Source organism: Plectropomus leopardus, chromosome 15, assembly GCF_026936395.1.
Source record: "Plectropomus leopardus strain MGB_pleo_1.0 chromosome 15, ASM2693639v1, whole genome shotgun sequence".
In the NCBI taxonomy this organism is placed as follows: Eukaryota; Metazoa; Chordata; class Actinopteri; order Perciformes; family Serranidae; genus Plectropomus; species Plectropomus leopardus.
Window position 1 is genome coordinate 34,477,971 of NC_142190.1, and position 144,179 is coordinate 34,622,149.

Consider the following 144,179-nt stretch of genomic DNA (forward strand, 5'->3'; position numbering starts at 1 on the left):
GCCTACTGAAGTATATTTCATGCTTTATACTTCTACTTCACTACATTTCAGAGGGAAATATTGTACATTTTACTTCACTGCACTTATTTGTCTGCTTTAGTAATAAAGACTTATTAATAATTCATACAAATATGTTTTTATTGTGTCTTTTTGTCTTCGATGTGTTTTGATATGAAGCAATTGGTGCATGTAATTTCTTTCTTGTAAGGCATGTTGGGCTGCATTTCTTGTATGAAGGGTGCTAAAGTTTATTATTATTATCATTAATAATAATAATAATAATACAAAATAGAATCAACTGATAATGATGATGATGTATTATTAAAGATTAAACTACCCAGTGTGGTGGGGTTGATGGTCCCACTTGCCATTGCTTGCCAATGGTTGTCATTACCAAAGGTTATATCATTTTTTTCAATACTGTGCAATACTGTTTTTATTTAGCGTTGGTTTTCCACTGGGACTGGTGCTAGGTTTTAGGTGGGACTGTTGGGGTGTGGCCCCTCGAGTCAGCCCCTGTGGACTTGGGCACCCGGCTTTGTTGTTGCCAGTTTGCTGTACACCGTACCTGTGATAAGAGACATATCTGGTAAGCTCTCTGTAAATTCTTATGCAACACTTTGTTTTGTTGAGTTGTAAAATGTCATTCTTTTATGTCACCATATTAAAAATCACTGCTTTTATTAAATATCGGGTGTTTTGGTGCTGGCATTGTTTTGCTGTGAAGTCACTTGTCATCTCACCACATTTCCACTTTGCTAGCTTTAATGTAAACTCAAAAGAAATCTCCGGTGTAACCTGCTTACCATCAGTTAGCTGAATGATTTCTTTGAACTGTGTTTTAGCCATTTATGGAGCTTATGACGACGAGGGCTACTGTGAGATCTAATGTTCTGTTTGTCTTTCAGTTCTGTTCAATTCTGTTGTCATCAGTCAGCAAAATATGTAAACAAACTACACAGCATCCCCATAGTGAGAGAGCCAATCAGAGTGTGTGGCACATTACAGGACACCACCACGTCACCAATGACATCAGTGAATTCACAGTCTGGTTGACTTAATCTGTAAAACAACAGTAAGCAACTATACCCAAAACTACAGTTAAATCATCCCACAACCAGAGACCATAGATCACCAGAGGCATCCAGGATGCCATCAACACACACACTACAGCCAAGAACGAAGTAAAGTACATGAGTTGGAGGAGTTAGGGGGACTGCATTTCACTGGTGTTTTACCTTGTATGATTCCATGTTTGATTTTTTAAAAATGTGTTTTCGTGTCTATACATTCCTCACAAACCATCATTTGAATAAACAAACAATTCATCAAATACACACTGAGAGTATAAATGAAAAACTTTGGCTTTATGTGTGGGTTTTGCTTTTCCTGTTTGCAGGGCTCAGCATTTTGCAGTATAATAAAGTTGTCATACATGTAGTAAACACAAATACACACAAGTATTGAAATGAGTAGTTTCAATATATATTCTGACGATCCCCACAATTAAGGGAGTTTTTTTTCCCCTCAAACAACAAAAGTGCAGTAGAAAAAAAAAGAAAAAAAAAAAACATTTGTAAGAAAAAAATGTGGTGATCCTCACCTTCTGTGGGCCTGGCCAGAAGACTTTCACTACATTAGATGTGTCTTTAGCTGGGCAGCACAATGTGGAAAGGCTATCGGCAAAATAAGTGTAACAATGTAGAGACCAATGTTTACAGTTTTGCAGCGTTATTTAATCACAAAGTGTGTGTAAAGCAGTGAGCTGTATTTACCATTTTGTACAAAGTGTGTTTTAAAATTACACACTGAGTGTAGAATGTGTGTCAGTTTGGCACACTTGGTAAATGCTTTGGCTACAAGTGTATATAAAGCTGCAAGCAGCGATGAACGGGCCCTCGCACCTCCACGAACAAAAGGGGTACTGGTATGAATCCGACTGATGCGGTTTTTTATTTCTGTGAAAGTCGGGTAGTGCACGCAGCGATTTTGGACTCTTGCGTGAGTACTCTGGTATACATCATTTATAGGCCAAACGAATTCCATTTAAATCATATGATAATTGTGTTACAAGGCTTACTTCACGTTGCAAGTAGGTGGAGCAGTGAGTATGACAGGTAATTGACATGTTGATCCCTTAAGGCCTGCTGCCTGATCACAGTTTAGGGCCAATCGTTCATTGCAAAAACAATGTACGGGCTGTTATCCAACATGCCAAGTTCGGGGTAGATTGGACAATTTACCTCTGAGTTATAAACCACTTCCTGTTTACTTACTGGTTCATGGCAGGACATGGAAGTTTTAGGCCTTGCCATGCACACAAGGTGTGACAAAAATTTAAGCTTTTGATAACTTTACATGTCCCAGGCCTTGCGATGAGACTCAGAAAAAAAAAACCTGCTGTTGGTGCTCGAGCCCTAAATAGCTTCAGTGATAGGGAAGAAGAATCACTCTTGGTGTGCAAACATTGCAAAAAAACATTATTTTTTTATGGACTAAAGGTGTTGTAACCCCTAAAATACCTATTGTTTCTAAGGGACGCTGCGTCGCTGCTGCGTCACTGTCCACTATCAGTACTGTATTTTCTGATTTATAAGCACAATTTCCACTCATTTATGAAGTTGTGCAAGCTCCTGCACAGCTGACAACCTGGTCCTGTAAATGTTTCAAAATGAAATGCATTGTATCAACAACTGATGGGATTCTGTCCACAGAGACACTGTCAGAGGACTTTTGTTTTGAAAGGGAAGCAGGGAAGTTGGAGTAAAACAGACGTCTTTGTATTTCCTCATCTCTGTGACAGAGAGAGACTTTAAACTGCAGTAAAAAGTGGTACAGAGTCAATCTAATCATCAAAACACCATATTCATTGTCTATTCCTCCTGACAAGCACGTGTGTCACGTGTAAAAAAACGGCGAGCCACCGTTTTTCTGGATGTGCTGTAGCTGACACGCAGCTGAGATGCGCCTGACAAGCGCTGCTCAAGTGAGCAGTGTGCACGCTCTAACTTGATAACATGGGTGTTGAAATGAAAAACGACACGCTCACTGCTGCTCACGCAATCCTGACACGAGCTCCTGGCAAGTGTGGTGTAAAACTGGCCTAAGTGTCACAACAACGAAGTGTCACGTCACATAAGTTTCACATTTGTTCTCTAAATACAAGGTAGGTGACGATCGACACGTTGCTCTGCTCACTTAGCAAAGAGTTGGTACTATCCCCCCCCACACCCCCCCGCGTGTGACACACGCGTTTGTTAGCAGAAATATACAGTGAAATGGTGTTTAGATGATTACATTGACTCTATACCACTTTTTACTGCAGTTTAAAAGTCTCTCCCTGTTACAGAGATGAGGAAATACAAAGACGGCTGTTTTATTACAACTTCCGCTTCCCTTTCAAAATAAAAGCCCTCTGACAGAGTCTCTTTTGACAGAATCCCATCAGTTGCTGATAATGACAATGCATTTTTTTTTAACATTCACAGGACCGTGTTGTCGACAATGCAGGAGCTTGTGTGACTTCATAAATGAGTGAAACTGCCTACTAACCACAGACTGAAAAAACGTATTCTTCTCTTATTGTGTACATTACAGTAGGCACCATAGCAAGCCATAGCAACTTAAAGCCATAATCAAGCAATTTCAGTTCAGAAACTTTCTTGACTGTGATGAAACTTTTTTTCAAAGAAATTAAGCATTATGAATTACAAGAAAAGTACCTGAAATTTAGAAGAAAATAAAAGTTTAAAAAACAAAAGCAAAATAATAAATAAGTATAATAAAGTAGAGATAATAATAATAATAATGATAATAATAATAATGAATATAGTTTCTGGACAGTTTTCCCCATCTTTTAAATTATTACATTGTAAATAATTTCTCTCTCTCTCTCTCTCTCTCTCTCTCTCTCTTAAAACTAATTTTTGGGTCATTTTCTTTTTCTAATTTTCTTCGCAATTTGTAGGACATTTCTTGCCAAGTTTCTCATTGCTTTTCTAGCTATGTTTACAAAGGAAATCAAACCAATTTGGTTTCAAAGGTTTAAATGCATGTGAAAGGCATATGAACGCAGCACAGGAAACTGATGTGTCAGGTTTCAAAGGGTTAAACAGTATTTCAGCATCCACTGGTCTTTTGAGTCTCTCTTCAAATACTGCAGCTCAAGTAAACTGTCATGATGACCAGGTCTCAGATGGTGATGCCATAATATTAACAGCATCATTTCTCACTGACTTTTATCACATAAAGGACTCAACCATGTGCCACTGAACAATGCAATAAGACCATTTCAAGTTATTGAAAGCACTCACTTGAAGCCTAGAAATTAGTTATATTATTTCAAATTCCTGTCAATAAAGACATTTCTAACAAATACATCAGAAATAAATGCTAAGAAAAAATATTGGTGAGCCATTTGCCTACTGTATAGGATTTTACCAACATTAGATCTGTAAACCCATGAGTTATGGTGTTATTAACTTGTTTAATCTTTGATTTATTATGGGTCAGAATGTTAGATCTTTCAATAGCTTTTGTTTTTTAAGATAAAGGCCAACATGTCTAAACTTTGTCTCTTTACCCCTTTTAAGTTTTATAATTAATTATAAGTATTTAGATTGCACATTTTAAAGCAGTATTTCAATAAATGTCTAATGATAGCGTATTTTATGCCATATTTCCACTGGGCTTCATGAGAACTAAACCTTGTTGTGTCATATTCCTGTTGTCCTACAGGGGGTGTGATGCACTCAGAAAAGCTCCCAGAATGCACACTCAAAATAATTATCCACAACCCTCTCGTGTTTACCGAAGCTGTATCATTGTGTTCTAGGATCTGTTGGCTCTGTTGACTGCTTTTCTAGCTTTCATTGTGAACCTGATGCAAACATTCAGGTTAGCATGATGATGTGGCTTTGCAAGTGCTGTGCTCATTGGAGGGGCTGCAGAAGCATCTGGATGTACCTAAATATTTTGTTTTGTCTAAATATTTATAGTCATATACTAGTTTCTGTCATTTGCTTAAACACATTTAATCATTTAAGTTGCATTTTTAAAACAGTTCAGACTGGTCTAAACTAGTTTCCATCATCCAACACAACTAGTGGTGAATATATTTGTTCAATCAATCATCCCACAATGGAAAACAAAATATGTAATTCAGCCATCAACATGAACGGGTTCAGCATTAGTTTGTGATGTATGCCGGTGCCATTTGTAAATACTGTGTGCCAAAAAAGGCAAGCAGGCATGAGTCAAAGCATGAATTGTGCTCTTCTCTGATGATCTTCTCTGAAAGTGATTTTTCTTGGAGATAATAGTTGTTGTTTTTTTTATAATCATCTTCTCAGCACAGCAGAGATCTTCTCTTGCAAATGTGCTGACAGTTTTTCATTGGTTTCACACATTTTCTACACCTTTTTGAAAAACTTTGTAAAACACTGATGTCTTAAAAAGACCCCAAACTCTTTAGGATTACCTGTTAAACAAAATCAAAACATCTGATTGAAAGTACTTGTATATTTATGAAGCTTTAAAGCACCTGTGCGAAACTCTTCTGCACAATTCATCAATCATCAATCAGTCGTCATCCATCCATAAAAGATGCAGCTCTGCATTGCTGTTTCCACAAATGGACCAAAGAGGAAAAAGGCAAGTAAACAGAGGAGGAGGAGACAATTATTCAGCTTCTGAGTTTGAAAACTATGAAAAAAAGATGAGGTCAAACCATATATTGCTGCTGCTGTGATCCAGCCAAAGAGAGTGACATGGAAAAATGAAATAGAGTACAGCACTGTAAAGAAATTGTTTGTATTTCTGAGTTTGGGAGACATTCTTTATTGGTTCTTTAGTAAATAAAAAATGCAGAAAAAAAGTTTTCCCATAATAAATGTTTCAATTTGTCCAGCCCAGGTGTTTACCTTGTCCTACGCACATGTCAGCAACAGACAAAGGGCACAGAAAGACCTGAAACACATTTCATTTATTTATTCACACCAATAAAAACAGTAACAGGTCAAAAAGAATACAGAAACAAACAAACAAACAAACAAAAAAATAGAATAGAAAATAGAAATACCTCACCAAAGGTAATACAATAAATTACAAGTAATACAATAAATTTTAATACTTTACTGCAAGCAACATACATTAATAAACTGAACAAAGAAAACTTTCTTCGAATTTCCCTCCTTCTTCTTTTCTTTAGTTATTTAGTTATAACAATATTTTGACAGGATATCTCAAAAAGTGTAAAAAGTTCAGGTCTTGAGTGCAGCAGGGTTTATTTTTTTCTAGTAAAATCGTCTTTGGAAAAAAGAATACAGCTCCTAATGTGATATGCTTGTTTCTGTTTTTTTTTTTAGCACATAGGCAGCTATAACTATGTACAGTATCAATAAATGGCACAGACATGAAGCCTAAATTATTGCAAGGTTGAAGGAGTTCATATGGATAACTTTATTTTTTATTTTGTTGTCCACTGTGTGATGACTGATTGAAGGAATTTACTCTTTTGACCACTAGTTGTGTTGGTTGATGGTAATATTTGCTTTTGTTGCATGCATTAAATGTTTTGTGAGTATGGGAACATTTTGCAAACAAAATGTGTCATGTTATCCGGAGAATTTCAGACTAGAACTGTGTGTGAACTGTTTTGAAAATGTAAATTCTGAATGCAAGCAATTACGAAAAACTGTAAAATGAGCAGAATTTTACTGATTATTAGTTCACTGGTTTTGTTTACTGCTCTCTTTTGGCCAGTGTTTAAGCCTCACAGCAGGCCTGCTCTGTGCATGTTAAAAGATTCATTTTGCATTCTGTCCGTGACTACACCTGTAACTTTTCAAGCTTTCATTCAAAACACAGGGAAAGGGAGACAAGTATCCAACAGCACAGAGGACACAGGTGCCCTCTGCTGGCTCAACACCATCTCAGATGAGTAGAGGGCTTCTTTCTGTAGCCACTAGAGGTCGACAAAGAGTTAATCATAAAAACAGGATACATGATGGCATTCTCCTGTGGCGAGTTAAAGGAACACCACCTCCACTTTTATCATCATCAGAACTGATTTACATAAAGCAGTGAAATGATTCTGAAGACTTGAATTTCAAGTACAAATACTAGCATATAAAGCAGATTTGGAGAGACCTTATAAGGTTGCATTAAAATCCCTCTCCAGACATGTTTCCACATTTTCCACTACTGACATTTGTCTTTTCTCGCACCAGAGCAGCATGCATTTCATCTGGAAGCTGGCTTCCACTTGAGGGACCTTCACGGCCACTGCTTAACTGTTTGGGATTAAGGAGATCTGACGTAATTACCGAAGGTCAAGGGTTAATCTCTGACTGCTGGGCCAGGAATAGATCTCTAACAAGACGTTACTCATCTTCTCTGCCTCTTAGCCAGGTGTTGGTAATGCGAGGCCTGGTACAACTGTGTGTTAATTATTACAACAATCAGTTCAAATGTACAAATAGGGGGGTAAAGCATGGTCATGTTCAAATACCAGAAGGCTTGAAAAAATTGGGATGTCATGCTTTTCTTTTTATTGACAGCTTTTCTGACCACTTAGATACATGAAAACCCTTCAGAGCTCATGTTTCGTTGTGGAAACTATTGGACACAATGTTTGTCACGGTGTCTGTCACAGAGTGGGACTCCAGAAATCCATCCTACCTCCTCCATGTAGTTCTGTTCACAAAATTCCAGAAAACATGAATATTTCTTAGAGATGGGGCTGTTGCTAACCCTCTTATCCCAGTTTGATCTCCACCACCAGACATCTCCACCCACACCTCAACCAGCAAGCAGCAACATACTCGATTATTTGATTTAATCCTCAAAATGGAACAAACAAGGCTGGAGAAAGGTGAAAATCTCAGATGGCTCCAGATTACATCTCATATGTGATGTCATTGTCTGTCCTGTCTTGTTTAAAGAAGCAAATTAAGCTGCGTTGAAAACTAATTTGCAATGTTTTAACTTGAATTCTTCTTTTTTCAGAAAAATATTGATTGAAAAGCAAATGAGACATTTGAATTGTTTTTGTAGTGCAGTAATTTAAAATGAATCTAACTTAAATCATCTAACTTAAAATAAAATGACAAAAGATATATATAAAAAACATGGTACCATCTATAAAAGAGTTTTGAATTGTAACTTTGGAACCTGAGTACACTGGCCTGGTTTCTTTCAAAAACATTGGAAGAAGACTATGCACAGTGAAAGCAGAAATGACCCAAACATTTTCAGACAAAGAAAGTTACAAGAAATAAATGACCTGAAAAAGGTGCTTGAAAATATATAAGAATTCTAAGACATAATCTAAAAATATATAATAATCATAACTATGAAGTCATTTTTTCACTACCTTTGTTCTTTTTTCCCTATACATTTTTCTTTAGCTTTTCAAAAATATTTTCCTAAATCTACCATTTTATTTGCAATTCATGAAACATTTCTTTATGATGTTGCACATTTTCTGTTTGTCATGCATGTTTTTGAAAGAAGTTGCACCATTGTGCTTAAAGGTCAAAAGTTAATAAATGCTCAGTCAGTAATAAACAGATGCAGCTCTCCTTCAGAGGTAAGCATCTGTAACTCAGATCTAAAACCCTTTCTTGGAAAATTACAGCCTGCTAAAATGTTTTGGGGGAATGCTCATTTGTTGCTGAAAGACTGCAAACATGTTTATCATCATTTCATGTCCACCAGTATTCAAACAGCAGTGTTGCTGCTCAGGTCTATTTACCTGACACAGACACTTCTTATACACTGCACACTATAAAAAAGTTTCCATTCTAACACGAGTGTTTGGTTCATAACCCCTCAGATGGAATATTTTTTGCAGTGTGCTTCAAAGCTCCACCCACACCGTGCTGGACGGATTACAGACAGGTTAGAACTCTTCTACGAACACCCAAGGAGGTCTAGTTCAAGGAGAAACTCTGATTTACTAAATCAGTCATTGTTTGAAACGCTACATGGTGTGTTGCATCCAGAGGCCGATGTGTGTCACTGCTCTGTCTCACGCGGCTGCTGGTTGGAACCTCAAAGATTTCTATGAATCCGTCAAGTCCAACAATGAAGAGAAGACATTCAACAGCCACTGGGATCACTGATTAACCGAAAACTCGTGACGTTCCAGCACTGTCCTGGATAAAAAGGAAGTGAAAGGTACGTGTTTGTGCGCACTTTATCCGATTGTCTTCATATCTGAGGACCTGTCACCTGTCGCTGTGTGTGTTTGTGATCAGTTGATGGAACTGAATTATGATCTGTCCTCACTGGGAGTTTTTATTTTTTATTTGTCTCAGTGCATAGTTGTTATTAGTATTATTATTATCATTATTATTATTGTTCAGTATCAATTTCTGACCATGGAATTAGGAGTATTACCAGGACTGGTATTATTTCCATGCATATTAAACATTTCAGTACTCTGGGAACATTTTAGAAATGGTGAAAAAATCATACTGATAAAATGTCTCACCAAATATATAATTGACTAACAATAAAATATACGGCATTAACAACAGTGAGTATTCATTTTTTTTTATTTCAAAAGAAATGCAAAATTATTATTATTATTATTATCACAACCTTAACCATAGAAGGTCAACTCAGCTGTTTGGTAAAACATGGTTTCAAACAGGAAAATAATAATTCTTTTTAATTTTTAAAAAAATTATTTTAATTTTAATTAATTAATTGATTAATTAATATCTTTATTTATTTAGTTATTAACCATAAATAAAATGGCTAGATTTAAATGTATCATGTAACTACAATGAATCATCAGAAGTTGATTTATATTTTCACTATTACCAAATATAAACTACTTACCAAAGAAGGCCAAATCAATCTTGAGATAGAGCATGTTTAAAAAAACAAACTCTTATTGGATATTTATTTTTTGTATAAATTTACAAAACCTCTGAAACTGTAACATGTTGAATAAAAATGCCTACCTTTGAAAATCCCGCCACACGGAGCCCTTGTGTCTGCAGTATAACATTCAGGAGGCAAACTGACAAGGCAGACTGTGAAGAGACACAGTAGTATCTAGTGGATATTTTTAGCATTACAAACCTAAACCGAAGGAGGTGGCTCAATCATTGAGTTAAGTCAACACACGTTTTTAAAAAATAGTGACTCAAAATGTGCTCTACCAAACATTTGAACAAGATGTTGAAAGGATATCACACATTATGATAGATCTGAAAGACTTAAGGACAAAAAAGATTATGTGTGATCTGACTCCAGTCCTCTTCATGAATGCAGCTTCTGGGTATTCTGTCCATTTTTCTGCTCTGAATTCTTTTTCTGAGTGGCTGAGGTAGATATAGGCTCTTTGGTTAATGAAGCTATTACTGAAAATATGAACCAATTACTTTATCCTGCATATAATTCAGCTGTTCCTACATACAAGACTGAATGTTTATATGTAATGAATGTATTTTAAGACCAACTTGTAGTGGGTTTCATGAATCAAAAAGTCTTAGACAGCCCAGTGGGGGTGTCACCATCTTGACTCAAGCTTTAGTCCCACTGGTCTGGTCTTTTGTCCTCTCAAATCTGATATATCTGACTTCCAGTTTCCATCTCTATCTGCGCCATTTACGGCATCTGTCAGACTAATATCCTCTTTAATAAATCTGAGGTGGCTTCAGACCAGGCAGGTGTTACTGCTGCTACTACTCAAGACATTAGTGAAGCAGACCAGCGTCTCACTGGAACAAGCATGAGCTCCGTCTCCTGCCCACTGGATGGAAGCAGGTCAAGACAGGTGGTCGAAAAACATCAGCATTTACTGAAATAAACCCACTGTCTTTAGCAGCAGCTTGAGTGTGAGGCACTAATGGAAACTCTATTTTTGGCTAAATACAAAAGATTAAGGACACTATTCAGGCATGCATATAAATTTTATGAAAGAGTGAAAAATGGAAGCTGGAAAGAGGCAACATTGACCAAGATAGAGGCTAATAATAGAAAGATTCAGCAGAGGGTGTGTGCACTTGGCTGGCTCAGATTTACTGGATTATAGTATTATCATTCAATGAGCATATAAATCTAACACTACTGACAACGCTGACACAGTAAGCTGCTTGCAGCCCTCTAAGTGTACTGACAGTAACCAGGTTACTTTTTGATACTGGCAAGAAGGTGAGGAGAGTAGTAAAGTCTTCTCAGTGAAACGGCAAGTTCATGAGAGGGAACTGGTCTGAAGCCAGCTGAATGAAAGGCCTGCTGAAGAGAGAGCTTGATCAAAGGCTGAGGACAAGTGAGCTGGGGAGAATAATATTTAAAGAGCTCTCTACTTCACAGAGTGTTGGCTGTAAAGCAGCAATAACCGGTTTAAAGTTCTTATACTGCTAACTCGTCATGGCCCACACACTGTCGAAAATGTCATAAACAATATGGAACTACTGACCAAGAAAGTTCATCATCAAGTCAGTATTAATTTTTGCAGCTGTTGCAGAATTAGTTTTAGTTTTGAGCTGAAAATGCTTATTAGCTTTAGTCACATTTTAGACATTTTTATCCTTCATAGTTTAAGTTGATGGGAACTAACGTTTTACTCAAGGAAAATTCATGACATTTTATTCAGCTTTTAGTCATTAATTATAGTCAAGGTGCTTTTTTTCTGTTTAAACTTATCTAGTCAGTCTAATACAGGTCCCAGAAATTATTTTCAAGGTGACACATTGTATTAAAATGTCCTATAAACATAGAAACATTTCTCCAGCAGAGTTTTTCGCAGGTTTAAAGGATGATTTACAAGCACCACTTACTGATCATCATTTAAAAAGCTCAGGAACTCCGTTATGGCCTCAAACAGTTAAACACCACCAATCCTTGACTTATTGATCTCACAGTAAATAACTTTATTTCAGTCAGACTTTCCTCTAATTGTGCAACATGTTAAGTCTGGGGGTATAAACTCGGATCCTCTTACAAAGTCGCTGATGAAAATTAAACTTGTAGCTGTCAGAGAAAAGTTTAGACTGTCTCTATACAGCAGAGATCCTCTCACAGATAAATGAACCTCCGTTCTGCCTGTCAGATGCTGTGCAAGGAAGAGATGTGAAGAGAGGGTGGCGGCTGGTGGCGGCTCACTCTGCTGGGGTTAGAGCTACCCTATATGGACAAAAGTACTGGGCCATACCTCTTACTCATTACATTTAGGTGTTTCATTCACAGGTGTATAAAATCTGGATGAATGGGCAAAAATTTCCACAGACACACTCCAAAATCTTGTAGAAAGCCTTCCCAGAAGAATGGAGGCTGTTACAGCTGCAAAGGGGGGGACCAACTCCATATTAATGCCTAAAAGTTCATAAAAGTGTAATGTGTAGGTGGCCCAATTCTTTTGTCCATATAGTGTAAATGCTAACAGTGTTGCTAACACTGCAACAAACAAACTCCACAGATACAGATAACAGCTTCATCATCCACAGCCAAACACACGCTGCTGCTTCTTTACTGCTGAGCGACTGCATCTCATACTGTTGCTCAAAGTTCATACAGCATTAAAACAATTTTACATACGGTTATTGGCCGTTCTGTTCTCCTTTCCTCTCATTTTGATTGTCCGATACGCCACTGACACTTTCAACTTCTTTCATCTCGCCAAAAAATGAAACTTACAGTTCATCATAGTTTCTATTGTTAAGATCTATTTTTAGCTTGTCATCGTCTTCTTTTCGGCATGGAAAAAAGATTGTCGACAAATAATTTTTCTCAGTTTTTTTGTTTTCAGGTTCATGAAAACTCTTTCATGGATGTGAAAACAAAGCTCTCACATCTTAGCAGCATAGTTTATGCTGCAAGTATTTTTTTAGCACATTTATCTTTTCTGCCAAGTAGGGGTGTGCAATATGACGATATTAGATTGTGAAGAATTTAAGGTGTCCATGTTTCGCCATCAAGGAGAGATCGTTATATCGTGCTACAGTGCAAATTCTATCTGTTGTAGTTCTATGCTCATACACACAATGCATCCAAACTTTTTGGCTGGACCACAGCATGTAGTTTGGCTGTGGCGCAATCTCCGCCCGTCAAATAGGGATGTTCTTCCCCGGGTCCGAGCGCAGCTGCAGAGGTAGGATGTGTTAATGATCAGTGGGTACATCTCCAGAGAAAACAGCTCCCATTCACTATGTGACTGCGTCTAACGATATAAGTGTATTGTTCTGCATTTAAACATATTTCAGGGTTGCCAACTCTCACGCTGCTAGAAAGTGACAAACGGTTTCGCTGTCAGTCTTGCGCTCTCATGACACCAAAGCAAATCTCACGCCAAAGCACCGCAACAGTAGAAATATTGAACAATCATGTAATGCAGTGAAGGACTGACTGTAGAATACGGCTGATTATTTGACAACAGAGCAGCGTTTCATTATCACGGATTAAACAGCTGATCGCCCGACAGCGCAGCGTGGTTAGAGACAAACAGAGAGTAGCTTCTCCTCAAAGCACCAAAGTGTCTGAATGAACCAACAGACAAAAATTCAGAGGTGGAAAGTGACTTCTTTAGACTTCTAAAGACTATTTTTTGTTAGTGTCAGGTTCAGTCGGACTTTGGATGAAGTATTTCGCTGCGTGTCTCATCCAGCAGCTCGCACTGAGCGCTCATTATTATTACCAGGGTCAGGCATGTGATTTAGGGGCCTGGGGCCACAGGCACATTGCCTTATTTTCAACCTTTCCCTTTATTTAATATGAAATATCCCCAAAGTATGTCGTCAGTGTACTCAGTGATACTAAATAAGTCCCTGAAAGAAAAAGTTTGGGAACCATTGTACACAGTCCAGCCATATATTAGGGTTTAACCTAGTCTTGTTTTTTCTCAGCCGAAGCACTATGCTAGTCCATTTCACACCTTCCCTGTAGATACACAGATAAATCAATCATAGCAAACCATTGAGTTTTGTCTTTATTTTCCCTATTTCACAAGTGGGAAGTCATGGATGAAAATAAAAACACCTAAGAGTTTTTTTCCCCTAAAAACTCAACAGTGATAATATTTTACATGACAAAAGATATGGTTCCCATCAAAACAGTGGAAAACAAAGATGTACACACAAATTAAAATCAATCAAATCACAAATTAAAAAAAAGGTACTTTGGCCTTAGTGTTATGTCATTCTTTTTAATTTTAGGGCTTTATTTTTTAAATTGGGAAATTAGCTTGGTTGTACTGTTCATGCAACATGCAAAATGTTTTTAAAAAATTGTGATGTGATTTTTTTTGCCATATTGCCCACCCCTACTGCCAAGGATTGATGGAGGTCCTAGATCCAATAACAGTGTCATTTTCCATAACAGATTTTCTAGGATCTCTTTTATCATATTTTTCAGTGCAGTGCCTTTCACTCCATCAAAAACATGGGATTATTGTGGCATTTACCCTGAGAGAATCTGTACTGGACCTGTATCCACATTTGGAACCAGATCACCTGGAGTCCAGTTTACACCCACTGAAAAATATGGGAAGACAAGCTTTTCATTCTTGCATTCTTTCACTTAACACGCATTATTACCAGACGTCATTTACGTGGGGTTATTATCAGTTCACTCTGTAAAAAAGCTTGAAATCTTGTCTCAGCTCTGACTAGGTGTGATGGTGACCAAAGTGCTGTGACCGTAGCACCATGCTGGAAATCCATCATGAGACCTAAGCCAATCTGGGTGGAATAAGGCGCTTGTGATTTCAGCTCCAGTTGGCCTTTGTTCAAGGACAGAGTCAGGATATGAATGCTAGCAATTTGCCAATGAATCTGGGAGAGAGCTCTCTCAGTCCAGGTGCACATTGTATTCTTGCATATGGCAAATTTGTACATTTTATTCTCCCAATCTACCTCACTGCACTTTGAAAACTATACTGTCACTACTGTGAGTAGTACGTTATCCTATTGATATATTTGATTATGGTGTTTGAGTATATATTTAGAGTCTATTCATCCATCCATCCATCCATTCACCCATTCCTCCCTCCCTCTGTCCGTCCGGACTCAACAACATTATTTTATATTTTATGGCATCTATGGAGTAGTCTATACAGTGCTCCAGGGATGACGTTTCTCTGTAGGCCATCCCAGAGGCTAACGTCACCTTGGTTCCCTCATCAAAAAGCCTTGAGGATTTACCATTGGATTTTGGATCCTTGCATAAAATAAGCTCTGTGGTAAACAAACATTTATGATACGTGTACATCTTACACAGCAAGTTAATCTTTGGAAATGAACACCACTTTGATTATTTCTGAAGCCTAAATGTAATCACCAATAGTGAAAAGCTAACATTTGGCTGTAAATGAATGACACCATGGTCACATGACTCAACATCCAATAAAAAAAATAAAAAGACATGCAAGAAGTGCAGGTGGGGGTTATAGTGAAGTATCAGCAAAGCATTCGGAAAAGACATTTTCTCTAAAGACGATGGGTAATGATGCATCACATAATGTGTGTTTATGAATCCGGTGCAGTTTAAGTTGAAACAGCATAGATGTGATGGGTTATAGAGTGATTTGCTGTGCACACCCACTGACTCAGATAGAAGTAACACCAAAGTCTGGCTCCTTGAACGCTATCACTGACTCATTACCTTTTACAGTTTCCTTGGTGTATGACAACTGCACAGGGGGTGAATTTTGTTGTGTTTTTTTTTTCCTCAATTAATGATGAGTAATAGTTTGCTCTGGCATGGTGGAAGGCCTTTCTATACATTTTGAGATTGTCCTGCCAGACTAAACGGGACTCTTCCAGGTTGGTTGAACGCCAATTTCTTTAAAATTTTCGCGATGTTTGTTTCAATTTGCAGATCAGGGGGTTAACCTATGGAGCTAATTTTCTTTGTTTCATTATTTTCCTCTTGAGAGGTGCAATGGAGTGGAGAGCTGATTGCAGTGAGCCAGTAGCACTATCAATGAGACAATCAATTTGAGAATGACTTAAATTAGTAATAGCGTTCTCAGTCACTGTGAGACATGGTAATGAGGTCAATATAGAGGGAATCAATTCCTTAAATTTAGCTAGTGCACCATCAGATGGACATCCAGAATAGTAACTCTTGCTGAGAGGCGTGCAATGGAGTAATGAAAAATCGAAAGTTATTAAATAATGGTCTGACAGAGCAGGATTCTCAGGGAAGACTATTAAATCTTCAATTTCGATACTGTATGCAAGGACAAGATCTCGGGTGTGGTTGAAGCGGTGGGTGGGTCTATGAACACACTGACTAAAGTCAATTAAATCCAAAAGTGTGGAGAATGCAGCACTAAGGCTATCACTATTAATATCCAAGTGAATGTTAAAATCCCCTATGATATTAACTTTGTCTGATTTAAGTGCTAAACTTGATATAAATACAGAAAATTCTGATAAAAATTCAGAGAATAGGGCGGGGACGCGGTAAACTATAACAAATAGAATGGCCTGTAGAGTTTTTCAGGATGGGTTAGAAAGACTAAGAAAAAGGCTTTCAAATGAACGATAACTTAGCTTACCTTTAGGATGAATTGCTAAGCTTGAATCAAAAATAGCAGTGACTCCCCCTCCTCGGCCAGTGGCTTGAGCAGCTACAGTATTTATATGACCAGAAGGAGTGGATTCATTTAAGCTAACGTACTCATCAGGACACAGCCAGGCCTCTGTGAGGCAAAATAAATCAATATGGTTATTCAATGTTAAATCAGTGACTAAAAGAGGTTTGGATGGTAGTGATCTAATGTTCAACAGTCTGCATTTAATTCTCCTGTTATGATGCTGTTTGACAGCAGATGTATTAAGTGCATTAAGTGTATTAAGAGATTTTCTTGTACTTATCGCCATTTATTTCAGATTTAAACAAATGAAGTGGTCGGGGGACAGACACTGTTTTTATAACATTTACATTATGGGTGTGTGACTGTGCCAGAGGAACCTCAGAGAAGTGTGTAAGACTGCGACTCTGCACCCTGGTCCCAACTCTGGATCGTCATGGCTTTGGGCTTCTAATAAACTCGGCCAGATTCCTTGAGAGGAGAGCAGCGCCATCCAAAGTGGGATGGATGCCATCCCTCCGGATAAGACCAGGTTTTCCCCAAAATGAGTGCCAATTATTTACGAAGCCCACATTGTTTGCTGGCCACCACCTCGACAACCAGTGGTTGAATGATGACATGCGGCTAAACATGGTCACTGGTCACATTGGGAAGGGGTCCAGGGAAGATTATGGTGTCTGACATTGTCTTTGCGTACTCACACATCGACTCTACCTTAATTCTAGTGACCTCCAATTGGCGTAACCGGGTGTCATTGCCACCGGCATGAATAACAATATATAATAAATAACAAATTTACACTTAGCCTTAGCCAGACTCCCTTTCACAAAAATGCATTTTTCTCAGCTTTCTAGAAAAAAGTGGTCTTTTTGATGAAACTAGCCTCTATTCAACTTCAGATAAATCAAGAATGGAACAAGTTGCAGACAAATGTTTTTTCCATGACGAAAAAGAGAGTTTCTTCTTTCATTTGAGCTATTTGTGTTTTCAGAGTCTTTGTACAAAATATTCTGTGGGTCTTGAAAGATGACTCAAAATGGCCAGAAAAGCTGGCACAAGCCACTTTCCATTATAAAACAGGACTGGTACTCAATGAGTTAATAGCTCTGCAATGCAATACAAGAACAACTGTCTGCATCCACAAAGTTCCCAAAGGGACTTTTATTTTTATTTATAAAGCAAATACACTAAGAAGTCTTTAGAAATTGCTCTCATTTCCACTTAGTGCAGTATGTGTTTTTTCAACAAAATAACAAAGTAAAAAATCTTATGTGCCTTTAGAAATTGCTCTCAAATCCACCCTGTGCAGCACTGTAATTTTAAGTACAGAACACTATGAATGAATGATGTAATCAAAGTCTTGTCATAGATGAACTTTAAGATTCCCAGTCACAATAAATAAAAATCGCTCACAATTCAGCTTATTACAGCATTGTAGGAAAATAGTTCACTAAAAATGAACAACAGAAATTTCAGTTCTACTTAAAGCAGTGCAACAGCTTCAGTTGAACATGAAAAAAACCCCAAAACAATTCTACCTATGGGAGTAGCAGCATTACAACAAAACCTGAATATGGTCTGTGTACCATACCTTTGTGACAGCGGACGTAAACAAACTCTCATTCAGGGTGCATGCTCAAAATAACAGATCCTGATCAATAAAATTATGCATTAATCGGGCCCAATACCAATCCCTCAGATCCAATCAGGACATGCCTATCACGAAGATTTTATTTCAGTTACGTTTCCAGCTTTACTATGTTTTCTGTTCAGGGGTTTAGAATGCTTCTTTGTCTCCAAAACGTTATTGTCATTCTTCTGTTCAGCCAGGCAATGAACCACCATCATGATGGAGGTTACACTGCACCACATGGGTCTGTTTACATTGGTAGTATGAGGATCAGAGGTGGGCATGTGAAATATCCGCACCAGGCCCTCTGCAGTCATCTTTGTCATTCCAAAGCAGCTGTCTCATCGATGATTGATGAACAAGAAGGCCTCATTTTATGACACACTGCTATTGGCAGTCCAACCGCAACCTCAGTGTTTGCTTCAGTCATGTTCTCTTGTTATATAGGCAGAACTGGAACTGTCCTGAGGCACCAACACATTAACTTTATATTACTGGTTCCTTTTCACACAGATAGATGCTTTGACCCTAAAGGTTGCCTCAGTGACTGATAAGTATCTAATTATGTCTGTCCCAGACATGACTCACTATTAAAGAGTGTGTTGACCAGTGTTGGGGAAGTTACTCAAAAAAAGTAATTAGTTACTTATTACTAGTTACTTCTGTAAATTGTAATGAAATTACTTTACTAGTTACTGCATTTGAAAAGTAACTTCACTACTTATTACTTTACTTTCCCATTTCTTAATTTACCGAGTAGATACAGGACAGCAGTTGAAAGGAGCCTGTCGCCTGGGCATTTCACTCGAATATTTTTGTCCTTTCGAGCTATAAACTGAAAGTAGTGGGAATATCGCCACTGGCCGAACCCCCCAGTCTCCGTCTCCATTTCCCTCTCTCCTGTTCGTACCGGCAGCAACGTCACTCGCCCCTCTCTATGCAGCACGCGTCGCGCACGCACACAGACAGCAGCCGCAGCACGCACATAATTCCTGCGCCACTTAGACAGACACAGCACAGGCAAACATGGCCTAGGTAACGCAGGAAAGCGCGTTCCTGTAGTCTAGTAAAGTAGTGTAGTTACCGATATTTTTAGAGTAATGCGTTACTTTACTTCGTTACCCCAAAAAGTAATATCGTTACAGTAATTCGTTACTTTGTAACTCGTTACCCCCAACACTGGTGTTGACTTCTTCTCTCAGGTGTTGTCACTCCAAACAAGGCTCAGATCTAACAACATATTCACCATGTTATGTAAAAACATCTGCAAAATGTAAAAATGGACCTCCGCTACATGACGTAACATGGTGTGTCAGTGAACATGTCATTGTATGTACACGGACTGAGTTAATGATTTGATAGCTTGTTCTGTTTAGTAACACTTCGTTCTCCTTCAGGTTCCCAGTCCTGTGTGGGATGTTCATGGACTGGTTGTGTGTTGAGGCTGAAGGAGCATGGTGAAACACCAACCCTTACAGGTCTATGAGAAACAGGTCTTTGTGTCCTTTGTCACTGGGATCTATGGTTGCCGCTGGAAACGCTACCAGCGCTCCCAAGACGACAGCTCCAGGGTAAGACTGATCATTTATTCATGATAATAATGACATGCTTGTTCTAAATTGTTGCAGACTGATGATCAAATCTTCCATCTTTGATTAAAGCTGGTTATAGTTTTACTGTTTTAGTAACAGTACAATACTTTTTACAATATCTTACTTTGAGAATGGAAAACATCCTTCACTACATAACCCATTTTATTTTAGAAAGAAAGCCAAATTGCATATCTCCCATTTTTGTATATTCAACCACCCAAATCAAGCCCCTGCACCTAGGTAGAAAGAGCCAGAGCACTGTGCCCGAGCCCTTGCTGCAGCCCTAAAGAGAGTCAGTCATTACACAGAAACACAAACAGACAATAGACAAAGACAGAGTGTCACTTTCAACTGCTTATTACACTTCAGCTGTCGGAGCTGCAGTAGGCACGATTGCAGACCAGTGGTTATTAAGTTAATTATAGGCACTAAAGCCACATCATTTACAGTGCAATTGCTTAACCCTTATGCATCCTCTGAGGACATTTTTTATTTTTATTTTTCTATTTATATTTTTTTTCAATAATTTTGGTGATGTCAATGCATATGGCATAAAGTTTGACAAGGGTGTGAGTTTTCTGAAGTTAAACCTCAGCTCTTAATAAATCTATCAATAACTGTGTGGCAAGAAAACACACTCTCAGACTCTGAAGGACAAAAATATCTCCATTAAAACCACAAATTTGATCCCAGGGCCATTACGGCATAAGTTGTGACATCTATTATATCAGGTTTTTAGTCTAGAGCCCTGGTTTCAAAACAATAGTTTTTTCTATTTTTGACCACATTTAGTCATTTAAATCTAATGCTATTTTTCTGATTTCCACAAGGGGCATTGATGATGGGGGACAACATGACTGCAAATTTTGGTTTTCTTTTTCTTTCTTTTTTAATTTTTTTTTTTTATTTTTAGAACACATGTGTCCTTTGTATCAGTCAGTTTCCCTTCTCTGGCCAACATTCCTGTCTTTAAGAGACTGTAACAGCTGCGTTTTAAAGCTGAATGATGATGCTGGTATCATAAGAAACTAGAAGAAGTGAGGAATCCTGAGGTCATGCTAGTGTCTCAGGAAGGGGGCTGAATAATGCTGCAAAGTTTACTTACACTAAAAATGAAAGGGTCCATTTCTCTCTGTTTCATATACCACTGTATGAATAACAAAGTATAAAACTTAATCTGTATGCTAAGAGAGAGTGTGTACACATCTTTGATTTGAGTGAATAATTTTTTCCTTAGGCAGCATGCCTCTTATTGTACAGATAAACATCAGAAATAACACAATTTAAAATCTTTTGGTCTCAACTAGCAGCAAAAATAAAAGGCTGTTTATTAAAAAAAAAAAAAAAAAGGTTTTTCACCATGACAAGAGTTCATCAAGATGCTGGAAGTGTCAAAGAGCTTTTTTATGTTTTCAGTTATGCATCGCTTTGTACGTAGGTCCGTCCATCAATCCCTCCCATTCTTGTGAACATGATATCTCAAGAACACCTTGAGAGAATTTCTTTCATCCATCCATCCATCCATCCATCCATTGTCTACCGCTTATCCGGGGTCAGGTCACGGGGGGAGCAACCTAAGCAGGGAAGCCCAGACTTCCCTCTGCCTGGCCACTTCGTCTAGCTCTTCCCGGGGGATCCCGAGGCGTTCCCAGGCCAGCTGGGAGACATAGTCTCTCCAGTGTGTCCTGGGTCTTCCCTGGGGCCTCCTACCATTGGGACGTGCCCTGCACACCTCACCAGGGAGGTGTCCGGGAGGCATCCTAATTAGATGCCTGAGCCACCTCATCTGGCTGTTCTCAACATGGAGGAGCAGCGGCTTTACTCCGAGCTCCTCCCGGATGACCGAGCTTCTCACCCTATCTCTAAGGGAGAGCCCAGCCACCCATCGGTGGAGCTCATTTCGGCCGCTTGTACCCGCGATCTTGTTCTTTTGGTCACTACCCAAAGCTCGTGACCATATTTGAGGGTTGGAACGAAGATCGACCGGTAAATCGAGAGCTTTGCCTTTCGGCTCAGCTCCCTCTTCACCACAACAGATCGGTGCAGAGTCCGCATTACTGCAGACACTGCACCAATCCGCCTGTCGATCTCCCGCTCCATCCGTCCCTCACTCGTGAACAAGACCCCGAGGTACTTAAACTCCTCCACTTGGGGCAGGATCTCCTCCCCGATCTGGAGAGGGTACTCCACCCTTTTCCGGCTGGCCTCACACTCGGCTGCGAACCGATCCATCGAGAGCTGAAGGTCACGGCCTGATGAAGCTAACAGGACCACATCATCTGCAAAAAGCAGCGACCCAGTCCTGAGGTCACCAAACCGGACACTCTCAACGCCCTTTGCTGCGCCTAGAAATTCTGTCCATAAAAGTTATGAACAGAATTGGTGACAAAAGGCAGCCCTGATGGAGTCCAACCCTCACTGGAAACAAGTCCGACTTACTGCTGGCAATGTGGACCAAGCTCCGGCACCGGTTGTACAGAGAATGGACGCCATAACCCATACTCCCGGAGAACCCCCCTCACAGGGACACGGTTGAATGCCTTCTCCAAGTCCACAAAGCACATCGACTGGTTGGGCAAACTCCCATGCAACCTCAAGGATCCTGCCAAGGGTCCAGAGCTGGTCCACAGTTCCACGACCTGGACGAAAACCGCATTGCTCTTCCCAGAGCCCACTCCTGAGTCCCCAGGCCCTGCTACCTCACTGGAAGGCATGTCAGTGGGATTGAGGAGGTCTTCAAAATATTCCCTCCACCGATCCACAACATCCCTAATTGAGGTCAGCAGCGCACCATCCCCACCATACACAGTGTTGACAGAGCACTGCTTCCCCCTCCTGAGATGCCGGATGGTGGTCCAGAATCTCTTCGAAACTGTCCGAAATTTGTTCTCCATGGCCTCACTGAATTCCTCCCATGCCTGGGTTTTCACCTCAGTGACTGCCATAGCTGCACTCTGCTTGGCCTACCAGTACCTGTCTGCCACTTCAGGAATCCCACAGGTCAAGAAGGCCTGGTAGGACTCCTTCTTCAGCTTGACGGCAACAACCACCGGTGTCCACCAACGGGTTCGGGTGTTGCCGCCACGACAGGCACCGACCACCTTACGGCCACAGCCCCAATCGGCTGACTCAATAACGGAGGCACGGAACATGGCCCACTCGGACTCAGTGTCCCACGCCTCCCCCGGGACATGGTTGAAGTTCTCCCGGAGGTGGGAGCACCTTCTGACGGGAGACTCTGCCAGACGTTCCCATCAGACCTTCTCAATGCGTTTGGGTCTGCCAGGTCTGACCGGCGACCTCCCCCACCATCAGAGCCAACTCACCACCAGGTAGTGATCGGTTGAGAGCTCCACCCCTCTCTTCACCCGAGTGTCCAAAGACATGCTGCCGCAAGTCCAACGACACAACTACAAAGTCGATCATCGAACTGCGGCCTAGGGTGTCCTGATGCCAAGTGCACACACCCTTATGCTTGAACATGGTGTTTATTATGGACAATCTCTGGCGAGCACAGAAGTCCAATAACAAAACACCACTTGGGTTCAGATCGGGGGGAGGGGAGCCAACCCGGCGCCTCTCACCAGTGGCAACTCCAGAGTGGAAGATAGTCCAACCTAGAGAAGACTGCTTCCAGAGCCCAAGCTATTGAGCTCCTAGGATCATTGGGACACGCATACTCCACCACGATAAGGTGGTAGCTCAGAGAAGGGAATTTCTTTCAATTTAGCTCAAACAGTCACTTGGACTAAAGGATAAACTGATTAGATTTGGGTGGTCAAAGGACAAGGTAACTGAGATCTCGTTTGTCTCAATCTTGTGAATGTTACATCCCAAAAAAAATCTTCAAATTTGGCACAAACCTTCACTTGGACTGAAGGATGAACCTATTAGATCTTGGTGGTTATAGGTCAAAGGTCAAGGTCACCATGACCTTGCATCTTGAGGGAATTTCTTCAAATTTGGCACAAACGTTCACTTGGACTAAGGGATGTGCTGATAAGATTTTGGTGTCTCAAGGATGAACAGATTTCATTTTGGTGGTCAAAGGTCACGGTGAAAGCACAATATTTCAAGAACATGAACTTTATGCTTCCTGGCCAGTTTTCGGACATGTGAAGGCCATTCAAGCTAGTGCTGCAAAATCAATGAGCAGGGCTGCTTTTATTGAGTTTAGAGGATTTTTGCATCAGTTTGATGAAAATGTTCTGTGTTGTCTTCACTTATTTAGGGGTCTCTGGAGAAGGCATATAGATAGAGGAGAATAAGCAATCTCAAGTAATCAATACATTTAGAACTAGGTTCATGTCTCTGGGAAAACAAGGGTTTATCAGGGAATTTAATAATGTTATGACTTTTCCAGAAAAATGTTGAACAATCATTTTTTACAGTGGTGTCCAGCTGTCTCCAGTTTCCATCCTTTGCTAGCAATTTAGGTAAATGGAAAATCCTGTGTTTCTGTAAAAAATTTTGGAGTCCATAAACATGACGCAAGTGAGTCTGGCTCAGTGCCTACAGTCACCTCACCTGCAGGTAGCTATTCCAATGAAAAACAGACACATGTACTGGTACTGTCATGTTGTTGCTGGCTACATCAGGTATTCATGGATGCATAATAATGCCTTCTCCATTCCTAGCTAAAATTGAGGCCTTTCACAAGTGTGTCTGCATAGCCTCAACTTGTTCATCTGTGCAGCCGTTTGCTCTGTACCTGCTCACAAATCGAATTATCTCCCAGCCCCTTACATAAGCCGCTGGAAATGGTGAGTCCAGGCACAGTGGTGAAAAGCTGATCAATGCTCAACAGGATCTGATGACTGGCCTATCATACTTTACACCTCCCCTCACATGGCATTAGCTTTTAATCCTGTTAACTACTGAAGGGAAGAGTCCTTGAGTGGTGCACCAGTTTTCCTCTGTACCTTTGTTCCACATGTCAAGCCAGAAGACTGTACAGAGGCTAACAAGAACACATATTGAAGTGATAACACTTAAACATATGCTTTTAGAAACATTTGCCATGACCATGTCTTTGTCAAGACTGACAGGAATTACAAGAAATCATCAATAATCTTGAGGAGTGATAGTCACCATGACTGTGCAGACAGAAAAGAGCTAAATGAGAGAAAATCCACAGGAATATGTGACTGAAAAGTGATCTCTTAGTGCAGTGAAAAGTCTCCATTGTAGACCATAGACTCCATAGTAGACCATGGACTCTATAGACCCCATCTAGTAAATCCTAGTCAGATACTCACTCTCCTTCAAGCTCTGGTTTTGGTGTTCACCAACTCTGAGTGCTGAGATAATCATCCGACTCTCTAAAAGCTAAGCTAAACTGTTGCTTGTGTTTTCCTTTACAGTGGGAATGTACGTGGTTCGTCATCTTGTGCAGTTCTTTTCTCCTGCTTGTCTTTTGGGCCTACTTTTGGCTGGTGGCTCAAAATGATTTTAATGAGTTCAACTGGTAAGTCAATTATCCAACTATAAGGGAAAAGCTTTTTGTAAACACTATATTTAATAAGGATATCAATATGCAGCTAGCTCCAGATAAGTTTGTGAACAGCAGGGTGCTGATCTGCCAACATGTGTGTTTTGAAAACTAATGTCATTGTATAGTGGGTTCTTACCAAGCTAAATAGTGGAGACAAAGGTCTCTTTTTTGACAAGAGTGAGTTTTAAACCTTACCTGTTCACATTCCAGGTCAGTATACAACCGCTCTGGAGAGTGGAGGGATGAGACCATCCCCATCCTCACATCCACCACTGTGGGATTCAGCTACATCACATTTTTAATGGTAACAGTCTTTTAACAAATACCTAGACATTGGCTAACTTGCTTATTGCTCATTTATGACATAACTGACTGAATCCTGCTTCTTCCTCAGATTTTAGCACTGTTCCATATATCCTTGGGCCAGCAGCTCAACCTCTACTGGGTTCACAAGGTGCTGTGATCTACATCCTTTATTTCTCTCCTGGGTTAGCTTCACACTAACTTTTGAAATAAAATCCAACTTCCTCTTCATCCGTCTTATCTCTGTAGATTGGAGTGCTGGCTACGCTACTCACAACCATCTCTGGTGTGGTCTCTGTTGATGACATATGGGGAGATGAGTGGGACATCCTGCTGGTGTCACTGCAGGTTGGTCAAGAGTCAGAATGAAATGACTGTTCCATCAGCTTACTGCATGTTTTATTTTTGCTGTTGTTTTTGCATGTTTTATTTTTGCAGTTTCACTGTGTCCACTCCCAGTATTGCTATGAAAAAAAAAACCCTACAGCCCAGGAGCCCAGAAGCATTTTCCTCATACCATTATTATTCAAGAGATGTCTGTAAAGCTGTGTACAGGACCCCTTGAACTGCAAAGTCAATTATGACTCTTTCTATCATGAACTTTGAAACCATGTAGTTTTTATATTTGTAGACTTTGCTGTAAGACTTGTGCTGAGAAAAGTGATATAAAAATCTGTGGCATCATCACAGTGTAAAGTCTATTGGGCGACCAAGTCATCAGGAACAGCATCGGACTTTGAAGCCTTTATCATAGTGGCGACAAAACTGAAATTACAACTTCCAGGTTCGATACGAGATGCCATTGGGCCCAAAAATACTTTTACTGTAGACTTACATTATGAAAGAGATATTTGTGAATCTGCTGCTCTGGCGGCAAAAGTCCAGTGTGCCTTCTCTATGAACTCAACAATGCAGAGGCATTGGAAATACAAGTCCTTTTAAACATGAAAGTTTAACTTCTTGATGTCATGTGTGACTGAGCAATTTCCATAGGGATGAACAGGGCCCCAGCTCAAATGCTGCATACAGTTCTCTTCATACATCCATGACACCAAGCAGAAACTCACAGGCAGGGCCAGTGGAAGTTACACTTCCTTGCAACTCCTATTGGGCTAATTAGGTACCATGTTAGGGGCTCGTATCCAAATCTGATAGTACATTAATTGTGTACACACACACACACACACACACACACACTCGGGATTGGAGCGTTATTTGAGTTAGCAACAACTAAACTTTTCATCATAGACACGATGCATTGCTGCACATGTGTACAAGCAATCATATTGTCAAAAAATGGGGTTTAAATTTCCAATTTTTGATTTTTCTGTATTGAGACAGCCGTTTATGAGAGAATTGTGAAGCCTCTAAGAACTGATTGATCCTCCTTTATTGAAATTAGGGGTGGGGGCAACAGTTAATCCTTTGAAAAAGGGATTTAAAGTGGGATGGGGGTTACGTTTCAACAACAACAGTACAAAAACGGTTCTTAGAGCTGGAAATGTCATCACTTAAGGGTGTAATCAACAGGATGATATCACAATTTTAATTGTCATTGTTACTTACTTTTTTGCTCTGTTGCTGGCAGCTAGAGGAGATTGCTAAAGCTCTCACAACTGTTTAACAGAACTGTGGGGATGCAAATTGCAATCAACTGAAAATTCTCTGATGTGCAAAGCCTGTAGGGAGTAGCCAGTGTTTAGTTTGTCCAATCTGGGACACTGTAGTTTACCATGGCAGATTCTGTAAATGAGTACCCACCAAGCCCCCAGGAAGTGCGCCACCCTCTGAAGCAAAATTTACATAGTGGCCGAAAGTGGAACTACAGCGTCACGTGATGCACACTGGCCCAGAGAGACTTTCCCACCGTTTGTTAACATTGGGAAAAAGACCTCCTTAAATCACTGGATAATTTTTTTGAGACATGTTGACTTTTCAGAATGCATTTTTTTATAGCCATTATTAAAAACATTAAGTCCTAAAGACGTAAAATGCGCTATTTTCTGAATCAAGATTTGGAATTCGGTGTTTCTCCAGACATAAAATGAATGCGCATCGGACCCGCGGGACTCTACCACGTGAACGCGCATGTAACTCTAAGAGTTTCTGACACAATACAGGCTTCGTACCGGCCGTAGTAATGGATATTTTTGCTGTAATTAATCAATTTTAATCACAATTCACAATTTTTACCATTTTACATCACATCCATACGCTGTTGGCTGTAAAGCTGTAATATGGACGTCTTACCGTGTCTGTGTCAGAGACTGTACATACAGTCTACGGTCTGTATTCAAACTACCGGTTATCAGTGAGCAGCACAGAGCACTAGTGACAGTTACTAAAAGGTACTGAACGTAGTATGTTTTAAAATTGAGCTGTGTAATAAAACACAGGGCAATATTACAAGCACCACCTTTTATTACCTTTTTATGGGCACAACACGTTCCGATTCTGTTAATCTGATTTCTCTTCGCTTCGAGCTCTTGGGTCATCTGTGTGAGCGAGCCAGTGAGTGGGAGTCAGTGCTCGGGTACACTCGGCCGCGTTTGGCTGTGGTTAATCACTTCCACGCATGCTCTATGGACGAGTAGATCCGGGTATTTTACACTTTTCTAAAAAGTGTAAAATAGCGCTTCATGCGCCACTGAGCAGCTCTCATAGTAATGAATGAGGCCCCGCCCCCACGGCTGTATCCAGACTCCCTTATAATACATTATAATACATGTTTAAACTAATGAAAACATAGTAAGGAATATTATATTCCATTTCTGCCAATATATCCCCTTACATCCTTCACACTGGAAGTTTAATAATGTGAGGTAAGAGCTAGTTAGCATAGCTTAGCAAAAAGACATGAAGTCACTGCTCCCAGCCAAGAAAAATTCCCGCACATACTTTTTTACCAACAACATAGTACTGAGCAACCACCATATCAACCCCTGATACAGCACTCAGATCTGTTTTTGAAGGGACTTATTTACTCTATTCCTCTTGTGACACACTAAGAAAGCTGTGATCATCACATCGCAGCCTCCTCACATGCCTGCCTGCGGACAGTGAAGGACTCTGAGGCCTCTGAAAATACAAACTATGACCATGGATGAATCATGCATCCATACTATGGAGAACAAAAAATGACATAAGTATAAATAAATAAATAAATAAATAAATGTATAAATAAATAATTAAATACACGAATAAATGAAAAACCAAGGGCATTTTGGTAATAAAAAAGGCTATTTCTGTATTTTTACATTTATTTATTTCTACATATATTTATTTATTCTTTTATTTCTACATGTATTTATTTATTTCCACATTTATTTATTTATTTCCACATTTATTTATTTATTTATTTCTACATTTATTTATTTATTTATTTCCACATTTATTTATTTCCACATTTATTTATTTCTTTATTTCCATATTTATTTATTTATTTATACATTTATTTATTTCTGTGTCAGTGTCACACAGAAATGTAAATATGCTAATTAGGTGGGCAGACCTACGTCAGTCAATGTGATTGGATCGGATCTACTAGTGCTGCCTTGATTTGGCTGGCTCTCACGTTAGCCTTTAGCTTGCTATCAGCAATGGATAGTTTTGTGAGGGCCATTGCTGCTGATTTAAGAGCATTAGCGGACAGTTTCGATAATAGCGAACCTACTGACTATCTTCAGTTTCGTTTTGAGAGATTACTCGAAGATTTAGCTCAATTCTCAGCTGATGGGGACATAGAAGTTGACGTGGTGCTAGATGGTCTCCAAGAAGCTGCCCACTAACTTCAAATCCGCTTGGTGACAGAGGAAGAGGGAGCGACGTTTGGACGTGGACGTCCAAACGTCGCTCCCTCCTCCTCTGCTCTTAAATTTATTTATACTTTGTTTATTTATTTATACTTATGCCATTTTTTGTTCTCCATACCATACTACTATTTTTCATGATGACATTCACATAGTTTCATGTTGAATTAGTTGTCTGTGACAGTCCTCATAGTTGACAGTCTCTCATCTGTTGTCGGCCTACTCTTTCTAATAAGTTAGCACCAATAAACACCAGTTGTGTCTGTTTTGTCACCAGTCTACAGCACCGTTCCTGCACATCGGAGCCTTGGCAATTGTCACAGCTTTGAGCTGGTTGGTAGCTGGATATGTGGTCCGCCAAGAGAGATCAAGTAAGTGCTGAATTGTATTTCAAGTAAAGATTCCCATCATCACCCACGGTACAGATTTTAGCTTTAGATTTCTTTGTTTAATGAGTGATGAGGACCAGAGGATCATTTTAACCCATTTAGTCTCCTCATCCATTCCAATGGACATAATTTTTCTACAATGTCTGAATCTATGACAGCTGTCATCTAACTCCACCCAAATACGCAGACTTATTTGTTTCGCATCGTCATCAGAACCACGCCACCGTTTCTGACAAGCATGGCCAACAGTGAGGATAATAGGAAGCACAAATACACTTTTTAAAGTAAAGATTAGAAGTTATACATGTATCTAAATATGTATAAATATGTATACATGTCAGAATATCCTATTAAAGATTTATAACTTTCACTCAAGATATTTTTTAAAAATATATGTCTGTTGGACTGCACGGTGGATCTGAGTGTTATCGGAAAATTAAGCAGGGGGAATATTGATCTTATTTGATTTTCCAATGATACAATCACCTTATAATGCATCTCATTGATTACTTTCACAGAATACCCACTTGTGAAATTGAGGATATGTTTTGTCTTTGGAACACAACATGGTGCTAAAGGGGTTAATGATTGTACCATGAATAAAGCTAAAGCTTTCACCAGTATTACAAGGTGTTATAAAGTAAAATCATTTGATTTATTTGAGGAAGGCCCCTTGTTGGACCTAAGATGAATAAAGTTACCCTATCCTTTCAGATTCCCAGATGGTTGTTTTGCTGTTGTACATCGTCATCCTTCTGGCTCTCTATTTGGCACCGCTCACATTCACCTGCCCCTGCATCATGGATCGCCACAGCCTCAGACCTCGACCAGACATCATTGGTCGACGGGGAGCTCCTATGGTGAGTTGATGCTTAGCCAGACCTCCCTGTTCTGTGGGCGGAACACATCACTGCGGAGACTTTCACGTCTCATCTTTTTAGAAAGTTTGTAGTTCTGCTGATGAATCAGTTGATTTTTGTTTATGTTTCTGGGTACATAGGCTGAATGTGTGGATGACCCTTAACTATATTTCACACTTCATCTAAGCTCTGTGTCGACTTTCAATGAATCACATACATACATATATTGTTTTTATGACTAAAAACAACACAATAACATCTGAATTATTTAGATATTACTATGGTCTATAGAGTCAATACACACATCTCTCAGCTATGACTTATCTATAGTGATGGACAGAGACTTTATAGACTTGGACACAATCACCCCTGCAGTGTTACTCAATGAAGCTGAAATGGCATTGAAACTAGTCAAATACCATTATCAGAAATATGGAGAACACAGTTTCCACAGTCACAAAACACAGTTTGCCTAAGAGGGCTTTACAGCATATGACATCCCTCTGTCCTTAGACCTTACATTGTCTGTGAAAAAAACTCCCCCAAAAAACCTCTGTAACAGGGGGAAAAAATGGTAGAAACCTCAGGAAGAGCGACTGGACAGACATGCAACAGATGTCCTAAATAACAGTTGAATTACAGTAATGACAAAGAGGAAAGAGGAATAGAGAGAAAGAAGGAGGGGAAGAGAGAGGGAGAGAGAGAAGCCCATCATAACGGTAACAATAGCATATCAAATAACAATAGTGATAGACATAAAATTACCAGATGCACTCTATTATAGCATGTGATATTACACGCAAATTACCTGTGTCTGAGGTCAGGTTGGTTGAGGGCAAGGGGTGAGCAATGGTCGCGTAACATTGATGCAAAGTGTAAATGTTTGATTGTTCATCTTGTTTTTGAGCTTCGTTTTTGGAGAAACTGAAACAGTCTACAGAAAGAGCATGTCATATGTAACAAAAGTTGTACTGAGGAAACAGGAAGTGCCTGCTGGGCCACTTCCCTGACTTCTTATTAGCTGCTCTGTTTCAACAATGTTGACTGAAAAAAAAATCCACCCTGTTCTGTCAGGAGATACGGGGACTTAAACCAGCGGTGAGCAAGACAAAGCATAAATAATAGTAAGTTGGTTAAGTTATGAGCGTGGAAAAGTCAGCTAGCTTCTAAGCTAATTTATGCGATGTAAAATGCCATAGGCTTATGCTAATAAAGTTAGCATGTTGTGTATTTGGGGAAAACGTAACCTATAAAGGACAGTTGTTTTGTTGTGATCCCTGATAGTTAGGGCCTGAGCACCAAGGGTGCGTGGACCCTATTGTAATCGCTCTGTTTATTATTAGGGCCCCGAGCACCAAGGGTGTGAGGTGGTGCAGTCAGTCAGAGTGTTTTTACAGTAAGCAACATTGAAGTACATACTGTTATGTTTAAAAACAATGGCCTCATCTTTCTGCAAACGAACAAGATGACCTGACGAACAAGAAAAAAATTTCCAGAAAGCTTTTTGATACAGAATGAACCACTTTCAATTATTTCCAATTATCTACATGCTGTTTTTATCTTTTCTGGCCAAAAGTAAAGGGTGGCAACTTCTTCTGTAATCAACTGTGTTAAATGACCAGATAATATTGGCCCATATCGATCGCAGGCCCCTAAATCAAATTGAATCGAAATGGTATCGTGGTAGACATTGTAATATTAGCAAATATATTAAAGGTAAAGCAAGTTTACTTATGTAGCACATTGCGGAAACAGTGCAATTTAAAGTACTTGAAACATCAAAAATATTGATACAAGAATAACATTATAAAAGTACTACTAAAACAGATTTCAAATACAAGAAAAAAGTTATAGTGCAGTGTAAGAATTCATATTTGATTTAGTAAAGGTGAGTGGCAAACAGACACAAAGCAGACCTGTTCCAAAAGACCTGAGAGGTCTGAATGGTTCCGAGTGTAGCAGAACGTCAGAAATGTATTGGGCCCTAAACCATTCAATGCTTTATTAACCAACAGTAGTTTTTTAAAATCAATTCTCTGAGAGACAGGATGCCAGAGTGAATGTGTAAATGTAATGTGGCTATTGAAATTCAGGTGTGAGTCCATGAGTACACTGAGATTTCTGGCTTGATCTTTTACAACTGCCAAGTGAAGCTGAGCGCTAACTTTACATCATGCCTCCTTGGCTCCAACAGCAGTTCTCAGTTTTGTCTAAGTTTAATTGAAGAAAAATTGCTGCACATTTAATTGTCTCAGTCAAAGCTTGTATTGGACCATAGTCCCCTGGTGTCATGGATATGTAAATCTGTGTGTTGTCAGCATAATTACATACATAGGTTACATAGTTTGTGATTCCATCATTTGAGCCAACTGAAGCATGTAGATGTTTAATAGAAAAGGACCCAGATGGAAGCCCTGAGGAACTCAGCATCTCATTTTTGTCTGCTCAAATGTTCAATTATGTAAAGATAAAAAGTTGTCCCTATCCTATAAGTAGAAATTAAACCAGTTAAGTCCTGTGCCAAAAAGTCACACCCAGGATTCCAGTCAGTCTAGTGATATCCATCCATCTATTCATTTTCGTCCCCATATCCAAGGCCGGGTCGTGGGGGCAACAGGCTAAGCAGAGCACTCCAGGCGTCCCTCTCCCCAGCAACGCTTTCTAGTACCTCCTGGGGGGACCCCAAGGTGTTCCCAGGCCAGACCAGATATGTAGTCCCTCCAGCGTGTTCTGGGTCTGCCCCGGGGCCTCCTACCAGTAGGACATGCCCGGAACACCTCCAGCTGGAGACACCCAGGAGCAATCCTGATCAGTTGCCCGAACCACCTTAACTGACCCCTTTCGACATGAAGGAGCAGCGGCTCTACTACAAGCTCCTCCTGTATGTCCGAGCTCCTCACCCTCTTCTCTAAGGCTGAGCCCAGCCACCCTACGGAGGAAGCTCATCTCGGCCGCTTGTATCCGTGATGTCATTCTTTCAGTCACTAGCCAGAGCTCATGACCATAGGTGAGGACTGGAACATAGATGGACTGGTAAATCGAGAGCTTTGCCTTCCAGCTTAGGTCCTTCTTCACCACAACAGTCCGATGCAACTCCCGCATCACTGCGGATGCCGCACCAAACTGTCTGTCCATCTCACACTCCATTCTACCCTCACTCATGAATGCCGAGTATGCGGACACAGCTCCCACTTTGGTGATACAGGGACTGAATGGCTCGCAGAAGCGACCCTGGTACCCCATACTTCTGCAGTACCCCCCGCAGGACTCTCCGAGGGACGTGGTCGTAGGCCTTCTCCAAGTCCACAAAGCACAAATCAAACTCCCACGACCCCTCCAGCAGCCTCGCTAGGGTGAAGATCTGATCCACTGTTCCACGGCCCGGACGGAACCTGCATTGTTTCTCCTGAATCTGAGATTCGACAATCAGATGGAGCCTCCTTTCCAGCACCCTGGAGTAGACTTTCCCTGGGAGGCTGAGTAGTCTGATACCCCAATAATTGGAGCACACCATTTAATCCCCCTTCTTGAAAATAGGAACCACCATCCTGGTCTGCCACTCCAGAGGCACCGTACCCGACCTCCACGCAACACTGAGCAGGCATGTCAGCCAAGACAGCCCTACAATGTCCAGAGCCTTCAACATCTCAGGGTGAATTTCATCCACACCAGGCGCCTTGCCACCGAGGAGCTTTTTTGACCACATCACCGACCTCTGCCAGGGATATGGATGAAGGTTCGCCCAAGTCTTCAGACTCTGCCTCCACCACGGAAGACGTGAAGGCAGGGTTCAGGAGTTCCTCAAAGTGTTCCTTCCATCGTTTGACAGTGTCCCCAGTCTGGGTCAGCAGTTCTCCTCTCCTGCTGAGGACAGCCTGAGACAAGCCCTGCTTCCCCTTTCGGAGATGTCTCGTGGTTTGCCAGAACTTCCTTAAAGGGTGACTGAAACTGGAGTTGGGGGAGACCATGGAGGACCATGGTCTCCCCCAACTCCTCCCACACCCAAGTTTCTGCTTTGGCGACCTCCTCCGCTGCAGCCCTTCTGTTTACGGAGACGCCAGTGCCAACAAAGCCCAGTAGGGGTCCTTCTTCATCTTGACAGCCTCCTTCACTGCTGGTGTCCACCGGCGGGTCCTTCGGTTGCCGCCACGACAAGCACCAACGACCTTCTGACCACAGCTTCTAGCAGCCGCCTCCACAGCGGAGGTTTTGAACAAGTACTTCTCGTTTCCAGTTCACCCTAAATACACTCTTGGGTTTACCAGGTCTGTCCAGCAGCCTTCACCGACACCTGATCCAACTCACCACCAAGTCAAGTCAAGTCAAGTCAAGTCAAGTCAAGTCAAGTCAAGTCAATTTTATTTATAGAGCCCATTATCACCAGGTGGTGATCATGGCTAGATTATTTTGAGCAGTGTATTGAATTAGAAACATGCCATCCTTCAGTTTGTCACAAACATTCAAAATCAACCCGTTTGGAGATACATGGTTTTCACCGAACAGGAAGGGGATGAAAAACTCCAATCTGAAAAGTAACTTTTTCCTGCACTAAAAATGACGTAAAATGAAAAATGTTAACCTCTAAGATGTAGTGGAGTACAAGTATAGAATTGCATGAAATAGGAATACTCAAGTAAAGAAACAATACCAGGAATTTGCCCTTACGTACAGTACTTGAATAAATGTACCTAGATTCCACTACTACATACAGGTGCACATGCATGAATGTGCAGTATACTTAAGTATCCTAGTTTAAAGGCTTGAAAATATGGGCATCCTACTGAAAGGACATTGTAACACACTGACAGTTTAGCATGAGTTATTTAAATGTGTAGTTTTCAGTAAATTAAAGTTTAAATCACCTCAAATAACTTTATACCAAACTTTTTAATATTTCAACTGAGATTAAAAAAGAATCTTTAAGAGGGTTTGCTGAAATGTAGAGTTATTTCACCATGCAGTTTATAAAAGAAATAAAGGTCATATCAACACAAATGACATATAACATTCATAATCATTTGTCTGATTATAATCAGTTGTCCTCACATACATCACTGTATATTTTATATATCAGTAACACACTGCTGTCACACCACACTCACTGGTTTCTCTCTGCTTTGTCTTTAGCGTCTTACTAATGAATAATCAGGGGCCATCAGTTTTTATGTTGTGTTTTAGTTTAACCCTGCGTGGTTTTTCAGTGTTTTATCTGGTTTTAGGTTATTTTGAACAACCTTACACTCTAATTCCCTTTTGTTCTGTTGTTTTGTTGGCTGACAACAGGCTCTCCCCACCTGAGTCTACAGCTGGTCTAAAGTAAATCTTTCAGGCAGGGCAAGGACATACATGGTCCTGGTGAAGTGCTGGCAGCTAGCTAGCCACTAGCTACTGAGGGACTGTTCAAAGTTTTACATTCAAAGTGCCTCTATTTTCTGTAGTGAATACCACAGACAAGCTTAGGACCATTACATCGGAGCTGAAATTGATTTGGATGCTATGCTATTGACGAGCTTCTACGTGAGCAGAATGACCTTCGTTCTTGGCTTGCCGGTTGGATCTGGCCTTTGTGCTGGCAATGCAATCTGCAGACCCCAAGGAGAGGATGCCATTGCTCCAGAGAACGCTCTGGACAATATCTGCTGGGATGACGTCCATGATGGGAGCTGCAGTCGATCTCACTCTCATCTATTTGTCTCCGCACTGGTTGAGGAAGACAGAGTGCTGTCAAACACCTAGCCCCTGCTGGTGGAGTGGGATGAAAGCTCTGACTGCACCCCTATTTTCTAAGGATATAATTTCCATATAAAGCAAACTTCAAGGACTGCTTTCTTCACTTCTGTAATGTTGCAAAAATTAGACATATCCTGCCTCAAGCAGACACCGAAAAATGAGTGCACGCACTTGTTACTTCTAGGCTGGATTACTTTAACTCCCTATTATCCAGTTGCCCCAGCAAATCTCTGAAGTCTCTCCAACTGGTGCAGAACGCTGCTGCACATGTACTAATGGGAACCGAGAAAGGGGATTGTATTTCTCATGGTTTAGCTTCTTTGCACTGGCTCCCTGTAAAATCCAGAATTTAATTTAAAATCCTCCTCCTTATCTACAAAGCTCTGAATGGTCAGGCTTCGCCCTATCTGTCACAGCTCACAGTTCCTTATCGACCCTCAAGATCACTGCGCTCTGAAAATGCAGGGTTACTCATGGTTCCCAAAGTCTCCAAATGTAGGATGGGAGCCAGAGCCCTCAGTTACCACGCTCCTGCCTGTGTCGTGGGCCTTGATTGTGTAGATGCTGGGATCCTGCTTAACGACATCTATCAATATTGTAATATGACATGCTACTGTTACCATTATTGCTGTTGCACCCCCCGCCTCTCTTTCTCTCTCTTTCTCTCTCTCTCTTTCTCCTTCCTTCTTCCTTTTTGTCATAATTGTAATTTAATTGTTATTTACGACATCTGTCTGTTATCTGTTGCATGCCTGTCCATCCTGGAAGAGGGATCCCTCCTCAATTGCTCCTCCTGAGGTTTTTAGCATTTTTTCCCGCGTTATAGTTTTTTTTGGGGGAGTTTTTCCTTAAACAATATTAGGGTCTAGGGGCAGAGGGATGTTGTATGCTGTAAATCCCTGTGAGGCAAACTGTGTTTTGTGATAATGAGCTTTATAAATAAAACTGACTTGACTTGACCCCTGTTCAAAACCACACCTCAGCTTTGGTTAACCAGCGGCATCAGATCCTTAAAGCAGTTATTAAGAAGGACTTGATGAAAACGAAGGGGTTCCAGACAAGACTCACAGATTCTGAGCGACCTAAAGAAGACCTTTAATCAAGCAGTAAAAATGGCTGGAGAAAAGTATTATAATGACCTTAGTAATAAACATAATCCAACCCCAGACTCCTCTTCAACGCTGTAAGTCATCACTCATCAAAACCACCCCCTGCTATTATTGAGTCATCAGTCAGCAAATGTGAACAGCTTGTATCATTTTTTTCATTAGAAATGACATTAGAAATAAAATTGTTTTGCCCAGACTGTCAGTGAACCCTCTCCTCTAAGCACTCACTGTGTTGTAACTGTAAGAAGTAGAAAGGAGATTGCACTTTAGTGGTCTCACTTTTAATCATTTCAAAGAAATGTGTTGTCAATTAATTATTCTTCTCTAATTAAATATTTTTCTATAGAGATATCACTTCCCCTTGATGCATGTTTTCTACTCGCATTATGACAGAAGTCTCCTCTCTGCTCTAGCTGGCCCCAGAAAACACCATCGTGTCCTTTCACAGAGCCCTGCAGCATGGGGCGAGCTCCCTGGAGGCAGATGTCACTATCAGGTTATTAACCACACATTAGTAACATTTCTATGTGGGGATATGAGGATGGGAATCAAGAACCAGTTTCAGCTAAGAACTGGATCCGAACTTTCCAGTCCATCTGAATTGTATGACTCTAAACTGTTATAAGTGTTATTGATGCCTGTATGTTTTTCTGACAGCTGCACATTGCAAAATAATGGTGTCAAACTATGAATCTACTCTGCTGGACATTTGCAACAGGACGTAGTCAAGGCAGAAAGGAAGAAATGGTCCAAAGCATGGTTTCATCACAAAGGAAGATGACAGCAGTGTTGCTTGTAATGTCTAAAATGATATTTTGAAGTAGGGGTGGAAATGCCAGTTATATGCTGAAATATCTGTTTATGCAATGTGGGCTTGAATTCCAGTAAATTACATGTATTTGACAGTCTATGAGAAGTGTCACTGCTTTCCATCCAAGCTGCACTGCTGTCTCCTGAGTGAAAGTCCATTTTGTTTGGCCCATCCACCCATACAACATTTGCAATGATGCAGAAAATCTGTGTAGGCTTACTTTTTTGACACAGAATGGAATCAAGGAATCAATCAGGGAATCAATAAATAACCTGATCAATAAGCAGAATTAGTAATGGCATTGGTATTAGTGAATTCTTTCAAATCAATGGTACATATACATTCCAAAGCTGAGATGTAGGATGCACAAAACTTTTGGAGTGCATGTAAGAGAAATGCAGCTAAATGTTATAATGGGAGATAATTAACAGCACAATTCACCTTTGCTGTTTTGATGTTGTATTAGTATTTTATTTCCCTTTATGAAATAAGCAAAATCATAAAAGTTTGGAAGTCCAACATTTTCTGACCCTTTTGTTTCTTCCAGTGTGGACGCTGTTCCCTTTCTTATGAGAGACCAAACGTTGAGACGGACCACCGACGTTAGTAAGGTCTTCCCAGCCAGACAGTATGATGATGCCTCCTTCTTCAACTGGACAGAGATTCGCTCTCTGAATGCAGGACAGTGGTTTTTGGAGGTACTGAAATCTCGTTACGTCATCTTGCCCTGATATGTTAATAAAAAATACTGCACAGCTGTAACAATCCACATCCCCTTAGAATGCACATCATTAACCACATTCTTTTATCACAAAAAGTCATTCAGAAATATAAAAATGTTCAATTTTGAGGGAATCTTTGAGGACTTGTGCACTTTTTACAGGACAGCAACTGTTTTTCATCATGGTGAAGTTGTACTGTAAAATGCTGTACTGATTAAATACCTGGCTGCCATGCTTGAGTAAAAGTACAGATATCTCACCAGAAAATGTCTTTGATAAAATTGTCTTTGATAATCACCTATTAGAATATTGCTTTAGTAAAAGTCTTAAAGAATATAACAATCTAAAGAGCGGGATATTAATGCCAGTGGGCTCAATAATGTATGAAGTACATGTGTGATCAGTGTGGTGTGGGAGTGTTATAAAGGAGCACAAAACAAAAAGGGAACCAAGAATGAACTCAAAGTCGATACATCACCAGTAGGGAGGGTGCCTGCCAGGAGGAGAGAGACAGAGAACGAGAATGTTACACAGCATCCACTTATAATCCAGCAGCACTGGGCCCAAAAAGCACTGATGACTGGCCTATCCTATACAAGACAGACGCCACTGTATAACAGCAGGGGCCGCAACACTGTTCCACTGAAAACTTCTTGAGATTATGGGAAAGCAGGGATACTCAACTTGCTTTGCCCAGGGCCCAGCTAATAAACCAAAATAATATGTATCTGAAACGGGTGGGGTTTGGACCCAAATGCAGTACACCGGCGCTCAGAAACAGTTGGTAATAACTTTTATTTTTACCACCACAAACAAGGTACGAAGCAGAATGAATGAGTAATGAGTAAAGTTTGTTCTTCGGGCGGAAAGCCCACACACAGTCTCTGGGGCTCAGACGAAGAGAAGAGACGAAGCTTACTACAACCGTTGTCGGCGAGGAGGAAGCTCCATAGTCCGACAAGCCGGCAGTTCGTGTGGAGATAGGGAGCTGAGGGATGGTCGGAGGCAGGCGGGGGGTTCGTTGCCAGCTGAGCAGTCCGCGAGGTAGCAGTACCGATGGGGAACAGACAGGAGGATTGTCGAGGCCAGGCAGAGAAGTCGTTACCAGCAGAGCAGTCCGATTCCAGAAACGCCGAAGCAGAGCACGTGGTCGGGGACAGAAGGCAGGTAAGTTTACCGGGAGGCAGACGAGGAGAGCAGGTCGGGGACAGGCAGAGTCGGCTTCGGGAGATCAGGCAGAAGAACGCTGGAAAGTCTCGCATGATGCTGTAGAACAATCTGGCAGTGAGTGAGAGTGCTGGAGAGGCTTATATGCAGAGCTGATTGTAATGAGCTGCAGCTGTGAGGCAGGTGAGCAGAGCTGGCTGAAGAGGTGGGCGTGGCTTGCAGGTAGAGTGGAGCAGAGGGATGGTGAGTGGAAAAGTACTCAGCAGAGTGACAGGAGGGGAATGAGAGACAGGGGCTGTGACAATATCAGTTCAAATTCAAAAACTATGCAAATCCAGTCTCAGTTGCCTTGCACAGGTCAGCTGTGTGCAGGGAAATTTCTCGGATTTGAGGACATTCAGGGCCTTTGTTGGGAGGTCTTGGGGATCCTCCCCTTTCACTTTTTTGATAAACATGCTCTATGTTGAAGCTTCTTTCATACACTCAGATTCATTATTTAGCCTACATACTCATTCCACAATTGACATGCATCCAATTGTGGGTCATACACTGAGTATCACAATTGTGCATAATTGCAGGGAAACAGTGCTGATTTTAAGACAAGGGCCTCAGTGACCAATTCCAACAACAAACTGCATGTCTATAATGGTTGTGCAGATGCATTAAATCCTTTCAGTAGAACAGCGATACAAAGACAGAGAGAGAGAGTCTAAATAAAATCTTGAATATAAAACAATGTACAAATTAGCTTTATATGATTAATTTAGAAAATACAAACTTTTATAGTATTTATTATATATTTTTTAGAATTGCTAGCATCGTTTTATCCTGTCTGAAAACTTTTAACACTAACAGCACAACATTCGTACAAACTGTTCTTCCTGAGAGCCTCCAGCAGTTGCGCCATCACAGTTCCTTCATTTGCGCGTTACAAGGCATTTCAACATGTTGCTATGTGCTGTTATATGCACACTGTTATATATATATATATATATATATATATATATATATATATATATATATATATATATATATATATATATATATATATATATACACATATATATATACATATATATATATATATATATATATATACAGTTGCACATTGCAAAATAATGGTGTCAAACTATGAATCTACTCTGCTGGACATTTGCAACAGGAAGTAGTCAAGGCAGAAAGGAAGAAATGGTCCAAAGCATGGTTTCATCACAAAGGAAGATGACAGCAGTGTTGCTTGTAATGTCTAAAATGATATTTTGAAGTAGGGGTGGAATCGCCAGCTAAATGCTGAAATATCTGTTTATGCAATGTCGGCTTGAATGTGTGTGTCACTGCTTTCCATCCAAGCTGCACTCCTGTCTCTTGGGTGAAAGTCCATTTTGTTTGACTCATCCACCCATACAACATTTGCAATGATGCAGAGAATCTGTGTAGGTGTACTTTTTCAACATAGAAAATTGATCAGGAGTCAGTCAGGCAATCAATAAATAACCTGATCAATAAGCAGAATCAGTAATGGCATTGGTATTAGTGAATTTTTTCATATAAATTCTACATATACATTCCACAGCTGAGATGTAGGATGCACGAAACTTTTGGAGTGTATGTAAGAGAGATGCAGCTAAATGTTACAATGGGAGATAATTAACAGCACAATTCACCTTTGCTGTTAGATTTTTTTTTTTCCCTTTATGAAACAAGCAAAATCATAAAAGTTCTGAAGTCCAACATTTTCTGACCCTTTTGTTTTTGGATTTTTCCACCATGCTTGACAGCTGTGACAGAAAATCATCTGTGCGCTCTCATTCAATGGAGCTGGACTCCGGCTCTCATGAATGACATCACTATCGCAGGATGGCAACGCCCAAATCTCGGATATTTTAACCTCACTTAAGCATAACGGGTGTAAGTGGGGCTGTATCATCCATCTTTATATACAGTCTATGTTCCGAATTTAGCTTACAGGCAAATTGCGATCTCTCTCTAAACCCTGTGCACAATCACATAACAACATTAATAGCTTTTACTTCACATTATGCACACAAACAACACCTCAAAAGGATCCCTAGAAGCTCATGCAGTGTGACTCTCATCACTGTGCAGCATGGACTCACAGCACACATCGTCAGAGCAACAAACAAACTCCCCTTCGTACATTTACAACCACACATTGAGTTTTATTTGTGCTGTTTTTGTGGTCAGAAGTTGTGTCTGTTTGCATAAAACTGTAGAATTCAGTAAACCACAGTCCCAGTGCTTCTAACAGACCACTTTAGTCTATAAACAGCAATCTATAGAGAACTTCAGTTATGTGTCCTAAAACCCGAAAATCAGTTATTGTTTCAGCACCTTCAGTTCTCTCGTCTCAAAGTCAATGGGTTTTTGCTTAGAAACCTGAACTAAGGTCTATGGTAAACACAAGCTGAAGAGACTCGTTTTGTTCTTCACCATAAAACACGTCAGTAAATACCCCACTGTGAACGTTGAAGCTTTTATGTGTCTTAAAAAAGGAGGTTGCTAACAAGTGGCTAAATGAGACAACAGAACATCGTCACAATCGTCACAGCTTTACAGCCTTGTAGCAGTGGTAGAGTTGTTCTGTTATAGCCCAAAGTTAGCGTTTTACTTCTGGCGACTGCATTAGGCTTTAAAAATCCCAAAAGTGGTGTTCATTTATAGAGAATATCTTCCTGAAAAAATGTGTAAGCTTAGAGAAAGAGAAAAACATCATCCCCCAGCCCAGCTTACATGAGCTGGCCATAAACTGTTGTTTAAGTAACATCAAATGTGTTTCTTACTTATCTGTGAGTCAAAGACAGTGCACACATGTACATAAAAAGGCCAGTTTGAAGATCTCACCCAAATATTTTCTTTACTAAATCCTCTCTTAATGTCTTCTGCCTCCTTTTTTTAGAAACTCTGCTCGGGTAATGTTCAGATGTTGTTGTATGGTTTTTTAGAGGTTTTCGGCTGAAGCTACAAATCTTCAAAGACATATTCACCCTAAAAGTTTAAAGTTTTGTCAGGATCAGTACATTGCTCTGTAGAAAGTCTCCAATGTGTTACCTTCAATTTGAGTAAATTTCTGAGTAAAAGGAATGTGAATGATAAAGAACAGACTTCACTGTATGCAGGCAGAAGTGAAACGTGAAAAATAATGCTGTTTTTGTATTGCCATCAGCTGTTGTTATGCAAGGATAAACTATACCTTCCTCTTTGACAGAAAACATGCTGCTGTTGTGAAAGAATTATTTCATATCAAGTTGGTTTGCCTTGTGATGATGGAGCTGCTGTATTGTGTTGTTGGTTTGTAATAAACAAAATGTGGTTATGAGCACAAAATCAACTATTTGGCTCATTGTGTGATGTATCTGTGTTGCTGAGAAAAAGTATCTAAGTATAGGTTAACACTTGTTAGCAATTGTTAAAAAATAAATAAATAAAAAAGCAAAATACGAAAAACCTGTAACTGTCTTGCAGCAGAACATTGTGTTACATCACTATGTCTGTTTCTGTACTTTCATCTGCTTTCAGAGTGACCCCTACTGGACAGTAGAAACCCTGACAGTAAGAGACCGGAGCAGAATAAGCAACCAGACAGTTTGCAGTCTGGTGGAGATGCTGCGCCTGGCAGCTAGGACCAACGGCTCTGCATTGCTCAATGTCCGCAGGCCTCCACCACAGCACCCACGCCACCGGAGCTGGTTCATGGACACACTGTGGGCTGTGCAGAAAGCAGGGATTCCCACGAAGAGGGTGAGGACTGTAGGTTCCTCCTTAATAATCCTTTGACTACTTCAAGGTGCTGCTTGTAGTTCTATAACCCCTACAAGTCCTCGGTACACAACAGAGATTGACAGCTGTTACTGATTTTTATGATTTTTATTACCATGGGACATTTGCAGGATGGCTCTTTGGCACAAAACAGAGGGGACTGTTAATTCAGCAGAAAACTGTTGCAAACTGCTCCAAGGACTGAAAGGCCAAAGGAATTTTTTATTGTTCACCCATAAAGGAATGGTTACATGTAGTCTCAAGTTTGACTAATAGTGCCCAAGTGCCAGATATCTTCGCCATGTCCTCCATTTACTGTAATTATCAAAGATCACAGTTTGTTTGCGATCATCATATTTATCTTTTAAATTCTACTGTACAAGTAAGCCCTAGCACTGTTTTTTTTATCATGAAAGTGACACATCAGTGGATATGAAGCACGCACTGCATTGTGCCTGACCAGGGTCTTTCCTTGTCATATGTGTTTGTGCCAGGTGACGTGGACCCCTGACACGGATAGGGGGAGGGTGCGAGGGCTTCCTCAGACCACAAATGAGAAGCTGTCAGTGGAAGAGATAAGGCAGCGGGGAATAACAAGCCTGACCCTCCACTACGGCAAGGCCAGCCACAAAGACATACAGTAAGAGCAAGCATCTACTGCCAGGCAATAAGCACAGTTCTGAGAATTAGGAAGGCGATAAGGCTGATTTACAGTCGTGTGTCAGCTTTACATTTTTGAGCATTTCTACATGGATGGTGATGTGTCTGGGCCACACTGCAATTACACCTCTAAACAGTAAATGGCAGTGAAGTTTCTATGCCACTGTGTTAAGTGTCTGTGCAGGACTCTTAAAGCAGGGGCGGGCAATTATTTTTCTTGAGGGGCCACATGAGAAGCCTCACCAGTGCACCATCTCCTGACCTAAACACACATGCATGTTACTTATTTTACAGTTTATCAGGACATTAATTTGTTTGTCACTTTGTATTGTCAATGTAAAAGAAAATAGAAAGAAAAAGAAAAATGGGGGAGAACTTAACAAAGCATGACAAAATAACGTGAGAGCATCCTTTGAGCTAGTCTTCTTGTTCTCGTTCTCGTGTGGGAAGCATTCCTCTTTAAAAGAAGCACTGTGCAAGCTGTGCATGAAACTGCAAGCCTGTGAGTTCAAGTGTCTTATCACACGGGACAGTGTCCACGTCGTATGTATAAGGACAGGAGACTGTGAGCATTTCTGGTTTTGCTGCTTTTATCATTGCTATTGCCGACATATTTCTATATTTTCCCGCATTTTCTTATAGTCTTTTAATACAGCGAACATGTTCGCTGCAAATTAAGCAAGCTACCACCAACATCCCTGAAAAAATACATAGCAGTCCATGACTTATTAAACACTACGTTCGTGGTCAACCTTATGCTTTTTTTTAACGCTCATTTCAAGAAGCAGGTGTCTTGAAATTGTGTCTGTGAGGCACAAACAAAACAAAACTCTGGTACGTTCACAAAAATTGACGCGCTTCAGCCAGATGTCAAAGCAGCTGACGCTACTTGTGACACAGGAAGAAGCAAACTTTCATGCACACAATTGTGGGGTTTCCTCTAGGGCCAGGCAGAACCATCAGGTAGGCCGGATCTGGCCCGCGGGCCATGTAATTCCCAGGTCTGCTCTTAAGTTCAGAACACACGTAAAACACATTAAACATGGCTAATAAGCAAAATATTAAACACAAGTACAAAGGTTCATAGACAAAATACAATTGTCTTTTGAAAGACACATATTCCCCACAAATATAGCATGCTAACATTATAAGCACAAGCTGAAAGCATTTTACATTGCATAGTTTAGCCTAGCGATTAGCAGAGTTTTTCTCAGTTCATATGAAACTAAGGTAATGTGACAAAATTAACAGGGTTCACAGACAAAACATCTGTCTGTCTCTGTCTGTGTGTCTGTCTCTGTCTGTGTGTCTAAAGGTATTGTGTTACTACCCAGCTCATGAAAGGAAATGGAAGCGCCATCAAACAAGATGTTTTTGGTAAAATAAAATGATTTATTACCAAAGAAAAGTAGGATTATCCTAACAGACAAAATGTGATGCAAAACTAAAAAGGAAAGGAGTGCTGTTCAACTTAATGAAAAAAAATATAACTCTGAAACAAGAGCTATTAAACTTTGAAACTTTTGACTTGAAATCAAAAGGGGAAATAAAAAACTTGTCCGTCCTAAATGGCTTGGTTAAAACAACATACAGCTCAAAACAGCACCCATGCACCTAGTGTGTCTAACAAGAAAGATATGCAGGGGCCTGCTCATTCTAATTAGCATAAAGGAGAGCTACAAGACAGGGTTATCAGGAGGAGAGGGAGCCTAGCTGTGGCTGTAACACTGTATAGCCTCATTCACACTGTACAAAAAAACCTGCTAACATCTGGCTTTTTAATGTAATGGGAATGCGGGCCAAATCACTCCAGTAGTCACTGGTATTTAACACAACACCTGGTTGAACACATTCATTTCAGCTCCTTAACCAGCGAGATGCAATGATGTGCTGTCACCAATCACCATTTATCTCTTCCTAAGCAGCACTCAAACACAGATCCAAATTAGTCTGCAACATGTTTGAAAGAGAGACTGAATAAGTCAGTGATACATAAAGACAAGTAACCACAGTAAAGTTTTCACAGCCCATGCTGCTTTCTACTGTTAACCTTTTCTTTGGTCTTTCTGTGATGTTGAATGGACACATCAACACAAATAACCCCTCACACAAACACAGAAAAGCAGTGTACACTGCTCTGCTCTACTGGCAATGAGAAAGCAGTCTATAGTCTTTTCTAAGCAGGTTTACCTGTATTTGAAAAATCCATGTGCACGGGACAAATTTGTTAGGAAAAGGGTATTAGCCACTTCTAACCTAACACAATCTCCAGTTGAAAGATCTTCGGGGTTTTGACACTGAAGAAGAATGAGTGGTATAAAAAACAGACTATATAACTGCTTCTGCTGCATCCATTGTGATCCTCCTTTTTAACTGTACATCATTTCGAAACGTTAGAGGAATGCAGTGCAGTGTTCAAAGGGGTTAAGGAGTGAAAGGGAGAAGATTTTTTTTCAAACACTGACAAGTATGTTGCCTTTCTCCAGGGAGTATCTGGCGAATAATGTGAGTGTGACTGTCTACCCAGTGAATGAGCCCTGGCTCTACTCCATTCTGTGGTGTAGCGGGGTGCCTTCTGTATCCTCTGATGCCCCTCAAGTCCTCCGAAAGGTGCCTTACCCCATCTGGCTCATGGTAAACAGCTCTACTCTCACTGTCTTTTATCTGACACTACGCACGCACGCACACACACACGCACACTCAGACAAGGTCATGCAGCAAGACGAGAGACAGAGACTGACGAGGGCCCAGCAAGACCCGAGGGCAAGGACGGCGAGAAATATGAGGGAGCTCAGCGGCAGACTTACACTCAGCAGAGGACTTTAGCTCAGCGTGGCGTTAGAGAACAACAGGACCATGGGAAAATGCCTTAGACAGATTGAGACAAGGGCACAGATCTGAACTACAAAGCAGCTTTTGCCTTAGCCAGGGCCTTGAATTAGCTTTAGGAGACATGCATGTTAACAATGACCTCCAGTGGTGTTGACTGGAAATTACTTTTCTTCTCTTGCAGAGCCAGAAAGCGTACAACTTCATCTGGATCACTTCGGATCTTGTCTCCCTCACCATAGTCATTGGGATTTTCTGTTTTCAGAAGTAAGCACAGCTTTGACTGTGATCATGTTGATCGACACAGACATATATTGCTGCCACAAAACATATTTTTGCCACCTAAAAAATCAACATCAGTTTAAGAGTGCACTGTATTTGAATGTTTGCTCCTCTTTACCTTCCACAATAGCTGATCGAGGCAGCGATTGAGGCGAGTTCGAAAACGTTCCCTGTCACGGATATAGTGCACTATATAGTGTGATCACCATTTTGTAGTGGTGTTCAAATTCTCAGCGGTTAATTTCATCCACTATATAGTTCACTGTAAAATACCCACAATGCAAAGCAAATTTGAGTGTACATACGATGTACTCTACATTTAACTCTCGTATACCACAATGCAATTTGGCTGTGTATTTCCGGGGGGAAAAATTCCAACATAGTGTCTGAAATCTTGTTTGTTTTTCCCTAAATAGTTTCTATTTTATGCACACTACATAGTGAAGATTAGAAGAAAAGATAACAGCTACAGTAGTTTGGAAAACATGGCACTTAATGTGATGAATTCATTGTTTATCAGATTGCAAATAAGACAACAAAAAGCATAACACATGACAGTTTCTTTCACTCGCTCTCTTCTTTACCGTCTCCTCCTGCTGCAACTACTACTACTTCTACTGTTGTAGTGACAAGTAGAATTCTCAATCTCAACCGAAACTGGGTTTGGGCTTAAACGTGAGTCGATTCAGTTTGAGTTGTAATATTTTTGGCTTGTTGAGAACTCTAGTGACAAAGTGCGTCTGGCTGCTCGTGTGCGGTGAGCAGTATCACCACACACCAACCACAATGAACTGCACGAAGAATAGAAATTTTGCCAAAATTAAAACAAATAAGATCATCATCATTGAAATGCATTTATGGGACGTTTTGGAGGTGTTCTGTCTACCTGGATCTGCCACTCTGACCTCTGAGAGTGGCCCTGACAGCACTGCAGCACTTCTTATTCTTTGTTATTTTAACAGGACTCTAATTTTTGATTTAAAGTTGTGCACTTTCCAATGCCCAGAACTTTTAGATGCCAGTGCTGGTGGAAAATGAAAACTTTCAACTTAAATAGAGGTGGACCTCAATAACATTTCTATCCTTCCTGCAGTGCGCTGTGGCTGAGAGATGGTAAGAAGAGAGTGAGTAAGAGAGACAGTCAATATGTTGTGCGGTTTCTGCAAGTGAGATCTGGTGTAATACACTGCGTTGATTGCAGCTGTTCACTGCACACGAGCTCCAGTGCCATTATGAAAATAAACAACACACTTAATTCAGTTGGAGGAAATAAAAAAAACAAAATGATGCCGCTAAGTTAGCTAATGCAGCAAGTTAGGCTGGCTAACTAACTTAGTTAGCGTACTAACAAGAAAGACAAACTGACGGATAAACAGGTACAACTACACAGAGAGATATAACTAAGACTCAAGTACTACTCATTATGGTCAAATAGGCTACAATATAAATTGACCAGCTAGCTTACAAAGATGTTTATGATCTTTATGACAGGGCACCTGTACAAGCTTGATTTGTATGACTCGCAGATTCTCCTATAGTTCTTCCTTTTGTAGGAATAACCCTCTTAACTTAACCTGACTTAACTTAACTTAACTTAACTTAACTTAACTTAACTTAACTTAACTTAACTTAACTTAACTTAACTTAACTTAACTTAACTTAACTTAACTTAACTTAACCTTCAGCACAATATTAAGTTACATGTCAAAAAAAGATTTGGCAAACAGTGTGGCTAATCTACACTGTCAGAACATGACTATATATATATACAATAATAGTAAATATTATAAAAGTGTAAAAAAATACATTGGCGAGGGGGTGCTACTTAAACTACGACTGTTGCCACCATTTGGCTGATGAATGTCATATACAGACAAGAGGATCAAATTTAAAAAGCATGTAAACATTATAAATCAGTGTCTTGAGTCTATTATCCACTACTACTACCACAGCTACACTACTGTTGTACAGTGTATAGGTCTACAGTAGCTACATGTAGTAGACACATACCTTGTGGCCTCTGTATCTCAATAATGCAGCTACTGCTGTAAATGCTTACTTTGTACTGAGAGGTAGCAGGCACACAGTCCAAATTTCTTGTGAAATTTTCTAGTAGGTTTTATAGTTTTAGGTTAACTGAACCTTTAAAAAAACCAAGTCTTAATTTTTCACCACACAGTGACAAGTGTGTTGTTATGGCTGAGAACTGTTGTTAGTACAATTTAACATTTTATCTGCTTCAGCGAAAGCATGAAGGCTTACTGTCCCGTGAAAAGACACTTGAATGTTATTTATTTATTTATTTATTTATTTATATAGCACCTTCAAAAACAGAGTTTACAAAGTGCTTTGCAAACAAGGCAAAGCAGAAGCAACAAGGGTTTCCTGTGAAGGCAACATAATAATAATAGCCAAACAATGATGCTGAACTGAGGCCAGACAAAATCAAAAGGAAAATGAAACAAGAGAGAAACAATTACAAAACAAAAAAATCAATAACAACCCATAGCAAAAACTAAAACAGATTAATTAAAATAGACCACCTCACATAAAAGCAATTCTATAAAAATGGGTTTTGAGAAGTTGTTTAAAAGAAGTCAGTGATTCTGCAGCCTTATCTCCTTGGGTTGGTCGTTCCAAAGCCAAGGGTCCTTGATGGCGAAGGCACAGTCACCTTTAGGTTTAAGCCTCGACTTTGGAACAGCCAGAGGGGCCCCACCCGATGATCTAAGGCTGCAAACTGGCTGATATGGGGTCAGCATTTTTGTCATGCAGCTTGAAGCCAGATCCAAAGAAGCTTTAATTTTTTTTTGAAGTTCATCAGTTTTAAATTTTCACTATGTTTTCAATCACATATTATCTTAATGTAAACAGGAGTTGCACATATCTGAATTGTTGGTGTAGCAAGGTGTTTCTGTGACTGTGTAGTGTAGTTACCAGCCTCCGATTGTCATATGACCTGAGCTGAGCTTTGGCCTCTTTTACACTGGCTGTTGGCTCTACCCTTTCTTCCTCATCTCTTTTTTGTCTTTTCTCCTTTTCTACTGTCTTATGTCTTCTGAGATTTCCATGTTTTTTCCTCCATGCTTTAACTTATCTCGTCCTCTGTCCTATTTTTCTGTTTTTCCCTTTGACATTCATATTTTGTCCTATGCTCTGCCTAATCTGCATGCAACCTTGCTCTGCTGCCCCCTGGCATCTGTCAGCTATCATATGATCAGGTAACTACTGCCACTGCCACGGCCTTTTTTTCTGCCTCCTTGTCTGACCTTCTTTTGCATTTTCTGCCTGACAATGCAAGGTCCACTCCTTTCTTGTTTACTGTACTTGTTTATCAATGTACATTAAATTGATGTATCATTTTATATGTATCAATATCTTAAGGATCCAGTATAGCACCATCATTTTTGAATTGCATAGTTTAATGACATGGTTGGAATCATTGCCTCCAAATGCTTAGAATGGTTTGCATGTGTATGTGCTGTAACAGGTGGAAGATGAGTGGGATGCAGAACTATAACCCGGAACAGATAATGTTGTGTGCTGTGACACATCGGTCCAGTTGCGACGTCAACATCATGAAGGAGAAGCTCATATTCTCAGGTGCAGCTTTGATTACATTCTAACCTGGAAATAAATGTTTTACATTGTAACAGGACAAAGTAAATATGCAGTCCAGGTGGAAATACAGCAATGAGACTTTGAAGGTACTTAACTCTAAAATCAACTCCTTCAGTCAGCACACAGACATTTAAACAGTACTTTCCATCAAAAGACGGGGTCTTTCAAATAGATATGGTAAATGATTATTTAGTCAATCTGCCTTTACACTGGGGATGGGAATCACAGGATAACTTGCTATAAGATACTATCATTATACTTGACCAACAATAATGATGCTATCAGGATATTGCAATTCTGCGATAATTGATATATTGCAAGACAACAAACAAAGAAAAAATACCCCTCAAAAGGTAAAAAGCAGTAAATCTTTATTTATTTACTGCATTGTCAGTTTCAGAGACAACTGACATGAAACAACACACAGCAAACTGCAAAGCATAGTGACTCTTACCCCGGATTTCCACCGTTAATGATGGCTTCTCTTCCTCGTTTTGCCGGTAATGACCTCCAAAAACTGACTCCAGGCCTGGATCCGCTCATTTTGAAGTTTTATTGATGTAGTTAAGTGAAATACAATCAGACATAAACACGTAATGTTTTATTCTGAAAATTAACCAGATGTTTTAATGTTGTATAACTTCATGATTTCCTATCTGCTCTGTGTTAAATTCGGCTTAATTTATACGGAGTGATCCGGCATCCGGCAGAAATAGTAGGCTTGCTTATCTGATCTGCAAGCTTCTGGACTGCCAGAGCTGAGACAAGAATAAATTGTTTTTGTTATAATTATTAATTCTTCTGTCATCTTTTTCAGAACTCAACAATGGGCTCAGCAGCACAGAGGAGCTTTCTCTGTATTCTGAGAATGGTTATGCCAGATAATCTCATGGAGGCCGCTCAGGTCGCTGAACAAAATACACTGCTAAAGCTGGCAAGTCTGGGATGTTAGCTTGATTTCAGAGTGTTACTGACTGAAAGTTATTTTCTTGTCACAATCAAAAGGAGCACAGCAGGAGAGCTGATCTATTCATCATCTTACTCCAGAAGTATGACAGCAGTGTGATACCAAATGTATATATGGACAATAAAAGTTTCTTTAATTTAGCGTATTGATTAATCAGGTTTTAAAATAACATCTTATTCACTTGCTTATGTGCAAGTTATATGTCATATATGTATGTATGTAAAATAATTTTGTATGTATTTTTCGGTAATATTGAATAAGACTGCCAATCTAAGCCACCTCAGATAGATCACCATTTACCTTTAAAGTCACTGTAAGAGGTCATTTTCTACTCTGGTATAAACTTAACTAGGAACACATGGCTGGCATGGGTCCATGTTGTCTTCTCTTGAGGGGCCAGCTGACCAATGAGCAAATGTCTCAAAAACACAAACTGAATCCAATGACCACGTGAAACTGGAATTTGTATTTTTATGTTTTCAAATTATTTTTTTGAATCAGAATTTTAAGACATTGTCATATCACATTTTAATGTAGAAACATGACTTCCACTCACTCAACATTAAATTTTATGTTGAGGTCAGGATGTGTGGGCAGTTATATCATTCCCCATCCAGAGACCATGGATTACCAGAACCATCCGCAAACATGGACCATTATAGAGTAGCAGCCAAAGATGTAAGAAGATGCAAAAAGAACTATATTACAGAGAACAAGTTAAAGGAGCTGATGAGATCACATTTCTCTGGAGTTGTACCTTGTGTAATTCCATGTGACAAAATAATGATTGATTTCTTGGTTGATAGACTGACTGACTGACTAATTGACTGATTGATTGATTCATCATTACCAGCTAAATTTGTTGATATGTTTGGTCATTCAGTCTGTTTGCTTGAGTTATATTCTCAAAAGTTGTATTTGAGCTAATGTTGTATTTTTCATGTCATGAAGGCTACTTCACTGTTGTTTTATAACAGAGGAAATGGGCTATGTAGTGTTCTGTATTGTAAACTGTTGTTTTTTTTAAATTATTTTTTCAGTGATTTGGTCATATCATTTATATATTTTCTATTTCCATGTATTACCATTATAAGTGATTGAGCATTGGGAGTCAGGTTTGAGCCAACGTGACAACTTGTCTTCTTGCAGGGCAGGGTGGGGAATGGGGGCTGTTGTTTTCAGAGTAACTCGTGTTGATATCTTTTTTCTGCCTGTTTTCTGTCCTGCCATGATTGATTTACTGTATAGTCTTAATAGTTATTACAACTTTCACATGGCTGCCTTTTTTGTTAAATGAATAGACTAGTGGAATACATAGTAAAGTATTAGGGAATACATATAGAATCCAAACCCTACCCCTGAGAATAAATTGTACGGATTATATTTTTTATCTTTTAGTTTGATATTAGCTGCACACATGTTGACTGTTCAATAAAAGCAATCTTTTCTCTTTGATAATGTGCAATTTATCTTTTGTGGAAGATTTAAAACAAATAGATCTAACAGTATTTTTATTACGTACAGTACTTTATATTATGTTGTTACTGACGTTGTTTCTAACAGGTCAGAAAATGGATCTACTTTGGTAGTTTCTTTGCCGTGTCTACCAGCGTGCTTCTAGTGAAGACATTAAAAATTCATGTGAATTTCTAGCGTGACTTTGTGAGTGGCAGTGCCAAGTCAGTCCACCACTTTTGTCCACACTGAAATATTAAACAGCAAGGATAAAAATCTATAAAAGGATAAATCTCATGACTTTTCCTCTAGTGCCACCATGACTGACATTTGTGGTTTGAAGTGATGTGTCTTCAACCACTGGATGGATTGTTATTTGGTACAAACATGTAGGCTATGTATATCCCCCACAGGATGAATTGTGACATCTTAAATGACCCTCTGACCTTCCATCTTGTAACATCTTCAGGTCAAAATGTCATTGTGTGCAGCAATCTGACCAAATACCTGCAGAACTAATGATATCCCCATCAGCCTCAGATGTTCTTTGTGTTAGCTATATTCTGATAAGCTAGTGTTAACATGCTAACATGCTAAATTAAGATGCGTGTTAGCATTGTAACTATAAGTTTGTTAGTATGATGACACAAGCATTTAACTCAAAGCACCACTGGGGCTGATTAGAGCCTCACAGAACTGCTGGCTGGAGACTCTCAGCCTTGTTCAGATATTTCCAGGCAGAATGTTGTTTATTTGCTTATTTAAAAAAATCATCAAGGAGTGCAAATATATATTTTGATGCTTCATATTTAAATGGAACTGAGCTTCCTGTAAGTGATGAAATTTTCATGTAACTATCTACGACATACTGATATAGTGCTGGCTGCAACAGCAGTCTGAGACATCTGTACTACCAACACATTCTCATCCCAACTCGTCACATGGTGCCACTTTGCAGTGGACTTCTGTGTCTATTTATTACATTTAAGGTATCCCACTGCATCTGCGATTTACATTCTGTGATGCAGCTACCGTGATGTCAAAAAAAGGCGCATGGTGGGATGTTGCGCAAGTGGTTATGTTGGGACAACACAAGCACATGGCAAACAACGCACATGCTAGTATGGACGGTTAGGATTCAGTAAGGTGTGGAAAAAAACCCCATCAGGTTTAGACAGAAAGTGAACACTGGACTCCAGCATGAAACTCCAGGGTTTGATGGACCCATCTACCACCTCTCCCACCTACTCACCTTATAGGCAACCTCACTCTTTTTATATTACGTTGTTACTGACAGTGTTTCAACCTAATGCAATCCTACAGTGTTTCATGCAGATGCAAAAGATAGCCTTTGGTGTTGCAGACTCAGCTAAAAGCACTGTCAAAGCAGTGCTATTTTATGAGTTCGGAATGAGAGCAGGCTGGTAGGCTATTACTTAAAAAAGTTTACTTTTTATAGGATAGTTTGTGAGTGGAGTCAAAGCACATTAACTGCAATGTTAAATGCAATGAAGAGCATTTATATATTTCATGGTGATTCTCTCTGATGTCTGTTATAGGTCACAGTAAACGAATCATGTGATAAAGAATACTGACTCATAAAAGTTGAGGATAAGCAGTGATAAAGGCTCAGCATTGGCATTTTTATTGTACATAATGACAAATTATGCTGTGTCAAGAATTCATTCAAATGTTTTTTATTTGTGATTCATCTCAACAACTGCCTACAGAATAAAACAAGTATTATGAAGACTGGATTATTCTCATGAAGCTGTTGTCTCAGGGCACAGGGTATTCAGAAATAAATTGAAGGTGTGTGTCCTCTGTGCTGTTGGTTGGACTATCGCATGGCATGTGGCGGCCAGAGTCTTGTGGGCAGTTGTTCATATCTGTCTTAATGTTCTCGCTTGGGGTCATGGACTCCTGATTGGACTCACTCTCCAACTGACTACTACCTGTGAAGCAGAGAAAACACACTGGTTGTATTTGCTAATTGATGAGCAGTAATCTTTTACAGCTATCTTTGCTCTATGTTCAGTAACTCTCTTTGGGGTTATCATGTTATTCTCAACCTGAATACCCTCCCATTCTTATCTACCTGAAGTGCAATGTCACTTGTCCCTTTTCCTTTCTGAATCTAAATGTCTCAGCATATCTTTTTTGAGTTTTTTGAAGTGCGTGTGATGACACTGTCCTTGGATGACCATCGCTGTGTGTCTCATTACTCACAGCGCAGTTGCTGCAGGGACTCAACAGTGGTGAGCAGATGATGCCTGTGCTCTGGATCAGTCACATTTGGCTCTGTCAGGTAATGCTCCCTCATCCTCATCAAGTCTTCTGCTATTTGGTAATCATTTGGCTGTAAGAATGAGAAATGCTCCTGGGGAAGCAAGTGGCAAAAACACCAGTCAGAAGCTCAAGGAGTACTCTGGATGGAAGGATATTGTTGCTACTATAAACTCCAAAAAGCAAAATAGCTTACCTCCATACTGAGGTGCTCTAACACTTCTTGGACAGTTGATTTCTGTCTCACTCTGTGGATGTGTGTTTCCTTGTGTTTGTCAGAACTCTCCTCTGTTATCTCATCCACATAGATAAACTTGAAATGACCTATTCTGCCATTCAGCATGCCTGTCCATATTCCCATAGGAGGCTTGGCCATTATGTCGATCACATCCCCTACCTGAACAAAAGTTGAGTCCAGTTTAGTTCATTACATTTATTTGAATAGGAGCGATTATAAAAGACATTAATCTCATACTCAGAGAAGAGATTCAGTAAATACATTATGCTTCATAGCTTTTATATTTCTATTGGCAACCACTAAGACCAAGTGGAACAAGACTGATATGTTGAGGCAAACTGGCCATTTATTATCAAGACTACAGTGTACAGTCATGCTAGATCTCAGACTGTATATAAAGATGGATAACATTACAGCTCCCCCAAAGTGAAGCTTAGTGGCTTGCTGCAGTACAGGTCACAAACCTCACCCCCTCCATGTCAGCCAAACTAAATTTTTTCCCAAATATGGTGTCTGTCATTTAAGGTAATTCTTTTCACCCTGATGTTTGCTCAAGTGATCACTTTTCTGATTAGTGTCATTTTAATGAGTTATGTAATTCTACAAAAACTGAATTTTCTGTCATGATTGACAGATGTGAGTGCCAATCCATGTACGCACGTTCAATGGCACTGCTTGCGATTGGTCTGACAAGTGTTTTAGCAGGAACGCCAACACCGTGGAGATCACTGTGCAGACTATGGCTCCGAATGACATCACCAAGATGGTAGCAGCCAGATCCCAGATATTTGGGCTACACTTTACCATAGCCAACACATTCTCATCCCAACTCATCACATATTCCCGCTTTACAAGTCTACATATTATGATTTAGCTATCCTTCTGCGTCTGCTGTGTATGCTCTGGGATGCCTTTATGGTGATGTCAACACAAGTACATGTTGGAATGACGCTGCATGTGGTTGTGCTTTTAGGCAACAAAAGCACATGGCAACCATCGTAGGGACATCATCAAATGCAAATGTTGGCACAAATGGTTAGGATTAGGAGACAGAGGCACATGGTAAAGTGTAGAAAAAAACCACCAGATTCAGAACACTAGACTCCCGCATCAAAATGGGGGTTTGTTGTGCCCTCACAGTCCTTTTTTTACATTAATATTTTATTGAGTTTTTTTTTTTTTTTCACTTCAACACTGTCACCTATGGTCATCAAATCAAATGACTCATATGTATGTATATATGTATGTATAGATAGATAGATAGATGGATGTCTGTCAGCAAGAAACATGTTTTACATCACTGATTGTCTTTTCCATTAGTCATGTAAAGATAATCATTCCTGAGTGTTTGGTTTTATATTCATTCATTTATTCATTAATTCATTCTCTGTAACTGAAGGTCCAGAGGGACAGCTGACATTGGGTGAGGCAGGGAACACCCTCAACTGGTTACCAGACTATCACAGAGCTGACACACAGTGACAGACAACCATTCACACTGACATTCACACCTATGGCCAGTTTCCAATCACTAGTGAACCTGCATGTCTCTGTTGGAGGAACCATGTTGCTGTGAGGTGACAGAGCTAAACTTTGTATTACCATGCCGTACAGTTTGATATGAGTTACAGATTTTTTTTTTCTGGAAACATTTAGCTTAACATTTCGCTTCAGACCAGAGGGGAGAAACGAAACTGAAAGCGTCAGACAAAAAGATGGAGAAGGCTGGCATCAGGGTGAGTCTAAACCACTGGACCAAGAGCTGTTCCTCCACCAAGCCTTCTTCTGTCTAATGTCTGGTTGCAGGAGAATAAAGTGGATGAGATGTGACTGAGGCTCACTCAGCAATGGTATTTCAGAGACTGCTCTGCACACACCTTCACAGAGACATGGTTAACCCATAACATCCTGGATCGGGCTTTTGCACTGGATGGGCGGACATTGTTGGGATCCGACAGGACACAAGACTCTGATGCAAATTTTAGGAATTGAATGATGTCATCAGCAGCAACATGCCCAGATGAAATCTTCATAGTAGCTGCTGTTTTAATCAACATCCCTCAATTCCAAAGATGTAGCAGGATCAAGGACAAATGTAATTTCATTTTTTAAACAAAGTTTAAAAAATAAATCTACCTTAAATCTACCCTTGTCTACCTTCTAAATGATTTCAAGTGTCTCCAGACACCATAATCATAGTCTGGGTTCTTAATGATAAATTCACGAGTATTCAAGAGTATCATAAATATAGAAGCAAATAATGAATAAATCATATAAATGCATTCTGCCAGTGGAAAAGATCCCCGTGTCTTTGATCAGGGCACAGTAGCTACACAGTATCAACAGAATACAGGTTGTTATTCATGTGCAAGTTAAATGGATAGAAAATGCTGCTGCTCTGCCACTGATTACGGGGCGCTTGTATGAGTTTGCATGTGCAGACACAATTGTGTCCATCAAAAGTCTCTACTGTCTGTTTATGATGCTGTGATCAGCTGCTGCTGTCATCAGAGACAGACTTCACTTCTCTATTTCCTCATTTCTTATCTCTTGGCAGGTTTTCCTTGCATTTCTCTGGGAGGGATTAAGACACAAAGAAAAGATGCAGTAAGGGAAACCTGGATGCAAAAGTAGAAACTGGAATGAACCCCATGGAACCCCACAGCTCTCACCATGGAGCTGGCTGGCAGCTAATGGTGCTAACAGTGTGAACAGTGCCAACAGAGCTAACAGTGCTAACCAAGGGGGAAACTTGAGGGTGGGCCCTCCACTTCTGTGATGACGTCTTGCAGTTATCGTCGGTATATGAGCGCAATGCAGAGAGGTTGTGCTTAGTAAGCCAATGGGACACGCACAAACAGGACTCACATGCTCTAACATTCACATGCAGCTGGACCATCTATCAAAACAAAGACCAGAGGAACTTGGATTACAGCAAACACAAAGGAGTGTGACATTATTCTCTGCTCAGCTGTGTGGCTCCCTATGTGGCTCCCTGGAGCCACACAGCTAGCATGGCTAGAAGTCCTAAGGATATTTACCTATAGTTGTCATCCTAGAACATGTAGCTGTCCAGCCCCAGTAACTATACTATGATGAACAGTGTCCTACTGACTTGTTTACCTTAAGTTTGAGGGATTCAGTGTCATATGGACTTGGCACAAAGTCTGTATGGACTTTTGCTCTGCCACAGAACTGTCCTGTGTACAATATATTGTCATCCAGCCTCAGACTGTTACTGGAGCAGGACTGGACTCCACCTGGAGAACAGCAGATAAACAATAGGCTTCAATAAAGGACAAGCTAATTACAATGTCCATTTATGCAGTTTTTATCCACATGTCAATAATAAGGCAATCCAAGTCTGAGACAAGGATTGTTTTTTTTCAACCCCTTGAAACCTGAAACAACATCATTGTTCAATGATGAAAAAACATAGGGCAAAAAGCAAAGACCAACTTGACAAGAAATGTCCAGCAAATTGCAAGAAAATAGCTAAAGGTGACAAGAAGATTACATAAAAAATAATGTCTAAAAAAAGAGGGGAGGACTATATTGAAAAACTATATTTAGAATTTTTTTTGTCCCGTACTTTTTTCCCTTTTTGTCAGGTTATTTTCTTGTAACTTTTTACTAATTTCTTGCTCATTTTAGGTCAATTTGCCCATTGCCTTCTGTCCATGTTTTTTTTTTTTTTTTTAAAAGAAATTAAGCCAATTTGCCAATTTTTGGTTTCAAGGGGTTAACTGTCAGAGCGGAGGTTAGCGAGGCTCTACATATTTGTGCATGTAAGGGGGAGTCACAGTATACCTGAGTGTACAGCAAGGATTGCATAATCCATTGAGTTGTGGTGTGAGGAGTACACTTGGCTCTGAGCCTGAGGGTGCTTACTTGAGGAGCTTTGTCTGCTGTTGAGGCTGTAGAGGCTTTCCAGAGAGTTACCGGACCACCTGTGTCCTTTTCTAAATGATTGCCCACCATCTTCCCTCTTCTCTGCCTCATCTTTCGGTGTGTTTCCAGTCTGCAGAGTAAAAACACCAAGTCACATTTGCATAGTGTTTTTTATGCTTTTGGCACTCTGTCTCTATGTGCCACCAAAGGCAAGAGTCCAGGCCCTAAGCTGCCATGTTTGAGTCCTCGTACGACAGAACAGTTCAAAGTCCCAGTTGAAGTTGGGACACGCAGATTCTCTGGCAAGCAGCATACCTAATCCTGCAGTAGTTCCCTTGCTTTTTATAGATGAGAAGGAGGTGTGTGGTAAGCATGATCCCCAGCTACACCTGTGCTCAGCTCTTAACCTTCTCTGCATGTATAGGGACTTTAAACCCACAGACAATATTTGGATCAGTCTATCCATGCACAGTGTCAGAAGTTTAAGATGCTGGATAAGCAGCACTTAAACAGCACAGGTATGCAGCTTAGAGAAAAAAAAGGTCTGATTTGATCTGAAAATGTTTGGCTGACTCCTCTGAAGCGAGGGGATTATTAGACTATATGAAAAGAGCACAAAGTAGACAATTCAAAATGTTCCAAATTACCAAAGCATATAAATGAAGGCAGAGCATGTTGAACTCTTAATTCTTAGTTTGTTTGACTAAACTGTAAGTCACCTGCATTTTTTCTAAAAAAAAAAAAAAAAAAGGACAGCTTAACCAGCCACAGGTATACAGTCCACATGTGACATAAGAAAACAATGCCAGTGAGCTGTCACATTATAGTAGTTTTCCATCCATCCACTGTTGTCTGCTTATCCGGGGCCGGTCCGAAGGGGCAGCAGTCTGAGCAATGTACTCCAGAAGTCCCTCTCCCCAGCTACAATTTCACTCAACTGCCCATGCCTGCATATGTCTACATTTGGGTCCTTAGTTTTCTGCACACACAGGCTGTGACTCACACCATATTCATATTGTTGTTTTAATGAATGTTTTAAAGCTGTAGTCATTTTAAACAAATATTGGCATGTGTGTTGGATCAATCTGTCCCTGTTCTAGTGCTAATTTTAACACTCTGTCTGGAGTAAAGCCCTGTCTGTTAAATCTAAACCGATAGTTTGATTCATAGTTTGCAGTCTGGCAGAGAAGGCATGGGGCTAACACCTGTGTCTGGTTGGTAACACTTGTTATTTCATTAGGTGTAAATCACAACAAATTCAGGGTGCCATGCAGTAAAAACTGCTTATATTAACAAAGGCTCTGTAGAGTGCATGACATACAGTGATGGCTGTTTTCTCAGAGGAGAAGCTGATATGCTTCCTTTCACCATGTGATGGCGTCTCTGTCTCCCTCCTCTGCAGCCTCAGTGTGGTTGGACAGTTTTTCTGCTCCTGCTTTTGCTTTAAAACCAAAACACACTGTAAATAGAGGGCTCCCCAACAACTACCAAATTAACACAGTGTACATAGTCTGTGGAAAATGTTAAAGTAAAAGTCCTAGATGGACAAACTTACAGACTGAGGAGTTTGCTTCTCTTACCAGAGTGCTTCCGTAATCCCGTTGTCTCTTTAAAGGCAAAAGCTGTCTGAAGTTGTCAAATCTCCCAAGTCTGGTCAACTGTTTGGGTAAAAGAAGGATTAAAATGTGTAAAACGTGTATTTTCTGGTGACAGCTGGACACATTATCAGCCTGTGTGTGTGTGTGTTTGTGTGTGTGTGTGTGTGTGTGTGTGTGTGTGTGTGCGTGTGCGTGTGCGTGTGCATTTTCCCTGTGACTCCACAACATAAACAGTTTGTGTCCATTGCCTGGTAATAATTTGTATTCTGAATTAAACCCATCCCATGCTGAGGCACTCGGATAATGTTATTTAAGTCATTTTCTCAGAGTTCCCAAACTTAATCTCTAGAAGATATCAATTGTTTCTTATTACTGCTGTGGCTCCACAGGTAGAGTGGGCTATGCACTAAGTGGAAAATCAGCAGACTGTCCTGGCTCCTCCTGTCCGCATGTTGAAATATCCTTAGGCAGGAAACTGAACCCCAAATTGTTTGTGATGGCTGTTTGTTGAAGCTGAGTAGCAGGTGGCATATTGCATGGTAGTGTTTCCACCAGTGTGTGAATATGGGTGAATGTGACAGCTAATAGAGCTTTCACTATGTTTCAATAACACCAAAGAGAAAGCCACTTGAAGAAAAAGTTTAGTACTACTGGAAATGATTTTTTTCCTTGAGGGTGTAGAGTTCAATGTTTGGAGGGGAACATGTATGCAACCTTATTTTTCAAATAGCACTCCCCTAACATGGGAGAGACTTTCAGGGGAACTTGTGGTAAAAACCTTTAAATAATGTTACATCAAAATGTTTTTAAGAATATTTTTCATATTATGTTCCCCTAACTAGGGAAATAATGCCCTGGGAAAACTTAAAAAACTTATCACAAAATAACATTATCTGAACATTCAAAGTTAACATTTTCATAACCTAAAGGGAACATTAAGGGAATGTCCTTGAAACATAAAGTTGCCAGTTGGGTAGGTTTATGTCTGCATGGAACAAACTAGATGTAATGTGTAAATTGAATTTAAGGGCTCATATATGTAGAGCTCATATTAAAAGACATATCGAGAGCGATATCAGTCCTCTCACCTGGTGTTAAGGCTCTGCCAGAAAGCAAATAAGTGGATTTCCCAAAATGTTGAACTAATCCTTTAAGATGCAACATACAGTAGGAATGCCAGATTTTATGGTGAAACTTGTACTGGAAACGCTACTGTTACTTTGTTGAAGGCTATTATTGGTCTCATGTTCTGATGGTAAATACATCAAAGTATATCTTACTGTGTGATGAGAGAGCTGCAGATCTGTGATGGAGCGGATCATTTGTGCAGGAGACACATCAGACTGCTTGCTGTCCAGTTCCTGTATCAAACTCTCAAAATGATCCCATTCCATTGTCCGGGGCAGTGAGAAGGTGCCACCACACAGCTCATGTCGAGGTTGGTGACAGGTGTGGTATATGGGAGCCCAGGGCTGCGGACAATCAAATGGGTTCCACAGATTATTTCCAACCTGTGGGCTCTCGATACCTTCTGCTTTTGGATCCTCACGGACGTCTCTGGCGTGTTGTTGTTGCTGCTGGGGTAATGGAGCAATACTAGAGGGCATCCTCTCAGATCTCTTCCCCAGGCTAATGCAGCTTAGGACTGGATTGTTGTTACTCAACACATCTGCCAAATGATGAAGATGAAGAGAAATTATTGTTAATGACAACAGATTATACATAGCTTTTTGAGCAGGTAGAAAAACTTAATCCACGATAACTCACCATTATTCTCAGAGGTCCTCTGCCCTCTTCCAGCTCCACTCTGATGTCCAGTTTTCATTTGCACCAGATTCCATAAGTTCTTCAGTCTTCCTGTGGTGTGTATTGATTCTGCTATGTCAGCTGCAGTTTGATCCCCCTGCCATAAAGAAACCACATGCACATTTCATGCAGTGTACACTTTCAGAACTAACAATATGTAATGTTTTTGTGTTTCAAAAACAGAGAAAAATTTCAGAGGAAAGTTAAATAATTACGTATATAAAGTCGGGTTGTCAAACAATTAATCTTTTCAATTGTGATTTGTTGATTCGATGTCTTATTTAAACAAGTACCATACATAAAAACAATCTCAAAAAGAGAACAGATTCATGCCAGATTTAGCTATTTGCTTGTTTACATTTGCAGTCCCTGGGCAGGTACAAACAGGACAAATACCTCACACGAAAAAACACTTACAACACATGATAAAAAAAAACATTACTTTAAAATAAGCAATACAAACAGATAAAAAAACATCAACATATCAAAACATGTTGCCTGTTTTTAGCTCAGTTGGAAGCATATTCCAGTTTTTGATGACAGTAAATAAGAATGCAGATTTTGCAAAGGCAGTTTGCCGCAGTGGGATGCTAAGATCTGAGTTCGGAGCTGAAAAAAGCCCTTCAGTGGTGGAGAATTATAATTGTTGATTATTTTATGATCTAATCTGCGTTTTAAAAACAATATCAGATTTTCAAAGCTTAAGAAGTCAGACAGTATTTTACAATGATGCGAATTTACTGATTTTCTGTCAAAGACTATTAAGGCTTGTTTAAGGCTTGTTTGTCACAGTCCTGCTGGCCTGAGACCAGCATGATATGCAGTAATAGAGATGCGAGAATATCACGGCATGCAAGCATGTTCTTCTGTTCAATCAATCAAACTTTATTTATAGTGCACTTATCATACAAAAAATGTAGCACAAAGTGCTTCACACATTGAAAACATATAACGACATAAACAACAACCTCCCCAACCCTACCCAACCCTTCTCTCTCAGCCCCACCACATCCCCCGCCCAAACACCATGAAACACCATGGGCGGGGACCATGGAGGGGCCAAGAGAGACCCAGGAGAGTGCAGAAAGATGACATAAAAGGCACTGAACAGAATGGCCTTTGATAAAAATCACATGGCTGAGCACAGAGGACTAAAATGAGCAGTCCAGTTGATGTGTTAAGGGCTGCAGCCTGACCACAACTGTGAAATCTGGGTCTAATTGGTCGATGTAAAGTGAAGTTACAACAACTTCCATTTTGGCGGCCACCACTGGGTCTCCATGGCAACAGTGTTCATGGAGAACCTATACTTCAGAGGGAGGCATCATTAAGGTCTTAAAGGTTTTGTCACTAGATTTGAAGTCAGTTGTATACAATCTGTAGGAGCAGTCCATCAAAGAAGAAAGCATGTACTTTCCATGACATTTCATGTTGCCAGTAGGGGGGCACTAAAAGTAATGGTAATGGTTGTCATGTAGATGTGTTCAGGTCAAGAGTCATAAAACGTGAAGTTTGATGAAGATTGGACCATGTCCCTCAGAATTATGAACTACTTCCTGGCTAATGGTGAGACATGGAAATGATTGGCCCAGTAACAACCACACGATGTGACGAAAACTCACAAATGTAACAACTTTTGATGTCCCGGGCATTCTGAGAGGATCTTTAAATTTTGAAGTCATTCAGATAAAATCTGTAGGAGAAGATCAAAAAATTGCAAGCTCTGAAAATGGCCAAAAATACGCCAAAATTGCATATTCAATTCAAAATGGCCGATTTCCTGTTGGGTTTAGGGTATGGGTCCAAGAGGCTTTTTGTAGGTCTTGGGCTGTTACACATGCCTTCCAAGTTTTGTAGCTCTAGGTGAAATGTACTGCAGGGGCTGCTTCGTTGAAATCTGTAGGGGGCGCTACAGAGCCATTTTGGCACAGTGCAGAAAAAATATCACATTTTAACATTTTAGGACTTCTAATGTGTGTGCTAAGTTTGGTGAGTTTTGGTGCACGACTTGGCCCTCAAAAAGTGCTTCCATTTTTATGGCGAACAGTGCGTAACTATGGCAACAGCGTTTGATGAAAACTCAAAAGTATTTTTTCTGTGCATCAGTCTTTGCAGTATTATGAGAGTATTTGAGGTTGCAGATACTACTATCTGCTAAAGGAGACATATTAAAGTGTAAAAAAACTAGCTTCCTGTTACCACTCGGGGGCACTATGACTGTGTGCAGATGTGTTCAGGCCTGGACTGTCATCAAATGTGTGAAATTTTGTTAAGATCTGACCATCTGGGGTCAAGTTATGACAATTTTTGATGTCATGTCGCAACATCGACAAAAACGGACAATATTCATTTTCCATCATCACCAACCTCATGATTTTTTGACACAAGTTTGAGATCAATCAAGTCAACCTGCTAGGAGCTGGACCTCTTAGTGTAAAACTTTGTCTTTCCTGTGTCAATAGGTGGCGCTCTTAGTATCAATGAAAATTGTCATATAGATGTGTTCAGGGCAGGACTCTTATCAAGCATGTGAAGTTTGGGGCAGATTGGACAATGTACAACTGAGTTAAAAACTACTTCCGGTTTGGTGGCGAAACATGTAACTTCATGGCCCCATAACTTCCACACCGTTGATCAAAAACCAAAACTGCTCACAAACTAAGGTCGCCCACATCTGAAGGTGGGATTGCCAAATTTTGAAGTCAATCCGTTGAAATTTGTAGGACTATTGTTTCAAATTCCAACACCATGAAATCGCAAAAAATGACATTTCAATTCAAAATGGCTGACTTCCTGTTGGGTTTAGAGTATGGCTCCAAGAGGATTTTTTGTCCGTCCTGACATGTTCTATGTACCTCCAAATTTTCATACCTCTTCATGAAATGGTTTGCCGGGGCTGGCATTTAGGGGGTGCTACTGAGCTCATTTTTTGACACCTATACAGGACACCTATAAAATGCAAAAAATTTCACCAGTCCCCATAAGCATGCCAAGTTTCATGAGTTTTCGAGTATGATAAAGCCCTCAAAAAAGTGATTCATTTGACGAAATAATAATAATAATAATAATAATAAATTAAAGCTGCAAGCAGTGATGAACGGGCCCTCACACCTTTGCGCATGTTGGGGCTACACGCTGGACGCCGACTGATGCGACCGTGTCTCTCTGAGAAAGGGCAACACTGCATGCAGAAGTGAGTTAGTGTTTCCTCCATGTAGTGCTAAGGCTGGAGATGAGCGAACTCACTTTAGCAGGTGTGTGTGTGCTTTGTGATTTGCCACTTGCAGCGCTGTTGTGGGTTTACTCACAGCAACAAACGTGAGAAAAAATGACAGTATATTTTTCCTTTTTCCTGATGATCTAAATAAGTCCCTGAATGTGTCTGTCGTTGCTGCTTAAATATAACACTGCAAAGAGGGTCTGAAAAATTGCTAAAGACAATAAAATCAGCATGTTTGTAGTCCTCTCCTCCTGTACCCTGGAACCTGAGGTCATCTTGTCCATTTGCAGGTAGATGAGGCCATTGTTTTTTAACATAACAGTATGTACTTCAATGTTGCTTACCGTATAAAAACTCTGACTGATTGCACCACTGTCCACTATTCTGCAACGCTCTCTGTCACAATGTCCTTGAGTGTTTAGAGTAGTTTACCAATTAGGTAAGAGAGGACTTTGACTCTCCTTGCATTCCAAGAGGGTCCTCACACCGTTCAGTGCTCGGGCCCTAATAATAAGTAACAATCTCACTCAGTGCCGTGGACACCAGGTAGGGATTCAGCACTTCAAGCCCACTGTTTCTTCCCCGAGGGTAGACATATCCTGAACACTATCATTTGGCATTAGCTGAGCATGTCCAGGGTCAGGATTTAAATCAATATCGATGCTGAGGAGCAGGATCACACAGCAAAGCCCAGCAAAACCTTCATTTCTAGACATAAAAGTTTTACTCCTGTCACGAACAAACTTGGGGAAAGGAGAAACTGCCTGCCCTCTGTTCAGGATGGTGGAGTATATGATATATTGGCTCCATGAATCGAGGAAACCTGCTGGGTCTCCTGGATCCCCGATTGAGCCTGCTGAACACGCTGAGGCCGCAGACCAGCTTCCACACACAGGTAGAAAGGCGATCATCAGCAGATTTGTTATGAGAGCTCCAATGTATATAATCTCACAAAGCCTCCTCAGATGCTTGTGGGTTAATTCCAGCTTCGTTCTGGAGATCAGGTGGAGGATCAGACGGTTTCCAAGTGTGTATTTTTTGGAAAGGTGGCGTAAAAGCACCTGCCAGACTGCCATCCACACCCGCCATCTTTCATGATGATTTATCTTAGAATTAATCATCATTCTGAGTAATTCTGATTAATTTCAGAATTTCTATAGTTAATTATTAATGCCATTTTTTATCGCATGTTTTCAATTCCATTATTTTATATTACAAAACATTTTTGAAGTTCATATTTACAGAGTGAAGCAATTCTTACCAGACTGTCTTTATTAGGAAACTGGATGGGACTAGCATAAAGTGGGTAAAGTGCAGACTCATGGGTTCCCACAGATCCCTTTTTGAGTCAGATATCTAGAGGTCAGAGGTCAAGGGACCCCTGTTCAATGCCTTGCCAGTTTTCCATCACTAAAATCTAGCCTTATTTGGAGCATCATTCCACTCCCTCACTGAGAAGCTAGCATGACATGGTTGGTAATACTGGATTTCTAGTTTCATATATCAGTATCATCACTGTAAAATCAGCCCGGTACAGCCTCCCAAAAATGGGAATGTCGCCCAGAGATTGAGACGATTCTAAAAAATTAAGAGGTTAATTATGGACCTTAATCGCATCACCATTAACGCGTTAATGCTGACAGCCCTAATATAACATAATTAAAACTTGTTCCACCTCAAGCAGTTACAACAATAAAATGCTGCTCGGTGCACCAGCATAAACAGTTTAATAATCTTATATGTCAGTCACAGGGGATATTTTAGAGCAGAATCAGTACTTTTACTTGTGACACTATCTCTTCTGTACTTTTACCTCAGTAAGATTCTAAGTGCAGTACTTGCAATGGAGTAGTATTCAAGATCTGATATTACTTCTATCAATTAAATACTGAAATATTACAACTAAGCAGCAAAGATAAATCATCCAAAATGTCTTATATTTCTTCTCAGTTTATCTTCAAACAAGAAGCGACCTTTTCATACAGGGGCTGCCCTGTCATATTTTAGCATTGTTAGAATATGGTAAGGGAAGAGAGATCGCTGCCCTGGTGTGATGTTTTCCTCTCAACTATCAGCTGTTGGCATGAAAAACAGCAACTGGTACAAAATCAAACAGCTCTGGAACCTTCATCTATCTGTTTATAGACATTATACAAACATACTCAGTGATTTAACTGAAACATGAGCCAGATCTCTGTCTTCACAGAGTTCTTCACCAATTTAGGTTCACTTTCAACATGGTTACTTTATTAAGTGGAGTGTTCAAATTACTATAAGGTGGCAGTACTGTGGTTTTACCTGAGGTGGTAGATGTTTCTGTGTTCCGTAAGCGTTCATCTGCTTCACTCTGTCATCTCCTGACAACATGCTGCTCTGAAGGGGAGCTTCATACATCTCTGTGGAATCAGTCCACATGGGTGCAACAGCGTTGTTATTCATATATTGTCAAACTCACAAATGTCGAAAGCATTAATCCTAGATATGAGGTCAAAAAGGCCAGGTGGTCTAACCTTCACCATTTTATATCTGTTCGCAACTGACTTCTTCAGCTATCATACACTTTGGTAAATTTTCTGATATTCTACACTTGTTTTTTTATCTAATCTGAGCTTCAGGGGACCATGGTCTCCCAGTATGCACACATTAGTGTACTTAAGTTGACATATTTCTTTACCTTTCATTGGATGAGATTGGTCCTTCTCAACACCTGATGACATCCAGCAGGCATAATGAATGTCTTTGTCTGCAAAAGCCAAGGTAGGGGAAGAACCAGTTGAAAGCTGTCACATTGTATACAGAAAGGCTCACCATATGATGTTAGATCTACATAAGTATTGAGAGTCTGAAGCTACTTTAACACAAAGCCTGATAAAAAAGAATAAGAAATATGAACATCGGTGGCTGTGATCATTTGTACCAACCGAATGTTTCATTGACCAAGGGTGAAGCCAGGTCACATGACCTAAAATGACAAATGAGAATGACATATTTCTGTGTCCTAAAGGGAAATAAGATTATTTGAATAAGTGAAATACAAACCAAACTACTGAAAATCTAATTCATTTTTTATGTTAAAATATTGCTGTACAATATAAGCTGACAAAAGTCACATACCTTTTATAAGTCCTTATTACTTGTATTGTATTCTGTGTGCGTCCCTTGGAGGAACAAAGACAGACACAATTTAAAGCTAAATCATAAAGGGAATTTAAAAAAAGATGCAACTGCATTAAGCCAAATGATCTAGACAAAGGTATTGAAGCAAGTGTGCAGGTGTCTGTAATAGTTGTGTGGTTATTAGTCATCAGCAATACTTTGATCCAGACTGTAATATCAACAACTACAGGATGGACTGGCAAACAGTTTGGTACAGATATCCAGCAAGCCAATAGTGGATCACCTGATGGATGTCCGGAGGTGGATAGTAACGAAGTAGATGTACTTTGTTACACTACTTAAGTAGTTTTTTTGAGGATCTGTACTTTACTTGAGTTTTTTTTTTAATCAGGACTTTTACTTTTACTACATTTAAAAGTTTAAAAAAACATACTTTTACTCCGTTACTTTGACGTTTGCCACCTCGTTACTCATTACAAATTAAAATATAAATATAGTTAATCATCAAAGGATTATCTAGAATGGCCGTGTCCGAGAGGACGAGAAGAACAACGTACGGTACTGTCGCGAAGATTAGGTAAGGACGGGATGCGCGGGGCGGCGGAGATCAACATGGCTACCTCTGCAGTTAACATTAATGAGGAAGACACGGTAGACGATACCATACTGACAGCATGACCCAGTAGAAGACGACAGTCACCCCCCCATGGTCATACCTGGCAACAATGTTTGGCTACCTAGGGATGGGGGAAAATCCTAAAACATACAGAATGAAGTGCCTCTTGTGCCTGCCAAAGTGCCATGAGATAAAGGTGTTTAAGAACTCTCGATCCAACCTTAAGAAACACATTGAGGTTAGTAAATTAAGTAACGTTAATCGCTGCTAATGTCATTTCATGTGTCATTTTTAGTATCACACGTGGTGGCGTGGACAAGTATGGATAAACCTATGTGACACACACACACACACACACACACACAGACACACAGTATTTTATTACACTTTATTCTAGATAATATCTTGTGCAAATTGTTCTGCAGGAGTGTTGATAAAACAGGGTTAGCATCTTAACCTACTCAAAGGAGGCAGTTTTTCTCCCGCATGATAAATTTTTAATATCAAGTGCTTTCACTTTTTTTTATTGAAAAATAAACAAACAGATCTTACAAGATCTGTAACTTGAAGTTAACCAATATTGAAAATCTGCGTTCTTGTTCATAGGAGCTGTAGTGAAATAGCATGCTGTTCAATAAAATAGCTTTGTTTTTGTTTTTTAATTGTATTTGTTGTCATGCACAGCTGGCCAGTCTGGGTCTACGGCAGATATGAAAAAAGTGCATGTATGTGCATGTAATAATTACCAGATACAGAGCACATCTGCAAAGGTTGGAACCAAAACTGCATTTATGTTAACCACAAAGAAAAAAGGGGGGAAAGCAGATGTCCAAGCTCAGTGTGCTGCATGATGTTTTAGCTTGTAGATCTGCTATTTTTTAAACAATTTGGCATTTTTGAAAGATAAACTATAGTTGACAGTTGACCAACTTTTTTTTTATCAATGTTGGACATGCCCACAATTGGGACACCAGGGTGGAAGTGATTAGAACAATCCAGACCTGTCATTGTGGTAACTGTTGAATGATGTCTTGAGTATCATTTAAACTAATAATATTATCTCTTTTATTCATGTATTTTTCATGTAGAGAGCACATCCACACCATCTAAAAAAATATGAGCAGTTGACTTCACAGAAAAGAAAGAGGGCTTCGGAAGCTGGGACCTCCACCCTCAAACAGACCACCTTGCTGGATACCCGATTCATGTCTCAGAGTGCAGTTGACAGGGCCATTGTTAAGTATGTTGTCAACGGGCTCCAGCCATTGTCAACTGTTGAAAATGGAGCCTTCAGAGAGCTTCTCGCAGATCTTCTTCCTACTGTCAAAGTCATCAAACGGGTCACCCTACGATCAAGGATTGAAGACTTAGCAAAGACTATTGAAAAACGTGGTAACTTAGGAGATGAGTAAAGTGGAGCACATCGCCACCACTACAGACTGCTGGTCAGTTAGGAGGAGGAGCTTCCTTGGTGTGACTGCTCACTGGGTCAACCCTACAGACCTCACTAGACAATCAGCAGCCCTAGCTTGCAGACAACTAAGAGGTTCCCACACCTTTGATGTTTTGGCTGGCACAGTCAATGACATCCATTCTGAATATGGCATCAGGAACAAAGTTGTGAGGACAACAACCGACAATGGCTCCAACTTCCTAAAGGCTTTCCAAGTTTTTAGTGGGGACAAGAACAACAATGAAGAAGAAGAGGCAGAGAAGGAGGATGAGGAAGGAAATGAGATGGAGGAGGTAGTGGAATCTGTTGACGTGACTTCGATCCTAGATGAGAATGATGGCTTTGAGTTGGAGCTTCCAAAACATCAATGATGTGCTTGTCATCTCCTCAACTTTGTGTCTACAGTTGATGCTGAAAAAGCAACAGCCAACCATGGATACAAAAAAACTGCAATGCTCAACATTCAGCAAGTGTCATGGGCTGTGGAATAAGTGTGAAAGATCCTGCCAAGCAGCTGAAGCTGTGGAAGATGACTACTCCCTCCAGCTGCTACAACCAAATGTCACCAGGTGGAACTCGCTGTTTATGGCTGTGGAAAGGCTACTCAAGGTTCTGAGAGAGAAGGGAGAGCCAGCTTTTTGAGAGAGATCTGTGCAGAATTGAAGGTTCCAATGTAAGTTGGAATTATATATTTTTTATTTATTTATTTTTGCCTGCCATGGCTTCTGTGAATGTCCCTAACTTGTATCATATTAAAATGAGACTTGTTTAAAAACCACTTGACCCCTTTAGAAATGATCCCTGAGGTGAAAGTACTATGCTCCAATAAAGTCATCATTTTATACTATGTTCGCCTTCCTAGTAGTTTAGTTTTCCGGAGCTATTAAATATTTTTACCACTGCTAGAATGCAGTAATATGTTGAACATACACTGTCCAGTTTTCACCAACCTACCTACTGCTGTACTGTAGTAGTAGTGATGATATTCAATTGCTCAAGTAAACTAAACCATTATAAGGAGCCGTAGACAACCTCGGAACTGGTTCATACACAATGTAGTGTAAAACTTTGCTTTGTATGATTTCTAGGTTACGGATTTTTGGGTACAATGTTCATGCATAATTGTAAAACAGTGGTTTGTTTTCTCCCTAACAGGTTCCATCCAGTTGAGCTCACTTTCCTCAAAGAGTACTACACCACCATGAGCCCTGTCGCCCAGTCCATCAACATCCTCCAAGGAGAAGCGAAAGTCCAGATAGGATGGCTTCTTCCGACGATTTCCCTGCTGAGCAGCAAACTGTAAAAAATAAAGATTGCACTGAAGCACTGCAAGCCGTTGGTTGAAGCCATTTAAGTGGGTATCCAGAAATGTTTTAGCAAGATGTTAAGAGACCCTGAATTGATTGCTGCAGCGATTCTCATCCCAAAGTTCAGAATGGCCTGGATCAAAGATGATGCTACACTGAGAATCGGTAAGACAACATTAAGATCTTTAAAATAAAGGAAATGTAGCAATTATACATTAAATTACAAATTTAATGTACACTTACTACATTTGTTATTTTATTATTCATTTCATACATCAGTCTAATTTCGAATTAGGTTGATAGCATTTCAGCTGTAATCAGGGTCCTGTAAATTCTCAGGGCCTGAAAATATCTCAAGGTGTCTGGAATTGTCAGAGTCAAGAAATTAAATTTATGTTTCTCTCCTTGTTTATTCCCTGAATTTGACAGATACAGAAATTGTGAAAGTAACTAATCTGCAAGCTTACACTGCCTCACGTTGCAAGCTTGTAGATCTGCTATTTTCACAATTTGTCTCAACTTTTTTTCTATTATTTTCTTTATTTTTTGCTAATTTTGGCCTTTTGTTTCTTATATTATAATTTGTCAATAAGTCAGTCAGTCATTTTCTGTAACCGCTTGTCCTCGTAAGGGTTGCGGGGGTGTTTCCCAGGAAACACCAAGGTGGCGCTTGGTGTTTCCTGGGAACTTTTCAGGGCATGGAAGAAACTGAAACTAGCATTAGTACAGCCAGGGTATGTGCACATTTTTATAGGACAAATTTAAGTACATTTATGACATTTTCCATAACTCTAAAGGAAAAAATTAATTATATTATTATTGACGAATAAGGGCAGCACGGTGGCGTCGTGGTTAGCACTGTCCTTACCTAGCACAGCAAGAGGGTCCCTGGTTCGAAACCCGGTTGGAACAGGGTTCGTTCCGTGGGCGGGGGCCCTTCTGTGCGGAGTTTGCATGTTCTCCCCGTGTCTGCGTGGGTTCTCTGCGGGGTCTCCGGCTTCCTCCCACAGTCCGAAGACATGCAGCTTAGGTTGATTGGTGACTCTAAATTGCCCTTAGGCTGACTGTGAGCGCCCTGCAATGGTCTGGCGACCTGTCCAGGGTGTACCCCACCTTTCGCCCGATGGCAGCTGGGATGGGCTCCATTGCATTGGAAACTAGCATAGCTAATTAGAGCTAAACACAAAGCACAGCTGTGGCTGATATGAATATTTAGCAGGTATTTGGTCATAATTATTGCACCTATACAAATTTGATCTGATGATAGTCGCATATCAGAGGCTCATCAAAATTATCACAATTAATTCTTAGGGGGACATAGAGACATTTCACTCTAAACCACTAATACAAACCTCATTGTGGCACTAAAGGTAAAGTTAGTGGATACTGAACTTATTAGGATTCATATTGTGTCTACCACATACAGTTATGTGGTGCCTGTCTCTTCTTAAAGATGTCTAGATATTTCAAAGCAGAAGTGAAAACACTGACCAACAGATCTCACCTGTGACATCAGCAGGGGTGTATAAAGTACTTGAAAAAAATAACTAAGTAAAATTACAAGTACCATAACTGAAAATGACTTTGGTAAAAGTTAGTCACCCATAAGAAAATTACTTGAGTAAAAGTCTTGTACTGAAGACGTTTCCTGTGGTTCTCAAGTTGTTGTCAAACTCAACACACTTTTTTCTGCTTCTGCAGCCTGTGAAAGACTGTTCAGCATAGCAGGCCTCATCTTCACCCCAAAAAGAGCACGGCTAGCTGCGAACACTTTTTTTTTGACACTTAGATTTTTATTTGGATTTTTCTTCAAGGAAACAAACAAAGGAAGGGAAAGAACAATAATAATGGATACAACAAATGTTGTCTATCAGCAAGAAATAAGTTCAGATCAAACAAATTCATTACCAGGCACATTATCATCTACGAGTCCAAGTGGGAAGTGTTTTATATTTCCTTGTGAAGGTAAATGATCCCAGGGTCCGTGGCTTACACAAAATCAAGTCCATTTGATTAAGAGGTTACAGTTGGTAAGTGAACAGCGTTTGAAAGAAAGGAGATGAGGGGAGAAGACACACCAGCCAAGCTCCTTATTTGGAGTAATAGTTTTCCCATTTTTAGATATATCATCTGGTAAGTCACCCAAGTATAATGATAAACATGTCAGAGGGATATGGAATCCGAGGACTTGTTGCATGAGCTTCGAAATAGTAGCCCAAAAAGGCTGTACTTTTGGGCAGCTCCAAAAAATGTGTTGGTGGTTAGCCCCCTCATCTCAGCAATTCCTCCAGCATTTACGTTTTACTGATATTGAATAAGCTTTCATATTAGGAGTAATGAAGAAACGTACAAGGCATTTCCAGGAAAATTCAAAATGATGAGAGTCATGCCTTTAAGATCCAGCATGCCGACACAGGTCAGGAGAAGGTGGTACCTGATAATGCTCGTGAACTTTCTCCTTTTGCCTGTTGCTGACACCGCAGCCGAGGTGGATGTTTCCTCTATGTCCAGCTTCATGGATCTTGATGAAGAGAGGAAGACACTTGCTGATGTCTCTGTGGACTCTGCAGACCACAGGACCAGGGTGTGGGTGTCCATCCTGCCATCTGAGACTTAAAGCAAGGCAAGCCAGGAGGATGTTGATCAGGCGAAGGACATTGAGGGTGATCAGGAGCTGGATGCGCCTCCTGTCCCATCTGCTGGCAATATGTTGCCTGAGACATTTATTACCTAGTCATCCCACGATCCATCACAGTCTGAAAATTCCATGGGCATGATTTTGACGACGAGTGGTGGCAATACGGACGCTGACACTTGTTTGACTGTTGGTGACTATCCTTGAGAGCCCCTTTCATGCACAGAGATTCAGGGTGTTGCTGAGACTACTCTGCTCAACACTGTAGCGGCTGTCAGGGGCGGGGTAGTTAACAACCATGTCAGATCCAAAGCAGGGAGGTTGTTCAAACCTGTTAATAGACTTATTAAGGTAATGCATCAGACAACAGGGATGGGGTTATAGATGTTAATCAGAATTGTGTTCAGTTGATTTCAACAGATATTTGTCATTGACAGATGGGTGGTGTTGAATCTCTTTTGTTTTCCATTCCTGTACTGAGAAACTTTACAGTCGCAATGTTGATGAAATATGTGACAGGCATATTTTTCCCTGTGTGTGGTGGCGGGTCTGGCCAACTTCATCTCATGCTGATTCTTGTGTAAGAGTAGCTAGAATTCAAGGGGGGGGTGTAACAGTGTTTAAGTAGTATATGATGTGATTCCACTTGCTATAATTGCCATTGTCCACTGTATGAAGACTGATGCACTGTGATGTAGGGAAATGTTCACAAGGATAGTTATGAGTGGGTTGCTGTGCTCTTTTATGTGCTAAAATATTCACACAACACCACAATGCACTTGCTAAGCTAGCTCCTTAGCCCCTGTGCTAAAAAAAACCCTGTTGGTTAATCTAGAGAGTGCAGTGTATCAATGACCAGTACATATCCTGTTTCTGTTCAGGTACACATTTTTATGTTGTTATTATTTCTACATTATTTTGTTGTACCTGAATGTTGCCAGTTAGCGGGGGACGTGCCTGAGAGAGTGCTGTGTGTGAGCTGCCACATCGAGCCAACTGTATGAGTGACCAGTACGTATCCTGTTTCTGTTCAGAATAAATTGCGGCTTGAGAGAGAGAGACCAGCCTCCTGAATGTTATTTCAACAGACACAGAGTATATAACACAGAGTCGAGGGGGTTATTTGGACCAGCCAGCTGCAGTGATTGCAACTGAGCACGGTTACAACAGCACCATGATAAAAACAAACCATATGAATGGTTGAAGCTTCACCACGTCATTGGAGGGCTACCAAATTTGAAGCCAGCTCAACTTTTATTTATAGTCGGTCACGCCTGTCAGTGGCAACAAGTGTCAGGCATCAGTTTGATGCTTCATGTCACCAGCTTCCATTGAAAATGTATTGTAACCTCTTGGTGTGTCGCTCGGAGTGTCAATGCAGCATAAATGTGGAGTCAGCTGTGTCATGCTGCAACTCTGCCACTGTGCCGTGCTGTAGCTTTGCTGCTGTGCTGCGCTGCCACATTTAGAGCAGTATTTGTGAACTTTGTCAGATTTTTTTCTTTTCTGGAAAAAAATGTTCAATATAATGTCACTGTAAAATAAAACTGTTTGAATCTAAATGTTACATGCTGAATGTTAATACTAAATGTACATTTTAAATATAAATGTTCCATGTTAGAGCTATATGTTATATGTTAAACCTTAAATCGAAATGTTATATGTGAAAACTAAAACTTAAATCGAAATGTTAAATCTTATATCTAAATGTTATTATTAAATCTTAATGTTAAATATTAAATCTAAATGTTTTAAGTTAAATTTCACATCTCATGATTGGTCGGACGGGTGTTTCGGCAGGAAATCCCCCACAGCGGATATCGCTACTGCGCAGATGACGGCTCTCAATGACATCACCCTCGCAAGATGACAATACCTGTTTACTGGATATTTTAACCTTACTTCAGCACAGCTGGGGTAAGTGGGGGTGTCACTGTAACACTGTTGCCTTTTGATAATGTTAGCTAAATTATGTTATTAATTATATTAATAACATAATTAATTATGTTATTTATTTAATTATTAATTATAATTAATTATTATTAATTATATTATTAATTAGATGCCAATATAGCAAGAATAGTAACATCATTGTTACCTATGGCTGGGTAGCTAGCTTCATGTTAGGAATAGACCCACTCCCCCTTAATTTCTACACAGAATTTGTGCTCACTGTTGCTTTGCACATATTTTTTTTTAATCTTTAGTACTACAATAGAAAGAGCAGGGAGGAGAAGGAGGACCAGAAGGCAACACTGATGGTCATGCAGGGGCTTCACAGGTAAGAAGAGATTAATATTGGCAGATAAAATAAATCTATACCATAAAAGAGACTTTGAGATAGAATTAATTAGAATTAATGAATCAATTTCCACAGCTATTTCACAACTACTATTATTATTTTTTTTTATCTGTATTATTGCAATAGACAGAGCAGGGGGAAGGCAGCACACTGTGGTCAGCACAGAGACCAGGCTCCAGCACTGGCAGTCAGGGAGAGGCTTCACAGGTGAGGAGAGATTATGACTAATGGCTCTAGGGAAATATATTTATAGAATAAGAATGACTTTGGGGTTATATGATTTTGATCACTTTAAAGAACTTGAGTCAGTCCCCGGGTGCCATACTGTGGCTGTTGTTATTTGGTTCTTTAGCCTCTTTAACTGCCTAGCTGCTAGTCCAATCCCCTCCCCACTGAGGAGTCTCACAGCATGTGCTGCAGTACAAGGAGATGGAGCAGAGCAAAGCCTGGCTCACTGTGGCTCGTTTGGAGGACAGAGCCAGTCGGGGAGGGCCAGGGATCTGCGGGGTCCATGCCCGCTGTAAATGGTAAATGGACTGTACGTATATAGGGTGACCAGATGTCCCGCTTTGTGCGGGACAGTCACGCATTTCCATTACTTTTCACACGTCCCGCAATTTAAGACGTTGTCCCGCATTGTTCTTGACAATCAGACTCCAGTTTTGAAATGCGCTTTCAACACCGGTAATCAGCCATTTATCAAGTGGCTATGCAGAGAAAGCAGTGAGGGCTGTCATCAGTTGGCGGGGCGGGCTGTTTGATCATGTCAATCAAACTGCAACGCTGACAGGTGCACCAAGCCCCCAGGAAGTGCGCCACCCTCTGAAGCAAAATTTACATAGTGGCCGAAAGTGGAACTACAGCGTCACATGATGCACACTGGCCCAGAAAGACTTTTCCCCATTTGTTAACATTGGGAAAGAGACCTCCTTAAATCACTGGATAATTTTTTTTGAGACATGTTGACTTTTCAGAACGCATTTTTTTACAGCCAATATTAAAAACATTAAGTCCGAAAGACGTAAAATGCGCTATTTTCCGAATCAAGATTTGGGATTCGGTCTTTCTCCAGAAATAAAATGAATGCGCATCAGACCTGCGGGACTCTACCGTGAGAGCGCCCATGTAACTCTAAGAGTCCCTGACACAGCACAGGCTTCGTACAGGCTGTAGTAATGGATATTTTTGCTGTAATTCATCATTTTTTAATCACAATGCATCATTTTTACCATTTTACAACACATCCATACGCTGTTGGCTGTAAAGCCTGTAATATGGATGTCTTACCGTGTCTGTATCAGAGACTGTACATACAGTCTACAGTCTGTATTCAAACTACCGGTTATCAGTGAGCAGTGCGGAGCACTAGTAACAGTTACTGAAAGGTACTGAACGTAGTATTTTTAAAAGTTGAGCTGTGTGATAAAACACGGGGCAATATTACAAGGCACCACCTTTTATTACCTTTTTATGAGCACAACACATTCTGATTCTGAATTTGATTTCTCCGGTCGTGATTACGATATGATTCCCTGATGAGCTGTATGTATATGTGTGTGTGTGTGTGTAGAGAGAGAGAGAGCAATACATATACCATTATCTGCTAATCACGTAAATATTAAAACCGACAGTCGCGCTGTCATTATTAGCTGCTGTTGCTAATAAGCTAAGCTACTACAAGAGGAAGGCTCACGCACCGGCGCTGTTTGCTTCGAGCACTCGGGTCATCTGTGTGAGCGTGCCAGTGAGTCGAAGTCAGTGCTCGGGTACACTCGCTGCGTTCGGCTGGCATTAATCACTTCTATGCATGCTCTATGGGCCAGTAGATCGGGGTATTTTACACTTTTCTAAACCCGGAAAAAGAGTTTTCTCTGCTTCATGCACCACTGAGCAGCTCTCATAAGAATGAATGAGGCCTCGCTCCCACGGCTGCATCCAGAGTTCCTTATAATACATCCATGGGGTGCATCCACCAACAAGAAGCAATGCAAATGAGTTCAGAATGGCATCGGCATGCAGCACAAGACATGGAGGAAAGGGAGGAAAGCAGGACCCGTATGGCTAAGAAAAGGAAATGCAGCTACAACAAAGACTGGGAAACTATCTATTCCTGGGTGAAACCAATGCAAGGCGAGTCTCGTAAAGTTTTGCATGAAGTTTGCTTGAGTCATTTTTCCATTTCACATGGAGGTGAATACGACATGAAATGACACAGACAGTGCGAGACTCACAAAAAACGTGTTGCTCAAAAGGAGGCTTCCAAGTCTAGTATGCATACGTTCCTGCTAAAACCCAAACAAGATTCAAACGCAGATAAGGGAACAGCAGCTGTAAAACACTCCCTATCATACAGGTCAGAAGACTGTGGTAATAAGCTAAAATTGACCATGTTTCCAGTCTCTGAGATTGCAAAGAGCATCCATAGTTACAGCTGTGGTGGCACCTGCCTCTGTGGAAAGTTGTTTGAGAGAATTAAAAACGCCAGTGGTTCAAGTACTCCCAAGTGATAAAAAAGTCGACACGCCATTTTTTCAGTGGCTTCAGATACATCTAATCATGGCACTACAAAACTCCTCCAACTGTCTTTGAGATATTGGACACCAGAGCTGGGTTTGAAAAGCAAGATCCTTAACTTTTATGAGGATAGCCATGAGTCAGCTGCTACTATACACCGCCAGATTACAAGCAAGTTAGAGGAATGGCCTGCAACTGGACATGATTTCAGTTTACACTGCTGATAATGCTAGTGTAAACTATGGGAAAAACAGTTCTGTTTTCCAAAAGTTAAAGGCAGACAACAGTGGTATCATCAAGGCAAACTGTATGGCCCACATAGGACACAACTGTGCAAAGCATGCTGGAAAAAATGCTGAACATTGACATTGACTCTGTAGTGAACAAAATATTCAGTTACTTTTCAGTGTCTGCACAGCGCACAGAGGAATTGAAAGCAGTGTTTGCCTTTGTGGAGGAAGATTATCATATTGTACGGAGACATGTACCCACAAGATGGTTGAGTCTGTGGCCTGCTGTCCAGAGGCTAAATGACAACTGGGCAACTATCAAGAGCTACTCCTTGTCACTGGAGAGAATCAGTGTCCCAAAGCACTGTGGCAGCTGTTCAAAAGGGATCGGGATGGTGAGGAGATACCCCATGACCTACAGGCCTACCTGCTTTCCTCAATAACACTACTGAAGATCTTCCATGATGTTGTGCTACTGTTGGAGGGACAGGATGGGACCGTCTGTGAGCTATATGACATAATGCTCACTCTCAAGACAAAGCTCCAACAACGACAAATTGAGTCCTTTGGAATGGAGAAGAGTGCTATTCTCCAACATTTTCCTGACCAAAAGGCAGCAACGATCAAACATGATTTTTCCAACTTCTACAAGATTGCACTCAACTACCTGGAAAAATGGCATGACTTCACAGACAACAACCACCAGAAGAATGTTGCATGCTTGGCGCTGAAGAGCAGCTTCACATTCTCCCAGCTCAGTGATGCCATGGAGGTCCTACAGATAGGGGGGAACTGGACATGGATGAACTGTATGAGGAGTACTGTGTGACTCCTGAAACTGAAATTGTGGAGAGAAGAGCTCCTGTTGTGGAGAGGTGGTCAATCTTGATTAAAAGCACAAAGACACCAAATCTGACTGCTTTTGCATCCTTTCTCTTCAGCATTCCCATAACCAATGCTTCTGTAGAGAGAGTGTTTTCCCTCATGACTGCAGCCTGGACTGACCAGAGGAACCGCTGCTCTGTGGAGCTTATCAAGAGTGGAATTCAAGTCAAGACCAACTTTGAATGCAGTTATAAGGAATTCTACAGCTATGCACGCTGCACGCTCAAGCAAAAAGTATCAAGCCAAGAGGAACATCTAAGGTAAGATAAACATTGTCAGAGACATAGATTAGAACAATGTGAGCACTGAGCCAGTGTGGTGCTTGATTTTAAGACAGTGCTCTATTATTGTGTTTCAACACCAGGTGCTTTCTGTGGTGCTGAAAGTGCATTGTCTGTGTGTGCCTGGCCTGCCTGCAGTTGTTGCTTTTGATGCACAAAACTTAAAAAAAAAATTCAGCTAGGTGCTCTCCTTGGTGCTGGAAGAGCATTAATTGTGTTAATATGATGGACAAAACTGAAAAATATTATTTTATTTAATATAAGTTTTTGTTTCCTCCTGACCAGTTCTGATTTGTATTTCTGGTTTTATTTATTTTCCTTATTATTTTATTTAGTGCCTAATTTTATACCCAGTGGTGCCTTTAGTTGGCATTGTCCAGTAAATGCAAATAATTTTCAAATGCATTTCTTTTGTGTAGTTAATCTATGTGATTATGAGCTGAGTGAGTTTTGTTTTGTTCAGATAATTAGCCTTCGTAGCCTACTACAGTACATAGAGCCTAATCCAGTACAAGTTCTACTTGAATATGTGGTTCAGTATATTGTTCTACGAGAACAAACACCTTAATGTGGTGTTTGGAGTTGTGCTGGGCTTGTGTTGTTTCTCTCTGTTGTTGGAGAAAATACAGGCAAGCCATACCCTTTTAAAGCATATTAAAGTACTATACTTGAAAGAACAATTGTAGCCTTGGCTGTCTATTCTGTTTAATTGTACATAGTCAGGTGTGTTAATTTGAGGGGTATGTTTTCTTACATGAGAGAGCTTGGAAAAGTTGCATTTAAATAAGATATATTTTATCTGTTATGTGTTACTGAATCAACCAGATTGCAAAAGCATAGTAATGTTATACGTTAAGGCACAGAATAGATTTTTTTTTTAAAGTTATTTTAGACTACCTCAATGCATTGGTGTCCCACATTGTCCCACACAAATGTAATCTTTGTCCCACATCTGGTGAATTTGGATCTGGTCACCCGATATGACGTCCAAAAAAAGCAATGTATACTACATCCAGAAAAGACATCTATATGATGTCCAGAAAAGACATCTATTTGACGTCCAGAAAAGACATCTATACTACATGCAGAAAAGACATATATATGACATCCAGAAAAAAACATGCATACTACATTCAGAAAAGACATCTATATGACGTCCAGAAAAAAAATCTATATGATGTCCAGAAAAGACATCTATACTACATGCAGAAAAGACATATATATAACATCCAGAAAAGATATCTATAGTCACAACTAATCTGTTCAGCCATCTGAAAAAACATCACGAACACAAATACGAGGAATGCATGAAGGCCAAAGCTAACGTTGCTTCACAAAATCCCCGTCCGTGTCCAGACAACAATAACCCTGCACTGGGCAACACCGTATGTATCTACCTCCGAAAGACACGCTGAAATAACAGAAGCAATATCGTTTTATTTGGCTAAAGGCATGTGTCCAATACATTCAGTAAGCAACGAGGGCTTCAGAAAAATGGTCAACACACTGGACAAGAAATATGTGATCCCCCCGTGCAATTATTTCACCAAAGTGCCACTTTTACACTGTATGAAAAACGTCAGGGGGAAATAGAGATGGAAATCACAACTGTTGAGTTCTTTGCAACCATGACTGACCTATGGTCAAGCAAAACAATATGTATGTTTAAATATGTACACGGAATTGAATTGTAGTCTATACTAATATAATGGAGTGAATGTCAATTGATGAATTATCAAATGTTATATAATATGTATTATATATTTATTTAGTTATTTATTACAGTTGACAAGTTAAATAACTAAAAAAATAAAAAGTGATTATTTAAAGTTTTATTTGCACTGAAAACTGTTTACATTTTGTTTGTTGAAAAGTAGTGCAATAAAAATACTGATTTTTTCTCTACCATGATGAATAATCGTGATTAATAATCGTGGTTACAATATTGATCAAAATAATTGTGATTAACATTTTGGCCATAATTGTGCAGCCCGAATAGTAACATAAAGATTTAAATTTTACATATAAAATTTAGATTTAGGATTAAGATTTAGGGCGGCACGGTGGCGTCGTGGTTAGTACTGTTGCCTCACAGCAAGAGGGTCCCTGAGCTGGTTGAAACCCGGTTGGAACGGGGTTTGGTCCGTCTGTGCAGAGTTTGCATGTTCTCCCCGTGTCTGTGTGGGTTCTCTCCGGGGTCTCCGGCTTCCTCCCACAGTCCAAAGAAATGCAGCTCAGGTTGGTTGGTGACTCTAAATTGCCCTTAGGTGTGACTGTGAGCGTGTATGGTTGTCTGTCTATATGTGTCGGCCCTGCGATAGTCTGGCGACCTGTCCAGGGTGTACCCCGCCTTCCGCCCGATGACAGCTGGGATGGGCTCCAGCCCCCCCGTGACCCTTACGAGGATAAGTGGTAACAGAAAGTGTCTGAAGTGACTGATTAAGATTTAACATATAACATTTAGTTTTAAGATTTAACATATAGCATTTAGTTTTAAGATTTAACATTTAGATTTAGAAATAACAAACATATAACAGTGAGGTTATCTTAGCATATTTTTCACAAAATAAATCTGACAAAGTTTGCAAATATTGCAAAAAAATTGACTTCACACCTCTTTTTTAATTATGTTTTAGAGCTAAACGTGGAGAAATGTTGCTGTTACTTTCAGAGTGCACAACTTTACAATCGGCACCCCATAGAAAAATACTGTGCCAGTCTGCCTTCAGACATGGTTTTTGTATGCCAACTGAGTGAAACAATTGCTTCTGCTGCTTCTAAATGGCAATCTACTAACAATGCACATGACTATACCAAGACCTTCACGCCCATGAGCAAACAGACGGGCGAAGTTCATTTGTTACTTACACAACCTTGGTGCTGGCCATGAAAATAAATATTGTCTTAAACTCTCAGTGACATTTGTGCTGTGCTGGGCTGGGCACAGCTTTGCGCCAGTTAGAAAGATCTGGCCCTAGTTTTATTTTCTTTGCCAGCATCAGCAGTGCAGAATCCAGCAACACACAATGTGGGAGCATCAAAATAACATCTGGTTGAAATAAAACACAAAGATTTAACTTACAGAAGTGATGAATGGTTCTGAGCCGCCCCACTCAGGATTACAGCTCTGAAGAACAGGGCTGCACTGGTACTTGGGAAGGACCTCACTGAGTATTTGGCTGTAGGGTGGTTCATATATGCTTTCGGTCGAGCCTTCCTGGAATAAAGCCAAACAAAACAAAAACAATCATCAGTCTGCATGGTGATATGAACCCTTTTAAAATACCAAAAGTAGATGATTGGCTCTGTTGCTAGTGTCAGACTTGCGCAGTTGTCATTTTCATGCCTAGCGCCCACGTCCTTTGAATTACAAATGTGCTTGTGCCCATCTGTGCGTCCCTGGGTGTGTAGGTCTTCAAGTGAGGTGTGGTCAGGCGCACTGTTGGGGGATTGAGGCAACAGAATGTTGCGAATGTGCCATTGACCAAATAAAAATTGGTCTGAAGTCAAAGGCGCAGTCTGTTTCCTGCTATTTAAAGGGCAGATTATTCAGATAGCAAAATGTGCCTGCATGAGGTTCAGATGTTTGGATAAGTCAGGTGGAACATCACAATACGGCCCTCAAAGTCCCAGCATTCTTTGTGACATGTTTTGTATTGCACAACATTGATATATGTCATGGATGTCTCTTGGACATACGTAAATGAGGGCACATTACAGGACATAGGAAGGCATGAGGCTGAACTGTGGTTGCCAATGCCAGTTAAACCAAATATGCCAACCGATCAGCTAGCTTCTCCCATTTCTGCTTGATTTTTACACTGAGTGGCAAGCTTTTTCTACCCCTCCTCACATCACTGCACACTTTTTTGCATTGTAAGGCCATTCTGCAGGTGATGGAACCTGCTTCGCTAGGTCCTCTCATGCCTGCTTTACCTCGACTGCTTTTGTGGATATCTGCTGCTTCTGCAAATTGTCTTCTTGTGCACAAGCAGATTGGTTTCTTCAGCAGAACACCTCTCACATCTGTAATTCACCAAATCGTCATTTAGATTGCAATCTGCCAATTCCTAGCACATCTGGCTTTTAAAGGGAATGGGAGCTGACGCACAGATTGGTTCATTCATGTACCGCCCAAAACACACCCATGACTAATTCAGAGTCTAAATACAACCTCCTGTAACGTGCGCCGCACCTGGCGCCCAAATTATCCGCCGTTTAACTAGCAAATTGGACTTTGGCATGTCTTAAAAGCATTTTTGCCATACGCTTTAGACCATGGCGCTATCGATCGTCTTAATAGGGCCCTCTGTGTTTGAGGCAAAATCAAAATTTCAGATTTGAAACAAGGTGTTCAATGTGTGTTTTTTATGACAAGTTCTGAATAATAATAATATCTAGATCCTTAGATGTTGTGACCATTTCCATTCCAACCCCTTGTACAGTTGAGATCTTTGGAGAATTAGATGTTAACCTTTTTTCCATATGAAAAAAAGCATGACTTTGGATTTGTCTGTGTTTAACACAAGCTTAAGTCAAGTTAAATGGGACTGAATAACATCAAAGGTAGATTGCATGAAATCAAGAGTTTGTACCACTGAGGAGAACAAGTATTAAATAATTGTGTCATCAGCATAAAAATGGAAAGCAGCATTTGATACGTTTTCGGAATTATTTATATGTATAGAGAACGACAGTGGACCAAGAATGGACCATAAGGGCACATATTTTGATACGAGGAAATAATTTGTGACCCAACAAACAGCACACCTGGATAAAGAATAACTGTATAATTAACCTATAACACCTATCCGAGGAATACCCAATGTAATTTGAAAGATGTTCTTGTTCCACTTTTAGTAGCTGGACATGTGTCATCTTATTTGAAAGGTATAACTCTGAAGATTTTTTTCCTCAACAGTCAGAATCACTTCTATGGCTGAATTCTATCAGATCAAACACACTAAAACAAAATGGTTTTTTTTTCAAGGTTGCCTGAATATTTTCTTGAAAAAAGATGACTAGAACTGGGAGGATTATTTAGAAAATAAGTGGTAAACAAACGTTTATGATAGTTATACTTTTTGTTCAGCAAGATAATCCTCACAGATGAACACCACTTTGGTTAATTTTGAAGCCTAAATGCAATCACCAGAAGTAAAAAGCTAATGGTAGGCTACAAATGAACTGCACTGGCGTGAAGATACCACAAGCTGTCATTTGCTCTCATTTTGTCTTCAACTTGTGTTAACCACAGACTTTATGTGGGGCTTCTAACTAAGAGTCCAGTAGAAAAAAAAAAGATGATGGAACCAGAGGTGCTGAAATGCCAACATATTCTCATCACAAAAAAGGCAACAAAGTCATGGATGACTAGGTTTAAGCATAAGAGGCACATGGTGAGGTGTAGAAAAAAAAATCCTCATGGGAAGCGAACACTGGACTCCTACACAACAGCCAGTTGTTTGTGGTGGCAATCACCTCCCCACCATCCCACCCTAAAGGTGCACTCACACTCCTTATGTTATGTCACATCATTTAATATAAATCATCTGGACTACTGTCAATGTGTGAGAGATTAACAGATAGCTGTGGAAGCTGTGATTCTTTCTAGATAAGATGATCTGTGGAATATGATAACGCTTCATTAGTGAGTTATGACTGATTAATTTTTTTCTTTTCAGCTCTATTGAATAGGACAGTGTTAGAGTGAAAGAGAGAGAGAGGGGGGATAACATGCAACAAAGGGCCAATGTCAGCCGCTGCAGTAAGGACAAAGCCTTTGCACATGGGGCACCTACACTGCCAGGTGAACTACTGGGCACCACATGGTGGCTGTATCTTGAAATGGTCAGCATTAATGGCACATGAGGGGCATAGCTTTTGAACAACATGCTATATGACTAAACCACTTAAATAACAATGAATACAGCAGATTTTTTACATTTCATAATCGTCAAAAATCAGCTTAGCAGGGCCCTTGGGCTGGTCGTTGGATCTGGAGTTTTATAAACCATTATTAGACTGTTCAACAGGGTGACAACAATGTCAGAAGCCTTTATCAAAGATGGGAGCTGCACAATATTTATTTCCAGCCCAGTGCCTCAATAATATCATTCAACACCCGCAACAGTTGTTGTGCTGTGCCATTTTCTAAAGCTGATGATGATGTGCATTTGTCTCAGAAATCTTTCAGTTGTTCATTAACAAGATTTTTAAGGACTGTAAACTAAAACACATAATTTCGAGATTGTCCTTCAGAAATAAACAACTGAAGGATCTCCTCCTCTCAGCAAAAGGAGGGAGGGAGAGGGATAAATATCAAAGTGGCCTGAAGATCAGCTAGTCAGCCTGGGATTTTGTCTGGCCTTAGCCACAGCAACATCCCTTTTTTTGTGAGTAGACTGGATAGCTCTGGGTAAACCAGTGATTTGTTTTCTTTCACTCTAAATTTGCGTAAAGGAGGATGTTAAGTATAATTTCAGTAAAGCATCATGAAAGTATTTCCACAGTAATTCAACATCATTAGAGAAATCTTTTTCTAGTCACAGTCACACAAATTACAAAGAAAAGCTTGCTCACAGAAACACTTAAAGTAACTTAAAGTCTTAAGTCTTATCGAAATATAATTTATGGTCTTGATTAAGGTAGCTCAGTTTGTTTGACTTGACACTTGACATTGAAACAGTAACACAATGATCAATCAAATAATTTGCAAAAATACCAATATCTGAATATTTGTGAGCAGCATTCACTTGAAAATAAATCAAAAAGGGAAGATTTCTCTTGGCATTTAAGATTTGCACAGGGTTATGATTTAAAGTTTTGTTGGCTTTTTCTTTGCCATTATTTGACAGGATAGGCTAATTGTGAACGGAGGAGGGGATGACATGTAGCAAAGGGTCACAGGTTGGAGTCGAACCTGCAACTGCTGCGGATTAAAAAAAAAGCATAATTAGCACAAAAAGCATAATTAGGACAAGTTGAACTATTAAATGGTTGTGTCAGGTTAAATGAGCCACAGATTTAAAACTGTCAGTGGTAGGTGGCAACCAGTCCAAGTTAAAATCTCCAGCAAGGAGAATCTTATTCAAATCTAAGGTTAATAGTTGTCAACTCAATAAAGGTAAAGCTGCTTGCTGGGGGAGGGATCAATAACAACCTATAACTGTAATAAAATGGCAAGAAGTTCAAACTGCCTGCTGAGAGATACTGATGAAAGGATGATAGCATTAATTTTTCTTTATGTAAATGGAAACACTCCCTACTTTTCTGGGATGGCCACCACAAAAAACTTTGTAACACTGAATTGCAGTGTCTTTTCAATATATTTGTTAGCCAAGTTTCAGATAGAACAAGAATAACATTATTGGAAGAATCTGCCCAAATTGTCCCTATAGAGGTTAGGTTATTTTAATGGTTAACTCTAACATGCCTGAAGGTGTGAATGTGAGCGTGGATTGTTATCTGCATGTGTCGGCTCTGTGATAGTCTGGCGACCTGTCCAGGGTGTACCCTGCCTCTCACCCAATGACTGCTGGGATAGGCTCTAACCCCCCCATGACCATTAACAGGATAAGCAGTTACAGATAATGAATTTAAAAAATGAAGCAGGTAAGGTGGCGATAGTATTGCCAAAGAAGGGCATCACTTAGGGATTGGGATGTGAATAAATGAGAATCTGTCTGAACAGTTTAAAACCTGCTAACTACATTAAATATAGGTGTTGTAAACTGTCAGAGGTCTTAAATCTTTGACAGCTTTCAAATTTGGCCCACACGTGCCTGAGCCCCAGAATCACAGCATGTGATTATATTGACATGCAATTTACATAATTGATGAGATCAGTTGTGTAAACACTGACACAGATCTGTCATGGTTTGTTCAAGTGAGCAGAACTAAGCCCTTTTACTTATTTTAGTTTTAAGTCCATGAAGCTGGTGACATTTTGTACTTTATTTGTTGCTTAATTTCGGATATTATCTGATAGTAAAGTCCAGAGTCTGGTCTTTTGTGAACATAGGCACCTTTGTAAAGGACAGGAATGTAATCATTCCCAACAACAAACCATCATCATTTGCAACAAACTGCAGCTTCTAGTAGTATAACCCCATGACAATGTTTTTAATCCACCACTCTCAATAAGCGTTCATTTTTCTTGTTATGTTAATTATCACATAAATTGATTTTGCCAAAGGCAATCTGATAAATGTTTATCCCTCTTAAACATATCAGTGAATAGGAAATTAAAGAATTAGCACTTATGTAAGGCTGCCTTCTTCATGCCTTAACTCCATAAATTGAATTACTTAAGGGCTGTGGGGAAGGAAAGCATGGGGACGTCTTCTCAGTTTATCCATCACCTTTTATTGTCTGCTTCCTCAGAAGATCAACAACTCAACTCAACTCAACACATGAGAAGCATCTCTCTTATCACTCTGAAATTTAACCCATCCTTGCCCTTAAAGGGAAGGTGCACAACATTATGTTGGCCTAATTCTAACTTAAAATAAGAGCAACTTAAAAAAATCTAATGTATGGATTAACCATTAATGAAATTAATGTATTTATCGAAATAAATCCGAAAACGGAATAGGGTTATCTACAAATATAATAAAACTTCACAAAAATAAATTTCATGTTACACTTAATTACAGGATTATTATATGCTTATATACTGACTAATTACACTAGATATCATCTTTACAGTTGTAAGTAGCAAACACAACTCAGCAAATGCAAGCTCAGCAAAGCAAGACTATATCCATGGAACCTAATGAATATGACAAAGCAGGAAAGGATTACAGTTTTGTCTCAATCCCCAGAGAAACCATTTCAGATTCTTGTCAACAGCAATATCATCACTTGTCTCTCCCCCCAGCCACACACTTCGCTTTCTCTGCTTACCAGCTTCTCTGAGACTGCAGGAACTAAACAGGTGCTCTTAATACATAAGGCTGAAATTTACAGCAGATCTGAAGATAGTGTATCTTACCAGTGAAAAGCAGAACAGGTTCATGTTTGAAGGGCCTTGCAGTGGACAGTGGAGCCAAGTGGACACAAGCTGCACAGTGTGGCCTCTGGGATGCGTAAATACACTTTCACGCCACTCTCCCACTCAAACGCAAACACACACACACACACACACACACACATAAACCCTGACACATCCCTGGGATGCAGAAGTTCACGCAGCGCCCATGCTGTCCACAGCCCTAGGATCTAATCCTGGTTTTAAATCCCTCATATAATCCAATAGATGCAGTGAGCTTTGCTGTGCAGTACTGACCTCAGAGAGCCAAGCCACCCTTAACAACACAGCCCCGTTTTGTCCGCCACGTGTCTATGATCATGACTCGATAGAGGTTAAGTAATGACTTAGTGAAGTTAAACTTATGGTAACTGACAAAGACTTACTTAATAAAGATTTTCTAATGGGGTTATGTTATCATTCATGCAGAATACAAATATCCTATGAGGTCTGGTCACATGTTATTTACCTGTTTGTGTGTGTGTGTGTCTGGACATGTTGAAGCCAGTGATAATAATCATGGGCCTCTTCTCAAAGTAGTGATACTTCAGTAACCATCTGTGTTGTACTCTACAAGTCCCATAAATCACTAAATACAAGCCTACTTACAATCATTTATTTTTTGGTTCATATTCTCTCGTAAACAAAACCTTATCATTACATTTATTATTGATGTCAGGCTAAATGTGAACTGAAAGCCCCCTCCCCCTGTTCCTGCCAGGTCCAGATGTCTACACCTTCTCCTGCTCCGCTGTGGTTTTGTTTCTCATAGCTCTTTGACAATTGTGTTTTGACAACAGAGGTCTGCTGCAAAATTAGGTCAGATAATGAAAACAACAGTTCTCTGCAAAATAAGAAACAAAGACGCTTCTTATTGTATAAATCAACAATCAACAATAAATCAAGCAAACACAAATAGAATGCCAGGGGACAGTATACATATACAAAGCCAGAAGATACGTATTATTCATTCAAATACATAAAAGGAGGTGCAGAAATTCAGTGTCCTGTCAGCCTTCAAATTTTAATTATGGTTTAGAGGAGGGGTCGGCAATTATTTTTCTTGGGGGGCACATGAAAAGCCCAGATTTTTGCTGGGGGCCAAATCAATTTTGTCATGCTGTAACCTAAAATTTTATCATTAGATTAAATAATAGAATACATACTGCACACTTTTTCCTCAGCACTTACTATAGTTAAAATCACTCCAGACAGCATCTTATTAAGATAACTACATGCAAGAGTCTTTAAACTAGTGTACAAGACTGATTGTTTGGGGTAAAAACATATCCATGAAAAAAAACAAAAAATAAAAAAATCTCTCAGCATGCCAAAAGATACAAAGATACACTGGCGGTCCATAAAAGCAAGATTTAACCTGATGAAGAAGAAAATCCTCCTAAACTAAACACACATGCATGTTACTTATTTTACAATTTATAAGAACATTAATTTGTTTGTCACCTTGTATTGTCCATGTAAAAGAAAAAATGAATAAAAACAAAAATGGGGGAGAACAAGCCTAACAAAATCATGTGAGAGCATCCTTTGAGCTAGTCCAGGAGGCTAGCATGTGTGGGAAACTCTCCTCTTTAAAAGATGACTAAAAAGTCAGTAATGTCACTGATTTGAAGCACTGTGCAAGCAGTGCATGAGACTGCAAGCCTGTGAGATCAAGTGTCTTATCACTCGGAACAGTATCCACGTTGTATGTGTAAGGTCAGGAGACTGTGAGTATTCTGGGTTCCCCTGCTTTTAACATTGCTACTTGCACACCTCCAGGAGGCTAGGCAGTGAACTCTTGCATCCCAAAGCCACTCCCCTAGTGCCAGCTCTCACTGCTCCTATGCAGACCAAACAGCCCTTCCACCTTCAACAGACGCATGCTCTGTTTATGCAAGCTCCAGGTAGAAGCAGTACCACCTGGCTATCACAGATACTAGGTAAGCTAAACTACTACAAAGCTATCACAGATACTAGGTAAGCTAAACTACTACAAAGCTATCACAGATACTAGGTAAGCTAAACTACTACAAAGCTATCACAGATACAAGCTAAACTGCTACAAAGCTATCACAGATACAAAGCTAAGCTATGCTAAAACATGGCTATCACAGATACAAGGCTAAGGCTAAGCAACGCTAGCCATGCTAGCTAGGCTAGTTATCACAAGGCTATCACAACCCAAACAGCAGTGCCACCTTCAACAGACCCATGCTCCATTTATGTGAGCTCCTGGTAGTGACTGTGCCGATGCTACCTTCCCTAGCACATGCATCACAATTGCCAATATACTACCACTCATATACAAGACTCAAGCTAAGGGAAATAAATGATGAATTGGATCAACAAACACACTTACTTGGATGGCAGCATGATCGCACACAAAGAGACTCAAACAGGCCACTCCCACTCTGAAATACCCTCACACCTCTCACACCTGAGAGGACTGATTGATGGATCTCTCCACCTGATCTCAAGGAGTTGTCCATTCAGTGGGTCCCCCTGCTGTTCCCCAACTACCATTGTTTCTGTATCTGTGGATTTAACTGCCTCATCTGACATTTCCCCAACTGTTTTCCTCAAACTCTGTCCCCTTACTCCCAGTTCCCTCAGGAGAGAGGCAGCTAATCCAGCTACAAATCCCCTACATCCCACTTCAACCCTAGCTTTCCATCCTTTCTGCTCAGCTTCTGCCTGTAAGTCTGTTTACCTCAGTTTCTTTCTTTTATAGGCTTTTTTCACTGAGGCTTCCCAAGGGACTGTTAGCTCAATGAAATAATAGATAGAATAGAATAATAAATTTGTTGACTCACCGACCACAGCACTATGTCAGGCCTCAAACCAGTACAGACTATTAGACTCTCTTTCTTAAAACCTCCTGATTTCGACTGTCTTCCTCTCCCCTCAGTACCTGCAGCTAAACTTTTCAACAGCTGATTATGTCACCATGTATACCGGCCCTGTGATAAACTTATTTTGCAGCTTGACAAAATAAGGTTGCGGTATCTGAGCATAGTGGGCATGATGGGTCGCCATTTACACAGAGCTTCAAGTTCTGGAGGTTGGCAACACATCATATGTAGCCCCTATCAGAAATCTAATGCGGTTCTCCTCCATATTCCACAGGTCCCTCTAGCTAAGTTTCCTCCTCTCTACACTTTCCCAATTCAACCACTGACCTTGCTTAGCCTGAGCCACTGCCTTAGCACCCCTTACAGTCTCCTCCTGCCTACGTACCTCTTCCACCACCAGCTTTCTTCTATCCTTGGGGCCTGCTGTATTCCACACTGGTTTGACTGGCCCAAGCCCCAAGCCTCCCCGGCCAAACTGAACATTACCTACTATCTCTGCATGCCTAAGAGCAGCCTCTGCATCCTGAACTCTTGGCCACTCTTGGGTTTCATTTTCTCCCCTTGGATGGATTTGGAACACACATCCTTACTCCCAGCTAACAACAACTCTGCCCTGACCTTGGTGCACTTAAACTACTCTGTTAAATTAGATACTTGCAGCTGAAGTATCCCTTTCCCATACAGTGCCACACTACTTAGACAACTGGGAGCGCCTAACCACTTCCTGATATATGAGCTAACCAACCTTTTCATTCTCTCCACAACAAATACTGGGACGTCATAGATTGACAGTGGCCACAGTAACCTAGGAAATAACCCAAACTGCAAACACCACAATTTCAACTTTCCTGGGAGCCCTGACTCATCTATTCTATCCAGTCCTTCAGCGACGTCTTCTAAATTGCACAACCTGCTCAACATCATTCAAATCTACATTGTACCACCTAACTAGGCTCTTCACTGACTTTTCCCTAATTGTTGGAATTTCCTCATCATCTATGATAAATTTCCAATCATTTAATTTCCCTCTACATAATGAAATACTTATAGACTTACTTGACTTGATTTTCATGCTGGCCCACTTGAGGCTTTTATTTACCTTCTCTAATAGCCTCTTTGTGTGTCATGTCATCCATGTAAGCAATAATTGGTGGAAGACACATCCCATTTTGACATCTCTTTCCACCTACAACCCACTTGGATGCCCTGATAATTACTTCCATGGCCATTGTAAATGCCAATGGCGAATCTGTACATCATGCCATAATACAATCTCTAGCCTCTGCCAGCCTGTTGTGAAATCTGCCGTACTTATACATAATCTAATGTCCTGAAAATATGCTTTCACTAAGTTGATGACTTTTCCTGGCACCCTTAGATACTCAAAAGCACTCCAGATAAGGCTATGTGGCACTGAACCAAACGCGTTAGCCAGATCTAAAAATATCACATGCAGGTCGCTTTTCTCCCTCTTAGTTGCCTGAATATGGTGCCAGATCATGCTAGTATTCTCTAAGCACCCTAAAAAACCTGGTATCCCTGCCTTCTGCACCACTGAGTCTATTAACCCATTCCTTTCTAAGTACCCATCTAATCTCTGCGCTACTACACTAAAAAAAATCTTCCCCTCTACATTCAGGAGAGAAATCATCTGGAACTGGCTAAGATCTGAGGACTCCTTCTCCTTAGGGATGAAGACACCCCCTGCCCTGCGCCATACTCTTGGGATAAATTGTTTCTCCCAAACTATTTTTAGATGTTTCCACAAAAACTTAAGGATGTCAGGTGCATTTTAATAAACCCGGTAGGGGACTCCATTAGGCCCTGGAGCCGAAGAAGCCTTTGCACGCCTAACCACCTCCTGAACTTCTTTCCACCTAGGTGGCCTAACATTATTTTTTTTTATTTAAGCCTTATTTAACCAGGTAAAGCTTATTGCGATATAAAATCTCTTTTTCAAAGTGACCTGGCAAAGAGGCAGCAGAATTTTACAATACATAACATGAGAATTAAAACATACATACAATAAATAAAAATAAAGAATTGAAGAAGAAGTGTTTCATCTGATTTAAAAATGTTGACAATGCCCAATGCTATCGAGTTCTTTGGTTCTAAGAAGTTCAACAAAGCTGTCAAGTGGGATCAGGTCTGACCTTTTTAGTTCAGCTTGCAGGGAGTTCGATGCAGAGGGTGCAGAATAATGACCAGGATGACCATTCAGTTTTTTTGTATAAAGTGCAATGATGGGTCCGATACTTGCATCCAGTGACAAACCTCAAAGGACAATGTTACACAGTATCCAGTGAACATAAACCTGTGACTGGTGCTTGCATGTACAGTACAGTACACCATAATCAAGCAAAGGAAGAAAAGTTGCTGACACAAGGCGTTTCTTGGCTCCATGAGAGAAGCAAGATCTATTCCTAAAGTAAAAGCCCAATTTTACCTTAAGTTTGGAAACTAAACTTGAAGTGTGATACTTGAAAGCTAGACAATCATCAACCTGAAAACCCAGGTACCTATGGCATGAGACAAACTCAATGGATGTACCCTGGCAAGTTGAAACGGGGAGATTATTTGCCAGCAAAGTAGCCCTGGAAAACAGCATGACCTTAGTCTTGTCCGTATTTAAAACTAGCTTGAGCCTTTGCAGACAGGCCTGAACAACATCAAAGGCTGACTGTAAGAGAGTGAAAGCTTGTACAACAGATGATGCAAAACAATAAATTATTGTGTCATCAGCATAAAAATGATAAAAGGCATCTGACAAACTATTGCAAAGATTATTTATATATATAGAAAACAAAATGGGCCCTAACACTGACCCTTGTGGTACCCCCTTTGAAACCCTCAGAAATATTGATGAGGACCTTGCCATTTGGACACACTGTGTTCTACCCAGTAAATAATATTTGAACCAAGAAACTGCATGTTCGGATAAGCCTATTTTGTGCAATGTATCAATCAGGATAATGTAATCCACAGTATCAAATGCTTTGGATAAGTCTATAAATAATGCTACACACACTTTCTTTAAGTCCAGTGCTTCTATGATGTCATTTAAAACCTTAAGAGCTACAGAAACGGTGCTATGTTTTTTCCTAAAGCCAGATTGGTACCTTGATAAGATGCTGTTTATATCGAGAAAATCCTTTAGTTGAATGCTGACAAGTCTTTTGAATACCTTTGCTAAAATGCACAGCTTTGGAATTGGCCTGTAATTGTTTAAAATTGAGGGATCTCCACCTAAGGCAGACTTCCATATGCTTGGGACCTCACTATTAAGAAGACTTAGATTATACAAATTTAATAACGGCTTAGCAATGGCTTAGTCATGAGTCAGTCAGTTTTACTTTGTCTTGCTCTGGCCCAAGCAATGTTTCTATCTCGAAGAAGACTATTTAGCTCAGGAGAAAACCAGGAATTATTGTGGCCTTTAACTCGCAGTTTGTGAAAGGGACACAAACCGATTTTAGGTTATCTGAGGCTGAAGTCAACCAGTCACAGTTCAGGTACCCCACCAGCAGTTGCTCATTTGAATCAAAATTTGATAAATAATGTGCTAATGAGGTTAGAGCTTCAGCACAAGCAGATGGTGGCTTGTAGCATCCAATAATGTTAACAAATTGACCCTGAGCAAGATACAGTTTTAAAGCCAGCAATTCAAATTGCTTGCAGATAGACACTGAGGATAGAAGACTAATATGAAATTTGTTTTTTGCGTATACAGCGATTCCACCTCCTTTCCTGGGGCGATCGCAGTGATGTACAGTATACCCCTTTATACTGATATCTTTATCCGGAATTGACTTTAAAAAAAACATCCTTGCATATTCTTTCTTTCTTGCATATTCTGTATTTCTCCTCTTTTTCCTAAGATGCTCTGCCCTTCTAAGTGCTGCTAGCCTGTCTCTCAACTCCTCTTGCAAAACACTAATTCCCTCCCTCTCCTTGTCTGTAGCCCTTTTCCACTGTTTTCTTAGCTGTCTCCTTTCCTTAACTAACTTCTCTATTTCTCTTTGCCGTCTAGACCTGCCTACCTGTACTCTCTTTCCCCTCTTTCTGTCATGCACCCCACATCTCTCTGTACCATATGAGTAAATCACATCTCCCATCTTTTCTAACCTCTCAACTACATTTCCTCTAAGCCCGCAATTACCAACAAGTCACTGTTAACCATCTCCCACTCTTTACTATCATTTGCCCTTGGCCATCTAAGTCTAGCCTTCTGCTCCATGGTTCTCTCTTTGGCTGGCCTGCTGAACTCAGTGTCAACTGGATCCCCTTTACGACCTCCTCCTCCTCAGGGGCAGTGTTACTGATATCCTGCAAACTGTGGTTTTCTACCTGCCGCTGGACATCACCTGACTGACTCGACTGACTTCTTAAAAAGTACTGATTGATGCGGCCACTCTGCCCTTCCTCTGCTAAACACCTCTTCCTTCCTTGATGAGTTTTAAGGCCTCTGATTGATGTTACTTTCTGCCAGCCACAAGGACAAACCCGAAGCATCTTGCCTACTATTGTACTGTATTGTACTTTGTACTTTTACCTCCACAGATGAGCTCACCTTACCCCAAATGCTACTAGTTTTAACCCTAGGGGATAGGTCCGTGCCCCTATCTATCACTGAGTCATGTATCTGATGCAAAGTCATGTCTTTTCCAATGTCTTTTGCCGGGTAATCCACTTGTGAGTCATCTTCCACCCCTGCTCTCGTTGACTCTTGGGGTATTTTTCCTGTGTTGGCTGTAGCTTCCCCTCCCTGATCTACCACCTTATCGTGGTGGAGGGGTTTGCGTGTCCCAGTGATCCGAGGAACTCAGTTGTTGGGGGCTTTATGCCCCTGGTAGGGTCACCCATGGCAAACAGGTCCAAGGGGAGGGACCAGACAAAGTGTAGCTCACCAGACCCTTATGATGAATACGATGAATGGTCCTGAGTTTCCCTCGCCCAGACGTGGGTCACCGGGGCCCCCCCCGGAGCCTGGCCTGGGGATGGGGGCCTGGTGGCCGGGCCTTTACCCATGGGGCCCGGCCGGGCACAGCCCGAAGAGTTGACGTGGGACCTCCTGCCCATGGGCTCACCACCCGTAGGAGGGGCCATAGGGGTCGGGTGCAGTGTGAGTTGGGCGGCAGCCGAAGGCGGGGACCTTGGCGGTCCGATCCTCGGCTGCAGAAGCTAGCTCTGGGGACGTGGAATGTCACCTCTCTGGCGGGGAAGGACCCTGAACTGGTGCACGATGTTGAGAAGTTCTGACTAGATATAGTCGGCCTCACCTCGACACACAGCGTGGGCTCCAGAACCAGTCTTCTCGAGAGGGGATGGACTCTCTTCCACTCTGGAGTTGCCACTGGTGAGAGGCGGGCAGGGGTGGCAATACTTATTGCCCCCCGGTTCAGTGCCTGTATGTCGGAGTTTTACCCCGGTGAATGAGAGGGTAGCCTCCCTCCGCCTTTGGGTGGGGGGACAGATCCTGACTTTTGTGCCTACGGTCCAAACAGCAGTTCAGAGTATCCACCCTTTTTGGAGTCCTTAGAGGGGGTGCTGGAGAGTGCTCCTTCTGGAGACTCCCTCGTTCTGCTGGGGGACTTCAACGCTCACGTTGGCAACGACAGTGAGACCTGGAGGGGCGTCTGAACCCGAGTGGTGTTTTGTTATTGGACTTCTGTCCTCGCCACAGATTGTCCATAACAAACACCATGTTCAAGCATAAGGGTGTACATATGCGCACTTGGCATCAGGACACCCTAGGCCACAGTTCAATGATTGACTTTGTAGTCGTGTTGTCGGACTTGCGGCCGTATGTCTTGGACACTCGGGTGAAGAGGGGGCGGAGCTGTCAACTGATCACCACCTGGTGGTGAGCTGGTTCTGATGGTGGGGGAGGATGCCAGTCAGACCTGGCAGACCCAAACGCATTGTGAGGGTCAGCTGGGAATGTCTGGCAGAGTCTCCCATCAGAAGGAGCTTCAACTCCCACCTCCAGGAGAGCTTCAACCATGTCCTGGGGGAGGCGGGGGACATTGAGTCCGAGTGGGCCATGTTCCGTGCCTCCATTGCTGAGGCAGTCGACCGGTGCTGTGGCCGTAAGGTGGTCGGTGCCTGTCGGGGCGGCAACACCCGAACCCGCTGGTGGACACTGGCGGAAAGGGATGACGTCAAGCTGAAGCAGGAGTCCTGGGACTCCGGACGCAGAAGACAGGTACCGACAGGCCAAGCGGAATGTGGCTGCGGCGGTCGCCGAGGCAAAAACCCGGGCGTGGGAGGAGTTTGGTGAGGCCTTGGAGAATGACTTCTGGACGGCTTCGAAGAGGTTCTGGACCACCATCTGGCGTCTCAGGAGGGGAAAGCAGTGCTCTGTCAACACTGTGTATGGTGGGGAAGGGGCGCTGCTGACCTCGACTCGGGACGTTGTGGATCGGTGGAAGGAATACTTCGAAGACCTCCTCAATCCCACCGACATGCCTTCCAGTGAGGAAGCAGGGCCTGGGGACTCGGGGGTGGACTCCTCTATCTCTGGGGCTGAGGTTGCCGAGGTGGTTAAAAAGCTCATCGGTGGCAGGGCCCCGGGGGTGGACGACCTGGATGTTGTGGGGCTGTCGTGGTTGACACGACTCTGCAACATTGCATGGACATTGGGGGCAGTGCCTCTGGACTGGCAGACTGGGGTGGTGGTCCCGGAAGTGGGACCGGAGGGTGTGTTCCAACTACAGGGGGATCACACTCCTCAGCCTGCCTGATAAGATCTTTTCGGAGGTACTAGAGAGGAGGGTCCACCGGATAGTCGAACTCCGGATTCAGGAGGAGCAATGTGGTTTTCGCCCCGGTGGTGGAACTGTGGACCAGCTCTGGACCCTTGGCAGGGTCCTTGAGGGTGCATGGGAGTTTGCCCAACCGGTCCACATGTGCTTTGTGGACTTGGAGAAGACATTCGACTGTGTCCCTCGGGGAGTCCTGTGGGGGGTTCTCCAGGAATATGGGGTTTCGGACCCCCTGATACGGGCTGTCCGTTCCCTGTATGACTGGTGCCGGAGCTTGGTCCGCATTGCCAGCAGTAAGTCAAACTCGTTTCCGGTGAGGGTTGGACTCTGCCAGGGCTGCCCTTTGTCACCGATTTTGTTCATAACTTTTATAGACAGAATTTCTACACGCAGCCAGGGCATTGAGGGGGTCCGGTTTGGTGACCTCAGGATTGGGTCTCTGCTCTTTGCAGATGATGTGGTCCTGTTGGCTTCATCAGGCCGTGACCTCCAGCTCTCACTGGATCGGTTCGCAGCCGAGTGTTAAGTGGCCAGGATGAGAATCAGCACCTCCAAGTCCGAGGCCATGGTTCTCAGCCGAAAAAGGGTGAAGTGCCCCCTCCAGATCGGGGACGAGATCCTGCCCCAAGTGGAGGAGTTTAAGTACCTTGGGGTCTTGTTCACGAATGAGGGAAGGATGGAGCGGGAAATCGACAGCCGGATCGGTGCAGCGTCTGCAGTAATGTGGACTCTGCACTGATCTGTCATGGTGAAGAGGGAGCTGAGCCGAAAGGCAAAGCTCTCAATTTACCGGTCGATCTTCGTTCCAACCCTCACCTATGGTCACGAGCTTTGGGTAGTGACTAAAAGAACAAGATCGTGGGTACAAGCGGCCGAAATGAGCTTCCTCCGTAGGGTGGCTGGGCTCTCCCTTAGAGATAGGGTGAGAAGCTCGGTCATCCGGGAGGAGCTCGGAGTAGAGCCGCTGTTCCTCTGCGTTGAGAAGAGCCAGATGAGGTGGCATGGGCGTCTAATTAGGATGCCTCCAGGACGCCTCCCTGGTGAAGTGTTCAGGGCACGTCCCAACCGGTAGGAGGCCCCAGGGAAGACCCAAGACACGCTGAAGAGACTATGTCTCACAGCTGGCCTGGGGACGCCTTGGGATCCCCCGGGAAGAGCTGGACGAAGTGGCCGGCGAGAGGGGAGTCTGGGCTTCCATGCTTAGGCTGCTGCCACCGCGACCCGACCCCGGATAAGCGGAAGAAAATGGACTGATGGATGGATTTAACTTTTTCCGATACCTTCAGATAAGAGACTATGTTTGAAAGTTCATATTGTCCTATGAGACTATAACTGACTCCACATTGAGATCCATTGTTCAGCTCCCAACACATACCCCTTGCCTGATGTCTATTCTCTACACAGCTCTGCAGGATGTAAAAGTGGACAATTCTTGTATAAGAGAGAAATGGGAAAATGATTTAAATATCCAGATTTCAGAGGAACAATCATAGTTTTAAACAGATAAAGAAATGCTCTATTAATGTCAGACATTGCCTACTGCAATTTGAAATAGTGCATAGTTGCATATTCCCCAATCTAAGATAAGTAAATGGTTCCCCTCTGTTTCCTCTCTGTGCGACAAGTGCCTATCTAAGGAAGCCACTCTAATTCATTGTTATATACGGTATTGTGTCCAAAGATTCAGACATATTAGCGCAACATTTTCCATATAATTTCAGAAATTATTGATTCAAGAATTGAGCCTGAGAAAACTATTCTTTTTAATATCTCTGAGACATCAGACAAACTCACATTGACTCAAAGATGACTGATCAACTACTTTCTCATGTCAGTTAAGAAATGCTTAGTAACGTTGTGGAAGGGTGGAAGCACCCCTGATGTTAAAATGTGGCTTGATGATCTGGTTAGTACTCTTGAGCTGGAGAGAATAAGATATATCTGAAATGAGCAGGTGAAATTAGTTAATGCCATCTGGAAACCTTGTATTCAATAGGTTACTTGGAGAAAACAACAGTGTAATGCTAGTTCATGATTTTTGCTATCAACTGATTATAGGATCCTTTGATTTTGTAGTGGGTGTCTAGGCTGGATGGGTTGTGTGCTTTGGGTTTTGTTTTGTTTCCTTGTTGCTTTGCCTGTTTGTTTCCGTTTTGTTTTTTTGTTGTTTTTTTTTGCCTTATTTTCATTTTATTGTATTTATTTATTCTTTTTGTAATTTGAAAAAAAATCCTAAAGAACAGCAGTGTCTATACTAGTTGCACTGACCTTGTTTGTGCTGCATATGTATATTTATCAATAATTTTGATGTTTGTATAGATTTGCTGGAGATCAGTGCAAATTAACTGATCAATAAAATGCATTAAATATAAAAGACAAAAATCTGTTGAGCTGCTCCACCACCACACAGCTGATTTTTTTTTCTATTGCTCTATTGTTTGGTAGAGACTCATGACGTGTGTGCTCAGTGGTAAAAATAATTCGTTGTTTTGTTGTTAGTGCCCAAAGGAAAACAGAAAATTTGCAACATTTTACCACACAAAATGTTAAAACTTTATCAAACTTATCATATTGAGATCCTCTACACATCAAAATAACATTTCTGGTCACTGTCATGTGTTAAGTGTATTGGTGTACAGCCCTCTGCTGGAACTTAGCAGAAATACAACATTTCACACGCTCAGCAGGCCTTATTTAAATCCTTGAATGTTCCAGCCTAATAACCAGCAATGATGTCTTTTGTGACCAGATGAGACTGACGCACACATTTAAAACAAGCCCCACAGTATAACATCACAGTATGTCCCACTCTTGTCAATGTATTTATCTTTACATGTTAGATTAGAACTGTTTACTATAGTAGATACTCTTCTCCAGATGGAATCATGCAGTGAGCAAGGAGTATTTCTTACACAGAAATAATCACTAGGCAACGCTTAGGTCAAAATTGTCATTACTGTGTGGTATAATGACACTATTGATCTCTTTGTTTTACACATTTCCACTCACTTATCTACCAGAGTCTTTGAGCTGATATTTATTATTGCACTAAACATGCAGTCTTTGATATAGTACAGATTTTACACTGACTGTTTTTTCAAATGTTCCTTTAGATGGCAGTGTCACACCTGTTAATTTCAAAGTGGTTCTGAGCTCAGCTCATCTTTCATTAGAGTTGAGTTCTATACTGTTGATATCAGAACTTATTCGTAATGTCAGTGGTAAATTTATGAAAGCTACAGAAGCCTGTTTAGCTTTATGTTCCATAGTGTTACATGTTATACATGTATTTATTTAAATCATTAAATATCCCCCGGTCTTGTAAAAAGTTAAACTATTCAAGAATCTTGACTGTCAAGGGATCTTATATTACTTTCAGAAATGTATGCAATGCAGCAACAGTTAGTCTCCAAAAGGTGAGTTAAACATTGTAATTCTTCTTTTGACAGTCTGATAGTAATATGATGTAATCAGTTTCCATTCCATTCCTTCCAATGTGTGTAATTATAATATTAAATCACAGTTACATCTTCAGCCCATACTTGCTGCTGTAAGTAAAGTTTGACCACTAGTCTCAGGATTAACAGAATACAATTCACATTTACTCAGACATGTTCATCCAAACAGGGGATGGAGATCACACCTTTGACCCTGCTCCCAACCTCCTGTTTACCCAGCATTCCTGCACTGACCTCTGACCCCAGTACACACAGAATTTCAACCCAGAGGCTATGACCTGGTGTTCTTTGTTGCAACCTTTTGAACGTTTGACAATCCCCGTCAAAAATTTAATCAGAATGTGCCCTTGGAATAAATGACCTCTCTTCCCTTTGTCCAGAAAAGGTACGTGAGTATGTTGACCCCACTCAACTCTTCATAAGCTCTTCCTTTTATAACACTACTTCCTCCCTGCTGCCTCGTCAGCACATCACAAAGCGGGGGATGGTGGAAGGATGGTGAGTTTAGGGGGGAGAAGCAAAATGAAAAAGAGGACGGAAGCAAAAGAAAGCCAAAAGAGAGCTCGAGGGGCAAAAAGAGGCAGAGAGAGAAAGATAGGGGAAATGTAAAACAAGCACAGAGGATAGAGATGAAAATATGAGTTGGCAGCATCTGCTGCATTGACTGAAATGTCACTATTACATGGCTTTCCTGTCCTTGATGCTGGACCTCCCTATCTGATCTCCATTCTCCCTGGGAGTTGTAGTTCTGATATGACTTATGCAGGACATATGACAAAACTCTTATAAAATATAATACAGTTCAAGATACACTTTCAGCAAAAACAATTTCTCATACTTCATTTGCTTCTTTGAGTTCTTCTTAAATTGACCATTTTAATGTTAACTCAAAGGTTGCTGTGCCATGTATTAATAAGATAATTGGATTTTGAGGCTTGTTAATGCAGAGAGCTTACTGGGAGATCTACTCACCCAGCAACTCTTACTCATTTTTTCTGCATTTTGCTCTCAGATGATATGAAATCTATTTTCTTGAATACTGCTGATACAGTGAGACACCTCTGCTCATCCTTAGCAAAGATATTGCTGAATAGCTCAGCCGAATAGAAATCATCTTAAATGTAGCAATCAATAAGAATTAACTTCATGCTTCATATACTAAAAAAACATTTATTGTGTATTTCACATAAATCACAGCTAAATCTACCCCAAAGCAAGACAAGCTCATCCACATCTGGTGTGTGGCAGATCGTGTTTACTGTCACTTGACATGAGATGCTGTTGCCATGTGAAAAAGATATGTCTGTATAAGCGTTGCTTAGCGTGCATGCAGTATTAGAGGGGGGGTCCACTGCATTTTCGGGCTAACTCAGATCATGCTGACATTGTCTCCATGTGGTGGCTTGCCAAAGGGCACAGCAGTGCCACACTTGATGTCATTTCTATCTTAAATGTCACTCTCAGTAAGCCCATCACCGTCTCCTGGCTCATGTCCCAGGGGCCACATTCACCCTTCAGCCTTACAGTGATGAAGCAAAGGGGAGAGGGCAGCAGCACTGTTCAGACCTACAGCCTCTGAAAAGCTGCTGTTTACTCCTCATTTAAATCATCTACTGTCATTGTAGGGTGTTAAACTCAAATATACCCTAAAAAAAACCTAATGAGGCTCAGCAGACCTGCAGTGCTTCATGGTGTGAGCTTACGTGCACTGATGATGTGTGCTCTCCAGTCATACCCTTAGCCCTTAAATGACCTTTGATCCAGCGTAACCCAGAGGTCATAAGGTGCCTTTTCATTCCCACCGGTGTGGTGACAACCAGGCTAATTACCCACACTGTGTCTGTGAAAGCCATGAAAGCAGTTACAGCCAGAGGATAACAAAACACCATCAACACTGGTGCTCAAGTAGTGGTGCACTAGTGCTGATGAAATGTGACCACCACCTTATCATAATAAGAAAAGCCTTCAGTTATTACAGATTAAAAAAAGCTATAGCAAGCAGGATTTTGGATTGACTTTAATAAGGTATCATTTAGAAATAACACCAGGTAAAAACTTTGACTGGACCATGTATGAAATGCTAGGAGACTTAAATTTAAGAGGACTATTAGTTTGAAACAGGAAGTGGCCAGCATGCACCAAGTAACAGACTTTTGGTCACTTTGACCTTTGCTTACTACGCTTGCCCCATTGTAGCAGTCCAGCCCAGAAATTTATAAATACAAGTTACAATGAAGAACAGTATACCTGGACAGTCACACAGCAGAGTACCAACTTTCTCTGGAGCTGTACACACTGATCAGCTCTTTTCTTGCTCCATTCAACATGTCCCTCCTCTCCTCTCTCTTAAACTCTAGTTGGGCACGAATGCCACAGTGTGACTGAGCCAGGCTTCGCTGACAACTTCAGTTTGTAAAAATCAGCATCAATACCAAAAGTATAATTTTGTTGTGGTGGCAGCACCCATTCAGACATTGTAAATCCATAATAATCAGTTTCAGGCAGTCTCCTATTTCCACCTTCTCCTAAAAATGGCGGCGGCACCAGTTCTGACATTTTAACACATTAAAGTGACCAATATTTGAATAAATTGAAGGCTTGTGTCAAACAGACAAAGATGTTCCTTATGGTGGAATGTAAGATAATATGGCAATATGTTCTTATTTTAAAATGGACAGGAAGCAGGCCTGAGGAAGAGAGCGGTTGTTTTACAGTTGGCTTGACAGCAAACGATAGTTAAAATGCATGACAATAACTTAACGTCCTTAACGTCCCAACACTACATTCTTCAAACACACTGATGAGGTGATCCTCTCTTTGTGTCCAAAATAGCCTTTTGGCTAGTTAACTGTCTAGTTTGCTAATTCCATCATGCTATAATGCCACATTGGTGACAGAAAGAAAAGAATATGGTAACAGACAACTGTCAAGATACACTTTCAGCAAAAACAATTTCTCATACTCATGCTTCTTTGAGTTCTTCTTAAATTGACCATTTGAATGTTAACTCAAAGGTCGCTGTGCCATGTATTAATAAGATAATTGGATTTTGAGGCTTGTTAATGCAGAGAGCTTACTGGGAGATGTATTCACCCAACTCTTACTCATTTTTTCTGCATTTTGCTCTCAGATGACATGAAATCTATTTTCTTGAACACTGCTGATACAGTGAGACACCTCCGCTCATCCTTAGCAAAGATATTGCTGAATAGCTCAGCTGAATAGAAATCATCTTAAATGTAGCGATCAATAAGATTTAACTTCATGCTTCATGTTTAACTTCATGCTTCATGCTTTATTAGTTTGAAACAGAAAGTGGCCAGCATGCACCAAGTAACAGACTTTTGGTCACTTTGACCTTTGCTTACTGCGCTTGCCCCATTATAGCAATCCAGCCCAGAAATTGATAAATACACATTACAATGAAGAACAGTATACCTGGACAGTCACACAGCAGAGAGTACCAACTTTCTCTGGAGCTGTACACACTGATCAGCTCTTTTCTTGCTCCATTCAACATGTCCCTCCTCTCCTCTCTCCTAAACTCCAGTTGGGCACGAATGCCACAGTGTGACTGAGCCAAGCTTCGCTGACAACTTCAGTTTGTCAGTGTTTACAGCTCTATCAGTCTCTCAGCGCCTATTTATTTCAAAAGAGCAACGGCCAATGGGGAAACTATGGGGTGCAGATTGTAAAGTTGTGCACTCTGAAAGTAACAGCAACATTTCTCCACATTTAGCTCTAAAACACAATTAAAAAGAGGTGTGTAACAGCCACAAACACAGTAGCAGCCCACAAATGTAATAAACCACAAACATTATAAAAATCTGCAGCTTTTAATGTAATAATAGCAGTAATAATATAGATGTATTTTATGGACGTAGTATAGATGTCTTTTCTTGATGTCATATACAGTATATGTCTTTTCTGGATGCTGTATACATGTCTTTTCTGGATGTAGTATTGATTTATTTTATGGACGTCATATACATTTTTATTCTGGACATTGCATAGATGCCTTTTCTGCATGTAGTATATATGTCTTTTCTGGACGTCATATAGATTTTTTTTCTGGATGTCAAATAGATGCCTTTTATGGACATCATATAGATGTCTTTTCTGGATGTAGTATACATTTCTTTTCTGGACGTCATATAGGGTGACCAGTTCCAAATTCACCAGATGTGGGACAAGACTATGTTTGTGTGGGACAATGTGGGACACCAAGTATCAAGGTAGTCTAAAATAACTTAAAAAAAAAACACTTCTATTCTGCCCCTTAACTTATAACATTACTATGCTTTTGCAATCTGGTTGATTCAGTAACACATAACAGACTGCAAATAAAAACTTAAATATATCTTATTTAAATGCAACTTTTCCAAGCTCTCTCATGTAAGAAAACATGCCCCTCAAATTAACACACCTGACTATGTACAATTAAACAGAATAGACAGCCAAGGCTACAATTGTTCTTTCAAGTATAGTACTTTAATATGCTTTAAAAGGGTATGGCTTGCCTGTATTTTCTCCAACAACAGAGAGAAACAACACAACTCCAGCACAACTCCAAACACCACATTAAAGTGTTTTTTCTAGTAGAACAATATACTGAACCACATATTCAAGTAGAACTTGTACTGGATTAGGCTCTATGTACTGTAGTAGGCTACACAGGCTAATTATCTGAACAAAACAAAACTCACTCAGCTCATAATCACATAGATAAACTACACAAAAGAAATGCATTTGAAAATTATCTGCATTTACTGGACAATGCCAACTAAAGGCACCACTGGGTATAAAATTAGGCACTAAATAAAATAATAAGGAAAATAAATAAAACCAGAAATACAAATCAGAACTGGTCAGGAGGAAACAAAAACTTATATTAAATAAAATAATATTTTTCAGTTTTGTCCATCATATTAACACAATTAATGCTCTTCCAGCACCAAGGAGAGCACCTAGCTGAATTTCTTTTTAAAAGTTTTGTGCATCAAAAGTCTTTCAGTTTTCTCCATCACAGCAACAACTGCAGGCAGGCCAGGCACACACAGACAATGCACTTTCAGCACCACAGAAAGCACCTGGTGTTGAAACACAATAATAGAGCACTGTCTTAAAATCAAGCACCACACTGGCTCAGTGCTCACATTGTTCTAATCTATGTCTCTGACAATGTTTATCTTACCTTGGATGTTCCTCTTGGCTTGATACTTTTTGCTTGAGCGTGCAGCTTCTTATAAGGCCTTCTGCTTAAGTGCATAGCTGTAGAATTCCTTATAACTGCATTCAAAGTTGGTCTTGACTTGAATTTCACTCTTGATAAGCTCCACAGTGCAGCAGTTCTGAATATTTTGTTCACTACAGAGTCAATGTCAATGTTCAGCATGTCTCCAGCATGCTTTGCACAGTTGTGTCCTATGTGGGCCAAACAGTTTGCCTTGATGATGCCACTGTTGGCCTTTAACTTTTGGAAAACAGAACTGTTTTTCCCGTAGTTTACACTAGCATTATCAGCAGTGTAAGCTGAAATCATGTCCAGTTGCAGGCCATTTTCCTCTAACTTGCTTGTAATCTGGTGGTGTATGGTAGCAGCTGACTCATGGCTATCCTCATAAAAGTTAAGGATCTTGCTCTCCAAACCCAGCTCTGGTGTCCAATATCTCAAAGATAGTGGGAAGAGTTTTGTAGTGCCATGATTAGATGCATCTGAAGCCACTGAAAAAAATGGCGTGTGGACTTTTTTATCACTTGGGAGTACTTGAACCACTGGTGTTTTTAACGCCAGTTAAAATCTCAGTCTCTTTGCAATCTCAGAGACTGGAAACATGGTCGATGTTAGCTTAATACCACAGTCTTCTGACCTGTATGCTAGCTGTGTATGCTGCTGTTTTACAGCTGCTGTTACCTTATCTGCGTTTGAATCTTGTTTGGGTTTTAGCAGGAATGTATGCATACTAGACTTGGAAGCCTCCTTTTGAGCAACACATTTTTTGTGAGTCTCGCACTGTCTGTGTCATTTCATGTCGTATTCACCTCCATGTGAAATGGAAAAATGACTCAAGCAAACTTCACACAAAACTTTACCAGACAGGCCTTGCACTGGTTTCACCCAGGAATAGATAGTTTCCCAGTCTTTGTTGTAGCTGCATTTCCTTTTCTTAGCCGTACGGGTCCTGCTTTCCTCCCTTTCCTCCATGTCTTGTGCTGCATGCTGATGCCATTCTGACCTCATTTGCATTGTTTCTTGTTGGTGGGTGCGCCATGGATCTATTATAAATCTGGATACAGCCGTGGGGCCGGGGCCTCATTCATTCCTATGAGAGCTGCTAAGTGGCGCATCAAGCAGAAAAAACTCTTTTTCCGGGTTTAGAAAAGTGTAAAATACCCGGATCTACTGGCCCATAGAGCATGCGCAGAAGTGATTAACGGCAGCCAAACGTGGCCAAGTGTACCCAAGCATTGACTCCGACTCACTGGCTCGCTCACATAAGTTACCCAAATCGAGTGCTCGAATCGAACAGCACTCGTTCACGAGCGTTCCTCTCGTAGTAGCTTAGCTTATTAGCAACAGCAGCTAATTGGCAGTATAATGAGTAGTGCAGTTGGCTTTAATATTTACGTGATAATCAGATAATGGTATATTTATCTCTCTGTCTATACACACACACACACACACACACACACAAATATACATACAACTTATCAGGGAATCATATCGTAATCACGACCAGAGAAATTAAATTAACAGAATCAAAAAGTGCTGTGCCCACAAAAATATCATAAGAGGTGATGCCTTGTAATATTTCCCCGTGTAATAATACACAGCTCAACTTTAAGTAAATACTACGTTCAATACCGTTTAGTAACTGTCACTAGTGCTCCACGCTGCTTGCTGATAACCGGTAGTTTGAATACTGACCGTAGACTGTATATCCACTCACTGATACATGTAACAGGGTCATATATAAAGCAGTAATATTAAGTATTATAATTACACAAAATTTGTTTCTGTTGTTATTACCTGATATGCTTAGACCTCCATAGTCATTATGTGGAACGTTTTATACTCAGTTTCTGTTCCCCTACATTCACCTTTGGGGGTACCCCTCCTATAGAGGGATGTCTCCCGCCTTAACTCTTCCCTTTTGCTGTTGTTCTCCACGGGAAAGGTAAGCATCATTGCTCTCGCTGTAATGTTGGTCTTTTAGCACTGTTTAACTGTGTTTATAAGTTCATTTTTCAGCCTAAACTCGCTGTACAATATTCTTACATATTCCTGTGTCACTTAATTTGTGTAGGGGCTCGAGTTGTGCCAACATAATTGAAAGAGGATTTTGTTTTTTAACTCTTGCTGTCACGTATGTTTTCCGTGTTTTACTGCACTACATTGAATATGAACGCGCCCTTTTGCAGTTGTTCTCCACGGAGAGGGGCTCGAGTTGGGCTCGAGACTTTCATAATTGAAAGAGGATTTTGTTTTTTAACTCTTGCTGTCAGAAATAAATGGAGACTGCCTCCAAAGATATCCTTGGTTTGGGATTTTCCATCACAACACAACGCAGACAACACTAAAGTCCACCGGTTACACTTGGTGCCGTTTGACCTGTTGCATCTCCAACCGACGCCCGTCTGGTCACTCGGGATTCAGCTGCTGACGCCAGGCTCACCTCTCTGTCTCCACTGCCTCCTCCCTGCGCTATGTGGCCTCGAGGACCTGTGCACACTCCTGCCGGCAGTTGAGGTGTGTCAGTTAAGGAGAGAATGTTTTGCTTCGTTTTTTTTCCTTCTCTCATGGTTTCCTCTCATATTGGGTTGTGCCTGTGAATCTGTGTAGCCAGCCGGCGCATTAAAGGGACACTTCTTTTTTTCTCATTAAAACTTTATTTAAAAAACAAACAGACAAAAAAGAGGATTTACTGATTAAAGGGGACACTTCAAAAGGGGACATTTTGGAAAAAATTAAAAGAGGGAATAATAATCCCAGTGAACATGTGTTGATGGACTTTTAATCTTTATTGATTGAGTATTTCTTTGTTTCAAGCCAATGTCACAATATTTTTCCTTGCACTTTGTAACTATGTCATACTAAGCTCACACTGTCAAGTTGTACATAAATGTTTTTCAGTGCGCTCAGGTTCAAGGAATTTTTTTTTTCTCTCCTTCTCTGCTAATAAAATACTTTTGAGGTTCATTCTATGGTTGGTCACCAGCAGTGCTCCGAGCCCTTCACATGCAGAGTTTGTGGTTCCACAGACCACTCAACCCATGCACAATGCAGACTTTACAGACTGTGCCTTAACTGTTTTAGTCCTGGTCATATTAGACTTGAGTGCCCTCAGACCACTCGTTCCTCAGCCGCACCACCCCCTTCTTCCTCCACTGCTGATTTAAATTAGCCCGCCCATGTTGTGAGAGGGGTAGCATGGGCAGTGCAGAAGACACCCTCACTGAAGATCAAGACTTGCAGTCAACTTATGTAAACTGCTGTAGTAATCTTCCTGATGACAAGATAGTAATCATTGTTGGCTCTCATAGAGTGGAAGGAGCTAGTGATTTGTTTTATGCTCCAGTGTCCATCAGGGGTCAGTCTACTTTGAGAGGGATGCTTGATTCAGGGAGCATGTCATGCACGCTCAGTGTGGAGACAGAGTCCAAGCTTAGTGCCGCTGGTGTTCTCCCAAGTCCTCAGCCTGTGCCCGAGAAGGTGGTCCTAGTTGGCTGCGGTGGCCTTACAACACAATTCAAATATATTTATGACCTTGACATTGAGATTTATGGTTCCAAGATTGTTGTCCCGACTTTCCTTGTTCCAGGGCAGAGGGACGAACTCATCATTGGAAGCAATGTTATCAGGCCCATGATACAGGGAATGAAATCTGATGACAAGTACTAGGAGCTCATCCGTTCCAGCACCTCTGACTTAGACTGTGAGCAGTTTCTCCAGTTGCTCAGCTGCATAACTCGCTGGTCCAATCCTGAACTGCCTGACAAGGTTGGCACTGCGAGGCTACAGCAGGCTGTCACCCTTGCTCCACAGCAAAAGTATTTGTTATGGGGAAAGTTGCCCAGCAGTGCCCCTGCGTCACCCGGGAGCACTATCATTGTCGAGCCCACCACTTCCCGATCAGCTCCCAGAGACATAATTGTCGGACGGGTTGTGGCTCCCATTTAGGGTGATCACTGGGTCCCAATGAAAATCCTTTACCCCACAAAGAGTCCTGTGACACTGCGCCGCAATGCTAAAGTGGCAGATGTTTTTCCATGTGTTGCTGTGGAAGATCTTCCCATCTCTCAAGGTGTGTCTAAGCCACAAACTGATCAGGCTGCCGACCCTGCCTCCAAGTCGGGCACCACCCCTGCACCCTCTCAGCAGCTGAGGGTATGTGGATTGGGGGACATTGACCTTGAAGGCTGTGAAGTGTCAGATGGATGGAAACAGAAGCTGGCTGAACTTGAAGTTGGACTAAATTGGACTACGTTCTATCCTCTTTGGCCAGGACATGTTGCCTTCCTTGTCCCTCGGCAACCTTCAGTCACACCAGCAACAGGACCCTGTCATCTCAAGGGTTGCTCACTATGTTGACAGGAGAGACACAGGCCCTCCAGACGTGAACGCTGCAATGAGAGTCACCCAACGCTGAGAGTCCTTAAACAGTGGTATAAACTGACAATCCTGAATGGCATCCTCTATAGGGTCATAAAGGACCCTTTGACCAAACAGAGGAGGTTTCAGTTTGTTGTGCCTGAGTCCCTGAAGGCAGACGCCTTGTCTGGTGTTCACGACCATGCTGGTCACCAAGGTCAGCCCCGCACACTTTCCCTGGCTCGTCAGTGGTTCTTCTGGCATGATATGGAGAGGGATGTCCGCAATCATGTGAAGTGCTGCCACAGATGCGTCCTCGGCAAGACCCCAGAGCCCTCCACCAGAGCCCCACTGGAGAGCATTAAGACTTCTGCCCCACTGGAACTTGTGTGCATTGACTTTTGGTCAGCTGAAGACAGTTATAACAGGTCTGTGGATGTTCTGGTGATCACTGATCATTTTATCAGGCTGGCACATGCTTTTCCCTGTCAGGACCAAACTGCCAAGAGGGTAGCCAAGAGGCTGTGGGACAGTGCCTGCATTCTGACCAGGGTTCGAACTTTGAAAGTGAACTGTAGCTGAGTTGTTGGTGCTGTCAGGAGTTGACAAGTCACACACCTCACCTTACCATCCTATGGGGAACGGTGGTACGGAGAGGTTTAACCGCACCCTCGGCAACATGTTGAGGAATTTACCCCCTCGTTCCAAGCAGAAGTGGCCTCAGATGGTCCAGACCATGACCTTTGTATATAACTGCCCTGTTCATGAGACCACTATGTTCGTGCCTTTCTACTTGATGTTTGGTCGGGTCCCTCGGCTGCCAGTTGACCTCCTGTTCAAGAGCGTACTCCATGATGTGACCGTGTGTGACTATAATGCCTATGTTTAGTCCCTTTTGGATGACCTGCACTGCGCCATGGCATTGGCTCAGGAGAACTGCACGGCTGTGCAGAGACATCAATGTAATCAGTACAACAAACGGGTCAAAGGTCAGTCTCTGTCCCTCGGAGACCAGGTGCTGCTGGCAAACGAAGGTGTTAAAGGGAAATGTAGGCTTTCTGACAAATGGCAGCCCACTGTCTACACCGTTGTGGCTGCAAAACCTACCTTACATATCTACCGGATCAGGGATCAGGAAGGAAATGAACATGTCGTTCACCGGAACCTGCTGCTTCAGGTCAACTTTCTGCCTCTGGATCCAACCTTGGATGATGAACGTGCTCCTATGTCCATGCCTGCTTTTAGTGTGATCGAAGGCCCTCCCCCATCTGATTGTAATGAAACTGAGATGTCTGGGTTGGACACGGCAACTGCAACAGTTGACCCATTCCTCACTGGGATGATGACCTCGTGGGTCCATGCACGGTCCTCCATTGATGAGTCCCCTCATCCAGACAGCCCGCGTTTTACTGCGCTACATTGAATATGAATGCGCCCTTTTACTGTTGTTCTCCATGGGAGAGGGGCTCGAGTTGTGCCAATATAATTGAAAGAGGATTTTGTTTTTTAATTCTTGCTGTCAGAAATAAATGGAGACTGCCTCCAAAGATATCCATGGTTTCGGATTTTCCATCACAACACAACACAGACAACACTAAAGTCCACCGGTTACATGCAGACACAGTAATGTGTAATGTGTAATGTCCATATTACAAGCCTTACAGCCAATAGTGCATGGATGTGTTGTAAAATGGTAAAATTGATTAATTATGATTCAAAAATATCCATTGCTCCGGCTGGCATGAAGCCTGTGTTGTGTCAGGGACTCCGAGAGCTCTCCGAGTCCTGCGGGTCCTATGCGCGTTCATTTTATGTCTGGAGCATAAGTGTAATTTATGGGGGGGATGGGTGGGTTGCAACCCACCCAATAATTTAAACCAGCCACCACAACCCCCCCAATATCATATCATAATTATTTAAAATGAATATTAGGTATTATAAACACGACAATGTGGTAGATTTTCTCAATGGCAGTAAAAAAAAAAAAACGGCGGCTTGATCAACTTCTTCGGTCGCTTTGACAAGAACGTTTAAATAAAAAAGTCTCCAGAGAGTTTGGACAGTCATCTGATTTTACCAGAAAGTTGGCAACACTCATATAGTGGTCTGGAAATCTCACGATCTAGTGTGTTTGAGGCAAGCTGACGGTGGCGTGTTCTTCATAATTCGTCCGGGTTCAGAGTGCGGGGTGCGGACCCAATTGGATGTTACACCTGCATAACGCGCCTGGGTGTGTGTGTTCACGTGTGTGTGAGTGTAGCCTATACTACATGCTGAAAAGAGGGTCACAGGAAGAAAGATCAGAGTCCAAAGTGGCCGTGTTTCTGCTAAAAACCCGCCGGACCGAACCGAAACCAGCCCAGTGTTTCTCCGCACACAAACACACACAGTGATCCACACGTTATAGCCTAAACACACGCGTACACACACACTCACGCTTGCACACACACACACACACAGTAAAAAAAATGTAAACAAAAAAGACAAAACAATGCCTGTGTCACTCAACCCCCCCAATGTTCAACTCAAAGTTATGCCCTTGGTCTGGAGAAATGACGAACTCCAAATCTTGATTTGGAAAATGGCACATTTTACATCTTAAGGACTTAATGTTTTTAATCATGGCTATTAAAAAATGCGATCTGAAAAGTCAACATCTCTCAAAAAAAAAATATCCCGTGATTTAAGGAGGTCTCTTCCCCGATGTTAAGCAAATGGGGAAAAGTCCATTTGGGCCAGTGTGCATCACGTGACACTGTAGTTCCACTTTCGGGCCACTATGTAAATTTTGCTTCAGAGGGTGGCGCACTTCCTGGGGGCCTGGGGTGCGCCCGTCCGCGTCGCAGTTTGATTGACACGATCAAACAGCCCGCCCTGCCCCCTGATGACAGCCCTCACTACTTTCTCCACATAGCCGCTGGATAGATGCCAGATTACCAGTATTAAAAATGCATTTCAAAACTGGAGTCTGATTGTCAGTAACAATGTGGGACAGCATCTCAATTTGTGGGACGTGGGAAAAGTAATGGAAATGCCTGACTGTCCCGCACAAAACGGGACATCTGGTCACCCTAATGTCATATAGATGTCTTTTATGGACATCATATAGATGTCTTTTATAGACATCATACAGGGAGTGCAGAATTATTAGGCAAGTTGTATTTTTGAGGATTAATTTTATTATTGAACAACAACCATGTTCTTAATGAACCCAAAAGACTCATTAATATCAAAGCTGAATATTTTTGGAAGTTGGAGTGGGGCTTTTTTAGTTTTAGCTATTTTAGGAGGATATCTGTGTGTGCAGGTGACTATTACTGTGCATAATTATTAGGCAACTTAACAAAAAACAAATATATACCCATTTCAATTATTTATTTTCACCAGGGAAACCAATATAACAGCTCAACATTCACAAATATACATTTCTGACATTCAAAAACAAATCAGTGACCAATATAGCCACCTTTCTTTGCAAGGACACTCAAAAGCCTGCCATCCATGGATTCTGTCAGTGTTTTGATCTGTTCACGATCAACATTGCGTGCAGCAGCAACCACAGCCTCCCAGACACTGTTCAGAGAGGTGTACTGTTTTCCCTCCTTGTAAATCTCACATTTGATGAGGGACCACAGGTTCTCTATGGGGTTCAGATCAGGTGAACAAGGAGGCCATGTCATTAGTTTTTCTTCTTTTAGACCCTTTCTTGCCAGCCACGCTGTGGAGTACTTGGATGCGTGTGATGGAGCATTGTCCTGCATGAAAATCATGTTTTTCTTGAAGGATGCGGACTTCTTCCTGTACCACTGCTTGAAGAAGGTGTCTTCCAGAAACTGGCAGTAGGACTGGGAGTTGAGCTTGACTCCATCCTCAACCCGAAAAGGCCCCACAAGCTCATCTTTGATGATACCAGCCCATACCAGTACCTCTCCTCACAGCAAAAGTTTCTCATATAAACCAGGAGTTAGGCAGAGTTGAACTCATTTCCCAATTTTGATTTTTTCGTGAAGTACAAAGATCATCAATACATTGAGCTCTTATCTTGCTACTTCTGCTAAACAGCAGTGTAAATTTGCATATTAGCTAAATATTTAGAATCTTGACATAAATATTTAACGTTTAGATTTAACATTTAGGAATAATATTTTACATTTACATTTAATATTAAACGTTTTTTTGAGTGTTACGTTATCTTTAATATATTTTTCACCAAAAAGTAAATTCGCAAATATTGCTCTAAATGTGATTAAAAAGTGACTTTGAAAAATTCAAACCTCTTTTTAATTATGCTTTAGAGTTAAATGTGGAGAAATGTTGCATATTCTTTTACCGTGAACAACTTTACAACTGGCACCCCATAGCCATAGTGACTCCAGTCACTCCAACCAGTTACATAACTCACTCACTCACTCACTCACTCACAGACAGACTTTGTGTTTATAGGCCTGGCCTCGTATGATGTGGTCTAGCCAAAAACAACCAAAAAACAAAAACAAAAGGAAGACACTTAAGCTGTGGCTAACTTTTCTAAAAATAGCCTTTTGTCATATTAGCTAAAACTGTCCCCGTACCAAAGGTGGATAGTAACGAAATAGATGTACTTCGTTACACTACTAGTTTTTTTGAGGATCTGTACTTTACTTGAGTTTTTCTTTTTTAATCAGGACTTTTACTTTTACTCTACTACATTTAAACGTTAAAAAATAGACTTTTACTCTGTTACTTTGACATTTGTTACAACGTTGCTCATTGCAAATTAAAATATAAATATAGTCAATCATCAAAGGATAAGGGCGGGATGCGCGCGGCGGTGGAGATCAACATGGCTACCTCCGCAGTTAATGTTGACGAGAAAGACAAAGAAGACATTACCACACTGATAGCATGTCCTTCGGTAGAAGACGACAGTCACCCGCCGTGGTCATACCTGGCAACAATGTTTGGCTACCTTGGGATGGGGGAAAATCCTAAAACATACAGGATTAAGTGCTTCTTTTGCCTGCCAAAGTGCCTCGAGATAAAGGCATTTAAGAACTCTCCATCCAACCCTAGGAAACACATTGAGGTAAGTGAATTAAGTAACGTTATTTCCTGCCAATGTCATTTCATGTGCCAGGAGTATGTAATTTCTTGATAAAACATAGTTTAAGCCAACATTTTAGCCTACAAATTTCATTAGCCAACATTATGTGCAAGCTATCGTTGCAAGTAACGTTAGTATCACACGTGGTGGCGTGGACAAGTATGGATAAACCTATGCGACACACACAAACAAACACACACAGAGTATTTTATTACACTTTATTCTAGATAAAATTTTGTGCAAATTGTTCTGCAGCACTGTCGTTAAAACAGCGTTAGCATCTTAACCTACTCGAAGGAGGCAGTTTTTCTCCTGCATGATACATTTTTAATATCAAGTGCTTTCACTTTTTTTTATTGAAAAATAAACGTACAAGATCTGTAACTTGAAGTTAAGCAATATTGAAAATCTGCATTTTTGTTCATAGGAGCTGCAGTGAAATAGCATGCTGTTCAATAAAATAGCTTTGTTTTTGTTTTTTAATTGTATTTGTTGTAATGCACAGCTATTGCCAGTCTGGGTCTACAGCAGATATGAAAAAAGTGCATGTGTGTATATAATAATTACCAGATACAGAGCACATCTGCAAAAGTTGGAACCAAAACCAAAACTGCATTTATGTTAACTACAAAGAAAAAAAAGGGGCGGGGCAGATGTCCAACCTCAGTGTGCTGCATGATGTTTTAGCTTGTAGATCTGCTATTTTTAAACAATTTGGCATTTTTTAAGGATAAACTATAGTTGACAGTTGACCAACTTTTTTTTTATCAATGTTGGACATGCCCACAATTGGGACACCAGGGTGGAAGTGGTTAGAACAATCCAGACCTGTCATTGTGGTAACTGTTGAATGATGTCTTGAGTATCATTTAAACTAATATTATTATTTCTTTTATTCATGTATTTGCTTGTCATCTCCTCAACTTAGTGTCTACAGTTGATGCTGAAAAAGCAACAGCCAACCATGGATACAAAAAAACTGCAATGCTCAACATTCAGCAAGTGTCATGGGCTGTGGAATAAGTGTGAAAGATCCTGCCAAGCAGCTGAAGCTGTGGAAGATGCCTGCTCCCTCCAGCTGCTACAACCAAATGCCAGCAGGTGGAACTCGCTGTTTATGGCTGTGGAAAGGCTACTCAAGATTCTGAGAGAGAAGGGAGAGCCAGCTTTTTGAGAGAGATCTGTGCAGAATTGAAGGTTCCAATGTAAATTGGAATTATGTATTTTTTATTTATTTGTTTATTTTTGCCTGCCATGGCTTCTGTGAATGTCCCTGACTTGCATCATATTTAAATGAGACTTGTTTAAAAACCACTTGACCCCTTTAGAAATGATCCCTGAGGTGAAAGTACTATGCTCCAATAAAGTCATCATTTTATACTATGTTCGCCTTCCTAATGGTTTAGTTTTCCGGAGCTATTAGATATTATTACCACTGCTAGAATGCAGTAATATGTTGAACATACACTGTCCAGTTTTCACCAACCTACCTACTGCTGTACTGTAGTAGTAGTGATGATATTCAATCGCTCAAGTAAACTAAACCATTATAAGGAGCCGTAGACAACCTCGCAACTGGTTTATACACAATGTAGTGTAAAACTTTGCTTTGTATGTTTTCTAGGTTACAGATTTTTGGGTACAATGTTCATGCATAATTGTAAAACAGTGGTTTGTTTTCTCCCTAACAGGTTCCATCCAGTTGAGCTCACTTTCCTCAAAGAGTACTACACCACCATGAGCCCTGTCGCCCAGTCCATCAACATCCTCCAAGGAGAAGCGGAAGTCCATATGGGACGGCTTCTTCTGACGATTTCCTTGCTGAGCAGCAAACTGGAAAAAATAAAGATTGCACTGAAGCACTGCAAGCTGTTGGTTGAAGCCATTGAAGTGGGCATCCAGAACCGTTTTGGTGAGATGTTAAGAGACCCTGAATTGATTGCTGCAGCGATTCTCATCCCAAAGTTCAGAATGGATCAAAGATGATGCTACGCTGAGAATCGGTAAGACAACATGAAGATCTTTAAATTAAAGGAAATGTAGCAAATATACATTAAATTACAAATTTAAATTAAATTAAATTACAAATTTAATGTACACTTATTACATTTGTGATTTTATTATTCATTTTATACATCAGTCTAATTTCGAACTAGGTTGATAGTATTTCAGCTGTAATCAGGATACTGTAAATTTAGTTTTTGAAGTTCAGGGCCTGAAAATATCTCAAGATGTCTGGAATTGTCAGAGTCAAGAAATTAAATTTGTGTTTCTCTCCTTGTTTATTCCCTGAATTAAACAGATACAGAAATTGTGAAAGTAGCTAATCTGCAAGCATACTCTGCCTTGCGTTGCAAGCTTGTAGATCTGCTATTTTCACAATTTGTCTCAACTTTTTTTCTATTATTTTATTTATTTTTTGCTAATTTTTGCCCTTTTGTTTCTGATAGTATTATTTGTCATTGTAATTGAATTTTTTCCTTTAGAGTTTTTGAATGTCATGAATGTAATTAAATTTGTCCTATAAAAATGTGCACATACCCTGGATGTACTAATGCTAGTTTCAACCTCCCTGTGTTTCAGGGTTGGACTACATCAGGGAGCAGTTGGAGGATCCTTCCATTACAGCAGATGTCGGATCTGGCTCATCTGATGAGGAAGATTTCTTCCATGCCCTGAAAAGTTCCCACAAAACACCAAGCGCCACCAAGCATCTTGATTCGTACCTGACCTACTCAACAGACGACATCAAGATACTGAAGATGTTTCCTGTGCTTCTCAAGTTGTCTGTCATACTCAACACACTTTTTTCTGCTTCTGCAGCCTGTGAAAGACTGTTCAGCATAGCAGGCCCCATCTTCAGCCCAAAAAGAGCACAACTAGCTGAGGATGAAACGCAAGTTCAACTTCTCTATCACCATTTGAACCAGAACCAGAAAGTTTGTGTGTGTAGTGTGAGTATGCATCAGCCCATGAGGATTCCCCCAACATAGTTTAAAAGTGGTCCTTAAGTTAAATTTTGCAATACAGTTTGTGCAAGACATTGTTCAGAAAAGTGGTGTGCAACTGTTCTGCAGTGATGGTGCTGTGTGTAGTAAGAATGTATTTTTGAAGTTGTATTTTTGAAGTTGTATTCTTAACCAGAAACAAGGCACCTTATTTAGTTGTGTTCTCTGAGGCACATAGGAGGCACTTTTTGTGCTCTTAGGCAGACAGACACTTTATTTATAGTTACATTCTCAGGCAGACACAAGACACTTGATTCACTCACTCTACATGTTTGCTCAGGAGTTTTTTTGTTTTTGTTTTATCATACCACATCTATTTCATTCACCTGAAAGTGAAATAAAGAGAACAAGGGGAGAACCATTTTTGGTTATTTTGCTTCTTTTTATGCATACTATAAAAATACTTTGTACTTTACTTGTACTTGTACTTTTGATACTTGAGTATATTTTTTCACAATATACTTTTGATACTTAAGTACATTTAATGTGAGCTACTTTAAGACTTTTACTCAAGTTATTTTCTTATGGGTGACTTTAACTTTTACCAAAGTCATTTTCAGTTATGGTACTTGTAATTTTACTTAGTTATTTTTTAAGTACTTTATACACCTCTGCCCCATACCCACACTGTTGCACTGTTGCCTTGTAGCACTTTTCTTTGCTCGGCATTTGCAAGAATCCACTGCATGTAAAGGAAAACAACCAATCAGAGCCGAGGAGTCTCTCATGCAGCTGGCAATCATGTCGATCACTACTTGTGAACGAGGCATCGCTGATCAATTCTAAATAAAGATTCTGTAACTGCAAAGCCTATTTCTCCCCTCAAATTATTTCTAACATTTTTAGTGATGGCAAATGCCATGAGAAGCACTGGGAGAGAGGAACTTCACATTTGCTGTGAGCCAGTTGCTGTCAGTCAGGGTCTGATTGAAGGCAGGTGTGTCTGGGTGTGCCTCCTCACTCTGTAGTTTTTTAAATATGTGCTGCAGTCAGTGCTGTGTCTCTTATTCCTTTGCATGCTCTCTCTGTGCAGACAAGGGTCCATTTAAGATGCTGCTGATAGAAGGCAGAGCTTGTGGTTGTGGTTGTCCACGGTGTTGGCTCAAAGAGGACAACCACCGTGTACTAAAGTTGTTGATGGCCTGAAAAAATGACCTGCTGTGCCGCAGACCCTTGGCCTTTATATAATTTCAGTAAAATGTAGTATAATTCAATCTTTTTTTCCGTTTTTTTACTTCAAAATAGTGTAGTAATAATAAATTAATGTCAGTGTGTAGGATTAGGCAGGATCCTGATATAGGATCCTTGTGTCCTGATCGTAGAATCCCTGCCTGAGCCTCTCAGTGCTACCTGGTGTATCTGTTATGTTCTTCCCGACCTCAACAGGGTGAAAAAGCAGTTATCTGGGTGGTTGGAATCTTGATTAAATGATTCCACTAATCTTAATGTTGCAGTGTCTGGTATAAACATCCTTTATGCAGATAGAGCAGCGCTTTAAGTATATTCTGTTTTTGAGGGCCTTGTGTTCCCTGCCTTTGCAGTGCTGAAAGCAAAAAAAAAAAAATCAGTGCATATGTACATATAACAAATATAACATGTCTACACCAGCGTGACTGCATTATTTTTACGCAACTGTTCAATCTTTGGCATGTTTTTATTCAAGAACTTTCTTTTAACATGTTCTTCAGTAGTGCAAACAACAGTGCAAATTAGCGCAAACAATAGTAATGTCATTATTTTGAATAAAAATAAAACAAATCTTATCAAAGAACTTTCTTTTAAAGGACAATACTAGACTTTTTGACACGTGGATTCCAAATCATTCTTGCCTTGATACAGAAGTCACCTTCAAGATTTTATCATAATCTTTTAACATTTGTGAAATATGTGGTAGTTATTCTCTGCTGAATCACCACTGCCATTGGCTTCAAATTGTGTCACTCAACACAACCAGAGCGAGAGTGGAGGACCCAAGAGCAAACAATTAACAAAGATCTTTTAATTATAATAATAATGATGAGGGTAAGGGGAAATGGGATGCTGGGGAGCGTTAAGGTGGGGAGAAACAGGTGAGGCTGTAGGGAATAGTGGCTGTTGGGTGGCGGGGAAGAGCGTATGGCTAAGGGTGGCAGAGAGAGAGAGATTGTCCGAGGATTGTGAGAGGGAACGTGAGGCTGGCGGTGGCTGGGAGTGAGGACTGTCCGTGGCGAGGAAGAGCCTGAGGCTGGTGGTTGTAAGGGAGCAAGAGTTGTCTGAGGGGAACAGAGCTGAAGGTGGCTGAGTCCGAAGGCGAGGGGCTGGGTGGCGAAGCACTGGAGCTCGGAGAGGAGAAGCACTAGAGGAAGCACAGAGACAACACCAGTGAGCAAAAAATCCATAAACACAAGAGGCACGAGATGCGAGCAAAAAGTTCTCAAAGAGATGGCCGATCTACCACATGGAAGGTGGAAAACAATCTGGTGCCGGAGAAGAGTGAAGCAGGCGTCTTTATACTGCAGGTAGAGATAATTGGTGGTGAGGCGCAGGTGAGGAAGTGTGCCGAGAGCTCCAGCACCCGGAAGCCACGCCCAGCCCCTGCAACACAGGGACAGACACAGACAAAACCACCCAGCACACAAAACACCAGTCCACCAGCCCCCACAAAGTAACAGGCACCACACAAATATATCTTAAAATGTGTAGAGCAACTTTTCAGGGGAAAAACAAAAAAATTATTCAGGAAAATGAATGCACCTCAAATGTGTAAAGGTGACTTTCAAGGGTTTATGTGACACATTTTTTAGATACAATGGAAGCCAATTGCATTGTTGATTTGGCAGAAAATATCTACCACAGTTTTCACTAATGGTAAAAGAATGACAAAGTGAGTTTTGTATCTAGGCAAGAATTATTTCTCCTTGATCAATGAGAAGCACATTCCAGCCAGAAATACAGTGAAAATTATTATAGTGACTCTATACCACTTTTTACTGCCATGTAAAAGTCTCTCTGTCACAGAGATGAGGAAATACAAAGATGTCTGTTTTACTCCACCTTCCCTTCTTCCCTTTCAAAACAAAAGCCCTCTGACAATGTGTCTGTGGAAAGAATCCTTTCAGTTGCTGATACAAGGCATTTTATTTTGAAACATATACAGAAATGTGTTGTCGGTAATGCAGGGGCTTGCGCGACTTCATAAATGAGTGGAATTTGTACTTAAAAATGTGGAAAAACAGTACTTACAGCTGCCGACAGTGCTGTTGCAGCAGCAGCATTGTATGTGTAAACACCACAAGCATGAAACACACTGCAGTTTGGCTAAACTGCTGACACCTGTGAAACTGAGAGAGCAAGATGCTAAAAGGTACCTATCACTTGTACATGGAAGACCTCTGGATGGCATTAGGTGAGAATGCGGTGGGACAGAAGTGGTTGCGGTGTTATTATATGCTGCTGGACAGCACCTGGCATGTCTGCATGTCCAACACACACAGGTGGCGTCACTTGATGTGATCAGGTTGAAAACACTACTGGTAACATAACCTAAACAAGGACCTTGATGGTGCCCATAGGGTGGGTGGGAGGGGAGGTGGATGAATCAAACAAACCCCAGACTTTGTTGTGGGAGTCCAGGTTTGCTTCCTGTTAGAAAGGGATGTTTTTTTACACCTCACCATGTGCCTCCTTCCTCTAATCCTAGCAATCCATGCCAGCATGTGTGTTTGTTGACTTCTCGGTGTTGGTTGCCATGTGCTGTTGTTTCTCAAACACAACCACATTTTTTGACATCTTCGTAGCAGCATCCTGGAACATAAAGAGCAGATGCAGGACAGAACACAGATAACAGTGTTCCTTTTTTTCATGGAACACTAGAACAGTCCAACAGTATATTGTGCTATCATAAACAGTCCAACAGTCCTGTTACCCATTATACACCATATAACAGTTTGTCGAACATTCAACAAGTACTGCATAAACTTACGGTTGGGCTTGCACATCCCACACATATGGGATGACAGGGGGCTGACGAGGGGATGGAGTAGCGCTGGTGAGTGGGGAACGTGGGACGTGGGGTGGGGAATGAGAGGTGTCTTTTGTGGCTTCTCCAGCAGCGGCCGAGGAGATAGAATTTCCATCCTGCCCCTGCTGCTCACTTGTCTGCATGGGGGCAGCTTCCTAGTCACTGTCAAGGGCCTGACAATGTGGTGGCTCTTAAACAGGCAGGAGGTGTCTCCAATTCCCTCTGTAGTCGTGCTCCCCTGACTGGACGATATAGGGTCTTGTTCCATGGCAGATCTGCTTCACTGTCGCCATGCAATCATGACCACGGTGAGTTTGCATCAACTTGTCTTTCTGTGAGTGGCTGTAGTGGCCTGCTGGCCTTGTCATACCACAACTTTTGGGATTGTCGCCTCCTGGTTAGTTGTGCTTTGACAATGTCACTGTCCCTGATGGTGGGAACTAGTAGTGTCTTGCAGATTGGGAGTGTGGTACATGACATTAGTCTTTTGTGCGGACTGCCATGGACTGAGAAGTGTCGCTTTAGCTTTGTAATTACAGTATTGGACGTCATGTTGCGCAGCAGGTCTATCTCGAATCCCCCAGAATATGAGTCAACCAGCACTAAGTAGTGCTGTCGATTCCACTCAAAGATGTCTGTGGAGTTTGAGCGGCTCCTGCTGTTGATGGGGCTTAGTGCCACTGCAGGTGGAGCATGACAGTGTCTCTCTCTCAATGTCCTCAGACATAGAAGGCCAAAACACAATGATCTGCATTTTGTTGCTTCTGTGCCAGAGTGGCCTCTGTGTAGGATTGTGGTGTATTCACATCGTAGTGTTTCTGGAATGACGACCTTCGGTCACTTCATGTTGATGCCCTTGTCGACTGTGCTCATCCCTGTATGTCAAGTAGTGGCAGATGCTGGCTGGCAGGTTGGCTCTGTGTTTGGGCTACCCGCGCTTGATGATGCTGCAGAGCGCCTGCAGATCATTATTTTTCACCGTGTGCTCTCTGAGCTCTTTGAGGCTTAAGGAGGAGATGTGCTGGACAGACATAAATTCAAAATTGGCCTCCTCATTGCTGTGCTGCTCTGTTGTTTTATTGGGGGCATGGGACAATGTGTCCGCCAGCTACATGTGCTTTCCTTTGCTGTAGCTCAGTTGGAAGGTGTATTTTTGTAGACATAGCATCATGTGCTGCAACTCACCAGAGCCGTGTGTAAAGTTTGTGAAAGAATGGTTACCAGTGACTGGTGATTTGTGCATAGGATGGTGATTTGTGCATAGGATGATGTGGTTGTTTGAGCACCTTGTTTAGGTCTTGTGGATCGATACAAATCCTTGGTGAACTTCCTTTCTTAGTGTGAGTAGACTCATACGAAGGCTGTCCTGCAAGCCAAGCAGAGGCTGCACATCTCGGTTTACTACTTGGAATCGTAGGTTGTAAGGCTGACCTGACGTGTGGTAGGACAGATGTACTGACCCAGCTGAGGGGATTTCGTCACCTCCATATGCGACTAGCTTTGTCCCCCTGGAGGTGTCCAGACTTTCTTTACGTCTCTCACCTGTGCCAGAATGTCATATGAGACAACATTGCACTTAGCACCAGTATCCAGTTTGAGTTCTAGTGGCTTGCCGTTAACATGGACTGTGCAGAAAATGTCCTCCTTTTCTTCGTCTCCCTGTGTGCTTTCTGTGTTAACTGTATCAGTGGTTATAGCAAACTTTATCAACATAGTAAAACTCGTCACTGCTTCTAGAGCCTGCATGCACCACATTTCCGGTGGGTTTCCTGCCTGAGCGTCATCGTTGGTTCGACTCGGTTTGGGGATCGCTCCGGTGGATCACCGGCACTGACTTTCAGCTCTGTGGGCTATTGTGGAACTGTGATTTATTCTGCCTTTATTATTAAAGACTCTGTAAGACTCTTACTGGTTTGTGTGTTGCTTTTGGGTCATGGTACCAGCCGTGACAGCAATAGTACTTATGGTACTTCTTGTGTTTTCAGCAAGGAGAGCTGTCTTGACTAAAGAAGAAATGGTTGTTTTGAAAGGAATCACAATAGACATGATATCAGATGAGGACGACGGCACAGATGACGGGAAAGCTGAGGATTGTGAGGCCACCATCCTTTAGAACCCAGGAGATCTCTGAACTATGTGCTGTTCTTTAGGAGAGACTGGAAGGGAACTCAAAATATGTAGCAACACACCACAAACAGCTGCATGTTGGGCCATCCTCTGACAGACCAGCACCGACTATGACGCGGAAGCAGCAAAATTAGCCTACATTTCAATAATCTCATGTTGTTGTTTGTTGTTTGATTGTTGTTGTTTTTTAAAATAAAGCTTTACTATTTTCAATATGTTCCTGGCAAATATGTCTTTTTTCTCAACTGATATTGTGACAGGTGTAGTCTTCAGTAACTGTATAACAATAATAATAAATAAATAAATAAAAAATAATGATAATATACTAATACTAATACTACTGTTATTAATAAAATAACAGTGGTGATAATAATAATAATAGTGAGGGAGTGAGGGATTTACTGTCCAATTACAAGTGATTTTCATTTTGAATGAGGTTGGTCTCATCCAATGGTTGTGTGTAGGGGACCAGCCAGGTCAGATGCGAGCATTTTTCATATGCCAATTATGAAATTAATCGTACATTATATCAATTCTCTGACCTCCTTGCCTGCTTGTGACGAAAGGGTCCTACTTCTTTGTTTGTTTTTCTTGTTTGTTTTTTGTTTTGTTGTTTTTTAATTTGGTAGTGTTATTTTCTTAGTTATTTTCATTTATTCTTCATTCATTATTTTCTTATCTCTAATAACATACCATTCATTTTGGTGTTATTGCTACCTATGAGTCTTTTAATGATTGTTGCCGCTAATGTATCTCTTTTATGGTTTCCCTCTGGGGTGTAAGGGAAGAAAACAATGTGGAAAAAATGGAAGAATTCTTGGTTGCTCTGTGATTTATACACCTTTCATTGTTCTTCCAATTTAAAAAAAAAAAAAGTGTTTCATGCAACAAATACCAGGTCTGTCAGCTGTCAGCCAGTAGGCCTCCTACGGGTGGTCAGGCCTGATACTTTTGGGTTATTTCTATTGTCACTTTTGGCCACAGCGAGTTAAACCATGCCATGTGGATTTGTGTTTCCTTTGTCAGTTTTAACATGTCAAGCCACGCCAGAGATGGATCTTTTTTGGAGGAGGGCCAAAATGAGTGCCTGTCTGCTCCCAAGCAGGTAGTGGTGACGTCTTGTTGACCGCAGCCAACCCTTGGCGATTCCTCTTCTCCCCCAGTAACAAGTGTGTGTGGGGAGACTCCTTTCATCCCCTGTCTGTGCAGAAGAACAGAGAGAAAGACACTTTTAAAAGTCTCCGTGTGTTCAGCTCTCAGTACTTTTGTAGCTTCGGTGGTTTGGTGTTTAGTTTCTCTCCTGCGTCTCTGTTGTGACTTTAGATCTCTGCTTTATTTTACTGTTTCACGTTTGCTTTCAGCAAAACAAAATAATGCTGGACTTTTATTGTGAAAAATCTATAGGAAACAAATTGTGTTTATCACCAAGATTTCTTGGCAGCTTTTCTTTATTAAAAATAAGTTTACAAGCACTGCAGGAAATAAGTGTAGAGGCAGAAACAGCCACAGTGAGATGCTACATACAGAGCTGCAGACAACAGACTTGTCTGCAGCTCTGCCAAACCATTCTAATCCAAGCCATGACATGAGTGCGGACACGGGCTAGCTGTGTCCTGACAGCACAAGCATCCCCACCAACCTTTTCCCAGGCCAGGGCCAGGGCCCAGAATGCACCAGGAGACGCCACGGGCAAGGAGGAATGACACTGGTAAGGAGGGAAGAAGCTCCCTCTTTCCTTAAAGAAGAATTCCATCAATATAGAGAGAGTCCTCTCATAAAACTAGGCTGTCTCTGAAGTAGAAAGATGCAAATACTAGAAAATTTCTGTGGCATTAAATTTTGCTCAAGAGTTAAAAAACAAACCCTGCGATTATATGAATGCATCTGTTGGGTGATGTAATACGACCTCGTTTGCCACACTGGTGGCCAGCCATCTCGTATTGCAGTTAAAGCTAAAACATGTTTCTGAAAACATTTGAGGAGATAAATATGCAACTCAGCAAAAAAAATCTTTATATTTAATCGGCACTGCTTAGTTTTACTGTTTGATCAAAGTTTTTTCAGCCTCTGTTTTCACTGTGCAGGAAGCAGAATGATGCCTTGTTCCTGTTCACAAACTCTCGCCATTACGGCAAAACGGGGCATTAAAATTTGTTTCTGAAAACATTTTAGCCGAGAAATAGACAGTGCTGTAATGTGAGTTGAGTTTTATTCGATCAGCTCTGTCTAGTTTTACCATTTGATCAGATTTCAGTCCGAGTTTGACATGTGTCTCTTGCTGTATACTCTTTGTATGTGTGGTGGCAGTGGCAGGGTTGGTGGGCAATATGAAAATGCCAACGTAAATTACGTCATTTGGTGGGCGGTGTGTCTCTGGGGGAAAGGGGGATATCCAGGCACTGGTTAGATGGAGGGAAGTTTACGAAAGTTCATCTACCTATACCGCCCACATTGTTTTAATTCAAAGCTGGTTGTAGAGTGGCAAAGTTTCTCTTTAAGGAGCAATGAAAGGTCAGGACTGGTCTCACTGGGAAAACTACTCACTGCACTGCCCACCTTGACATCAGCAGTGAGCCTACCTGTGGGGAGTGAGTGAGAGTAGGGGAGTGAACAGGTGGAGGGCTGGAGAGCAGTGGCAGATAGGCGATAAGGGAGTAATGTGTTGGAGGGGGAAGGATGGGATGACAGGGTCAGGGGAAGGTGGAGAGGCAGGTCGAGGTAATAGGCTACGGGGAGGATGTTTGTGTGTCCTTTCATTTGAATTCACAGCGTGTGGTTGTGTGTGTGTGTATGTGTGTGTGAGGGGAGGGGTGCTCGTTGAAGACGTTTTGCCCTTGCAGCACTTTATCACATTCAGTTTTTTATCCATGCATTCTGAACTTTTGCTGCCTTTTCTGCTCCAGTTGGCTCTCAGTGGACAATGCGATCAGAGTGTCCCTGCATGTGCATTATGCAAGCATGCTCTGGTTTATAGATAAGATGTCAATGGTGCGTGCACCTCACCAAGGTCAACACACCAATGCAAAATCTCCAGGGACAACAGTAATTAACAAATAACTAGATGCAAAGCCAGCCAAAGTGCGATAATTGTTCTTGAGCTTAACGTTGAAAAAAGACCAGATTGCATCCTTTACTTTGGCTTGAAAGATATTGTTTCCCCTCAAATTCTTCCTCCCCAAGTCTGAGATGATACTCTGTGATACAGTTAGTTTGTCAGTCGTAGTCAGAGCCTGCCACATTGGGACCATCTGCTATTTCATACATCCTGTCTAATAGCTTTTTTTTCCATCAAGATTGTCAAACTATCTGACATAATGTAGTTTTACACAAGACATTCACTCTATATTCAATCAAGCACACACTACCTGGCAGGATGACTGTGTGGCATTCTCCAAACCTGCCGCATATAACAAGAATTTAAGCACATGAGCATTTGGTATTTGACTGCTCCAAAGTGTGAATAGTGTATAGGAGAGATGTGTAGAGGATTGAGATTGATCAGCAGTGAGACAGTGGCTGTGCCGCTCACTGAGTGTTTCTAATTTTTTCAGGTCACCCTCACTAAGAGCCAAAAGGGCACAGCAATTTTTGAGCCCTCATGAGGAGGCACCGCGTCTCCTCCTCGATCACTCAGCCCCCTGTAGAGAAACGACATCTCAAGGTGCATCTGACTTGTGTGAAACTCAGTACCATGCATGATTGCATTCAAAAACAAACACACACAGCCTGGGTAAACAGATGGATAGCACCTCAACATGTGGTGCTAGACAGCTGCAGAAATCATGAAATGACTAGAAGTCAACTGATTAATATCTTGGCAGTTGTCAAAATCAATATGGTAAGTCAAAGACAACATACTGTGCTTTGCTATAAAAGAATGCAGTCTTTGCACAGTACCAGATAAAATGTATGTTGAAATAGAAACAAGGGCTGGAGCTGAACAGTTAGACTTTTCTCTGCAAAGTACTCCCTGTGAGAGTTCAGAGCAACAAGTTCAGCTGTCAGAGGCATAAACATGCAGAGAGGAAAGGGGTGCAAAACCTGCATAACAGCTTATAAACTGGGAACAAACAGTCTCTCGTAATAAACCCTCAGAATGAAACTAAATTTGGAAATGTCCCAGGTGAAACTACATATAATTTCATAAAGTGTAATTGGCCTAGAGATGACCTTCCCTCCTTTAAAAACAAAAGTGTCAAACAGAGTGTGAAGCTGCTCAACATCCACATTCGGAGACGCACTTTTGGAAAGCAGTGCAAGGACAAAAACAATGAGGCGTTCATCTCTGAGACAGCTTAAGGGAACAGCAGTGAGTGGGAGGAGAGTGAAAAGATAACATCACAAAAAATACACAGACAAGGAGAGGAAGAATGAGGGAAAGAGAGCAGGAGGAGGAGAGTCATCAGAGATCAGGGTGACCCTGCACCACTCAGGAAAATGTGCTGCCTATAAGCCAAAGGAGAAGCCTCAAGTTTGCCACTGAGTAAACTCTCTGCTGTTTACATCCTGGGGACCCACGCTTGACAGTGACAGTATTCCAGCAGTGCAGGGCCACGCTGCTCCCAGAACTCCCTGACATGACTGAAGCTTTTTTTATTGAAGGAAATGTTTAAAAAAGTCTCTCCTTTCAATATTATTCATCTTTTAGGAAAATCATTTGTTTAAAAATGGCAGTGCATTCACAACAAACATCCAGACGAACCACAAAGAGTGGAGAACATGCAGCTTAAAACAGTTTGTCTGAGCAGAAAATAAGTATGACCCTGCTTGATACAGTTGAAAGTTATTAGATATGCTACATGCTGAAGTATTGTTAAAACTCACTTCATGGAGGGGAAATATTATGTCAGAGCAGTGGGAGACTGAGGAACATACTTAGAAGAGCAATACAGCAGATGGTGCCTTCCTTTGATATATGTCAGGTTTAATAGAGGCTACCCACCATCGAAGCTAAACATACTCAACCTACTAAACTGAGTGAGCCTGATTCAAGATGTGAATTCTTCTGTGGCACAAGGGACACAGCCGTCTTTGGTCACAGGGCCTTATAAGGCTATGTTTATGGTAAAGAAGGAAAATGTCACATAGTGCAACAGTGTGGCTCATTGGTTAGTTTTAATAGTTTTTGGAAAATCATACAGCTCTACAGCATGGAGGAGTAAAATACATAGGGCTTAGGATACACAGGCAAAAAGAGGATCACTTTCCTGTTGGTCATGATCTTTTTATATGGATTGGTAATTTTTTTTACTTTTATCCTTACAAAATCTCCAATATTCCTGAGTTCCTGGTAGATCGGATTGTTTTTTTGTCCATCTTTTAAATTCAGTATTTTACTTTGTATTTCAATGTCTTACATGCCCTTTTCGCCCTACTTCTTAAGCAATATTAAAAAAAAGCACTTATGTGAGAAGGAGTGCTGCAATGTTATCAGTATGTCAGCAGATGAATGAGTGGGTGTAATGATTTAAGGCTGTTGTACAATGTCAAACCAATAGTAATATGACCAAAGCCAAACAAACAAGTCAGTTTCCCATGTTAGCATGGGAAACCGACCAGATGTTCCCAGTTGGACTGATGAAGCTTCCTATTCACAGACCTGCAAGACAATTCAGACAAACAAACCTCTTGCTAAAGCAAGGTGTCTGTCACACCCCCATGGAAACAAAGTCCCAATCTCTAAAGTTGAATGAAAATCAACAATATTATATTTTAAGAGGACAGGTGAGAATGACTGCCTTGAACAGTAATCTTTTTTTTTTTATCATCATGTACAAACCGCATTCTACCCAAGAAAAAAGCTGATGCTTGCTACCTACCTCCACTTCACCTCCAAACACTTTTGAATTGAATACTTCAACTGATTACATTTCTTTAGCAAAAGGCTCACTTATTTATGAAAATCCAGGTCATCAACTTGTAGAAAGACAGCTGCTCCTAGCATACACCTGAAGTGAAATCAGACAGGCTGCCAGAACCAGGCCACACCACGACAGTTCCTTTCCCCTTTTAAAAGCCAAATAACAAACAGTGGACCAATCTAAATTTGTTTTCCTTTCAGCAAATCACCAAGTTGCCTCATTACTTCTGAAAAATGTCTACAGAAACTTTTGCTGTATCTCACCAATCCCCCAAAAAAGTATACGTTCCTTTTTTTGTGACAGGTGTAGGATATCGTTCCACAGTTTGAATTTTTTTCGTGCACCAGAAAATCTGTACTGTGTCTGACCCTCTAACCTAACAATGTCTCTGTCACCCTTACCCTGAGACGCGCGTCAGGCAAACTAAAAGTGGCAAAGCTGAGTTGCTTTTCTGTGCTCAAAAGCAGCTATGATATAATTACAGTCAGACTTTAGTTTGAGAACCTTGTGCACACCAGGAAAAGTAGCTTGAAAAGGCAAGCTGGTAATGGGCAATAGTGAAAACACCTGGTCTTCAAAACTAAATACATTCCCTCTGCATACCAATTGAGCAGGTTTTTCATTTTACATTGTACAGATAACAAGTTCAGTTTTCCCCAGCTCTCCAGATGCATATCACAGATTCAACAGGCCTGGCCAAGTTATAGGCCATACAGGTAATTTGTTATGATTTTTTAAGTTGCTGTAGCGCCACTATCAGGACTACTGGTCCCTAAAGTTTATCATGGGACTAATCCTGTGTTCCAAGTCTAGTTTATTTTAACTCCCTGAGCCCTAAGCCATTTTTACCTAGTTTTGGTTCGCCTGGACTTTTTTTGTAATAATGTACTTAAAACCTCAGTCCCTCAATGCACAATGAAGTTATATACATCTTTTCTTTTTAAGGACAACCTGGGTTATCAGAATAGTTAGGCTGCAGTGATGTCACTTGAATGTACAAATAGTTATGAGACCATGAAGACAAAAGAAAAATCAAGGCGGAAATTGAATTGTACAGATCTTTAGTGATAAATTACCCAAAAGTATTGTGCACAAGCTGTTTTTTCTCCCAAGTGTTGGGAATCAGAAAGTGAAAAAATAAACATTATAACTATTGTAGTTCAAAAAATGGACACACTTTTCCAAAAAAAGTCCCATCATTTTTTGTTTTGCAGTTGTTTGTTTATCCTATTATGTGTGCCATTCTGCACTCTCCGTGATGCTGCAGAGGGCCCTATCACACTCCTGACACTACAGAGAGGGCCCTGATTCTCCTGCCTGCTCTGCCTGCAGTCAACACAGAGTATATATCCATATGAAGCCCTGCTGCTTGTTACAGTCTCCTGATTTACCCTTCACCCTTCCTTTACCCGTCTCATTATTATTATTATTATTATTATTTTATTATTATATTTATTATTATTATTATTATTATTATTATTATTATTATTATTATTATTATTATTATTATTATTATTATTATAGAGGCTACCAGCATTTATTATAATGCAGGAGGCGCTGCCAATAACACAGAGCGATAGATACAGCAGGATTAGACCAATCACAGTGCAGTTTGCTTCAGATGACGTGTAGTAATGTAAGCGGAAACAACGAGTCGCTCGGTCTTCCGATTGGACGACAAGACCAAAACAAACCCCTACCTCTCCAAAGGAACTATGGGAAACCAATGTGGCGTTTAGCATCAACGCTAATGTACTTTTATCACTGAAATATGATTAAAATATGGACGGAAGACACCCAATACCGGATCTATCAACACAGATTTATTGAACAACATCCCGGAAAAGCACCCGATTCCCAGGACTGAATAGAGAGGCCTCTAAAAGAGCTACGATGCATCAGAGACATCCCCGTGAAAGGCACAGTCGGGAGCGAAACACGAAGAGAGTAAGACGATCCGACCTACGGTCACAGAGTTGGGACACTTTACATAAAGTGGAACATAGTTTAGTCGCCGGCAACTACGCCGGGCTCTGCATATGAAATAAGGAGAAGGAGAAGGAGGATGAGGCGGAGGAACAGGAGGATATTGGCAAATCAAAGAGAGATCAGCAGCAGAGCTGCGTGACCCTAACTAGTGTCCTTTTTCATACTCTACACACCAACAAAAACCCACTGGCGTCCTTCTTTTTCATACCCTACACCCCAGCAAGTACACGCCTGTGTCCTTTCTCAGGAGGGGATGTGAGGGTCTAAGGACAGAGGAATGTCATATGCTGTGCAAGTGTAGCCCATGTGTTCATTTAATAGATTATATTTCACCAAAAATCCCCTTGTTCCCATTTTGTTAGTGCTTGTTGTTAAATAACTGTTTTCTGTAAATAATTCATATAAGGGAGCTTTTATTTTGATATCGGTATTTTATTTTGGCAGTCCTGATTTTCTGGTTAGGCATCACTTCCTGTGAATCCGGGGTATTTTCCTCAGTCTAGATGCGCTCTTGAGGAGAGGTATGCATGAGAGAAACCAGAGCTTGTGAAGTTGCTGTTCTGATAACTCTGTGTTTATACAGAATTAAAAATCCTTCTGGCTGGCAAGACATCTGGGGTACTATCTCCTTCCTTTACACTGCATCTAAACACAACGCAGAGGGTATAGCAGCATGGCATGTCAGGCCAGACCGGCTATAGTGGTGCCGTGACCCGGATCCACATCGCCTCAGACTGGTTCGTCAGCGCCTCTGGAGCCGTGGATCAACACCAGCTTGGTCATCGGAGGTTGCTATGTATAACAAGTAACATAAATTAAATTTTGAGTTTTGTAAGGTAGTTTAAAAACAGAAACGAAAAAGGAAAGAGAACGGAAATTGAAATAATTAATTTCAAGTTTAAAGGGCAAGTTAGTCATTTTGTTATATTTTATTGTGTACGATTAACTATTGGAAAAGAGCCTGAAAATGACATATGTTTTGGGAAAAATGGATGAAGAAAAAGTGTCAGATGACAGTTTTAGTTTTGGTGTTGGCAGGGGGAGATTTATCAGCGGTTTACCCAGTACCCCAGCCCGAGAAGCAGCTAGCACAGATTCCCCAGCTTTTTGTTCCACACGTATACCTGATCATGCAGTTTCCGGTCCTAATCAGGAGCATTCACTTTCAGGTTTCCCAGCTACAACTGACCCAGCTTTAAATAACCTGATAACACACATTGCTCAGCAGGTAGGACAGACTATAAGAGAGCAGTTAAAGAGTGAGAGTGAGGAAAGAGGTGCTAGTGGCACACAAACTCAGAGCAGCGCAGGACCACTACCCAGAGACTCCACTTACCTTAACTTGACTGGTGCAAAGTTAGTCCTATGGTCAGACGTGAGAGAGCCTCCAGTGTTCAGAGGAGATGGGTCTGACAAGAACACAGTCTGTGAATGGGAAGAGTTGATGGAAGTGTACTTCAGGAAACGAGCCATACCCCTTGAAGAACAGCACACTGAAATAATGTTTAAGCTAATGGGCAAGGCAAAGGACATTGTGAGAATAGCGAGAAGCAGCCCATCCTTGAAACCTCAAGAAAATCCAAAGATCATCTTTGATATTCTCAGACAGCATTTCAGTGAAGTGACATATTCCTGTATGCCCATGGCTGATTTCTATTGCACTGTCCCTGTGACAGGAGAGACCCCTGTAGAGTACTGGCTTCGGTTGAACAAGGCAGTTGATGCCGCAGAGGAGGGCTTGAAAAGGCTTAGCCGACACATGGAAGATCCCTGTCAGGAGGCAGCCATGATGTTTGTTAAATACTGCCCAGATCCCACTCTTGCTGCTGTTTTCAAGTTTAAAGCACCAGATAAGTGGAAGGCCAGTGAGATCCAGGAGCACATTAACCGATACCAAACTGAGATGAAAGAACAAGTGCTTTCCAAACCAAAGTGCTTTAAATCAGTGACAGCTCATACCCAAGCTCCTGCACCTGATAATTCAGAAACAACATGCCACCCAGGAGAGTCACCTCTGCGGGTTGAGAATAGCACATTCAGCGCCCCCTGTAACGATAACTGCCTAAGAATGTTGGTCAGTCTTTTCGACCGTGCACTGTCACAAAATAATCACACTGTCCACAAATCAGTCCCCCCTCAACAGTTCCAGCTTCGATCCTGCAAGGTCTGCCAGTCCCCAGAGCATTCCACTCTTGCACACTGTAAACAGGAACGTCTTTGCTTGGCATGCTTTGAGCCCAACCATATCAAGAAAAACTGTACAAATCGCCAACAAGGCCACAACCAGCACACCTCCCAGCCACAGAACACCCAGACTTTAAACTAGCTGGCCCACATTGGGTGAGGGGATGTGTGGGCACAAAAGAAGAAGAAACCCTCAACAATGGCGATGTTGAAAAGCACTATATAAAAGCATGTGCAGCAGCACCAGCTGGTGCTAAAGTAATAGTGCAGAACACACAGAGTGGGTCCTTTTGATGAACATTTTTTACACCCCTGTTGACATAAATAACACATTCCAGGTGCAGGGGATGCTTGACTCTGGTTCCATGGCCTGTACATTCAGCAAACAAACAGAGCAGAAGATGTTGAATGAAGGTGTTCTCTCAAAATCCATTCCCTTGACTCAGGAGGTTGTTCTAGTAGGCTGTGGAGGCACGCTAACCACACCAAAGTGCATGTATGAAGTGGAAATGGAACTGTATGGAAAGAGTTGTATTGTGCCCGTTGGCAAACTCATCCCGGTGGAGAGGAGAAGAGCTCCCAGACAAGATCGGGACGGTTAAGCTCCAGCAGTCAGTCACCCTGTTGGCAAGACAAGAACATCTAGTCTGGGCTAAATTGCCAAATAATGTCCCCATGTCACCAGGCAGCACAGTGATTGTTGAGCCGACCTCATCCAAGTCCATGCCTCGTAACATCATGGTTGGTCGAGTCATCACACCATTGTGGGGTGATAGATGGGTTCCCATGAAAGTTACTAACATGTCAAACAAGTCCATCACCCTCAAGCGAAACAGCAAACTGGCAGATGTGTCTCCCTGTTTAGCTGTGGAGGATTTTGAGGTTTTTCAGGGCACCAACCAACCTGAAAATAGCAAACAAGAGAAAAAATATTTTGATGCAAAGCCCACTGACCTCCAACACCGACTTCATGCGGTTGGGCTTACAGACATTGACATTGATAAGAGTCACTGTGGCCAAACAGGGAAGGAGAAGCTGGTTGAGCTGCTTGAAAAGTACAATGACATCTTTTCAAAACATGCACTGGATTGTGGTGATTCAAAAGGTTTCAAGCACCGCATTCGACTGACCGATGAGAGACCATTTCGCCTTCCCTACCGACGGGTTCCACCCGCTCATTACCAGAAACTGCGGCAAGTTTTGTCTGAAATGGAAGAACAGGAGATAATCAGGAAGTCAGTGAGTGATTATGCCTCACCTCTTATACTGGTGTGGAAAAAAAATGGCAGTTTGAGGCTGTGCACTGATTTTAGGTGGCTTAATGCAAGAACCCTCAAAGATGCAGACCTGCTACCACACCAGTCAGACTGCCTGGCCGCCCTAGGTGGAAACACCTACTTCAGCACCATGGACTTGACCTCTGGCTTCTATAACATTCCAATGGCAGAAGAGGCCAAGAAATTCACTGCATTCACGACCCCCATGGGACTCTATGAGTACAACAGAATGCCCCAAGGTCTGTGCAACAGCCCTGCTTCATTCATGCGAATGATGCTTAGCATATTTGGCGATCTGAACTTTAGCAGTCTGTTGTGTTACCTTGATGATTTGCTTGTGTTTGCAGCCACTGAAGAGGAGGCTTTGCAGAGGTTAGAGGTTGTTTTCCAGTGACTCCGACTCTACAACCTTAAACTGAGCCCCAAGAAATGCCACTTGATGAGATCCTCTGTCAGATTTTTGGGTCACATCATAGATGGTAATGGTGTGGCCGTGGACCCAGCAAAGGTTGAGGTCATATCAAACATGTCAAAGATTGACCTGATGGAGGACGATGGTTGTACGCCATCAGTTAAGAGGATTAAGTCCTTTTTGGGAATGGTATTTTACTACCAACACTTTATTCCCAACTAAAAGAGAGTCTGTTGAACTGTGTTGTCCTTTTACACCCTGATTTTTCCCGGCCTCTGATCTTATCCATAGATGCTTCATTGGACAGGCTTGGAACTGTGCTTTCACAGATACCAGCTGGTGAAGAATAAGCACGTCCCATTGCTTTTGCCAATAAGACCTTGAGCAGTTCTCAAAAGAAATACCCAGCTCACAGACTTGAGTTCCTAGCTTTAAAATGGAGTGTGTGCGAGAAATTCAGTCATTGGTTAAGAGGTCATTCTTTTACCGTATGGACGGACAACAATCCTCTTACCTATATCATGACGAAGCCTAAGCTTGATGCGTGCGAGCAGCGTTGGGTGTCTAAGCTTGCCCCACATTTGACCTAAAACACATACCTGGCACCAAGAATGTGGTGGCTGATGCCCTCAGCAGGGACCCCTTTGCAAGATCAGTCAGTCACAGGCTCATCACAGAGCAGTACAGCCACCTCCTTGCTGAAGCTGAGAGTGTTAGTTGTGATGGCATCCAGAACACCAAGTCAAAAAGTCAGTTTGTGGTGCTTAGTCTCAGTCTGTCCTTTCAAAATGCTCCTGCGATTCTGTATCTGTTAAAGCTCTTCTGGATGTTCATGACCAGTGGGAGGCCGCCACTGAAACGAGAGCTGTGGAACTGATTCAGTCTGTCCAGGACATGTTGCTGCCTGGGCAAGACTCGCTCCCCGTGTTCACATTAGAGGAGCTCAAGCGCAGCCAAGAGCTCAATCCTACCATCTCTGTAGTCATGCCATTTGTCATCCGAAGGAAGCGTCCTTCCAGGCGTGAGAGAGCAGGATTTAATGTCACAGCTATGGCACTCAGGGTTTACAGTGGCGTCCTTTATCGTGTCAGTAAAGACCATGTCAGTAAACAAAAGAGACACCAGCTGCTCGAGCCCCCCTTGAAAGCATCAGAACTTCTGCCCCTATGGAGCTTGTGTGTTTGGATTTCTGGAGTGCAGAGGATAGCAAACAACGTAGTGTTGATGTTCTTGTCATAACAGACCATTTCAGTTAGCCCATGCTTTCCCATGCACAAATCAGACTGCGAAACAAGTGGCTAAGAAATTATGGGATCATGTCTTCTGTGTGTATGGGTTTCCTGAACATGTCCATTCCGATCAGGGAGCTAATTTTGAGAGTGAACTTGTGGCAGAGCTGCTCAGGCTTTCTGGCATCTCCAAATCTCATACCACAGCATATCACCCGATGGGGAATGGAGGGACTGAAAGGTTCAACCGGACGCTTGGCAGTATGCTGCGGTCTCTCCCTCTTAAAGAGAAAGACAAGTGGCCTCAACAAATACAGACTCTGACATTTGCATATGATGCAACGGTACATGAGACCACAGGACATGCCCCCTTCCAGCTTATGTTTAGGCGGATCCCAAAGCTGCCTGTCGATGTGATGTTTGGGCAAGTGCTGCACGACCCCGTGGTTGTTGACTACAAAAGCTATGCAAAAACACTCATGTCATATCTCCACGAAGCAGCCAGCATTGCACAAAAACATGCAATCAAGGAGCAAGACAAGCAAGCTAGGGGCTACAACAGAAAGGTGAAAGGCACTTACCTGAACATAGGGGACAGAGTGCTCATTGCAAACAAAGGCGAGAGAGGAAAGAAAAAACTGGTTGATAAATGGAATGCAACAGTGTACACGGTCAAAGACAGAAACCTGCGGACTCACACATATATGCTTGAGGACATTGAAGGCAACACAAAGGTAGTACACTATAACATGGTCTTGGACATCAGCTTTCTGCCTATGATGGCAGGTGAAGGGGAATTGGGAGGTGCTGGATCAGAGGAAGGTCAGTGCACCTCTATTCCCCTGGACTGCTTGGATGGGGAGGATATGGAAGATAGGGCGAGGGCGTGGATAGTGGATGGATCGGAGGATGATCAGTGTCAAGAGACCGTGAGTGAGGGATTGCCTGAATCGGACCAATCATGCGTGGACACTTCAGAGATGGAAAGTGAGGAGCAGTTCAACCCTGATCAGACCCAGGCCTCTCCAAGTGTCCAGAACGACCTGACCGGGGACATTGACTTGGAAAGTCTTGTTGCAGAACCCGACTCAGACTCCACATTCTTGTCAGACGTTAGTTTGGGGCATCCTAATGTCCAGACATGCCCAACAGACATAGATAATGACACAGGAACTCTGTCACTACTAGCAGATACACCTCACATGACTGACATTGAGGCACACCAGAGAAACTCGGGTCAGACTACATCAGTGCACCGTTCAGCTGACACAGACAATGTGGTCAGGACACTAGCGGGCAGAGTCAGCAAGAGGGTCAATCGTCTCATAGAGTCGATGGTTCAAAAGCCTTTTGCCTTAAAAACTTTGGCGAGTTCATTTGGTAGGAAATCTCAGTCTCTTCTTACATTGTTTTAAAGGAGACAGAACCATCTCTGATCTTCTTTGTCTGCGATATTGTTTTTGTGTGTTAGGGACACTGTAGATGATGTAATGGATGAACTTAATGTGTTTGTAATTGGCAGGGAGTACATGGTGTAAAAGGCAGCATGTTGATCTAAGAGTGACCAAGGCCTGATCACCCTTGTGTTTACTTTGAACCTATACAGTAGGTGGCTTATACAGCTGATAATGATTAAACTTTTAGTAAGAAACTTTCCAGTAAGCCCTGACCTGGTATTTGTGTCCTGTATCCATTGTGTCTCAGTGCTTTCACTGGTTTCAGAGTTGTGGTCTGGATTTTGGTGAAATTTAGGGGGGGGTGAATGTAGCCCATGTGTTCATTTAATAGATTATATTTCACCAAAAATCCCCTTGTTCCCATTTTGTTAGTGCTTGTTGTTAAATAACTGTTTTCTGTAAATAATTCATATAAGGGAGCTTTTATTTTGATATCGGTATTTTATTTTGGCAGTCCCGATTTTCTGGCATCACTTCCTGTGAATCCGCGGTATTTTCCTCAGTGTAGATGCGCTCTTGAGGAGAGGCTTAGCGATCTGGAAGTGCGGCTCCGCACCATGGAAACTCTTTAGCTGCAATAGTTAGCAAGCCCCCTGTAGACGGTGCAGACCTACATAGCATAGCCTCTGCTAGCCGTCCCCCGGCAACCTTCGTGCAGCCAGGAGGCTGGGTGCCTGTCCAAGCAAAGCATAGTATGCCCAAGCCCACGGTACACCTCCCACCCCCCCTTCACGTTTCAAATAAGTACTCCCCGCTCAGCAACACACCAGCTGAGGACACAACCTTGGTCACTGGTAACTCTATTTTGCGAAACGTGAAGTTAGTGACACCAGCGGCCATAGTCAAATGTATCCCTGGGGCCAGAGCGGGCGATGTTGAGTCAAATTTGAAGCTGCTGGCTAAGGCTAAACGTAAATACAGTATGATTGTTATTCACGTCGGCGGCAATGACACCCCATTACACCAATCGGAGGTCACTAAAATTAACATAGAGTCGGTGTGTGAATACGCAAAGATAATGTCGGACACCGTAATCTTCTCTGGACCCTCTGGACACTCTGGAAAACCTGGTATTTTCCGGAGGAACGGCATCCATCCCACTTTGGATGGCGCTGCTCTCCTCTCTAGGAATCTGGCCGAGTTTATTAGAGGCCCAAAGCCATGACATCCCAGAGTTGGGACCAGGGTGCAGAGTCGCAGTCTTACACGCTTCTCTGAGCTTCTAGCACAGTCACACACCCATAATGTAAATGTTATAAAAACGGTGTCTGTCCCCCAACCACTTCATTTGTTTAAAGCTAAAATAAACAAAAGGGGAGTTATACAAGAAAATCTCATAATGAATACATCTCCTGTCAAGCAGCATCATAACAGGAGAATTAAATGTGGACTCTTGAACGTTAGATCCCTATCAACCAAGGCTCATTTAGTCACTGATTTAATATTGGATAACCATATTGATTTATTATGCCTCACTGAGACCTGGCTTTATCCTGATGAGTACGTTAGCCTGAATGAATCCACTCCTTCTGGTCATATAAATAGTCACGTTGCGCGGGACACTGGCTGAGGAGGGGGAGTCGCTGCTATTTTTGATTAAAGCTTAGCAATTCACACTAAGGCTAAGATAAACTATAGTTCATTTGAATGCCTTGTTCTTAGTCTTTCTCACCGATCCTGGAAAACTCTACAGCCAGTTCTATTTGTTATAGTG

General features: G+C 41.2%; 2 protein-coding genes and 2 pseudogenes across 8 annotated transcripts; 3 read left to right on the forward strand and 1 right to left on the reverse strand.

The window, feature by feature from the left end:
* The first annotated feature begins 8,911 nt into the window (after positions 1-8,911).
* gdpd5a (glycerophosphodiester phosphodiesterase domain containing 5a) lies at positions 8,912-53,762 on the forward strand. Of its 4 annotated transcripts, none has more exons than XR_015778850.1 (17): positions 8,912-9,180; positions 19,580-19,753; positions 25,138-25,241; positions 25,479-25,572; positions 25,663-25,722; positions 25,821-25,919; positions 29,658-29,751; positions 30,484-30,629; positions 37,882-37,964; positions 38,827-38,977; positions 43,706-43,936; positions 44,440-44,585; positions 47,092-47,239; positions 47,619-47,701; positions 47,847-50,937; positions 51,207-51,319; positions 52,155-52,175. XR_015778850.1 is itself a non-coding variant. In XM_088088040.1 (17 exons), exons 2-17 carry the CDS (start codon positions 19,637-19,639, stop codon positions 52,220-52,222), a joined length of 1,752 nt encoding a protein of 583 aa, XP_087944166.1. In that variant the 5' UTR covers positions 8,912-9,180; positions 19,580-19,636; the 3' UTR covers positions 52,223-53,762. The 4 variants fall into 4 exon arrangements, 3 of the variants coding, with proteins under 3 accessions (XP_087944166.1, XP_042355750.1, XP_087944167.1); XM_088088040.1 differs by having other exon boundaries at positions 50,923-50,937; positions 52,155-53,762; XM_042499816.2 differs by having other exon boundaries at positions 43,706-43,927; positions 50,923-50,937; positions 52,155-53,762.
* Positions 53,763-55,440: 1,678 nt separating this feature from the next.
* LOC148187366 (uncharacterized) lies at positions 55,441-91,311 on the reverse strand. Of its 4 annotated transcripts, none has more exons than XM_088088037.1 (15): positions 91,134-91,311; positions 85,221-85,355; positions 69,924-69,956; positions 69,720-69,759; positions 69,473-69,541; positions 69,097-69,194; positions 63,540-63,675; positions 63,053-63,441; positions 61,755-61,832; positions 61,496-61,615; positions 60,175-60,304; positions 59,407-59,543; positions 56,242-56,442; positions 55,989-56,139; positions 55,441-55,714 (listed from the first exon to the last, which is right to left on the reverse strand). In XM_088088037.1, exons 1-15 carry the CDS (start codon positions 91,155-91,157, stop codon positions 55,539-55,541), a joined length of 1,917 nt encoding a protein of 638 aa, XP_087944163.1. In that variant the 5' UTR covers positions 91,158-91,311; the 3' UTR covers positions 55,441-55,538. The 4 variants fall into 4 exon arrangements, with proteins under 4 accessions (XP_087944163.1, XP_087944162.1, XP_087944165.1 ...); XM_088088036.1 differs by having other exon boundaries at positions 69,720-69,760; positions 69,913-69,956; XM_088088039.1 differs by having other exon boundaries at positions 85,221-85,351; positions 91,134-91,308.
* LOC148187367 (uncharacterized) lies at positions 71,936-73,061 on the forward strand (annotated as a pseudogene).
* Positions 91,312-118,636: 27,325 nt separating the features above from the next.
* LOC148187368 (uncharacterized) lies at positions 118,637-121,914 on the forward strand (annotated as a pseudogene).
* The last annotated feature ends 22,265 nt before the right edge of the window (positions 121,915-144,179 follow it).

What these genes read in the sequence shown, in the direction of transcription:
- LOC148187366 (XM_088088036.1), bottom strand. Translation starts at nt 91,157, where the DNA reads ATGAACCTGTTCTGCTTTTCACTG. An exon ending in AGAAACATCTACCACCTCAG is followed by an intron (nt 63,676 to 69,096) that starts GTAAAACCACAG and finishes TCTTTATGGCAG; the next exon opens with GGGGATCAAACTGCAGCTGA. An exon ending in GTCCCTGCAGCAACTGCGCT is followed by an intron (nt 55,715 to 55,988) that starts GTGAGTAATGAG and finishes TCTGCTTCACAG; the next exon opens with GTAGTAGTCAGTTGGAGAGT.
- gdpd5a (XM_088088040.1), top strand. Translation starts at nt 19,637, where the DNA reads ATGGTGAAACACCAACCCTTACAGGTCTATGAGAAACAGGTCTTTGTG. An exon ending in CCCAAGACGACAGCTCCAGG is followed by an intron (nt 19,754 to 25,137) that starts GTAAGACTGATC and finishes TTTCCTTTACAG; the next exon opens with TGGGAATGTACGTGGTTCGT. An exon ending in GAGGCAGATGTCACTATCAG is followed by an intron (nt 37,965 to 38,826) that starts GTTATTAACCAC and finishes TGTTTCTTCCAG; the next exon opens with TGTGGACGCTGTTCCCTTTC.